Below are 144,179 nucleotides of genomic sequence, written 5' to 3'. Positions count from 1 at the left end.
ATCTTCCTCTTGGTCATACCTAAGCTTAATACATTTTATATTTAAATACTATTGGTGTTTTATTTTATTAATTTAATTCAGTTTATTTATATAGCGCCAATTCACAACATATTTCATTTTAAAGCACTTTACAATTCAACCAGATCATACAGTAAAATTTATTCAAAGTTTTCTATCTAAAGAAAACCAGTTAATTGCATCGACTCATTGACTTCAAGGCAATCTCTCACACTAAGCATGGTTGTAGCAACAGTGTAGAGGAAAAACTCCCTTTTAAAAATAAATGGCGCTGGGCATGACTGGAAGAGAAAGGGCGAGATGGCAAGCCATTTAGCAGCTGGTGCAGGGAGTTAGGTGAACCAGGCACTTGCTTCTGCACACTGTGCTCCAGGAAGCTTATTTACGCATCCAGCAGGCAAAAAGGTGCTAGCTATGCAAACATGAGCTAGACCCTAGTCATGAAGCTAAAGTCAAAAGAAATGTGGTACATGCAAGTGGTAGATATAGATGCCCTTTTGCCATATTCTGGGCGATTTGGTTTTGGATTTTCAAAAGTCAAATTTAGTCTTGAATCATTCATCCAATCTCTGATCCCATTCCCCCCACACATCCCTGGCATAGCTTGAAAACACACACACACACACACACACACACACGCACACACACACACGCACCCACACACACACACACACACACACACACACACACACATTTATGGATATGGTTTTATGGATGACTAAGCTCCTCACCCTGTCTCTAAGAGAGAGCCCAGACACACTACGGAAATAATTCATTCTGGCCGCTTGTATCTCAAATGTTCCAATCTAATGTTGTCCTCTGTTTACCAAACCCTGAGCCTCATTTTACTTGGGCTAAGAGCTCAATCAGATTTCAGTGTTGCCATATCCCTCCTCTGAACAATAGACACTTAAAAATAAAACTTATATTATTATTTGTTCTGTCTTTATTTTCTATTATTGAATATTATAGTTTTATCATGTTACTGTAATAAATAAATAATATCCTAAATAATAAAATGAGTCTCTGTTATTTTTTGAAACAAGGGAAATGACTAGCCCTTATGTAGTTTTACTGTAGATTCAGAAAATTACGTTTGTTCCAGAAGATTGCTGACCAGTTGAGATGTCAGCATCATCAATCTTCTGGTTGTGCCTAAGGGACACATTTTCAAGAATATGTTCTAATCACAGTTAAAGCCCTTTCGCCTGACTTCGGTTTTGAGTAGAGGCAATGGTTTGGCCTCCGGGCAACTGAACCGGTTGGTGACTTTTTTTTTTTTTTTTTACACATAGTGTATGATCTGGAGATTATGTTCTGTTCATAGTTTTACACTCAGCATCAAGACATAAACTTTGGTCTGCCACTATTCAATTTGAAATTGATGGGGAAAAAAAATATAGGAATTTGAAAATATACAAAGGTTGCCTGAAACTGTATCCTGCTTCTTTCAAAATATTGTGCATGCTGATGTGATCCTGTCACGTGAGCTTGATTGAAAGTGCTAGTGTAAATGCCTTTCCTTTCCTTCATGACATGGATACTAAGGTGATCACACTGAGAGTCTATAACTATTTGAAATTTGAGTGCATATGATCCTGATTTAAAATTAAAATAGGGGTAAAAAGTAAAAATGTAGACATTAAATGGCATAAAGAAGGTTCCTTTTTTTTAACTGCATTTTTAGTGAATTTTAGGTCCTTTTTTCCCCCTTTGCTTGGCATAAAAAGCAGCCAAATGTACTGTAGTGGTACGTAGTTTAAGAGACAAAGAAGTTATATACAATACTCAGGACTCCTATGACTCCTATGAGTGAAATAGTATACTCAATTTTTCTTTAGCACTTTCCTGTTACTGGTGAATAACAAAATGAATAGTAGAATGGGAGACTAATAACATTTAAAACGCTGGCACATTATAAATTATGAATATTATTGTATGTGTTCAACATGGGTTTTTTGTGCTTTTTTTCTTTTCTCTGTGTTTTTGATTTTGCCCTTTTAATTATTTCTTCTCAGAGGAAAAATTATTCAATTTAGGAGGAATTAAAACAAATTCTTTACAAAAATAAATTTTGAGAAAATGGAGCCAAGGCGGAGGTTCAACTGAATAAACTGATTACTCGCCTTCATCCGCCTACGACACAGCCAGTCAGCTTTGAACCACGCTTCCACAAAAAACAATCCGCGACTCGTTTGCTACCTAGTGTGCAGGCGGTGGTTGCGCTGTGTCTGACTTCATTCAGATGACCCTGTGTCACCCACTTCATGCCGCTCCTCCACCATTGTAGCTAAAACTTCATCAACGTTTGATTCCTCATGGACTCTTACTGCAATCTGCATCTCATTTTAACCGCTCCGGCTGAAGACTGCCATGTTGACCCTGGTTCTGCCAGAAGTTTCTTCCCAATGGGGAGTTTTTCCTCTCCACTGTCACTTTATGCTTGCTCATCATGGACAGGTTCTCTCAACCTGTGTTACCCAAGCTGGACTTCCAGCTCCCTAATGAAGCTTTGGCAACCGCTCATGCAGTCCACTGCATCTCTCCATAAAGCTCAGTATACTGTCTCCCAATCAGCAGTCTATGGACTGACTGACTTCAGGCCTGGGTTGAAACAGCCCTGTTCTTTACTGCTGTCCATGCATATCAATCAAAATCCAGTGCTAGGTTTCCTACCGAGGTTTGAGCACCAAAGATTAAACTAATTGTATCAGTAAATTTCCTCTAAATGTCTTTTCTCTCCATGTGAATTTTTCATATTGAAATACTAATAAGTTGGATTTCAAAGGATGATAACATGGCAAGCAAAGAAAGGAGAAGTTCACCTCTTTTTTCAGATTAATAAAAAAAAGGAGAAAATGAAAAAGTTTTTTGTCTGTCTGTGACACAGCTATCCTGTTTTTTATTACTATTATGTTATTTATTAATTTACAAAAAGGCTATAGTTTTTTTTTTGTTTCTGTCTGCTTTCTTTAAATGGACTCATTGCTTCGTTTTGAGTCTCCACATTCTCAGGGTCCCACCAGAATTTATATTTAAATTAATAGACCTATTTTCAGTTGGTAATCTTTGTGACGTATTTCTGCGGGCAAAGCTTACCTGGAGGCAAAAAGATTCCCCTCGAACAAAGTTTTTTTTTTGTTTTTGTTTTTTACACTTGTACACACCAACTGAGTAGATGAATGATATGACAGGATTACCCCTGGCTGACTGGCACCTACCTGTCTACCTATTAAGAATTTTGCGTTTAATACAAGAGCATGTTTAGTGATTATTTCTGTCCACTCCCCTCATTTTATTGCTTTAACCAGAGCCATCTAGGGCTTTGCTTTTAACCATAGCTACCATTTTTTTGTTTGTCTTTCTGTGGCAACAGAGGTCATAATAAACATCTAATTGTCTGTACTCTGTCTATTCTGGCAACAAAAAACAAAAAAATATGAAAATTTAAACTCTTTGTATAGCTGACACTCTGCTGGTTTGTACTGGCTTTTTATAGTGGTCAGGTTGTTTTGCCTAAACATCTGATGTAACTGGTCGGTTGAAAATGTCTGGACCTAAAACGTTTTAAGTATTTAACATTTTATCAAGGCTTCTCTTAGAAATCTTATCTAAAAATGGCATGCAGTATTAATCCATCATATAAAAAAATGTTTTGGAAGGTATGAATTTACAGCCTACTCTAATTTACTTACTTTTGAACTTGTTATAAATTCTGAATGTTTTGTAAACTGGTTAGTCAATGGTTGACCTAATGTAAATGCAAACAGTGACAACATGTCTTATATTGTAGGAAGAAAATTAATTTCAGGGGAAACCTGCTGATAAAATGTTATCAGTTTAAATCTTTTTGTTTTAATCAAACTGCATTATAAACTATACAACTCTTCTTTAACCTTTTATAGAGATTATATACATTTTACATAGTTTCATATGTCTTTTTAAATAATAGAATCTCTACAGAAATTACATAGTAATAGTCCTTATGAATATGGTAATGAACACTATAAAGTTCTAAACTGGAGTGTGATGCCTCCCATGATTCGTATCTGCATATTATTCCCTACACTGTGTTCCGTTTCATGCGGACTTTGTTTCTCTTCCCCTCTGGTGGACCATTCCTGGGACAGCTGAGGAGAGTGGCCATGATAACCACTATTAACATGCCACTAGCCGAGCTTTAATATGCAGCTTCTGCAGCATCCCATCCTGCACCATGTTATTACTTCTTTCCAGATGTCACTGGAAGGGATTGTCGGGTTATGTACATTTGTGTATTAGGTTTTAGTGCCTCATTGTCTCTTTTAGACACTAATTTTTTACCACCTCTTCCATTTCACCCAGGCATTTACACTCTTGGTAAATTAAAAAGTATATCATTATAATCCTTTCAGAATTTTCAGGTATTTCACACATTTTTACCGCAAATACTATAATGAACATTTTGCAAGATGTATAAATTGTCATGTCCTTGAGACATCTAAATAGTCTCTCAATACCTCCATGATCATATAATTAAATAGTAAATATTCCTTGTGAACATATGGTGCTTATCTGTGTGGCCTGTCTGCCTGTGTCTGCCTGCTTATGTGTCTTTTTCTACATCATCAGGCGCTGCTAAGATACAGCACTGTATCATCCTCTTTGCATGGGCTAATGTGTTCTCTAATTGCAGAGATATACGGGGAGAGGTCCAAGCTCCATTTGGCCAGTCATTTTCAGGCTGCCTTGTTTCCCCATCATTTAGCAGATGAAGCACATAACATCTACAAAAATAGGACATGTATTTTGGATTAAATAAGAATAATAACAGCATGTGAAAGCAGACTTTGTGCTGGTGTGCAAAAATGAGCCCTCATAAAATTTAAATGTTGGATAGAGACAAAAACTTATACTTATCGGTCATTAAATAAAACATAATCTAACAGGAAGCTATAACCTTTACTGTAGCTTGTCTCTAAATATAATGTTATTGTTGTTTATTTGTTTGTTTGTTTTGGCGGAATTTATCAGGGGAAGTATAGTGACAAGCCAGCTTTGAACAGTTAAGTTCTGCCATCAGTGTCTTATTGTTGCTCTGGGTCTGTGGTACTAATGCTTATTGAATTTTCAGTCTCAGGTCTGTAAATTGTGTTGCCTCCAGGTGGAGGCAAGGGAGATTCCAATCGCAGAATTTTCACTTACTAATATTATGTGCTTAGTAAGTTGCTCTCCCATGAAAATGTGTTTGCTACCTGATCAAGTAATCCAGTTTTTGTTTGTTTTTCACACTTAAATGTTTTAGATTATCAGTTAAACTTTGATATATGACAACAATAAAGTAAACACGGTATTAAAATTCTGTCATTATTTTAGAGGGAAGAAAAATGTATTACTGTAAGTGTTGTGTAAGTGTTGTATAGATAATTGATGGTTGTTAACAGAAAATATCTGGTATGGTTTGGGGACGACATTAGCTGGAGACATTCTCTTGTACAGCAGTCAGATGAAGGGGGTTCTCAGGGTTGTTCATAGTTTTCTTCATTTCGTAAAGTATCCCTCCTATGCGAATTAGTCCAAGTCCTGATGCAGTAAACTAGCCCTAAGCTATTTATTCATTACCGTGAACAGCCCAATCTGACGGGGGAGAATTCCGTCGGAACATATATTTCTCATTGGCTCTACCTTTCTCATACCTCATCCAAAATAGTGATCCTGAGCTATGAGTAAATAGGGACAACTTTTCCTCACTCTGCTTCATTCTATCTCTATTCTCTCATTCTGTAGTATTTGCTAAGTTCCCCCCATAACTTTATGTTTTCTGTGCCTTTTCTTCTCACAGTATCACATTGTCAGGATTCCTGGCCCTAATGCTGGTTTGATTCAGGATTCAAGACACCTGTGAGCTCCACCCTGTTTCCAATCAGCCTCCATCTAATTCCCCTGCTCACTTGACTATATAACCAGTTATTAGCCCAGTCACTAGGGTCAGATTATTAAGAGCCATCCGTGAGTTTTATTCAGCATTCCTGTAAAATTGGCCTGGCTAGCATAGTTAGCTCCAAGAAACATTGTTGCTGGAGCTAACTTCTGGGCCATGAGAGAGTTTAATGGTTGCTGTTTTGGAGGATTCCTGTACGCGTTGAAGCATGAGCTCCACATGGCCAGCCTGCACGGCGGTTGTGCCGAGAGGCCTCGCTTCTCCCTCTTTGCAAGGAGTGGAGTATGGCAAGGAGACGGGCATCACGGATGGGAAAGCAGCGGACCTAAGCCAAGGGTTACCGAGAGGAGATGGGGTGCAAATGAAAGGAACTCCCACACTGCGGGTTGCCGTCGCCTACACGCTTCGCTCCTCTCCCTGCACAAGCCCTGGTCTCGTGCAGGGAGACCAGTGTTATATTAAACAATCTTGTTACATTGTTTAATATAACCAAAAAAGTTTTAACCAACTAGATTGGTTGTTTTTCCAACCAATCTATTCTTACAACATATCTAAACTCTATCCAACTAACAGCAACTCTCCTACAAACTCCCACATCTTGACTGAGTAGTGAGGCTGTTTAAATGCCTGTAGAAATTCTTCCACTTTCTGAATCACTTCCCGAAGCGGTCACGTGGTATCACGGTAGTGAGGCTTCAGACATCATACATTTTGGCCCCTCCCCAAAATGAATCACGCCTCGACATGCACTTCGGGGAAACGCCTCTTCCTTTACTCGACAATTTAGAGAAGGCTTAGTGTTTCCAGTCAAACTCTATGCCTCACTGAATCCTAAAACAACTAAGCTATTGTCCAAGGCCTTGTTTGGAGAATTAAATCAACTATAACTTAGTGGATGATTAGGTATGGGTTTGACTCTTTTCTATTCCAGCACTGATGCAATGATACAAAATGATATAAAGGAATGCTAACTAATCACCTTATTGCTGGAGACACTAGGCAGCAAAGCATATATCCAGTTTGGACATCATCCAGGTCATCTCTCTGTCTCCCCAAACCCCCCCCCCCCCCCCCATTTTTTATTCTGTCAGAATGTCAGGCCTGTTGAAAGGAAATATTGTTGAGGGCAAAAGTTTCTCAAACAGCGAGATTCACATCCATTACTAATTTATTCCTGCAACAGATGGCAAATTTTAACCTATTGCCCTGACAGATTGCTGTTTTGGCTTCGCCGTCCAGCAGTACCATAAAAAAGAGAAAACTAAGGAAAACAAAGTAACAACATAGAGAGGAATTAAAAAAACAAAAAAACAAAGCTGAGTTAAAAAAAGAGTTCAGTTGGTTCTCAAAAAAGGCATATAATAAGACACCTTTAAAAAAAAAAACTGTTGAAAATTAAATTAAAAACTAAATAGATTTGTTCAAATTTGGCAAAAAAAGAAAAAAAAAATACATCAACTTCAAAATATACAAGAGGTGAAAAAGGAGCAAACTCTTCCCGATGATTTGTCACAGGGTAAGTTTTGACATTTCAAGAAAATTTAGATATTTATTAACTGTTTTGCCACATTTCAGAAACAAAATGTTTTATTGGAGTTATAATAATACAGCACTCCCCTTTTTTTGTACATAAAAAATACGTTCTCACATTTCATGTGTACCCAGTGGAGTATTGATTTTGGCTAGGTTTATGTCGGAAAGATCATAACTTAGATAAAGTGACTGTCTCCTTGCCAGCTCACATACCAGCTTCTCTGGGCGATGAACTTCCAGCTCCAGCACCCGGCACCTTTGTACTTGTCAATGCCTGAAAGCTCACAAGCTTACAACTCATGCCCAACACTCAAATCAAGTCACACTACATGGTGAAAACTCATCACAGAACCTCTCGATGCCCCTTGACGCGCATCGACCACAGGAAATTTCTATGCAGTGCCATATTTGGATGAAAATGTTCAACATGACTTTGGCCTAGTCGTCTTTGCAAAAGCAAATGCAGCCACACTAAAAAGTTATAAACATGAATGGCCCATTTAAGTTCATGCCACACCATGTCAGTTGAATTTGAGTCTGGGCTCAGAGTATGTGGCTACAAACCCATCATATTCTTGCTATTTCTTGCAAACCTGATTTTTTTTTTTTCAATTATTCTTCTGATTTATCCAAGAAGCATGGCCATAAATACCATTGCGTGTCAGCTTAGGATGTGGTTTGAGGACCCAAATGCAGAGGCAGAGGTGAGTTCTAGCAGTTTTTAATGAATCAACACAGGTAACTGAAGCAGGAATCTAAAATGCATCTAAAAATGATACACAAACCAGAACCATGGAGACATCAGGGGAAAACAAGCACGAGGAGCCAGGGAAAGACTAGGAAAGACGAGGTAAGACAAGGAACCAACTCTAGGGAACTGCACATGGAGAGTATTTAAGGTTGACTGAACAAAGCAAGGACTAACAACCTGATTGGGAGCAGGTGTGAATTGAGGCTTCTAGGGAAAGAGCTAAGGAAAAGGAAACCAACACAAGAGGGCAACAACGAAAAGCCTAAGAACTCAAATACATCCAAAAACAAGACAAAATTGGAAATACACCAATAAAACTAGAAAACAAAGAAAAACACGAATCAACATGAAACTGAAAACACAAAGAAAACTTAACAGAGCCATGATCATAACGTTGAGGTCCTGTCCTCTGTATTTGTTTAACTTATATTTTACCTAATGTGTGATTATATAAACTGAAAATAAATTACACGGAAACTGACTGTAGGAAGAAGTGCTAAGTCTCCCAAAATACTGCGAGGTGTTTTATATTTTTATTTATTTATTTATTTCGAACAGACAGTAAAAACAATCAAGAAAGAAAAAAAATTTGAATGAAACAAACTTAAGAATGAAAATATAAAACTATTTTGTCCATGTGACATGCAAATTTTATATTTTCTGTTCGAAAAGGAGCAGGTAGAAGATGCATCTTATAATGTCCTGCCCCTTTCCTACTTGTCAATTTATCATCAATTAACTGTAAAAACATCAAAAAACCAAAAAAACACTTGTTTCCATTCCACATGATGTTTAGCCATGTACAATTATTTTAAGTACTATTTATGTCATCAATTACATTATAGACTATTAAACAGTCATCTTATATAGCGTATTTTGAAATGAGCTCGGTTTTAATCAGTTTTTTAAATTGGTTTGCATTTATAATTTTTTTTAACTCGTCATTCAATCCATTCCAGACATTTACTCCACACACGGATAAACAAAAACTCTTCCTTGTTGTTCTAAAGTGTTGTTTTTTAAAGTATCCTTCACCTCTTAGATCATAACCCCCCTCTCTGTCACCAAACATTTCCTGTATATTGTGTGGAAGTTTTTGATTTTGGACATTGAACATGAATTGTGAAGTTCTAAATATTACCACGTCCCAGAATTTCAGTATATTTGATTTGATAAATAACTGGTTTGTGTGTTCCCAGTATCCCACTTTATGTAGTATTCGGATTGATTTCTTTTGTGGATCGGTTTTCTCTGAAACCATATTTGCAATCTGTCAAAATGTTTTGTTTTTCAATGAAATTATCTAACCTTTTACTAAACACTTTTTCTAGTATTTTTGAAAATTGACACAGAAGGGACACAGGTCTATAATTACTAATAGTATGCTTATCTCTGTCATGATGGGTTTAGGATTCTAGCCCATATGCAGAACACACTCAGAGACTGGGAAAAGTTCAAAGGTTTATTAAAGAGAGTACAAAAACAGGTCAGGGGGTTATCAGATCCAGGACTGGTCACGACTGGGTTCACTGCAGAGGGGGACAGAGGAGTTAGCTGATGTCCAGGTAATTTGCAGGATGTGAAGGTGCAGGTCTGTACCTGTTCAGGAGTTTGAGCAGAGCGGCAGAGGGGGGAAAACCAGGAGGGTCCAGAGGCTGGCGGCAGGCTAAGGGCTTGGTGGAGGCAGAGCTTGGTTTGCAGATCACAGGTTTGAGTTTCCCTTCCAGATTCTTCAGAGAGCAGGCTGGCAGGTCTTTGACTGGTTTGATTCTCCAGAGTTCTTCAGAGATCAGACAGACAGATTTCCAACAGAGGAACTCTTCAGGGTTTCTGGTTTCAGACAGATTCAACCTGGGAAGCAGAGAAGACAAAACAGATCAGGTTCTGGTTCAGGTTTTTCAGGGAGTCAAAGATTCAGACAGGCAGGTTGGCTCAGGCTTGCTAACCATAACTGGCAAACACTCTGGCGCCGGGGTGATGTCCTCTGCCTCCTTATATACAGGTCTCCTGATGAGCAAATGAACAACAGCTGGTGGCAGGACAGCACAAGCCCTCAGGAAGGGATCCTTGACGCCCTCTGGTGGGCAAACCTCCGGATCCCAACAATCTCCAGATTTAAATAGAGTAATAACCTTCGCTATTTTCATTGCATTTGGAAATGTTCCAGTTATGAATGACAAGTTGCAGATGTAAGTTTGAGGATCTGCAATATCATCAATTATCTTTTTTATAAGTGACATGCTAATTTCATTCCAGTCCATTGATTTTTTTATTGTTGCATTGATTAACTATGTCCTTAATTTCTATTTTATGTACTGGTTTCAGGTACATAGATGATGCATTTTGTTTAGTACAAATTTCAGTGTGTCCACATCCAGTGGATTTGATTTATTTATTTGTTCTGCTAACTTAGGCCCTACATTTACAAAATATTCATTAAAACCATTTACTATCTCAACTATTTCATTCAGGTTTTTGTCATTATAAGTAATATAGTTGGGGTGAGTAGTGTTAGAAGAATTCTTTCTTATCAAGCTGTGTAAAGTTTTCCAAATCCCTTTAATGTTTTGTTTATTATTTTCTAATATTTTAGAATAAAAATCTTTTTTACATTTTCTCATAATAATAGTTAATTTATTTTTAGAAGTTTTATATTTTTGCTCTGCTTCAATAGTTTTATATTTTATAAATTGTTTGTATAGATTATTCTTTTTCTTACATGCATTTTGTAATCCTTTAGTAATCCATGGCTTATATTTGTTTTTTTGCCTGTAATTACAAGGTACAGTTGGACAATTTTTATTATAAAATGCTTTAAATATTTTGATAAATATCTCAAAAGCCTTATCAATATTTTTACAGACGCCATTAGGGAGTATGTCAGTCACGGCAATCAAAGGAAGAGGAGCACATTGAGCTAGTAATGCAGGCAGAGAGTAGTTTAAGTTGTAGATGACGATGAGAAAAACATTCACTTTCTTTAGGAAATATTTCACCCCAATGAGATACTCAGATGGCGAGGGAACATTGAACCAAAGTTTTTTTGACTCTGCCTGTACTGGTTGTCAGTCAATTTCCAGCCGTTGAATCAACATTCATTATGCAACTGATATGTTAGCAACATCTTAAACTGAAAATGAAACATTTTAATCAGCGCTGATCCCTCAGTGTTGGATACTGAACTGTGTTATATTTTTGCCGGATGTTGAAGTTCAACTCAACAACCTGGTACAGAGCAGATTGTGTGCAGAAACAAAATAAAATAAAAACAATTTTCAAAAAATAAAAACAAATTTCTTTTGTAACATGTCAAGAGTCAGCATGATCCTTTTTTAAAAACTTAGTATTTTATATTTTTTGGGCCCTGCGTACATCCCTGATCCCAGGTTTGCATTATTTTATTGTAGAAATCAAAAATAATGTCTGAGATGAAATGGTATATTACTAGAGCTACAAACTTGATAAGACGTGTACTAAAAAAAAAAGATTGGTCTTGTCAGTTCGCAGAATATTGTTTTGAAAAAATCATGATTGTTTTTTTTTTTCTAACTAATATCAGAAGTCTTTACACTCTTTGTTAAATTATTTTGGATTAAGAACTCTCTCTAATATGCTTTTTTATGTCCTTAATCTCTGTGCAAGAGGTCCTTTTAAAACTTTGTGAATGATTTGCATATTGTGCTTATCACATAGTTTTTGAAATTTTGGTTGGAGTCCCAAAACCTTTAAAAAGATGTTTTTTTTGTAAGCTTAAAGGTTGTTTATTATGTTTTTTTTTTTTTTATGGTTGCAGTTACAGCTATTTTAGCCTATGTCATGCTTTCTATCTTCATCATTGATTCTGCAGGCAAGGAAAAGCTTACCTTGCAGGCAAGAGGAGTTGTTGCAAGATTTTTGAATTAAAAAACTCCCAAAATATATATTGCCATAAGCCAACAGTGCCTTAGCTTGGATACAAAAATGTTTTGGACCAATGGAATGCAGAGACATATATGAAGTTAGCGCGTCAACCAGAAGCACAATGCTGAAGCCAAACTGCACCAGTTTTAGCTGGAAGACCCTCTACTTCTTTTTAAAATATGAATAAAAGAATTTGTGCAGGATTTGTGCCTTTTTGGATGGGAAAGATGCCTGCAAGTTCCTCTGGACCAGTTCTGGTAAGAGCTTGATTTCTCTCCTCTAGTTCTCAAACAAATCACAAATGTGATACGTCTCTGCGGCTACTGCAACTGGCTAAAAGCTCGACATGGCAGCCATGTGCCCCTTGATTTCAAGTCAAAAATTGTAAGTTTCTACGGGAGTCTTGGTTGTGTCTACCCCAGGTGCTTAGCGCCTTGCTCCCCTGGTGGAAAGCAGACAAAAGGGTGCCTATTGGAGTAAGTAGGAGAGTTGGCTCTGTGGGAAAACTCCTTTTCCCAGTTCTTTACTCTCCATCTCTGATGCTTCCCCTCATTTGCTCTATCACCTTACCACACACATAGGATCTTGGGGAGGAGATCATCACCAGGGAGGGTCCTCCCATAAAAGTTATGGCCCATGCCGCCCATTGGCGGGGGGTAGGCTGGCTGGCTGTACGGCAGTTAGGATAAGGTCACCATCCCCCAGATGCATCTCACTGTGGTGTGGGTCTACCTGGCCTGGCCCTGGGCACGTCCTATGCCAGCAGTCAGCTTGGGGAGCACTTGGGGGTGCCTAGCACCTTTGCTTCGGTGGCTGGCATGCCATGCTCAGCCTAGTGACTGCCTGGCAGCCATGGCTATAAGTGGAGCATTTGGATGTGGGTGCGGCTATGACTGGCTGAGGGTGGTGTGGACTTTTTGGTTGGCTACGTGCTATAGCGTCTGTGTGTTTGCAACTGGTGGGGGGATGCCGTGGAGGAGCTGTGGCCGGCAATGTTTAGGGGGGTTGTCCTTCCTGGAGGTGGGCCTGGGGTGGTGCTTGGGGCTTGTCATGGGCTGCACTGCTGCTCAGGTAGTGCCCGTTTCCATCCCTATTTTTTGGATTATTACATATATATATAAACTCTTCCTCATCCACAGCGGGCGGACTCCCCCATTTTTTTTGCCTCTGTTGCACTTAAACATTGTAGTTTGACGAACACAACTCTTTCTCTGCACTGCTACATCAGTGCTTAGCCCGTCTAATCTACCACATTGGCTAAAGGATGCTTTGTGTTTAGGTGGTACTTGAGACTGGAAGAACTGCTGCAGTAAACTATTTCCACATTCCACAAAGGTGCAAACAGCTTTATTCTTGTCCAGTTTTCCATTTAGAAGCTTCTTAAAATTACATTTTCCCTGAAGTAAACTTGGCGGCTTTATACTGGCCTCCATGTTAACACGCCTGCCTCCTCCCCCTTTTTTATGTTTTCTGCCAGCGTCAGGTTCCTGTCTCTCCTGGTGCAATGACTGTTCTCTAAGTGCAGGTTTGGTTACTTAAGTGGGCGCTGTCTCAATTTCACCAGTAGGCTAAGAAGTTCAAGTTTTATTTTATGCTGCAGCTCTTATTTGTTATCATTTATAGTGCATTTCATCATATCAATCGTTTAGAACATTTAAGCATTTATAGGGATTTATGAATGGCAATATCTAAAAGAAAATTATACATAAAAAGAAACAAAAGAAAAATGTTTATTATCTATGAAGTTTAGGTGAATGAAGTGCATCCTGTGAATTCAGTGAACCCACCATAGCTAATGCACAATCGGATGATTTACTTTAAATAAATGCTTGTTTTGAAATCTTGTTGATCTGTCTGCTTAAATTCTGCATCCTACTTCATGGAACTTTTCTCGTCTCCCTACTTCATCTCTGGCGCTTAGTCACAGGGGTCTTTGGGTTCTTCTTTACCCAAGATTTCTCAGTTTGGCTGGACGGCCAGGTCTAGAAAGAGTTCTGGTCGTCCCACACTTTTTCCATTTAAGAATTATGGAGGACACTTTGCTCTTAGTAACCTTGTGTGCTGCAGAAGTTCTTTTGTAGCCTTGGCCAGATCTGTGCCCTGCCAAAACTTTGTCTCAGAGCTCCGTTCCTTCAACCTCATGATTATTGTGTGCTGCGACATGCACTGTGACCCGTAAGGTCTTATATAGACAGGTGTAAGCCTTTCTTAATCAAGTCCGATCAGTTTTGTTAAACACACTTGGACTCCAATGAGGTAGCAAAACCATCTCAAGGAGGATCAGAAGAAATAGACAGCATGTGAGGTGAATATGAGTGTAGCAGCAAAAGGGTCTGAATACTTATGACCATGTGATATTTCAGTTTTTCTTTTTTAAGAACTTAGAAAAAACAATCTACTTTTCTGTTTATTTATGTCAAGATGGGGTGCTGAGTATACATTAATGAGAAACAAAATAAACTTTTTCGATTTTAGCAAATGGCTGCAATTAAACAAACAGTGAAAATTTTATTTTTTTCTAATTTTAAATTTAAATGGGGTCTGAATACTTTCTGTATACACTGTACAGTAGCAGTAGAAACGAGCACACAATTTTTTCAGGTGATATTAAGAAAAAAGTTAATAGCAGTATCTCTTTAATGGGTTGGAAAAAAAAATAAAAACATTTGCAAAAGGGGAAGTTGTACTAGTTCATGTTTATGTGGAATTTGATGTTAGTACTGCAGGAGAGCTTTCTACTGCCATCACTTACAAAAGTAGCATCTTCAGACATCTGAGACAAAATTTCAAAAATAAATGAACCATTTATGTGCAAGTATTGCTTATATAAGTACAACTGTTTTATTTTATTCAGAAAATTATGCAAATTGGTATTTTTTTTCTGTTTTAACTGTATGTTTGCAAGGGGATGTTTTCTAGAAAAGATGTTTAAAAGATACAATCAATAAATAAATTCTAGATTATTAAAAAGGATAAAAAGCCTTTGCTAAAAAAACTGCTGTGTATGGGGAGATTTACACATTTTGAGCTGCTCTGTGCAAAGATGTAGGGCTTCAATCTGCTTCTTTAGGGTACACAAGACTCACCAGAGTGTATTCAGGAGGTTTACCCTCAACAACTGCTTCTTTAAGCTGTGGTTGTTGATACATGTTATCTTAACATTCTAGTTGCAAACAGTTCTCAGGGGGGGTTCTAATAGTCTGAGAAAACAGTGACAGAGAAGTAATTCTGAATGATAATGACCAAGTACATTATGTGATAAAATAAAGCATGAGTTAATTATGTAAATTAAGTTCCAAATTGCTGTAAGTGACTTTCAAAAGGTTAAATGAGCTTGGCTAAACTGCAGTCAGAAAACCATCCATTGTGTGTCAGTCAGTATATGTGCCTTTTTAATATTCAGTGATTCTGACACTTTTGCATTTTGTCTACAGACTGTTTTTTTTTATTCTTTTCATTTGTCTTTGATAACCTTAATGGTAAGGTTTTAAAAAGAAATATAAAATCTAATGAAAAGTTATTAATATTCACAAATGTATAGTATCCTTCTGTCCTAATTCACAATTAGGATATCTGAAACAATTTCCATATTAATAAGAGGGCAATGAACGTTGATGCTGTTAGAAATGGTGTATTTTTCTGGTTCCTTTAATTTCCTTTTAAACCAGATTAAATGGATTTCTAAAAGGACCAAAAAGGAGGTTAATGGTATCTGTATAACTACATTTCATATCATTTACAAAATCATTGATACCAATGAAGATATCTGTAGTGGCTCATAATGAACCAGAGCAGAGAGGACATCCTTGCCTTCCTAACCACAGTTTTCCTCTTAATTGGTACTGATTGAAGTAAAAGCACACAACAGAAAAAAAAACGATGATTTAATGCCATTGCTTAGTTTGTTGAAAGATAGCTAATTAAATTGACATTATTTTCTGATTAGGATTTTGTATTAGATTTAGATGTATGTTCCGACTAGACTGTCTCATTTGATCCAATCTGTCCTTATGATTGTATTAGTTTAAAATCATTTTCATATTCTGTTCATGCTGAAAGAAGTCTCACAGCAGTAGATTCCCACAATAGACAAAGAATACTGAAGAGATATTAAAGGTCACAGTGTAACTAACTCAGATGAAAAAGACAAAAAATAACTAAATGTGCATTTATTAAAAAATATATTATAAAAGGTTTACCAACATTGCCATTGTATTATTTTCTAACTCTGTGCAAATGTTTTTGATATGACTTTGTTCAGAATTATTGCATAAATAAAATCAATTCAACTGGACTGATACACCCCCCGCCCCCAGTAACCAATATCAAAGTTATTTTTAGATAAATATGGACTAATATCAGTTTATTTACCTAAAAAAAGGATGTAGGTTGCAACACAATTTCAACCAAACAAAATTTGTTTAGTGGACATTTTTGAATGTTGCGTTAAAGAGTGTTAATATTTTTTATATAAAGCCTGTCTTACTCACTGAGTTATGGGCTATTTGGTTGTATTGTTTGAGCCCTTCTTTTCTGGGTGCGACTGCCATGTGCCACACAACCGGTATTCTCCACCTACTTTTTATTAGCAGTGCTTTATAAGGAGCTGTAACCAGGAGGCAGACGTCAGAGTGTAGGACCAGAATTACATGAATACTGTACCATGCAGCTTTGGTATAGGTATGCTGGAAAAAGTCTCTCACACTGAATGCTGTCACCAAGTTGGCTCAGCCGTGGCTCCAGCTGCAGAATCCTTTTGTTAAGCCACATGGCCTCAGAATTTGCAACTTCAGTTCACATTGATATTAATAATTTGAATTCTTTGTAGCATGCGCACTGCATTAAGCGTGAACCTGCCATTAGATTCCAGTGTGGTAACCTGTTAACTTTGTAGTTTTTCCTATTAAAGAAAACTCTCTAGAATAACTTTCATTCTTGTCTGGATCTTTCTAAGTTATTGACGTCAAGAAGAAGTTCTCGTTGCCTCCAAACCTTGGATCTAGTTTTGTTACCCATCAAGAATCCTCTACATGGGTTCTCCACTGAAGCCTTTCTTCAATCTGAGCTCTCATCAAGAGAAGCATGGTTCTTCTCTGCTCTTCTAATCCACTAGCACCTGCCTGTTCACTATCCTTCACTCTTTCGATTCTTCTTACAACCATACTACATCTGATCTTTCTTCCTCCTGCTAGCCTCTGCTCAGTGGGTTGCTCACCTTCCCCAGGACTCATCTTTCCTTCCCACAGCAAAAGCTTTGAAATCCAAAAACTATGTTCAGTGAGGAAACTATCTGCTATTTCTCCAGGTCACCTCTGTTTCCAAGAGCCTACTAAACTGATCCATCTCCTGGTCCTTGGTCTGAGTTTCTAAAGGAAGATTGTGCTTTTTTATTTTTCAGTGGTTTATGGTTTAATTTAATTCAGAAATGCTAGCCTAGAACCATGTCAGCACTGTTTTAATGTTGACATTGTCAGGAAGTCTTAATTAATTTGATACTTGGCAAAATGACTTAAACAGCTTTTGATTCTAATGAAACTGACTTTGTGACAGATTATTTTTTTTAAATTATTTTGACAAGATTTAACTTTTTTTATTTTATTGATGCTAATTGATGTTCTCACTGTTGTAAATAAAACTATAAAAGCACTCGGCGAGTTCATACCTCCTCCGCCAAGCAACACATTTTGCCCCTTAATGTGACTTAAACCTATAGCTAAAACTTGCATGTGATCTGGATCATTACCAAATTGTAATCAATTGTTCCTTGGCATGAGTCACAGCTTAGGTAACAATTTACATTTATAAGTTTATAAATAAGGCATAGTGGTGTTTATTTGTTTATTTATTTGGATCCCCATTAGCTGTCAGTAATTTGACAGCTACTCTTCCTGGGGTCCCTTTAAAATTATACAGATACACAAAACATATTAAATGATCACATCATAAGAACCACGATACATTTCAAATTATATCACAATACAGTACAATATGTTACACAAATATTCATATATTAAGGCTATCAACAAAGTGTTTTAAATGCACCTTTCATAGTAGCAGTCAAGATGTTATGAGGCAGTTTGTTCCACAGAGTCACAGCTCTGAACAACACAGACCTGCACACTGCTTCTGTTCTCGGTCTGCAGCCTCTGGTGTTTCTTCCGTTCTCTCCTTTCTCATTCACTCTTCACTTTGCTGTATTATTTGAATAGCAGATCAAGACTTAAAGCAAGGTATGGCTCACCTTTCTTGTGTTTTCGTCTTGAGTATAACACTTCTGCACTTTTTTGAGTCTGATGCTGAAGATGTCAATAGTCACTCCTGCCACTGTCTGTTTTAGGGGCAAACTGCCATTTGTCTCAGTTTATACATTTATTTTCTTGTTTGCTTGGTTTAACCATCTCTTTCTGTTTGCATTTTTACAGATCATTTAGTATAAAATCTTGGTTTCAATCATGTTATGACTCTTCTAGGTTTTGTTTGATTATTTAAGTTTTGTGTTTTATTTTGGTGAACTTACCTTACCTGTCTTTCAGGAGGAAGTGTGACCTTACTTCCAGCAATTAGAACCTCCTGTGTAGAGCTGAGGTCACAGGAAGTTACCAGAGGAAGAGGAGGGGCATGGAAAACCCTTTATATTTTGATGTTATCAATTTCAGACCTTGCCAATGTTTTATGTAGATTTAATTGTATTGTGTTTATTTTCAAAAGGGTGCTCAAAGTTATTGTATGTAATATAAGCGAGTTAAAGGCTAAATGTATTAGCCATATCTGTTAAGAGAAGAGTCCATTGGAGACCATTTTGTAATTCAGGCCAGAAAGGTATTAGAGAATTGTGAGGTTCAAAAGAGAGAAGAAGCAGGTCAGTGTAGCTGGTTGCACTTGATGTTAATCATGGTTGATTTAAGTTCAGTTAATGTTTTGTTGAGCCATGTTAAACCTCTAAGTTATTTCTTTTGGAAATTTATTTTGTATATATATATATATATATATATATATATATATATATATATATATATATATATATATATATATATATATATATATATATATATATATATATATATATATATATATATGTGTGTGTGTATATATATATTTTTTTTTGTGCACTTTTTTTGCAATGTAAATAAACCTCCTGCTAAAATGGACATCTGCCTACTGCCTTCTTCAGCCACTTGGCCAGGCTATTTCACACTGCTTGTTCTGCCAAATAATATTAAAAATCTTTAAACAAAATTCCTGCATCTGGATTATGATGTGGATCATTACCAACATTTAATAGATTGTTCCTCTGACTGCGGTGCACCTTTGGTTAAAATTGTATTAAAATTCTTGCACAACCTTTCAAGTGAACAAACGAACAGACAGACCAACAAATAAACACTCATACAAACTCAGCTAAAACATAACCTCCTGAGAAGAGGTAATAAGAAGAATACAATTAGTTATTTCACCCTATGTGGAAGAGATTTAATGAAGTATCATCAGCTTAATAGGTTTCGTTTTTGGTCCTCTCTAACCCAGTGAGCTGGTTAACGACTTTTGTAAAACCTTGGCTAATACTAGCCATACTCTATACCAGCATCATTAAACCCAACATTTGAGATAAAGAAATAAACACAACTTTGTGTGTCCATTTAGTTATTTTATATACTGTAGCATCTATTTTTGCTGCTCACAATCATATTGTTTTATCTTGAGATCATTTCCAGTTTGGGTTTGATTAGCGTGTTTTTTTTAAAAGTTTGGATAGAAAATCTATTGCTCACCAAATATTTGCATAACTTTATTCACAAAAACATCTGATTGGTCCTTGACAAAGACCAAAAAGTCCTTCATGGCCTGAACACACTAATTTGGCTGATGACTTAATTTCCATACAATTTGTTTTGTTGTTGTCACACTGACTGCATGTAGAGAGGCTCCGACTGGGGTGGGCAGATCTGCACAGATTTTTTCCACCTTTGTCTCTGTGTAATAAACAAACTAAAGCAATTTTCATGAGAAGGTAGTACTATGTGAAGGCTGAGGACAGCTTAATGAATGCTCTTTCCTTTGATGAATAAATGTTATTTCTACAATACCACTTAATAGCACACACATGAATCAGGCATAACATTTTGATCAATAATTTGACAGAAACCATTTGTTTCTTAGGTTGTTGTGATATTGTGCAATCATGAAAATTTTTAATTGAATATAGAGTTCTTCAAACGCAGACTTGATCTTACTGATCATGTATACATGATCTATCACAAACTTGTGTCACTGTCTTTGCAGTGCATTTCCATTGATTTCTATTATTTTTTTACGGCCTAAACGTGATCCTTACCCTAACCGTTATGGTTTCATAGCTAACCCTAACCCCTACCTAAACTCAATTCACACCTTAGTCGTAAACAGGAACCCTGACCCAGAAACAGCAATTCCACATGTGAGGTCCAGGCATTTTCCCTGAAATTGGGCCCCATAATATATTTAAAAACATGACCATCCAAAACTTTACCATATGGGGACTAGGTTTTTGGTATCCATAAGGACATAGGTCGCCATGACGTGACTGGGTAAACAGATTGAAGACCCACCACCCCAAATACATGCACTCTTTCCGCCTCTGTTTATAAAAAAGCACTCTGTGTTATCTGTAAATATTGAAAACAAGTCAAGAGCACCCTCCCGGCTCATCATGTTTGTCCTATGTTCATGAATGATTGCTGCAGTCCTGATCAATATGGCTGTCAAATATTTTATCAAAACTTACCTGTTCCAATTCAAGAATGGAGAGTTATTTTTTTCATGTGTAGCATCATAAATCATTTTGGAGGTTTCAATTTTCAACATTATAGACTGCAGATGTTATCGTTTACACAATATCTCTCACCAGGCAATTTCATTTTTCAAAGAATTATATACCATAACATCAGCTCAAGGAGGATGGCCTTAAAAGTAGTCTTCACTAGCAGAGAGGTGCCACAGGGGTAAGAGTGAGATGACCAAAGAGAAATGGCAAAGGAAATGTGAAGCGTCCTTCATGTTTCATGAGGCCCACAGCTGTTTGAAATTCACCCTCTGAGTTTGACCTCCAAACACTGACAGCACACACCAAAGATCTGCATCAAAACTTTCTTCAGTAGTTGAAAAATTTCACACAACCTTGGCTTTTGTAGACTTCAACGCAGAATATCTTCCAGAGCAGTTCAAAATTTACAAGCCTACAGGAATTATAGCTCCATCTTTATATTTTTTGGGAAGGAAAAATGTGTCTGTATTTTGAAGAAATGTATTTGCAAAAGAGGATCAATCCTGGAAGCATTAATTTCACCACTAAAGTAAATGAAGTATAGAGGCTAGTGATGAAAAAAGTGTGTAACAAAAATATAATTCATCAGTGTTTTCTGTCATTATAGCAGAGGGAGTTAACATAGAGGAAGATTGCTGCTCAAATTAATGTTTAAGTTTATATGGAGTCTGTTATGGCAGGCTATTTTCACATGTTTTAAAAGTACTTTTCTCTTTGTTGTTATATTTGTGGATCACTAAAATAGGATTCTTGCCGGTAAAAATAACATTCCCAGTCAGGACTTTAATAATATATCCCTTCATTATGTTTTGCCAACAGAAACAGAGTTTCACAATAAAACTGTAAGAGCAAGAATTGAATTTCAGATACCTAGAAATATTTACACACTTTAAGCAACTGTTTTGACATTTATTGACTGAATGGGTTTTTCTGATATCTAAAATACATATATTAAGTTACCATATTCAGTTATAACAAGGATAAGAGCGAAAACTGGGTCATTATGTGAATGGTAGTGTATCATTTTAATCTATAGTTGCAATCCCATGGGAAAGAACAACATCTGGCAGCAGCTTAAGATTAAGTATAACAACATTGTTTTAACAGGTAGGACCTGTGCATCATCTCACGGGGTACCTCCTCATTTTTGATTTGTCTTACATTATACAGTAAATAAAGATTGGCTGTTTGACTCTGCAGCTGCTTTTTTTTAAATGTTATTACACATCAATGTGCTCACACCAATTCTGAGGCATATCTTTCTTCTTGTCTTCCTTCAAGTTGCTTTTACAGTATATTTTCTACTTTTATGTTTAAGACATTTTATAAAATAAACAAACCAGCCTGGAATGAGAATAGTTAAAGTATTTCCATTTTTTATTTACAGACAAAATAAAAAATAACAGGAAAAAAGTATAAAATCTAGAAAATATTGAGAATCATTTTAGAACAAAGTGAGATCGTTAAATCTTCATGGGTGTATGTAAGATTTTGTTTGTCACTGCTCTGAAAAAACAGATGAGAGAAAAAAGAGAAATCAGGTCAAGACATATTTGTTTTCCACAAATCTTGAAATTATCTAGATAAAGAAATGAGACTTCTTTTGTTTTGTTTGAAACCCATATTTCAAACAATATGAGGCAGAGATTAAATTCATTTGCACCCATAAAAGAACTGAACGTTTGCAGACCTATTATATAGCAAAAATACACTTTTGTAAAGGAACAATTCTGCTTTTTTTTAACAGCAGTTAAAAAAAGGATTTTATTTCATTCTAACTGGTACATTTATTACTTTGACGGTATTATCCTGAAAATTTTCTGAAGCGGATTTCTTTGTTTTTAATTAATGAACGGTATTTTTACATTCTGAGTTTATTTTCAGGTTCTAGTGAGCATGACATTAGGTCACCTAACATGACTGCAGTAACATGGCAGCCATCCTGATGCCCTCTTTTTTCTTCATGCTGTTAATATCCTGTGAAATCCAGCAAACTTAATTTGAGGGAAAGGAGCTGAACCTGAACTAAGCGGATTGCATTAATAAATGTATTTTCCATTTAACGGTTTGATTTCTCTAAAGCCTGTTTACAGCTACTGAATGATCTGCCTCTAAGTGAGGTGCACGCTTAAATCTGCTTACAGTTGCCTAAATCTATTATCTGTGCTTCACCTAATGGTGAGTCACTAACTCTGGGTCTATTAGAAGTGTGTGTGTGTGTGTGTGTGTGTGTGTGTGTGTGTGTGTGTGTGTGTGTGTGTGTGCGTGTGTGTGTGTGTGTGTGTGTGTGTGTGTGTGTGTGTGTGTGTGTGTGCGTGTAACCAGTCTGGGTGTGTTGGTGTGTGTCTGTGTGGCTGTGGTGGGGTGTGGTGGAGGGGTGTATTTGATACATTGTGGGACCCATTTTGTGGAAAAATTGGCCCCCAAGGTCTGGGTTAGGTATGAACGCATAATAATTGGCTTTATGATAAGGGTCACTATTAAGGTGTAGAAATGGGTTAGATATTGAAGGAAGTCACTGGAAAGGCAGCATCTATGTGTGTGTGTGTGTGGGTGTGTGTGGCCATGCTTTGGTATTTTGTATCTTGTGGAGACTAGTTCCCAAGAATATGAAACATTTTGGGGACTTGCAGAAACCTCTGGTGACCAAGGACTGGTCTCCATGAGGAAATGTTCCCTTTTTGGGATGGGGGTTGGGTTAAGGACTATTGAGTGAATTGAGTTTAGGTGAGGCTTAGGGTTAGGTATGTGTTGGTAATGGCACTGGTTAGGGATAGGGTTGGGTTAGGGTTACTCAATGATCATCCCCTGATGCCCAATGGCTTCCACAGAGTTGGATAAAGATCAGAGGAATAACAATTAACTTGATATCAACACTAGTAATGGGCAACTGGAATCCATCTTGTAATGTATGTGGTGCTTACAAATGTTTCAAGAGTCTTCTTGGTAACATTCTGAATGTGCTGAGTAAATGTAAGTTTCAGATTAAGCCTGAGTTTGTTATGTGCTGTGCTTAGTAGGGGGTGGGTGGGGTGTTCCAGGGCCTTAAGTTAAGTGTCTAGGGGTCTGGCTGTTGGTTGAATCTAGAAATGTGCAAGTGTTTATTGGAGGCAAGGGTTAGGTTTTTTTTAAACAGTGTGGGAATATAGGTTCAGGTTAGAGCTCTATAACTGAATACGTCTGGTATTCTGTGGCCTTAGGTTTATTAGGGTATGGGTTGGTGCTAAATAATGGGAGATCGTTTAGTTTTAGTACCTTGTCTAGGGTGAAAGTAAGGTGTCCTGTAACCTTGGGGTAATTTAAAAGGGCAAAGGTAAGATATATATATAATGGGAGTTGGTACAAAGGATGATTTAGAGGTTTAGGGCTTAGGTTAAGTGTTAGGTTAGGGTGGAAGTAAGATGTTCTGTCACCTTAGGGTAAATTATAATAGATCAGGGCTGGGTTGAACTAGTATGTTTATTGGGTATTGTATGGAAGGCTTAGGGTTGGTTTTAGAGTCAGCAAATTAAAGGGCACAGTAAGATAATCTCTGTTCGCGCTAGAGCAGGCATACACAAAGTTGGTCCTAAAGGCTGCTGTCCTGCTGGTTTAAGAGATTTCCCTGAGTTTGGCTATCCTTGTCTAGATTTCCCTTTTCCTTATTTGAGATTTGATTCTGGGCTGTTTGTAGTGTATGTACTGTATACAGTATACAATGAGTGCAGTTGGATCCCTCAGGATCTTTGTTTGGGTTTATCTGTCCCTATTTTGTTCTGAGTGTGGTGGCTTTCTGGTTGTAGGTGTCTGCTTACAGTTCATCCCACAATAAGACTTGCATGTCTTGATTTGAGTGGTACGGAAGGAGAAAGGACTTGGTCTGATGTGATAGATTTGTCATGGGCTGGCCTGATTCCTCCATCTTAACCCCTTAACATACACCTCATTTTGGGTAATCCTCACCTATTTTGCATACCCAAAGGGAAAAGCAAATAACATAGGAACTGTAATCCCAAATTACATGTGCAATACATTATTTGAAGGCTAACACCGTCTAGTTTCCTAATATATAAATAAAAATTGGGTGACTAGAACACAGACCAACCTACATCAGTTCAGACATGACTCAAAGTTATTATTTTTTTTATTTTCGGAAATGATAGGTCTTTTTTCAACAGCAGTAATAAAGACATTCTTGAGAAAGAGCAGGTTTTATTGTATTATATTTGTTCTACATCATGTCAACCACAAATGCAGAAAATGTCAGACCTCTAGCTATAACAGTTCCAAAGCTGTGGGGTCTTGATCTTTTTGTGTCAGTGTGCAATGGTCCCACCTGCTGGTAAAAATGTTACCGGTGGAATTTTATGCATTCTGAATTATTACCCCCACTTAAGGTCCACCGGGTCACCGGCGACCCGGTGGGTTTTATGAGGTTAATTGTTTTTTTTTCTTTCACCTGCTGTTTTCCCTCCCTGCCATAAATATAATTTATTCCTCTCATCTGTTTTCTTTGCTTTACTTTCAGCTCAGCCTGGGCATTCATGGCCAGTCCATTGTTTGATATTTGTTTTCTGTTAGTCTGTCTGTAAGGTTTTGTCCAGTTTTGTCTTGTGTCCTCGTGTGAAGGATCAGTTTTTATCCCCATAAACCTGGCTCCAAGGAGGAGACCAGTTTAAAGGTCCTGCTAAAGTTCTGGTTCCATGTCCTGTCTCTGCTACCCTCTATCACTGAGCATGCCCGTCTGCTCCTGATCCTGTTTGCTCCTGTGCGTGTCCGCCTGGTCACGCTCCCGGACTCAGGCGGACTCTGAACCTGCCTGGGAGCCCTAGGAAGCCTGTATCCTGTTTCCTCTGTCTGTTCCTGCCTGTTCTGTATCCCTGACCTGGGTCGGCTTCCTGCACATCTTTCGGAGCTGCAGCACCGGGGAGACTCTGGATGGCGCGCGCCGTGTCAGTTTTCAGCGCATCGGCTGGATTGCACTCCTTCCTAAGGAGATGGACTGAACTTTTAAACCAGAGTGTCTATGATTGGGTGGTGCCCCGCCCCCCTCCTGCAGTCGCCGTGAGCCACAGATCCTCAGTAGCTCCACTTTTGTTCAGTTTGTTTGTTTTTGTTTTGTTGGTTGTCTCTGGTGTAGAATAAGCCTTAATTTCGGTCCTTTATTGTACCTGCTCCAGAGCGTGGAACTGCTTCAAGTGATTAAAAAGGTTGGTGGTATTTCCAGACTTTGTCGGAATATGCCTTCTACACAATTTACAGTGCACACTCATCTGTTTTATGTCTGATTTTAAATAACCGAAATACCTCAACACTGCCAAAATTTTAGGGGTCTTTCCTTTTTATCAATCTCCTCCTGCTACCCAAGTTAAATGTTGGATTCTCTCCAGAAGAAATGCTCTTTTTTTGTTGTTGTTGAGTTGCCTGCTGCAGCCCAAACATACATGTGTATGCTGCTTTGCTACTGTTGTGCTGTAGGTACACAAGTCAATCAGCATTAACTGAGACACACACGCAGACCAGCCTTCAACCTAACCTGGCCTGGCCCTGTTCCTAAATTTTCTATCACAGTAGTCTCATACTTGAATCAAGAAAAAATTATTTCACAATACATATTGTTATCGAACGATAGTGTGGTGTAAGCACCACACTATCGTTCAGACCCAGTAAGACCACTGCCCTAGCATTAGTGGGTCTTCTAGGAAATATTTCAAGTTAAACAGCAGGTTAAAAAATATGCTCTTGGGTTATTTTTGGAAAACCTAAAGCTCATGATACTGTTAATTATGAACTGTAAGGAAAAAACAAAGATATGGAATTTTCTTGGATCTGGAGCAGATTACGGTATGTTCCCATTAATGTTTTTAAATTCCTAGTTGCAGCCAGTAACCTTTGCGGTCCTTCAGGGATCTGTTTTGAGTCTTTGTTGTTTATCTTCCATGTTAATGACATCTCCTTAGTCTACAAAAAGTAACATTTAATCTTATTTGCTGATGATACTAGTATGTTATGCTGGGGTCAGTACTCTGTCTTTAAGGCTACATAAAACCAAATTTTACATTTTGGGAAATCTTGCCATTAAGGTGGAGTGAAACCTGATAATAAACAGAACTGTTGAATGAAGTAAAATTTATTCAAATGATTATGCAAAACAAACTTATTTGGATGCCATACATAAGCAAATATAAGTAATGCTCTAGCAATAAAGTATAAAATTGTATTGCTGTATTGCTGTAATGTATATGAAAGTGCCCTAGTTTACCCTCACATGCTCTGGAGGTGTGGGAAAACATATTTAATTCATCTGGATGCAATTTGTCTAATTAAAAAAAAGAGCAATTAGACTTGTTAAAGTAGACCTGTCCGAAGTTTTAGAGCTTTCCCAGCTTTAGCAGAGTTGGTTTCCACTGATATAGTTGAATAACAGGATTTGCTAAACAGCCATCATCAGAATCAATTCCCATGTTCTGTTTTCCCTCTATATGCACTTTACAGAGTAGCAGTTTTAGTTAAATTTCACTAGTTGAGCTAAGGGATTTTGGGTGAAATACGTTTATCCTTGAGTTCTTAATCAAGATATTATTAATGAATATCTTCATTAATAGACTTTATGATTTGTTATGTAGTTTTGTCAACAAGTGGCCATTCACGCTTTGCGTGCCAGCATTAGCCAATTCTCCTCCTTTGTTAAAGTCCTGAAAAGGGTTTGTAATCTAAAGTCGGAAAACAGTGCTTAGCAGTCTTGTTTTATGTGTCATCAATTTTTTATATTCCATCCCATTTTCATATTTATCTTGTGGCTGTGAGGCTCATCAAAATCCTTGGAAAACCAGCAAAAACCTAATCAGGTTACCTTATATACATTAGATACCCTATTTTGTAACTCCTACTTACTTTGCTTTTTTCTTTGGGTTTTTTTGTAAGCAGAGTAGGCATCAGATCACAAAATGCAGACATTTAGACTCAAACATAAAACAGGAATTACAATGCTGTAAACAAATGTATTAGTTCTCACTGTGAAAATGTAATGCCTGCAATAATTTGGTTTATATCTTTCAGCTGTATGTCAGCCTGATAACCTGCTGAAAGTTTATTCATATCCTTCCAAACAAAACAACTACAAATTGAAGTCATGTGGTGAGAATCAAGATACAGTAGCGATAAAAGGGTATATTCAGGATTGACAGAAACATAAAAAAGTCAGCCAGGGAAAATTGCCATCACAGTGAGTGCTTAGTAAGGGACAGTGGAAAGAAGAAAATGGGTAGAAAACGTACTTTTCTCAAAGCAGTGCAGCATCAGGCTAAAATGTAACCCTTTGGTCAATGTAAAGATGTAAATCTAGTTTTCTGCATTGGATTTAAAAGAGGTTTTTTTTCAAATAATTAGATGAAAAAGAGAGAAAAAATTAAAACCACAGCCAAATAAATAAATCTGTTACCAGACCATCAAGACTTTAAAATGAGAATTTTGATTTACCAAGAAAACGTCTGCATCTCCATTACTTTAAATTACTTTACAGTAATATTGCTCAAAAAAGTGTGTGCTTGTGTAATCTAAATCTGTGATTGTAAAAATTTTTATAATATTTGGAAGCTTTTAAATGAAACTGTTGGGAACCTAAACTCAAATTATAATTCAACCAAAACTTATTAAAGCCATTTTTTCATTATTCAGAACACTAACAACTGTGTGTTTTCTTCTCTGCTCCAAAAATGTTTTTGAGTTTGACCATTTTTTTCAGGATGTATATAGAGCTTAATGGATGTATACAATGGCCCAATCCCAAACCGTCCCCGGCTTAAGCACTAACCCATCGTTTGCACGTTCCCGCAGAGCGTCTCCCACATTAAGGGCCAATAGACAACATAATGGGTAGGGCAATTGGACCGTTCAGGTCTCAAATAACATCAGTGCAGGCTTGCTGAAACTTGGCAGTGGGTGTGTCGGCAAGCTAAAGGAAACGGAAAAATGGAAGTTCTGTGCTGGTGAAGACAGGCTTTGTCTCCAAGGAAGTCCAGGGGCTGAGAGAGATGATGGATGTTTTCTTCATTTGAACATCACACTGCAGAATGGGCAGGTGGGTGAAGGGGCTGAGAATGCCACAAATCTGTTAACATTACATAGGGCTGGGCGATAATTCAATAACGATTTATATCGATCGATAGACGTGTGGCACAATAGAAAAAAAGAGAGTCGATAAAAGTTCGATAAAAAAGAAACGCTGTTTTCCTTCCTTCTCATTGTAGCCTAGCATGTAGGTTTATGCTAGTCGCTACTTCCTCCCAACCAATCACAATCGCGGACCCAGGCATACCGTCACAAAGTGCCGCCCTCTCAAACCACAACACAGAGCACATGAAGATGCTGCAGCAAGGAGAGGCGGAGGAAATTACTCCAAAGAAGGGTTTTTGTAGTTCGCCAGTTTGGAAGTTTTTCGGTTATGGCAGGTAGGACAAAAAACAAACCACAGTCATCTGTAAAATTTGTAGGGAACCAGTGAAAACGAAGTCTGATAACACAACCAACTTTTTTTCTTTTTTTATCATCTCAGCCGCTCACACCCGCAGGAGTACGAGCTGTGTAGGCCCCGGCGCGGCTCTCCTCCGAGGAATCTTCAGGAATTTCGGGAAAATATATATATATTTTCAGTTCGTGGCAGTTTCCCACGTAGTTCTAACAATTGAGATAAAATGCTGAGTGGCCAGAAACTTCAAAGTAATAGCTCAGGTTAAAGCAGGAAACTAAGCTGAACCAGGTTCAGCTTAGAAGAATGGGGCGGCGGGGGGATTTATTTATTTGTTATACTCATTTTGGTCACTTTTCTGGTCACTTTAGATTATTCTTTGTCAGTATTTAATAACATAATCCAGGTCTCTTAAGTTATTTTTCTTCAAAACAATTCTGTTATGGTTAAAAAAGTTGGTTAAATAAAGATTTAATTCAAGGTCTGTGTTTGTGTTCTTTATTAACATTAAATCATTTCACAATATTTTAAAAAGTCCAGGCAGACCTGCACATAAAATATGGTTTCATATCTTTTCAATAATTATCGATATCGATCAATATGCATTTTTTTATCAATAAGCTTTTTTTCTATATCGCCCAGCCCTAACATTACAGGTAAATTTCCTCTCAGATAGGTCAAAGAAAAAACTAGAAGCTTCAGGTAGTCTGAAATACAGAACAATGCAACTTGGGAAGAAATTTGCAATCATCATAAAAAAACACATGAGGAACACTTGCACTCAAGAGCAGACTGGGGTACCCTAATTAGTAATGATTCAGCAAGAAATGTTCTTCTTGTATTGCAGGAGAAACTTAATTTTATGGACTGCTGCTAAAATATTCTCTTTCCACAACTTTTAAATCGGCTTGGAAACTTTTTAGGAAAAGACTCAGAAACACTGAAAAAGTATTCCACTTTGGTTCATCCAGAGCTGCGTCTGTAGGACGGTCGGATTTGTCGTTTCCTTCTTGTAGATGTACACATGCAGAGAACACTGGTGCTGGGGAGTAGGCAGCGATAGAGAGGTGAGTAGTTTGAACAGTCTGTTTAGGGCTTAATTTAATGGCTTTTTAAAAAGCCACTTAAAAACCTCTTCAGAACATTCCTTTTTCATTGTTTGTCAACGTAATTTCCTCTGTATTCCATTTAAACTGAAAACTCTTTATCTCTGCTGCACTTGATTAACCTACCTCACAACCACAACCAGTCGGTGATTTGTTAATATGCGATTTCATAGAAAAGTTTAGATTTTTCAATGTCAGCAGTCACAACTTCACCTCTCCATGCAGTTCTGCTATTTGACGACACCTTAATTTTAGCACAGTCTTCACCATTAGCACTGCGCTCATTATTAATGCACCTTAACAGCAAATGCTACGACAATTTAGAAGGTAACAAAAACATTCTTGATTCCATTAATTTCATATAAGTCTTTAATTATTAAACATACAGTACGTTGTATTTCAGTCTAAAACGGGAAATTCTGTTGGGCACCGGAAATAGGCAGTAGGTATGGCATGGACATATTTTTTTTTTTGGGGGGGGGCATTTTTTAAAATGTCCTTTTCCCTGCACATTTTACTGTCCAAGAACAATGATACGCTACAATACACAGACATTCATCGAACACTAGGACCAAGAAAACCGCAGCTGAAGCTGAAACCCACTTCCCTGAGTTTAGACTGCCCATAAGCTCCTGATTGGCCCACCTTCTTTTCTTCTGTGATTGGCTGTCACTGCTGTCACTCCTGAGAAGCTCACTTTACAAACAAACTGATGCCCTACTGAATCGGGTATGTGATTGGATGGTCAAACCTGATGACGTTAGTTATATATTGAAAAAAAAACTTGTGTTGTCAATGTCACTTCTGAAATTTAAACTTAATCCAAGAGCTAAGCAGTCTGTAAGCCCGACATGAAAATTCAAAGACAGGATATACTACTACTATTACCATTGCTTATGCATAAGGATAATAAAGGAAACCTTGATGAAATTTCTTTATTTAAAAAGGTTGATTGCTTTCATTCAAACCCTCTTTGAAATCTGCGATTTGAAACATATTTGGGTCAATATTTCCCTTTAGGTGATGCATATTTTAAGCTTTTATCTTTCATTATTAAAACAAAAGCTTTTGCTCGATCTTCAAACATGTCCTTGCCTTACATTTAATCAATGTCAAAGTGCATTTTTTTCTCCCAAAGTACTCACTTTTTTTCTTGTTAATTTATATTCACTTGTCTACAGCAACTTCAGGCAGAAAATACGGCTAATTACAATTTTAGCCTGGCCTCGATACAAGATCATCTTTTCAGAAGCATTTGAGAGCTGTAGAAACTGTTTAAATGTAGGAGAAACAGGAGAAAGCCCAAGTTGGTTTATAAACAACACAGGGAATTAATGAATATATTATTGTTAAAGCTCCTTTTGTTTTATGGTCACTTGGTTTACATGCAGAAGTTAAAAACATGATCAAACCCTTCATAAAAGGATGTTCCTACAACATAATAAATCCATCAGCAACATGGCCTCTGCTTTTTTATTTCATGCATTTAACTTCAGGCTATTTGTTAATTTTGAGCACAAGATTAATTAATGAGATATCACACCCTTGCCATTTAAGACAATCTACAGCAATATGTGACTTTGATCTGACTGTTATATCCCAACATCAATTGCTTCAGATTCAATGAGCCTACTAATTAACCAAGGTTATAGTGTACACTGCATTGTATTTAGAGTATGTTTTGCCCAGCAGTGAAGACTTATTTGTTATCCATCTTTTGTATTATTAACTGTGCCACATATTTTAACCCAGAAGAAAGATGTAAAAACCTTTAACAGATCTCAATCTCTGACTCTCCCAGAGGGTGCAGCAGGAATCTTGATCTGATGTTTTATCTGATAATGAAAAAATAATTTTGGGCTGATGTCTCTCTGCAACAGACTGCAACAGTTTATCCCTAATTGCACTTATTCTGTGCTAAAATTCATTGGTAGAGTAGATGATAAAATCCCCTGATATTTAGGAATAGCAAAAAGTTTATCCACTGGCTTGTTTTTTGATGGCATACCCTCATGTCACATGTTCCAGTTCCGCAGGATATGGTCTCATTGTGTGTTTTGAATAACATTGTAACACAAACAGTTTGTTTTGTGTAAGAATCTGTTTTATAGCTTTTTTGCCTTGGTGAACACATAATCAGAATACAGTCAGTGTTAGCTAACCTGTGTTGTGGTCTTGTAGAGGGTGATGAGATGTCCCAGTCTGAGAAAAGTCTCAGTTTCGGACAACCCATCCCCTGGAACAGCTGTCCGTGGAAATTTTATTGATTTCAGGTAATGATTAATGAAGAAAAAAACAGGTTCCACAGAAACTGTTGTTACGGTATCCATATGAGTGCAAAATGAAGACTTTTCGAAAAGATGCAAGCAAATATAATCTCTTCAAACTCATCGAGGAGTAGTGTGTCCTGCAAGTTGGTGTTTCAATGCAATCAGCTGGTTTTCCTTGGTAGAAACTTAAACCAATCTGACTTTACTGTCACAGTCATTTAAAGTGCCTTGATTGGCATGTGATGTGAATTGCCAAAATACAAACTGAACTGAATTGAAGTTGCTCATAAAAAAAAGCTATTACAACAGCTGAAAGTGCTGCCTCTAAATCAGCAAATTAAGATATCAGCTTATCCAGCTTAGCTAGAATTCCCTTGCAACACCAAAATCTGTGACCCTGAGACTTGATAAATGCTGTTCTGTGATCCATTGGTTTCTTTCTTCCCTCTAATTAAAGACAAATGATTATTTATTATTATTAATGCTTAATATTAATAAATAATAATTTATTATTATTCATTATTATTAATAATATAATGAACAACCTGTTAAGTAAAATACGATAGCTATCTGCTGGATATCTTCCTCCATGTCATAGGAGAATCACATCATTAAAGATCCCACCCAGCTGAGTGCTGTCTGAAATGGGGCATGATTGCAAGTTTTGTTCATTATTATTTTGTTGTGTTTCGTTTTTAGTTTTCAAGAAAAGATAAACCAGGATTCATTCAGCATTTTGAGTCTGTTGTGTGTCTTTAAATAACACAGAGGACCGCATTGCTAACAGTTTGCATTTACCAACCAGACAAGGCAACAGTAAAAAGGTGTAGTTATCAGAGGCTGAACATCAGCTCAATGGCAGTAGATATTTAGCGAATATTTACAATAAATAACTTAAATTACTAAATAACTGTCTTTTCCCCTCTGTCATCATGTAAACAGATGATCCAGGAGGAGCCCCATTTCTTCAACCCCCCATCTCCTTCCCTCTCCCAGTTACAGGTGAGCATCATAAAAAAAACAGGGGACTTGGCTGGGCTTGTTCATCAACACCAATAGGATATAGATTGGTCACTAGGCACTATTGTAAAATTTTGACCATAACATTATCTGTATAAATAAACTTTGTTTGGCATTGTTTTCAGTTAAGCTAAATACACATGGTGTATTTAGCTTAACTAAATGTTGACTGTAGCAGGCTTTTGAAGATGAACAGAAGATTTTACAGTGATAATGGGGTTATGTGCGAGGATGACCACAAGGGGTGGTTAAGATTTGGAGGGGAAGAGAAAAGCCGAGGGCAAAAGTGTGGAGGGGATGAGGGGCTTGTGTTTACAAAGTGTTTAAGATTTAGTTAATTGGCCTGAAGGGCATATTTTTTCTCTGGTGTGATGTACACTTAATTTCAACACTGCCTTTTTTTTACGTTTTAAGGTAGTTTTACAAAAAATGTCTTCCTCTTCAGATGCCAAATAAGCTGCAGTTCCCTCCCAATTATTTTTCTTTTGTAAAATGACCTGTTATGTGTGCGCCTTTTGTTTGTGAAGTACAGTACCGGTAATTTACAGCTTTTTTTTTTTCTCTTCATGTTGGCCGCGTTTACAAAAGGGGCTTCAAACTGGACTCCCTCTTCAGATGCCAGATAAGCTTCCGTTTTTCTTTTTCTTGTAATTATGTCAATAACAGTAGCAGTAATAAAGTTTGGTCAAAATTTATCCTACACTTGGTTGTGTATATTAATTTATGTGAATTTAACCTTCAAAGTTTACCAAAATGTAAAAAAATGTCATTCAAATTGCACTTACTTTTTACCTATACTTTTCCCTACATTACTTGAGTACATCTATTTTTACAGTAATTCTTATACTTAAGTACAAGCCATTTCAGATAATTTAAGACTTTTGCTTAAGTAAGATTTCAGTCAGTGACTTGGGCTTTTACCAAAGTCATATTTTGGAGAGGTTCTTATAATTTTACTTGACTCCGAGATTTCAGTACTTTATACAACACTGCTTGTAAAGAGTTAAAGTTAACTTACAGACTTTTAATTGGAACATATGTAAAATATGTCTTTGCTTTATAAAAATACAGATTATTAGATTAAAGATAACTTTTGAACAGTTCATCCTTCTGTTCAATAGGGTTTACTATAGCAAGGCTAACACTTATATTTAATCAAGGTCATAACAATTGAATCTTTAAAATAGTATTTTTTCTGATGATGTGTGAGTCTTTTAAACTCTAAAAATACCTGCCTGTTATTGTCAAAATTAACGTTTTTCCATGTAGTTTATCTAATTAGGACAGTTCTTCTATCAGCATATACAGTTATGTTGCTCATTATGTACATAAGAGACATTTGGGATTGAACTGGGGGCACAGACATACAGTAGTGGATATTTCTTAACAGCGACTTCTCTGTGCTATCTGGGACACTATGTAATACTTAGAAATAGCAGGAGCCATGGATGTCTTCTTATTACAAATGTGTATGATTTAATGATGTAATTATGTGGCATACTGGTGTTGTATAAAATGCTTCAACTGTGATTTGGGGCCGTCTTCAACAAAAAGCGAGCCCCGTTGGTAAGTGCTGCCGCCTGTAATCCTTAGCAGGGATGTAACTGCCGTTGAGGACACCGAGGTTATGTCCTCTTTATTTATCTATTTTTTGTTTATATTTTGCAATATTTAAGCTCTAAAATTAAATAAATGGAAACCAAATGCAGGACGATGATCTTGGGCTCCCAGAAAACTGTGAGGTGTTTTATACATGAAGAGCCAAGAGTAGTGCGACTGTTTAGCAAAAGAAAGGAGCTTGAGGGTATTGGCATGCTTGCTGCGCACCATCAACACGCACTGTCGCTGTAGTAACTGCCACACACGCTACAGACGACGTTAGCGAGTCTGTTTGTCATGGCAGTCACTGGAAAAAGAGCACATTAACCTACAAATGTAGGTGTATAGCAGTTCAAGCTGTAGATGACTGTGAGAAAAAACATGCATTTTCATGTGGAAATATTTCTGCCCAGCGAGCCACTCAGATGGCAAGGGAACATTGAACCAAAGTTCTTTTAACTCCGTCGGCACCGGCTGTCAGTTAATTTCTAGCAGTTGAATCAACACTCATTATGCAACTGAGATTTTGGTGATGCCTTTGGCTAAAAATTGAACGTTTATTCAGCATTGATTTCTCAGTGTTGGATGTTCAACCTGTTCTGCCATGTGTTGGAGCTCAATGCAGCAAGTTGGTACAGAGCAGGGGATAGGAAGTTGTGTGCAGAAACAAAATAAAACATCTGGTTAATTTTCAAAATAAAAGCCTACAATTTTTGTGGTAACTTGCCCTTCCTTCAAAAGTCACCACAATGGTCCATCAAAAAGCCCCAGAATGCCCAATTCTTATTTACAACTGTTGTAATTTTGTAGACTTCTATAAATATTTGTTTCATATAATTACTTAAATATGCATATTTTATCTTGTTTATTTAAAGGAATAGTACACCCAAAACATGATTAGCCTTCATTTTCTACTCACCCCCATGCTGAACAAAACTCTGGAGTACTTTTTTGATATCTCAAATGCATCTGGAGATCTGGGAGGCTTCTTGCTGTCTGCTGACATTCAAATAATGGAGGTCTATGGCGCCCGAGACAGAAAGGTCCACAAAAGTCCACAAAAACGTGTCAATATTCCTCCATACTGCTCGTCCAATGTAATCCAAGTGTCCTGAGTGGGTAGCATCCAGAATTTACTCGAAACGAAGTCATTTAGAACGTTTTTAGAGCCTAAACAGTAGTGTATAGGATTTCCTAATAGCGCCCCCATGCGCGCTCACGATTCTACGGAAGCCGGCAGACCAAACCGGAAGTCAGCGTCTGCTCTGCCAGTAATGCAAGCATAGAAGAAGAAATGTGCTGTTTACCTGTGCAAAGAAAGAAACAACGAAAGAAAAATGTCTGAGGACTTCAGTGTTGAGGAAGAGCATGAGTTCTTTGCCGAGCTGAATGCGCTGACGCTGACTTCCGGTTTCGTCTGCCGGCTTCCGTAGAATCGTGAGCGCGCATGGGGGCGCTATTAGGAAATCCTATACACTACTGTTTAGGCTCTAAAAACATTCTAAATGACTTCGTTTCGAGTAAATTCTGGATGCTACCCACTCAGGACACTTGGATTACATTGGACGAGCAGTATGGAGGAATATTGACACGTTTTTGTGGACTTTTATGGACCTTTCTGTCTCGGGCGCCATAGACCTCCATTATTTGAATGTCAGCAGACAGCAAGAAGCCTCCCAGATCTCCAGATTCATTTGAGATATCAAAAAAGTACTCCAGAGTTTTGTTCAGCATGGGGGTGAGTAGAAAATGAAGGCTAATCATGTTTTGGGTGTACTATTCCTTTAATATTTATGCTATAACTTATTTATAGCTATTTTAACAATTTCATACTTTGACCTTGGGCTGCTATGGTACCTGCAAAACTAATTTCTGTTCATTTCATGTTAATGTGTTGAAATGACAAATAAAACTCCTTGAAACATGATATTGAAATGGCATCTTTTTTCACTTCTATCATTTTAGTGTTGATTGTTTTTCTAGTGGCTCAATTGATGACATAAATATATATATATATATATATATATATATATATATATATATATATATATATATATATATATATATATATATATATATATATATATATATATATATATATATATATATATTTACATACTGGGGAATGCTTCATTGAGTATAAAGTAGTGTCAGTGGTATACCGTAAATATATCAGGCAAGTTTTTTATATGTTATATGTTAATTTACATGGCCCTAAACCTATTTTTTCTCTGCATTTTAAAGGTGATGGCATAGTAAAAGATATCCACTCTAGCAGAGGTTAAGCTTTGTAAATTAAGCAATTTGACTGAGAAAATTTAAGCATTATGAAAAGGTAATAAGTTCACAAAACTGGAAAGATAGTTTTACCTCAAAGAAACATGGGTAGTGCCAATTCAAGATAAAGGTTAAAGGTCTGTAAGTGGGCAAAAGGTGATCAACAGGAGGTGTAAAGGCTCCCTCTCTTCCTGAAAGGGTGAATTGCCTTCTGATTCAGAGGTCTATAAAATCTTGCTATCATCTCAAACCAGTAATCCTGCCAAGTGACAAGAACCCCACAATCACAGTGCTTGATCTCTCTCTGCCACAGCCTGATGATAAGGGCTAGCTCAGAGGGATTTGTGGAAGGAAGCCTTTTTATATTTGTTGAGCCTCTGAGATTTTCATTGCAAGTCACATTAAAAAAAACAAATTGAACTGCTAAATTTTATTTAAAAAGTGAAACATGCATGGGTTTTGTTCAATAACATCTATTAATTTCATAACCATCTCACAATAAATGTTAAGAGGTCATTGCTGTAGGGAGAAAAAGCTGTTAGATCTTAAAATCTAGTTCCTACGATCAGTGTAATATTTGATCCGACTCTTGATCATGTTCTTGCGTAAATTACCATACATATGTGATCTGTCTAAATTCAATTACATTTTCAGATTTGTTTATACAGGACCAGTTCACAACATATCATGTTTTACAGTCAATTCAGTCAGATCATATAGTCAGATTAGTCAAAAATGTTCTATCTACACTATAAGGAAAACCATCTGATTGCAGTGAGTCATTGACTCTACAGGAATTAGACTTGCACTGATCAATCACTAGTAAATGGAAGTCGGACAATTTTCAAATGATTGCCTACAACGGGCTGGTCATTATGAAGACCACTGATTTTAAGTGTCGATCATTGTGTTGTTGAAGATTGCATTGTTCTCCTATACTTTGTCAATGTTTGTTTTGGTCAGAGTTCCCAAAACAGGGAAATGAATCATTTGACAACAAAGTTAACTCCCAAGCTATTGAGGCAACTCCCTCTAGTCATATGAATTTTTTTCATACCCAGAAATTCTGGTTAAGGAGGCAGAGTAGTAACAATCATCCAGTCTGACTTGCTGATTACTTCAAAGCCAGTAACTAATTACAACTCTTCTGAGAATTAAACCTCTAGTTTCCCTCATCCAATTTTAGCATCCATGTTGACATTGAAGGTGATAGCTTAAATGCAACTTTTAATGCTATCTCAATTAGCTTTGTTCAAAATAAGAATGGTCCCAAACATTCTCATCTTCATACTTTGGACCCTGTGCTGACATATGATTGAATGAATGCAGCGGAATAACAGCATTTCTGCACAACCCTGTCCTCTCTGACCACTTTTTAATAATCTTCAAATTACTTTAACAGAGTTCTTCTCCCCCAAATGAATAATTCACTTTAGCAGATCATTATCAGATAATGCAGTTATAACATTTAAAGAATCTATCCCACTTTTAATTTCTTCTGTATCACCGAACAATACTGCAAAGGGCAACCATTTAATTTATTCCCATTTCCAAATTGTTTATTTTTTTGATGGGGTTACTATCACCCTGTGTCTGCCTTGCACAATGTGGTCCCCTTGAAAAATAACATCTCTAAGAATAGAAAGATGGCTCATCCACACTTTGAAACAAAATGCTAGGAAACTGCAGAGAAAGTGATGCTCTACATGCATACATAGTCTGGCAAAACATTTTACTGCAGTCTAAAATGACTCTTCGTATAGCAGGAGCAGTAGATTTCTCCTCATGAATAGAGGAGAACAAGAATAATTCTAGATTTGTTTTTGATACATTTGCCAAACTCCCCCAGAGCCATAGTTCTGATTAACAGTCCATTCCTCCTCCTCTTAGTAGTAATAATTTTATGGAACTCTTTATAAATAGGATTGATTCTATTAAAAATATGATTGGTAGTCCTAAAAATGATTGTTTAGGTGAGGCAGCATTTGAGGTAGCTATAGAATCTGAACTGGGTTTAGACTGTTTTGATCCAGTTGATCTTTCAGAATTAGCAAAAGTATTATCTTGATATAAGCCTCAAACAACCAAGTAATTTAAGAAGGAATTCCCTCTGATTTCAACCTACCAACTGTGTGATTCACCTAACCCAGTTACAGGGATATGTACCTCAGGCTTTTAAGTTAACTGTAATTAAACCTTTACTTAAGAAACGGTCGCTACAGATGACTCAGATGACTTGGTCAATTATAGACCTATATCCAATCTTCCTTTCACTATCTAAAATTCTTGACAAAGTAGTTGCCAAACAAGTGTGCACCCGCTTGCACAATAATGACAATTTTGAAGAGTTTTAGTGTGGCTTTGGAGCTCATAATAGCACTGGAACAGCTCTGGTGAAAGTTGCTAATGATATTCTCATGGGCTCAGATAGTGGACTTCTATCTGTGCTCGTCCTGTTAAATCTCAGTGCTACATTTTATACAGTTGATCATAATATTCTTTCAGCAAGACTTAAATATTTTGTAGAAATTAAAGGAACAGCACTAGACTGGTTTAAATGTTATCTATCTGATCGATTTCAGTTTGTACACGTTAAAGCTGAGCTCTCAAAAGCCGAACAAGCCCTCCGAACAAATGAGTGCTGAGCGAACACCGTAAATGGTATGTGAAAAATTCTTGTAGTCTAGGTGACATCGCTATGTTGTCTTCGATTGGGGTAACTTTCATGGCTGTAGCTCTTTCACATCCCTAATGGGATGAGAAACAAAAAGGTTTGTCACACCTGCTTGTCTCATTAGACTACATGCAGATCTTTAGTTTCACTGAGCTTTCAGGTGCCACAAAACCCCTCCGAAACGAGTGGTGAGCCAAAACTGTATAAGCTATTCAAAAAATTGTTTCATCGTGACTGTCAGCAATCCCTCAACTTCAATTTTGCCAACTTTCATAGTTCTAATAAAAACTAGTATGACACGATGACAATGTAAAAATGTGGCTTGTCTTGAAAGATTTCAGACTGAGATTTTTTCCCAAAATCAACGTTTTCTTATGCACAAACAGCTCTGCTAAAAAGCTAAACCATAAATGATATGAAAAAAAAAAAAAACTTCATGAGAGCGGCAGAAGGGTCTGGAGATGTTTTATACCAAGTTTCATGTTTGTACATGAAATGGTGAACAAGTCGCAGCCATACAAAAACATTTGTTGTTCTGGATTTTCTTCTGTGATTTTTGGAAAGTCTCTCATTGGATTTCTATTGGGGGGGGGGGGGGGGGGGGGGTGGACTTCTTCGTGGTCTTGGCCAAACTGCAGGAAAACAGTAAATCCCACACAAATGAGGGTAACATTTTCTGAATTCGATGAGGAATATGTACCCAAGCCAGGTGAATCAAAATTTAAAATTAACACAAGCACCAGCCAAATGCTGGTAAATTTTGATGTTGACTGGCAAATTTTAGACTGATTTTAGACTAAATGGTGATCTCCTATTGAATGGCTTAGATTAGATTTTCTAAGTTTCTAAAAGTAAATTTTGCAGATGATGATGATGAGAGCAGTAGCAAGAACAACGGGAGCAGCAGTGAGGGGGAGGTTCAAGACCAAGATGTGTGCGATGCAGGCAGTGATGCCAAATTTGTTCCCAATCCAGAAGATGAAGAGAGCAACAGGAGCAGCAGTGATGAGGAGGTTGGTACCACCAGTGGCCTAGCTACATGAATGAAACAAAAGACGAAACAAAGAAAAAGTGGCGTGGAAGATGTAAAACAGACTCGAAGTGCTGCAAAACATGTGCCAGTGTGGCAACAAGCTTTCCCAGACAATGACTTAATAAGACTCCCTATCGATTATTCCAGAAAGTTTTTAGACACTTAAATTTTGGCTCTTAACCTTTGGCTACATTTTTACATTGTTGTATTACAAATAACTGTTTTAAATTACTCAAATTAATATTATGTTTCCTGTAGCTTATCAATAACATTTGTGTATATTGTGTTGGTGACAATGAAAGTGGACATAATTCCTTTTATTGAATACTGGCTGCTGCAGATTCATATAATTAAACAAGTAAAAAAAGGGTGAATAAAAGTTTTTTTTACTGTCATATTACTGTTTTCTTGTTATTTTATTATTGACCATTATGCCTGTTGTCGCAAATTTGCAACATACCAAAATTTCTATTTATTTTTTCTGCAAAAGTAAAATTAATAATCTCCACATTATTTGCCATCTACTTAAAGGCAAAACACACATAAAACAAGTTTTTGTATACAACTATATAAACTCAGGCTTTAAGGGGCTAATATAAATACACATCTCTCGCTCTCTCTTGTGCATGTGTGAGCATCTACTGCATGTGTGGAGTGGAAGGAGAAGCGAGTGTGAGGTTTTCTAAAGGTTTGACCTTCACTTTTTACAGTAGTGTTTCATTTGTTTCATTGTTTTTTCTGGTGCTTTAGTAGTGTATTTTCTGGCAGCACCAAGCATATAGCTCAGTGTGATGCTGGAAAAAGTTGCGGTGCTTTAGGCTTTAGGAGCCTTTCATGTAGACACAGTATTAATAAAAACATCAATGTATATTAAAAAACAAATAGTATCCATCCATTGCTGTATTAAGAAAAATATTTTTAAAAATTGAACGGTACTAAAACTGAGAGACTGCACATGAGGATTCCCAGATAGATGGACAGCTTCCATTTCATCTGTATCATTAATAATTATCCTCCTTCACAAGAAGCAAAATCTAATTAAGAGTTTTTTTTTGTTTTGTTTTTCCACACATATCACCTGAATATTGAAGGTTTTATTTCAAGTTATTCATTCACTGATTTTTATAGTGCTGGCTGTGCTTTGTGTCATGTAGGTTTCTTATATTTCAGTTTTAGGTCTAGCTACTGTGACTCTGTCTCTGCAGCTATTTCTGAGTCTTGCTAAATCTCAAAAGACAAAAGTGCATTTTAAATATAAAACAACATGCTTTTTCATGTAAATTTTTTCTAAGATTATATTGCATGTTTCATATTCCAGTAAATCTGTTTTATCTTCAGCTGCTTCTGTCTCTGTGCTCTGCTAAAACACATGACATTAAGATGTTTAATTAGGGCTGGGCGATATAGAAAAAAAGCTTATTGATAAAAAAAAATGCATATTGATCAATATCGATAATTATTGAAAAAATTAGAAACCATATTTTATGTGCAGCTCTGCCTGGACATTTTATGATATTGCTAAATTATTTAATTATCATAAAGAACACAAAAACAGACATCTAATTAAATCTTTATTTAACCAACTTTTTTAACCATAACAGAATTGTTTTAAAGAAAAAAAACTTAAGAGACCTGAGTTATGTTATTAAATACTGACAAAGAATAAACTAAAGTGACCAGAAAAGTGACCAAAATAAATATAACAAATAAATAAATGGACCCATCCACCCCCCCGGCCGCCACCCGCATTCCTGCTTTAACCTGAGTTATTAATTTGAAGTTGCTGGCCCCTCAGCATTTTCTCTCAATTGTTAGAACTACGTGGGAAACTGCCCAGAACTGAAAATATATATATATTTTCCCGAAATTCCCGAAGATTCCTCGGAGGAGAGCTTCGCCGGGGCCTACACAGCTCGTACTCCTGCGGGTGTGAGCGGCTAAGATGATAAAAAAAAGTTGGTTGCGTTATCAGACTTAGTTTTCACTGGTTCCCTACACATTTTACAGATGACTGTGGTTTGTTTTTTGTCCGACTTGCCATGACCGAAATATTGCCAAACTGGCGAACTACAAAAACCCTTCTTTGGAACAATTTCCTCCGCCTCTCCTTGCTGCCACATCTTCATGTGGTCTGTGTTGTGGTTTGAGAGGGCGGCGCTTTGTGACGGCGTGCCTGGGTCCGCGATTGTGATTGGTTGGGAGGAAGTAGTGACTAGCATAAACCTACATGCTAGGCTACAATGAGAAGGAAGGAAAACTGCGTTTTTTTTATCGAACTTTTATCGACTCTTTTTTTCTATTGCGCCACACGTCTATCGATCGATATATATCGTTATTGAATTATCGCCCAGCCCTAATAGAAAGTCAGACAACTGATATAACTATTGAGAGTAAAGATCTGGAGCATGATAGAAAACCAAAAACAGAAGCGGTTTTATGTATTACTATTTAGAATGGCAAAACTAAGGGGTAGACGGTTAATAGAATTGTTACTAGAAAAAGATGTTTTGAAGAAACAGCAAAATGGGATTGGTGTTTTCTGCTGAATGTAAAAAGATAAATTAGCTAAAGAAACTGAATAAGGAAAAGAAAAACTGAAATTAGCTGAAGAACATATATGTGATAGGAAGTAATCAGAAACTTCAAACTGCAGAAAACAATTGAATCATCTGAAGATTTTGTAAGATAGAATCATTTGGCAGAACATCTTGAAAGCTGCAGAGCCAAACCATACATGATATCAAAATAATTCCTTCAATGTGAGCACTAGAAGGGTCTGCCAAGTTTCTAGAAAATTTCTAAAGAAATTGGGAAGGGGGGCTGCCTACTGCCCGCTTGGGAAACCCGGCCAATAGCAACAGCAATGGTTGCTTATATTGCCATTACTTGTATCACCATACAAGTGATATTGGGGCTCCACAGCTGAGCACTTACACCTTTGAGGGCTACTGAAGGACAGAACAAGGGCAAGCCCATTGGCACAGAGAGCTGTTTGCCACTTTGGCTGAAAGCTGCGAAATAGATGTACGCAATGTCTCACCACAAAGGCCAAATGGGTTGTCCATAGAGCATTGTAGTGATGAAAGCACTGTTGGCGGGCTCAGCCCGCATGCTACGAGCCGTTGTAGTGATGAAAGCACTGTTGGCAGGCTTAGGTTGCATGTTACAAGGTTAGCAAATCATTTATTACAGTAGAAATGTTAGAGGTTTATTAAGAAATGTGTACTGAGGTCTGTTGTCAACAGGCCTTGGTAGTGTAATTTGAAAAAAAATGGTTGAGTTCAGGTCATAGCTACGAGTCATACGGCACAATAAATGAGTGTGCATAAGGAGGAGGTTTTTATTTTGTAGAGTCCCTGTAGTTTTATTTTGAAAGTCTACTATGGATGTGTGTCAAGGGAAGGGTCATGCCCAGCAGTGATATAGAATCCATTTCTTAATGCGAAATCACTGCTTTTCTATGTTACTGGGTGAATAGATGCTGTATTAGAGCATAAATGGTGTGCTTTAAAAAGGTCCCTAGAGTCTAATAGAAACAAGCTGGTGGAGTTTGGGTCATAATGCTGAGCGATTTGCATCAATTAATACACAAGTATAATCTAGAGGCTTTTATTTTGTAGAGTCCCTGGAGTCTAATTTTGAAAGTCTAGCAGGGTTGTGTGTTGAGGAAAGGATCAGACCAAGGAGTGACACTTAATGAATTTTAAATCACTACATCAGCCTTTTCCCCTGTTATTAGGTCAATAGATGAAGTGGCAATGGGAGGCTTTTATTTTAAAAATTGCCATTGGGTGTGTTTTGAAAAGCCCCCTAGAGCAGGCATCCCCAAAGTCAGTCCTCAAGGGCCGCTGTCCTGCAGGTTTTAGAGGTTTCCCTGCTTTAGCACAGCTGATTACAATGATTGCAGTAGAGCAAAAGCCTGTTAATCAGCTTTTAATTAAAATCTGCTGTGCTGGAGCAAGGAAACCTCTAAAACCTGCAGGACAGCGGCCCTAGAGGACCGAGTTTGGGGATGCCTGCCCTAGAGCCTATTTTTTTTTTAAAGTGGTTCAGTTTGGGTGATAATGTTGAGCCATATGCTGCAAAAAATATATGAGTATAATGTAGAGGCTTTTATTTTGTAGAGTCCCTGGAGTCTTATTTTGAAAGTCTATCAGGGTTGCGTGTCAAAGGAAGGGTCATGGCCAGCAGTCATATGGTATCCATTTCCAAATGTTAAAAATCAGTGTTTTCTCCCTCTATTAGATTAATAAGTGCTATATAAAGTGGCAGAGGTAAAATTCCTTTGAAGCTCCGATACCTTGACAATGCTTAATGAGTGTCAGTGACATAGAGAGAAGCGCAGCACTTTCATTCCTTAGCTTTCAGGTTTTTTGAATGGGAAAAACGGCTCCGAACAAATTAGTGCTGAAGGCAAACCGTAAATGGTATCTAAAAAATTCTTTTAGTCCAAGCGACAGATATCTTTTGTTTTCGATTGGGGTAACTTTGGCTCTAGCTGATTCACAACCTTAATGGGAAGGAGAAATAAAAAGGTTTGTCACACCTGCTCGTCTCATTATTTAACATGCAGCTCCATGTTAATGACAAATCTTCCTCATGCTCAAGGGTTACTTGCGGAGTACCACAGGGATCAGTGCTAGGAACAAATCGCTTTGCTATAAATATGCTCCCAATCTGTAGAAGTATTTGAGTCTGGGATTAATTTCCACTGTTATGCTGATGATACTCAGCTATATCTGTCTATAAATCCACATTAGATTAGATTAGACGAAATTGTCACTTGTCACATACTGGCATAGTAATTAAAGAAGAAGGTGCAAACAAGGAGGAAAAAGGTGCATTAAGAAGAGTAAACAATATATATATATATATATATATATATATATATATATATATATATATACAGTATATTAATATAAATAAGGATTAAGGTGCAAGTGTACATGTATTGCACACAATAAAAAACAAAATAAAAATAAATAATACAAATAAATAAATAAAATACAAGGTAGTAGCACAGAGGTTTGAGGTGACATATGTACAATCTGGGAGGCTTATATACAGGTGAATTTACTTTAACATTAAAGTGTAGTAGATAAGGAACAACGGTGAGGTAGTGGTATGAATATTCTATTCACATTAAGCTAACCCATTGCACAAATTACAAATGTTCTGTCCAGGGGGATGCTGATAAACGATGCCGAAAATATTTCATTAATGCCCCTTTTTCTCTTGACGATGAAGAGACAATGACACAAAAAAATTGTTCAGAAAAAATAAAAATATGACCAAAAAAAATTATTCTTTTCATCAACGAGACTAAGAAGAGATTAAATATACAAGCCATGGACAAATGGAAATATAGAAATGTATTTCATAATTTATTTGTAATTGTTATTATAAGTGTTTCTTGAACTTCATAGGTTATGCATTGTTGCCCCGTTTGTCCCTACGTGGCGCCTGTCCCATAGTGCCTCGCACTGCTCAGTCAGTAGTAGCAGAGGGATTATACTGGTCACTGGTCATAGTCAACCGTGGCTAGCTCAACTTCACAGTCCTTGCGTCAGGCTCGGTGACCGCTGTACAGTTTGTTGGAGGAACTGGGCGAAAACAACACCTGGATGTATGGAGATAAGGGCTGGGCGATACGGCTTAAAAAGAAATTCTCAGATTTTATCAGAAAATCGAATAATCAATTTTCTGTCTTCTTTCCATTGCATTAAAGTAGATTGAAGACATTTTTACTGTTATAAATTGCATTTACTGGAAGCATTTCATCAGGGAGTTGAATCTCAAGTCAAAGTGCAACATAATACAACCTGAAATGTCCTTGTAACACAAGATGGCAGGCACAGGCATTGTAGACCATGAACATACCAGAAAATATGTGCTGGTGGTGATACTATTCCAAGTACCCTGTTGGATCCCCACAGCCTCCCATCTGGTTTTCTGAGCAAGACCCTTAACCCTGATGCCTGTCCAGTCTTTTATTTACTTTCCCTCAAGTTAGTCTTTTTTTTGTTCACAATCATCTGGAGTTTTGGGAATGGCCAAATTACAAAAATGTAATTCAACTGATAATTATTTTTTGTTATATTAACAAAGGACAAGTAGTGTAATAATATTGTGCAAACCTTAGAAATGCAAACTGGCATACAGAACTCCAACCAACAAATATTTAACTCCAGAGAACACAGACTGTGAACCAATCATGCAGATAACAGTAAAATTAATATAAAATAGATGGGATACTTAATTTTGGAACACTGTATGCTTTATCTTTCATTCTTACCCTTGTTGAGCATCAAATGTCCTGGGATGAGCTGCTTCTGATGAAAAAAAAGCAAATATTTAGAGCAACTTTAGTAACTACTGAGCACCATGTGATTGTTTTTTGTCATTATAGTAAAGAAAATATAAAGCCTCACCACAGTTATATAGTCCTGCAGGTGGATTTCACTTTCACTTGTTCTTCTCCACACAATGTGAAATAAAATACATAAATAAAAATTAGTTTTAATAAGAGCAATGTTGTACTAATGCATTAGTCCTGCAAAAAAATTTTCAAACCTTGCCAATAGTAGACCCTTTAAAATTTACTATTAAAGGGACAACATAAAATCCACACAGATAAGGAGTAACATTACGAAGATTAGCAAAGTTTTTTGTCTGCAAAGCTTTGCTGTAAAATATAACAAAACCTAAATGAAAACTATACAATGATTGCCAGTGTCTCACATGGCAGGTGAGGACAATTTACGCCGGAGGCAGTTGACATCAAAAATAACTTTTGAGCAATGTATATCTGAGATAAATTATTGAATTTCGCAATAACTGTGATAAATGAAATATGGGTTATATGGTTATAAAAACACATCTAACTGTGTGGAGCTGGCTCCTCAAGAAATGCTCACGTGATTTTTTGGTTGTTGGGTCCATCAGAAACAAGAAGCTGAGTATAGGGTGCTGGTAAGCCTCTTTGTGGCATGGTGTGGAAAGACAACAAAATGGATTGGATTTGCTACTAGCCACCTACTAGAAAGGACAGAGCAGGCTGTACTTCTAGAGGAAGCTTAGCTCCTTCAGATTTTGCAGCAAGATGCAGCAGATCTTCTATCAGTCTTATGTAGAGAGTACTCTCTTCTGCCATCATCTGTGGGGAACTGCAACAGCATCAGAGTGAATGAGCGAAAGAAGCACAACAAGCTAATAAAAAAAAATACCAGCTGCATTATATATGTTAGAACAGTCTTAAAAAGGTGGCAATGACTATAAAAATACTTACTTGCAGTGTCAGTCAGAGATTAACACCAATTACTTACAAAAGACACAAACATTCCTTACAGTAAGTTATGACATCTGAATAAACTTTAGGTCTGTAGGGATTACCAACTGTATTATTTAATGCCAGAATAATTGCAGTACATTTTGTTTTACAATGAAAAAATACCTTCCTAAATAGTAAGATGTTTATCACTGAAGTCCTTCAGTAGGTATTTTTATTTTTCAATGAAAAGTGGGGAATTGTAAATAGCAACTGCATTCTGGATTTTGAAGAGATGTTTACCTGATGATAGAATAAATTCAAATCATCCACGAAAGGAAATTCGTACATATTATAACAAAATACTGATCCGACTTTGGTCGTTAGTGCATACCTTTGCATTGAGGTGATAGTATTAGGCAGAGGAGTATTTTTAAATTTAGTGCAAATTTAAATTTTACTTTCCTGCTGCTGTGGAAACTTTCTTTATACATTTCATACTTTTTTGTTTCATTTGAGGTTTGTATCCAAGATATGACAAATAAACCGAGAAAAGTTTTCCTTTTAACTATCAGTATCTCCTACATCACATTGAGAGCACAATATTCAGTAGCTATATTCATCACTCTTAAGCGTTCCGTTCTTATTTTGCTGTGTGCTTCAGCATATTAAAGGAATAGTACACCCAAAACATGATTAGCCTTCATTTTCTACTCACCTCCATGCTGAACAACACTCTGGAGTACTTTTTTGATATCTCAAATGCATCTGGAGATCTGGGAGGCTTCTTGCTGTCTGCTGACATTCAAATAATGGAGGTCCATGGCGCCCGAGACAGAAAGGTCCATAAAAGTCCACAAAAACGTGTCAATATTCCTCCATACTGCTCGTCCAATGTAATCCAAGTGTCCTGAGTGGGTAGCATCCAGAATTTACTCGAAACGAAGTCATTTAGAATGTTTTTAGAGCATAAACAGTAGTGTATAGGATTTCCTAATAGCGCCCCCATGCGCGCTCGCGATTCTACGGAAGCCGGCAGACCAAACCAGCGCATTCAGCTCGGCAAAGAACTCATGCTCTTCCTCAACACTGAAGTCCTCAGACATTTTTCTTTCGTTGTTTCTTTCTTTGCACAGGTAAACAACACATTTCTTCTTCTACGCTTGCATTATCGGCAGACCAGACGCTGAATGCGCACCTTCTTCCGGTTTGGTCTGCCGGCTTCCGTAGAATCGTGAGCGCGCATGGGGGCGCTATTAGGAAATCCTATACACTACTGTTTATGCTCTAAAAACATTCTAAATGACTTCGTTTCGAGTAAATTCTGGATGCTACCCACTCAGGACACTTGGATTACATTGGACGAGCAGTATGGAGGAATATTGACACGTTTTTGTGGACTTTTATGGACCTTTCTGTCTCGGGCGCCATGGACCTCCATTATTTGAATGTCAGCAGACAGCAAGAAGCCTCCCAGATCTCCAGATGCATTTGAGATATCAAAAAAGTACTCCAGAGTGTTGTTCAGCATGGAGGTGAGTAGAAAATGAAGGCTAATCATGTTTTGGGTGTACTATTCCTTTAAAGATACCTATGCATATTTTTTTGCATAGTAATCTTACCCCATAAAAGGCAGCATTCAATGCAGGGAAGTATTTCTTTATTACCTGTGCATCTATAATCAACATACGCAGACTGACCAAATCTAAGACTATATAAATATAATTACGGGCCATTTCATTAGCTTTAGAGAACAATGAGAAATTCATTGAATGCTTGACATCTACAAGGTATTAGGTAAAATGCACCGTTTAAATGGAGAATGTTTGAAGGAGAGAAGAAAACTGCAGATGATATAGTAAATTAGCCCCACCCGCCAGCGGCCAAAATAATTTTTGCCGGAAAGTGATCTAGCCTCAATCAATGCTGCAGGCCCTGGAAATGGCAGGCCAATCACAACGCAGAGATGCGTTTTGAATTTCTGGATGCAAACCGGGCGAGGTTTTGAGGGCCTGACGACAAAGCTGGGCGATGTTGGAGAAAGCACAACAAGGAAGATGGCAAACACTATTGAACAGTTCTCATTTGACTCAGCTTTGGAAACAGTTTTGGAAGGATTAGTTTTGGGGTTTTCGTTGAAACATGAGCAGAAAGAGGCTCTACAATAATTTGTTTTTAAGAAGGACGTATTTGCCGTTTTACCGACAGGCTGTTTGTTTACACTCCCCCACCAGCTTTCTGTCGTGCTTTCTACGTCACACTCAGTTGCGCTCATTGGTCATAGTGTTGGCCAATAGGCAAAGACATGTTTTGAAAAACAATGGGTTGTTCTCGTCGACAGTCTTCGATGCCTCATTCATCAGGGCCAGACTAAATTACACATTTAATCTCACATTTATTCTGCTTTATCAGGCTACAGATGATATGGAAATAAATATTAACTATGCATTTGGAAAATGTTAACATAGGTAGCCCAGGCAACAAAAGTGGAATGTTTTCATGCACTGTCTTTAGGAAAACAGAAAATTGGTCTTCAAAGTAGTAATATTCTTATATAAATTATGTGATTTTTTTCACAGCAACACTCAAAATGATGATTTACCACACCAAAAGCATATTGGCTGAAGTTAATGCATCCATTTAGAAATTCAAAATATTATTTCTAGACCTGATTAGGTGCTTGGCAGACTGGCGATGATTAAATGTCTGTCATCAAAGACTTTTTTTTTTTTTTGCTCATATACTTTAGAAATGTTATTTATCATCCAGGTGCAGAGCTAAACAAGAACGATAAAGGCATTAAAGAAGAATTCATTGAGGCATGCCTTTATGGAAGCTTTATTCTCTTAGCAAATAGATCAGTTAGAGATCTGGTATGATAAATGGTAAGTCAGCTGTACTTATATGGCATCTTTTAAAGTCAGGGGTATTCAAAGCACTGAATGGTTATATACAGTGTTGGGAAATTTACTTCCAAAATACAAAATGTTTCGTATTTGAAGTTACCTTTGTTAGAAAGTAATGTTTCTTTACAATATTACCATTTTTGTAAAGCAATTAGTTACCTATATCTTTTTAGTTATCTTCGCTAAAACAAACATTTAGGACAAGGTGTTACAAAATAATTTTGTCATGAATAGCTCAATCACAAAAATATAACAAGTAAAACCTTAAAACGACATGGCACTTTTGTTTGGCCACCACTTATAGGTAAAAATGTGTTTTTATTATACATAAATGTATATATGTAAATGTGGGTGTCAAATGTTTAAATTAACATTCTGTTGAAAAGTTTTTATATATTTCACAGAACTACATCATTAGAGATTGTAAATTTTACCTGCTCACTTAGTTGGGCAAGGATTTTTTTGGATCACTTTTTGAAACACTGGAAACAGCTGTACAATGAGGAATTGCTTCCTTCACCACGTAATCAGCCACCAGCCTTCTCTTTTCTGCTGGTTTAAATATCTTCAGCTCTGGTGTGGGAAAAAAACTAATGTATTTTTTAGATCAGCTCACACCATCGTCTTTCGACTTCTTGGTAAGAGTTCATTAGCCTCTTCTTTGCGGTTACCTGTGCTATTTTCAGCTATAGACAGTTATTCCGCCTGCCCGCCACTCCACAAAGCCCAGCTTGTTCCAATGTTCTTATCCATTTTGGTTGCATAACCAAAATAGTGGGAGTATAGCCGCCTGGAAAACGTTGAATTGATTGTAGCTACGCATATTGCTCTACTTTTCACCAGTCATTTCAAAGTGATCCCTCCCCTCAGTACTGTAACTGAGTTGCACACTAGAATGCTGTGCTAGGATCAATTCTCTTTACTATATATATGTTCCCAATCGGTAGAATTATTAGACAGCATGGGATTAATTTCCACTGTTATGCTGATGATACTCAGCTATATCTGTCTATAAATCTAGATGAAGCTAACCCAGTACATAGATTACGGGCATGTCTTGAAGGCACAAAAACCTGGATGACTCTGAACTTTCTGCTCTTTCAAAAAGAAGCTGATTAGTCAGTCACCTCATTTGTATGGCATTAAACTGATTGCATATAATAAAGTGAAAAATATTGGTGTTATTTTTTTATCAGGACCTGTCATTTAAATCCCATATCAAAGAGGTTTCTAGAATTTCCTTCTTTCATCTGCGGACTATTGCGAAAATTCAGAGATGTCAAGTATCAAAGTACAAATACTTCGTTACTGTACTTAAGTACAATTTTTAGGTATCTATACTTTACTCCATGACTTATTTTTCTTCCAACTTCTGATTTCTACTAGTTACATTTTCACACAAGTATCTTTACTTTCTATTCCTTTGTTTTTAAAACAAATGTTATTTGTTACTCTTGGCTCCAGGTTAATGTTTATAAATATTTATTTCACCTCATGTGCGCCATCCAATGCAGATCATTGGCTCCATCCACATCTAGTTAAAACTAGTGTGATTGGATGAGTCATATAACGCAAATAGTCATTGGTTAGCTAAAGGAAATCATCAGAAGCAAGCAGGTGTTCTTCAAAGTGCAAACATGAATTGTCTATGCCATGCTACAATGTCGTATTCAGAAAAAGATGTTGAAAAGTCTGAAAGGTCGGACACAGGCTAGAGTGTATCAGGGGATGGAGACAGAGACCAACAAGACCTCCCTCATCCTAGGCCCTATCTCATAGAATTTTTTTTCGAAATAGTTGAAAAATTGTTTTTTAATCCATATAGTGGCATCTGGCTGTTTTTAATTAAAAAAAATACTTTATACTTTTATACTTTAAGTCGTTTTTGGAGCACATACTTTTACCAGAGTGTTTTAAAGCTGCAGTAGCTATACTTCTACTTAAGTAACAAATGTGTGTACTTTTGACACCACTGTGAAAATTAGACATATCCTGTCCAGGGGTGATGCTGAGAAACGAGTCCATGCATTTGTTATTTCAAGGCTGGACTATTGTAATTCTTTACTATCAGGAATTCCACAAACTGTAGTTAAAAGCCTTCAGCTGATCAAAATGCAGCAGCCAGAGTTCTGATGAAAATTAAAACTAGAAATCATATCTCTTCTATCCTAACTTCTCTTCATTGGCTTCCTGGTAAATTGGCACCACTGCTGGGTGCTCGGTCTTGGGATTATTGAATGTGAGTGTTATGTATGAATGTGCATACTGTGTTTTATTATTTTTTTGTTTTTTTTTTTGTTTTTTAAGAGTCTGTGTGTTGGGTAGGTGTAATCAAGACTCTGTATATTTTTATTTTTTTTTTTACTTGTCAGGTTTGCGTCTGAACTGCTCCCTCTCCCAAGAACATCTCAAGTCTCTGCCATGTGTATAGCCTATTTACCCAATCCTGCCCTGCTCCGCTGGCTGGCGCTTTGGCCCGCCGGTGCATTGGTGGTGCTCCGTGTTTGGAGGTGGATGCCCAGACAGGTGCTGTATCATTCCTGGCTGCTGCTTCGCGGGGTTCCCGCTCGGGAGCAGGGCGCCCTTGGGTCCTCTGGTCCCCGGGCCCCATGGCAGGTACCACTTCGGGATGGCTGGCTGATGGCGGAGGCCCCCTCGGGGCTTCAACATTGCGGCTTGGGGATTTCCTCTGGGCTGTCTCTCCTCTTCCTTTGGTGTGAGGGCGGATTTCCTGGGCACCTTTATTCTGGGGATCCCTGTGGGCATCTGGGGTTTTGGGTCCCCAAAACCCCAGCATTTTTCCTGTGGATAAACTTTACATGCAGATGTGCACTCTCACAAACAACTACAGGTTTTTGGTTCCAGGTACTTAGAGATCCACTTCCACACAGAAAGCCCATATTCTTATCTTCAGCTACCACAGTATACATGTCAGGTTAAGTATTACTACTTAAACCTCAGCAATAGTATCGAGGTGCTACTTTATTGTTTTAAATTACTATATCCATTAATTGTGCTGTTCTGTTTACATCTCTTTGCAGGTCATGAAGCAGACAGAAGATGTTTTATCATTGTCTCCCTTTTATCTCCTCTTTCTCTCAAATTTTCTCCTTTTTCCTGTTTTTCCTTTCCTGTTCTACTTAAATTGCAGTGTCCATATAAATACTCCCTGCATGAATTATAATAAAACTATTTATGTGCATAAATCAAGCGGAACACTATGGCGATAGCCGTACTGCTCCACTTTTGAAAGCAAAATCTGTTGAGCTCTTTTTTGGCATCAAGACAGTTATTCTTTTTGCCACATTGCCAGACAGGACAGATGGGATAACCACCACTGCTCTGCATTACAATCTTAATAGGTTTTTGCATCCCTTTTGGTTTTTTTTAGCAGTGTTCCTGTAAATATTTTTTTATTTATGGAAAAATAATCATCCATATTTTGTAAACTTTCTTTTTTATTTTCAAATAAAGAGACACATTTTTGTAATCTGAGTACTCAATTTGATCAAGTGTACAATGACAATAATTTTGAACAAGTGTATTTTTGGTCATTTCCTAATGTCTTTTATTTTGATATTAAGTTATTTGTGGTTACATTTTTCATTCACTGGCTGCTGGTACAGCTGGATTATTTCACAGTAGGATATAGGATAATAAAAGGTCTTCCTCTACCCTACCCTAAAAACTGGTTAAGCATTGCATTTGGGCTGCAACATTATGTTATAGAGTACATAAAAAAAAAAAAAAAACATTCAAATCCAGCCAAGACACACAGTGGAGTTTTGTAAATGCCATACAGTTATGATATTACAATGTTTAACCAAGGATTCAAAAAATTGTTTGACATCGCAGAAAGCAGACCTTACTCTCCTCTATCTGTGCAGAGTTATCAGAACACAAAGTGAAGTTTCTCTGGAACTATTTTGCCTGGAGTGCAAAGCAATGCTGAGTGAGATTAGCCTTAATTGTAATTCTTGTCTCATAGCCTCCTAGTTTCCATTTTCCAGTCTTTAGTTTTGATGTTTTATGCTTTACTTGTCATCACAACACCAAACACAAATGTCATAGGAATAAACAGCCTAACAAGCACAACATCTGCACGGAACAATAACTTTGCTCTGATAGTAAGACAAAAACGTACACGCCTTTGTGCACACACCTGAGCTCCTGGTAATATATGAGCATCTGAGCAGCCGTGCTCAAATGATGGATTTGGGGAACCTTTGTGAATTAAGTCCCCTTTAGTTTGCCAGTGCACATCCACCTAATTCACATTTGGAGCACGGTCAGCTCATTTAAAATGCACAGCCGTTGAGCAACCTAATTAGTTTGCTAAGTCCTTTCATAAAGAGGTATCGATCCTAATTTCTACTGGGGTTGAATCAACAGATTTAAAAAAAAAAAAATCTTATTATTAGCCCTCTTCCTGTTTCAAAGACACACAAACACAAAGCTAACTTCAAATCAAGTGTGCTTTACTTCCACTGTAGCATGAAAACCTGGATATGAATATTGTGTCTTCACACTCCACGCATACGGTCCTACTTCCCAGCTCGGTTACAATGCTGTGTGTAGGGGTGTGCGCTGGAGAGTTCCTCATTATTTTCTCTGGCAGCGGGATATTATTGGTTAAGAGTGGGATCAAAGGCAGACAGCTCCATCTTTGTGCGGAGGAAAGAAAATGGTAGAGAGCTTCAGCAGCCAACACTTCACTGTAATCTCTCCCATGAATGCAGCTTCAGCACTATCCCACTCTACAATTCTCCCTCCTTCTCCTTACTGAGGGCAGCTCTCAAACCCATATGGAGCTCAGATTGAAGGATAAGTACAGGAATGAACTGAGGCTGCGAGACAGGAAGACAGTAAGGGTAGCGAGGCATCTTGTGCCATCAGTCCTTCCAGAAACTATCACATCATATTTTCCAACTGACTTATTAGTGTTCTTAGTTACTGCTGTCTCATGGTCTTTCTTACCCTCTTATTATCATATATTGATTGATATATTTAAATATCTTTTTTCTCTTGATTCTGAATTTCTTTAGTCTGTTCTTTTGTCAGACCATTGATCATTGTTTATTGGCATTGATCTGTTAAAGTGTTCAAAGCCCTGCATATTCTTTACATTATTGTGACATTACAATAATGACGTATTATATATTTTATGTGACATAATATTTCATTATTGTTAGTTACTCAGTCCATTGTGGTATGCAATTCAGTTTCCTTGCTTTTCTTGTAAATGGCGTCTTTCTATTGGCCGGGCCAATCAGTATAGGTAGAATGGCTGTATTCTGGTAAGTTTGCATTTTTTCCCTTCCAGTTTACATTTTAGGTGTAATGATTTTCACTACCTTGTCTCTGCCCTTTCCTCTTTATAATTTTGTTTATTGAATATTATTTTAACCTAGCCTCGGATTACTTCTTAGAAAAGCAGCATTTTTTCTAAGATTACACATAGGTAGACTCTACTGGCAAGTTATATAAATTCTGAGGTAGATTATTGTGGAGGATATCATATATCCGATATCCATTCTTATATGTGAGTTTAAGAAAATTAGCAACTAAATATAGGTGCTGCATGTACAAAGAAAAAAATTACTTCTCCATTACTGCACACAATATATGTATCCTATGGTTTCCTTTGTAAACAGTAAAAGCAATTTTTTAGTATATTGCGTCTGACCAATTACAACAATCTGCTCAAAGAAGTTCAGTGATTTACGATATCTCTGCACTTCTTATCCTCGCCCTTCCAGTGCGATTCAGAATTCATACTCTTTTGGTCCTGGTTTATTTTGACCTTAAATGCCATGGTATGTTGGCCTCAATGTAGTGTTAACACCACATTATGTGCTTCCCCTTTCAAAGCTTTCTTGCTATTGTATAAATTAATGTAGCCTATACTACTTTCACTGAACTGAACTGAACTGAACTGTGTGGTGACAAAGCATAATTATTTAATGCAAGTCGTACATTAGCTGTGGCACAGTTAGTCTCGCTCCTAATACAAATGGTTCACATTTGCAACCCCCTGTAAATCATTGTGTCAACACTGAAATGGTGTATGCCTATTGTCTCATTTTTGAAAATTGACATATTGGTTATTTGTAAACATGGACTATTAATGAAGATGATCTCACTATTTTAATTTTCAGGGAACATGTCCAATTTGTTTCTTAGGAATTGTATCTTTTTTTTTTTTCAGAGATAACTACATTTTCTTACTATCAAGTCACAACCCAAAAACATGGGAAAGAACATGTTCCTTTTTGGCATCAGAATCCCTTGCTGGACAGTAAACCAAATTGTTCAGCCAGGCAGACTAGATGCCCTGTAGCTGTGTAATTTGTGTAATTATGACCACATTTCTTTTTTGAGTATTATCTGCAATACTCCAAACTCTCTTATTGAGGCAGAGACTGAAACCATTTGCCCTATAGCAACTTGTCCAACTATCACAAAAGTTATGTATGCAGCTATATGGTTCTGCGATGGACTGGCGACCTGTCCAGGGTGTACCCCGCCTCTCGTCCGTAGACAGCTGGAGATGGGTACCAGCACCCCTCACGACCCCACTTGGGATTAAGCGTGTCTGAAAATGGCTGGATGGATGGATGGATGGATGGTATATGGTTTTGACCTCTACAGAGGTAAAAAAAAAAATAAAATCCACTGGGGATCAACATAAGCAAACAGAAGTCGAAAGCAGAGACACTGAAAATGTTAGCTGCAGAGTCAGCCTTGTTTAATTACTGTTCACCCCGGCCAAAGGCCTAATGGAGGTATTGGCTACAGGCCCAGACAAACAATGTTCCACTTGGCTCCCTAAACTATCAAATCTGGGGACTGACTCATACAAGCTTGTTGATGTGGTTGATCCAAAAATGCCAAAAAGAGACTGCAAATGTAGTCAAAGACGAATAACAAACTAGGAATGGTCTAGGGTGTCCTAAAACAAAGTCTGTATAGAAGGATTTGTTCTAATAAAATAAAGACAAATTAATGAAGTTTTACTTACTGATCAATAACTTGTGCACTGCATTAAATTTTTCATTAATTGAACCAATCTATTCTAACAAATGTATTAAGTTAGTGAAACTGTCTGTGGCTACATTGAGGAATGCTACTTTTAAGAGCTATCAATATTAGCAAACAATGTATACTATTAATGTAGTATCAAATTTATAATTTTTTAATCACCTTAATGCCTAACTTTGACTTTATTATTGCCTGATGTGCAGTGCAAAGAAATCTTTTAAACGAATCATAATTCCCAAATTGGACTTTTTAAACCGTCTGCTTCAGTTAGATGTTTTTGGAAACACAGACTATCATACTTGTTTTTTTCCTTCATACTTGCTTGTTTCCTTCATACTTGCTGGTTGTTCAAGCCAGCAAAGCTACAAAACAAGAATGTGCTCTCCACAAAGCAGGATTTAGTTCTTTCTTATGTATTCTGCCGATGTTGGGTTTGGTTTTGATTGGTTCTGCCTCGTGGCATGTATTTTATCTGACACACAGCAATCTGTGGAGATCAACAGCTAAAGGGCAACTTTTTTATGTATAAAAAAATTAAAATGCTCACGCAATTTATGTCCATGGGCACTTCCTTATAAAAAACTACTTTTAAGGTATATTTTAGTATATAAATTTGTAATTCGATTTTTGTCAGCAAAGTCTACTCAGTTTCATATGCACCAATGGCTGATGGTCTGGTCAGCACAGAAAATTGCTGAGTACTTGATCAATTAGTGTGGAGACAACACACCATGCAACTCTGGTAACCTTACACCATACCATACCAACTTTATTTATGAAGTACTGTATACACCTACAGAACCAAAGTGCTGCACACAATAATAAAATACAATGCAATTATAAAATAGAAAAATTTTACCGTATTTTCACGACTATAAGGCGCACTTAAACGTCTTTTTTTTTCCTCAAAATGTGCGGTGCGCCCTTTGGTGCGGTGCGCCCTATGTGTGTTGTAACTGCGACTTTTGAGACCACCTCATTGAGGAGATGATGAAAGAGTGGCTGAATGTAAGGAGACCAGGTGTTTTTTTTCCCACTCATCACCATCGCTGTTAATATGTAACTCCATGCGTGCCCATTTCACAGCTGATGTGAAAAACATGGGGAAACAAATTAACGCTGTGCTCGCTGTTCAACCGCTCGACATCGGTGTGAACCGGACCCAGCAGGTGCAGCAGAAGCAATGAGTTTACATGCAAAGTCAATGGTTGACGCGTGTATAGGTGCAGCAAAAGGTCCCGCAGCGCATTTTGAGCAGCAGGCGCAGCGCGTCGGGAGCGTTTAAGCATCTGACGCACCGCCAACGCGCTGCTGCTGCTCAGATGGAAAAATTGAAGTTTTGCTGCTGGACGCCCCACATCAACCAATCAGAGAAGCTGATCTGGGAGCTGACAGCGAGACAGACACATCGCTCTGATGACATATGATATTAACACAAATGAAAAAGGCTGGATGGATGAGGAGATGATGAAAGCGTGGCTGAGGCAGGTGTATGTGAGGAGACCAGGTGGTTTTTTCCACGCATCACCATCGCAGTTAATCTGTGACTGTGTGCCCATCTCACAGCCGATGTGAAAAAAAAGGTGAATCAAATGAACGCTGTGCTCGCCGTTATCCCGGGGGGTCTGACAAAGGAACTTCAACCGCTCGACATCGGTGTGAAGCGGCCGTTCAATGTAAGGCTGCGAGCGGCGTGGGAGCGATGGATGACAGACGGAGACCACAGTTTCAGGATAAGTGGAAGGCAGATGGATTGTTGATGCTTGGACTAACGTGTCTGCTGGCACTGTTGTTCAAGCTTTCGCAAAAGCCGGCATTATTTCTGAGGAGCCGCGATGCACGGAAAGTGACTCTGACAGCGAAGAAGGGGAAATTGGCATTTCTGATTTAGCGCAGCTGTTTAATTCAGAAACAGAGATTGATGACTTTGATGGGTTTGATTAATACGTTGTAATAAATACATTAATAAAGCACAATCATACTCAGTTTTGCTCCCGCTCTATTTTTCTACCTGAAAACTTAATTCAACAGCAGCCTCTGGGCCGGGTCTCCTCCTCTTCACCGCGGCGGCTGGCAGGTGTTTTTTCATCTAAATAATCTAAATCTTGCAGCTATATTTGCTGTGATCAATGGGAATAAAGTAGTTTTAATATGTTTTTAAGTGAGAAAGTCCACCTGAAAACTTAATAATTGCAGTCAGTTCATCCAGATTATCTATTTCTGTCGGAGCCGCTCAGACCCCCACATACCAGCGGTGCACCGACAGTAGAAATCCCTTCATCAGCAGCCTCTAGGCTGGGCAGCCTCCGGGTTCACGCGGTGGCTGGCAGGTGTTTTTCATCTAAATAATTTAAACTGCAGGCACCAGGATACCGGTAATAAAAGCGAACATATTCCGTCGGCAGGTTTCAGGATTTTAAGTTAATTTAGGAGTGATCACAGCGCTGTGTCATCTGCGATGTGTCTGTCTCACGGCCAGCTCCCAGGTTTGATTAATACTTTGTAATAAATACATGAATAAAGCACAGTCATACTCAGTTTTGGGCCCGCTGTATTTTTAAATACACAGGAGAGGTATTTAAAGGTAGTAGAGGACATGTACCTGTATATAAAAAACGCGCCCTATAGTCCGGTGCGCCTTATGTGTGTGTTAAATACAGAAATGGCACACATAACTAAGACTGCGCCTTTTAGTACGGTGCGCCTTATGGTCGTGAAAATACGTTATATAGAAAGATATTAATATACAGCACAGTAAAACAAAGTGAAACCACTCAGACTGTGTCGAAAAAGCCAAAGAAGAAGATAGGTCTTAAGAAGAGGCTTAAAAACAGTGAGTGAAGAGATCTTTCTTATGCCCAAAAGAAGATCCTCCCATAGCTTGGGAGCTGCCACAGAAAAAGCATGGTCCCCTCTGAATTTACACTTTGTCATTGGCACCTTTTGCAGGTAAGCTGGGTAGTAAACAAAATATTTATGATAAATAACAGTAATCGTTTATTACAAACCTTGGGGGTTGAAACAGAATTTGACCTTAAATTTGACACTTAAATGTGGGCAGTTATGAAGTCTAGTTTCTATCAGTTAAGGCGGTATAGGCTAAACTAAAGCTAATTCTCTCCAAGAAGGTCTTTGAGACAGTAATCCATGCCTTTATCACTACTTGGCTGGATTACTGTAATGCGCTTTATGTGGGGGTTAGTGGGTCCTATATTGCCCAGCTACAGAAAGTGCAAAATGCTGTGGCATGTCTTTTATCTGACACACGCAGATTTCAGCACATTTCCCCCATTTTAGCTTGCCTTCACTTGCTTCTCGTACATTTTAGGGTCAATTTTAGAAGTTGAAAGTTCTATTTTTAAAGTTCTCCATAGCCTTTCTCTTTGCTACCTTTCCGAGCTGCTGCACAATTATACACATCTCACTCCCTTAAGTCAGCCAATCTGCTGCTTCTTAGGGTGCCTAACACAAAACAGAAGCTCGGTGGGACAGTGCATTTGCTGTAACAGGCATTAAAATGTTGTATGAGCTACCCCTAAACATTAGATAGGCTATATCACTGTCGTACTTCTAATCTCTACATAAGAACATTTCCTTCCATGGCCTTGACACCAAGCCAAATGTTGATGTCAGTGTCAACCAATTTAAAAGTTTTTCATTGCATGGCTAGTATAGAGTCAGAAAGGGGTCAAATTTTTTTAAAACTTCAAAATCTTAGTTGAAACTGAAAAAAATAAAAGTTGAAACTTAAAAATTATATTTATTATTTAATATCAAATTTTAACCTTATATTGTGAGAAACAAAAAAACAAGACATAAAATGATAAGAATTTAATCTAAATTCAGTTTAGTATTTTAATTACACTTTTTCTTGTTTATTTCTTTAGAATTCATATTTTCAGATTCAAATCCATTTCTTTCAGGTTTTATTTATTTATTTATTATTTTGTTTCAAATTCCTTTTTCAGTTTCAGGATTTTTTATTTTTTTTTTTTTTACACTTTCATATCAGTTTTTTATTCACATTCAGATTTTGACAAGAATCTGACCTGAGGGGGCGGCGACACATGATTGACAGCTTTGCAGCAGCATGTTGCATTCATGTACTGTGGGAACTCCAGCTACTTGGTGAACACATTCTCCGTGGCATTTATTTGCCTTTTTAGCAAATCCTGTGAAATGTTTTACTTTTAAGACCGGAACTGTCACAAATCAACATTCCAAAATGTGTTAATATATATAAAAATAGACAGCCATTGTATAAAGTAAGTTTTTTTTTTTTTTTTTTTAAACTACATTGTCATAATAATAAATAATGAAGTGAAGATCAAAAACTTTTAAAAGATATTAACAACGGAAATATGCTCCAGGTGATATATATATGTGAAAAAAAAAATCTATTTCTGCATTTTACGTTTTGCCTCATTACAATTCCACTTTTAGTATTTAAAGTGTTTTTTTTTTTTGTTTGTTTTTTTATGTATTTTGTCCAACACTGTGGTCACTTTGGCAATCTAACATGCTTTTTAAATTTTATTTGGACTGGATTTTTGAAAGGGATAAATTCTTTGTATGGAGATTGGTAAAGACTGATCTAGAAATGTATATACAATATATTAATCTTAATATTGTTACTATCTAAATTTTCTCTGTAACATAAAGCATATATAACTATCAAATAACTAAAGGCTGAAGATTCAGCTTGGGCTCACGTCTCCCCTTTTACTTGCATTGCTCTGAAGACCTTTACACCACCAGGATATTATTTTAAGAGGTTTTAAATTTCTTTCCTTTATAAGTATGATAAGATGCTCTTTAAAGGTGACTGTAATATAAATGTTAAAAATCACTTAGCTTCTCTGTCTTTTTAAAGACTTCTTAAATACTCTTAACTATATTGATTTTACTTAGCATGTCATGCTGTTTACTCCAGACAGGGAACATACCCTTGAACTTGTCATTACCTCTGGCTTGGCCTCTGGTTTGACCGCTGTTGTTTATTTGGCTTTTTCAAGCCAGTATTGTGTTTTTTATTTATTTTTTCTTGTCATTGATTAACTTTAGTGGGAAGCCACCATGTGAAATGTCAGGAGGTTCCTTCCCTGCCTGATCATTTTGTTAAAGGGGTCATAGAATGCAAAACCGAGTGTACATTGCCTGATTTCTGCTCTCCTTAAGAAAAATATATCCAACGTTCAGCTGCTGCAAAACTCGGCTTCCTTGTGTGCTAAAAGATATCAAGAAGCAGGCTTTATTACAGTTATCACTGTGTGGCTCTCCAGATATTTCAGGATCAATTTAAAAATTTGTTTTATGAGTTTTAAAAATGTATTCTTCATCTTGGGTCTGCCAGTCATACAGTGCTCCTTTTGACCTATGAACCTCCACTGCAAGTGGCTGATCCTGGGAATTTTGTTATTGATCTAATACAGAGTAATACAGGGTAATTTTCACTGATATCAATACTGATACTTTTTTAACTTTAAGCTTGATATATTAAAGAAAAACAATATAACATTAACAAAACTACATTTCAAAGCAATGAAAACAAAATCTTAGGACAATAAAACAAACAACATATATATCACAACAAACATTGCTCGTTTGGCACAGCTGAGCTGACTGCGTGCAAGACAGTGACAATAGAGGAAGGGAAGCAGGACTTGCTTTGACACAGACAGGGAGACACTGGTAAATCTGCTGTAGTAGGTGTGTATGAGAGAAAAATTAGTGTTTTTAAACAGGTATTGTTGCATGTCAATACCAGAGATGTTACTGATGTTATCGATATTGATCTGACCACCTCTAACCTCCATGGAGGTCCTCCAGCACTATTCTACCAAAGCCGGGCATATGCTATCTAATTTTTTTGCCCTTTTCTGGTCAATTCTCAAGTCGTGCAGGAATTATTCGATCGGGCCGACTTTCATCCTGATCGTGCATCGCGTAGTGTACAGGGGGTAACGAGTGGCGATCAGCTTCTCATGACCACCTCCCGATAGACCGACAGACCATAGTAGCCAAGTTTGTTCAGCCATGTCTTTGTTTAAATATGTCGTCGCCTTTTGTTTTTAGGGCTTTCAACAAACAAAGTTGCACAAATTGCCAGGACAGCGCGTTTCTACTGAACTTCATATTCCTCTTCTTCTCGTTTGGCTTCCGGATAGACGAGTTGCATTTCCTGAACTGGTTGTTCTGCTCCTAATTAAAACATTTCAGATGTACAATTGTTTATTTTGTTTGTTTTTTGTTATTTTTTTCAGCTGCGGATTGTGGATTAATTGTTTTAAATTCCTGTAAAGCCCTTTGAGTGTTTTTTTTTTTTATTTTATTTTTTTTTATAAAGGGTGCTTCATAAAGATATTTCTATAGATATGAAAAAAAATGTCCAATGGTGAAAAAAATGTTTCTTTTCATGTCCATATGGTTTCACTTCTATCCAAATATCTATTTTGCTATGCAGAGGTTTTAGGCCTGAAGTCCTGCACATAGATAATGAAACAGATGAGCTGACTAAACAGAAGGTAAGGTAACAGACTGGATCCCATTGGTTTTTGATTTGAGTTTTGATGCATATCAAATTGTAAGTGCTTACTTTTTCTTCCAGAGGAATTATAAAGTCAATTTGAAACTGAATAAAAATGTCAGCCCTTTGTAGTCTCCAAATCCACTCAAACCCACAAGTAGACATTTCTCTGCAGGAGTTAAATGTATTTGATTACACCAAAATGATCAAAAGAAAAAATTATTTAGGTACATGTGGTACCTTTAATGTGCCTTTGCACTAAATCTAATGTGCCTCTTTCAGTTCAGAGGCTAAATCTATATTTTATAACACCGTAGAATAAATCATGGAAATATGAACCTTTACTAATGGCGATAAAAGAGTATAAATTATCTGTGATGGCTAAGCCTTTAATTTTTATTATTATTATTTTTTTGTACAGTGGGAAGATAAACTAAAGTCTGTAAATGACATCTGTTCCACTTAGGCAGATGGAAAGTTTATTTTTTTCTTCTACTTCTTTTTGCATTTATATGCATCCCCTTTATTTGTCTCACTTACTCATCCATCACTATGTTTCTGTCTCTCACTCACTCCCCCACTGCCTTGCATCCCTCCACTTCAAACCCTTTAACCACTATTTCAGTCTCACATTTTTCTCCTTACTCAGCCTTCCACTTGTCAGTCCAGCAAATATATCAAAATTGGTCCAGAAAGCTCTTAATTAACTTGATATTTACCCTTTTACTTTGCTGCTAAATAGCATTTGTACAATTCAGGAAGAATCAGCTCAATTTTCATTTCAGCTTAATTTTTTTTTTATCACTGTAAACTAAAAAAGAGTTCTTGCAAGGCAACTCAACAGACAAACTTTCCTCAATACTGATCTTTAAACAGATACAACGAACATTCATACAACCCATTTCAGTCAGAATAATGATGTGATCCAATACATTTAAACGTTTTCTAAATATATGCAGCTGACTTCATTCTGGACCTGAGTAGTTTTTCATAAAATAGGCTTAATTTGGAAGTCAGACTTATTTGGTCAAGTCTTGTTTATTATGCTGGGAACTGGCTTTTATAGAGCTGGGTGACTTTGACTCTGACTTTGATACTATGGTGACTGACCCAGTGAACTTAGCCTGGTTTGGAGCAAGAAGTAAAGCTAACTAAGTTCAAACTTAATGTTTGTTGTTAAATCCAGGGCACTGTAAGTGACATATAGGGGTATCAGTACAATCATTTGGCTCAAATGTACGGTGCAATGTATAGCACCCATCTTTTTAATGGGTGCGAATTACGGCGGGGTGGCACGGTCCGGGAGGGGGGTGGGCTTGACCCCCCCAATTAACTCATGAGACCCCCTGAAAGCCTCAAAAGCAAAATTTAAAGGGGGTCTTGAATTGCATCAAAAAAATTAAAAATAAAATATTTTTTGTCAATAATGGTCACTAATATGTTTTTAAGCTCAACATGTCCAGTTCAATCTGAAAAACTCACACAGAGAGAAAAGATAATTAGAAGAATTTATTGATAGAAAGTATAGTCTTTGGCGCTCAGACCTCGGCAGGAACATTCATGCTGAATTATGCTTTAACATGCATGAGTAGATAAATGAGAATAGGGATGTTCCCCCGGCCTGAAACTGGTGGTGGTTTAATCGGAGCTGGTTGACAAGGTGATCTGCTGAGCAGAATGTGGGACTAGAAGACTGAGGGAGCTGACGCCAGGCTTCACTCGGAGACTCGGGAACTGTCCATGATGAGCAAGCATGAAGCGACAGTGGAGAGGAAAAACTCCCCCTTGGGAAGAAACCTCTGGCAGAACCGGGCTCAACATGGTGGTCTTCTGCCGGACCAATGCGGTGAGACAGGGGATGGTGACAACTGGGATTAATACTCTCTGATGAGGTTGAGGCGAAGTCGAGTCATGGATGACGATTCAGCTGCGATGGCGGGGAAGGGGATGGAGGTGGGTGAATTGTTGTCTGAATCGAAGTCCGACATTGCGATTGCAGGATAACGGCTGGGATGAAGATTTGGAGCGTTTATAAAGTGAGAGCAGGACGCTGATTGGGCTTGTGGTGGAGTAGTTCGAAGCTGAATGGCTCGCTTCGGAGACGGATTAGCTTCTGATTGGATGGAGGTAAGTCAGAGTTTCTTCAATTGAACTTCCGCTAGAGCTTCATTTCAATCTGAAAAACTCACACAGAGAGAAAAGATAATTAGAAGAATTTATTGATAGAAAGTATAGTCTTTGGCGCTCAGACCTCGGCAGGAACATTCATGCTGAATTATGCTTTAACATGCATGAGTAGATAAATGAGAATAGGGATGTTCCCCCAAAAAAAAGCCGAGGTAGAGGCCGGAAAGTCCGTATGCTCGTGAGGCATACGCTAAGGACAGAATAAAAGTGTGCGTAGTGAAATGCTGAGAAGATTTGAGAACAACTTACCGAGCCAGGTTGTTGAAGAGAATGGTGACCAAGGTTGACGCTGAAAACTTACTACTGAAGATGACGATGATGATGATGGTGATGACGAAGAATACATACCCACGATGACGATGATGAAACCGTGGTGATGACGATGAATACTTACCCACGATGACGATGATGAAACCATGATGATGACGATGACGAACCTCCATGATGCTGATGCTGATGATGATGCTGATTCCCCCATGATGATGATGCTGATACCCCCATGATGATGATGCTGATGATGATGCTGATTCCCCCGTGATGATGATGCTGATGATGATGATGCTGATTCCCCCGTGATGATGATGCTGATGATGATGATGCTGATTCCCCCATGATGATGATGCTGATGATGATGCTGATTCCCCCATGATGATGATGCTGATGATGATGCTGATTCCCCCATGATGATGCTGATGATGATGCCGATTCCCCCATGATGATGATGCTGATGATGATGCCGATTCCCCCATGATGATGATGCTGATGATGATGACGATGCTGATTCCCCCATGATGATGATGCTGATGATGATGCTGATTCCCCCATGATGATGATGCTGATGATGATGCCGATTCCCCCATGATGATGATGCTGATGATGATGACGATGCTGATTCCCCCATGATGATGATGCTGATGATGACCCCCGATGATAATGATGATGATGATGGTCCCATGGTGATGATACTGGTGATCCCATGATGATGATGGTGATGAACCCATGATGATGATGATCCCGTGATGATGATGTTGATGATGATCCCGTGATGATAATGTTGATGATGATCCCGTGATGATAATGATGATGATGATCCCGTGATGATGATGATGTTGATGATGATCCCGTGATGATGACGATGATGGTCCCGTGATGATGATGATCCCGTGATGGTGATGATGATCCCGTGATGGTGATGATGATCCCGTGATGACGATGATGATCCCGTGATGACGATGATGATCCCGTGATGACGATGATCCCGTGATGACGATGATCCCGTGATGACGATGATCCCGTGATGACGATGATCCCGTGATGACGATGATCCCGTGATGACGATGATCCCGTGATGATGAAGATAATGATGATGATTCCCCCATGATGATGATGCTGATGCTGCTGCTGATGATGACGATCCCCCGATGATGATGACGATGAACCCATGATGATGATGATGGTGCTGAATGTCCCATGGTGATGATGCTGGTGATCCCATGATGATGGTGATGATGATGACGATGATGATCCCATGATGATGATGAACCCCATGACGATGGTGACGATGGTGATGATGACGGCGACGATGATGATGACGACGGCGACGAATCTTGCGGATGAGTCTGATAATGGATCTTGCGGATGAGTCTGATAATGGATCTTGCGGATGAGTCTGATAATGGATCTTGCGGATGAGTCTGATAATGGATCTTGCGGATGAGTCTGATAATGGATCTTGCGGATGAGTCTGATAATGGATCTTGCGGATGAGTCTGATAATGGATCTTGCGGATGAGTCTGATAATGAATCTTGTGGATGAGTCTGATAATGGATCTTGCGGATGAGTCTGATAATGAATCTGGCAGATGAGCTGAATGATCTTGCGGATGACATAAAACATATATCTTGCGGATGATGACATATATGAACAAAAGACATGACGAAATACAGACGCATGACGAGACGCAGACATGGTGCATATTGGTGCATTAGGAAATGCATCAAAATGGCGTAAAGAGCATGACGAGACGTAGACCAGACACGACGAGACACACAAGGGAAGGCATGTGCTGCCTGGCATAAGGTGAGATGATGATGAATCTTGCGGATGAGTTTGATAATGATCTTGCGGATGATTCTTGCGGATGACATAGAACATATATCTTGCGGATGATTCTTGCGGATGACATAGAACATATATCTTGCGGATGATTCTTGCGGATGACATAGAACATATATCTTGCGGATGATTCTTGCAGATGACATAAAACATATATCTTGCGGATGATGACATATATGAACAAAAGACATGACGAAATACAGACGCATGACGAGACGCAGACATGGTGCATATTGGTGCATTAGGAAATGCATCAAAATGGCGTAAAGAGCATGACGAGACGTAGACCAGACACGACGAGACACACAAGGGAAGGCATGTGCTGCCTGGCATAAGGTGAGATGATGATGAATCTTGCGGATGAGTTTGATAATGATCTTGCGGATGATTCTTGCGGATGACATAGAACATATATCTTGCGGATGATTCTTGCGGATGACATAGAACATATATCTTGCGGATGATTCTTGCGGATGACATAGAACATATATCTTGCGGATGATTCTTGCGGATGACATAAAACATATATCTTGCGGATGATGACATATATGAACAAAAGACATGACGAAATACAGACGCATGACGAGACGCAGACATGGTGCATATTGGTGCATTAGGAAATGCATCAAAATGGCGTAAAGAGCATGACGAGACGTAGACCAGACACGACGAGACACACAAGGGAAGGCATGATGCTGCCTGACATAAAGGTGAGATGCACGTATAAGCCAGAATTAAGACAGCATAAGTATAGCAGGGAGACAGCATGAAGCTGCACAAAGCAAGAATGTTGATAACTGATGAGTAGGAGGAGGAGAAGACGAGCTAGGATGGGCATGGTTAGGTCAGGTAATGATGAGAAAGAGTTCGAACCACCACCAGTATTTGTGTTAGAGTTACCTAGAGGCAGAGTGCCGCGCTGCGAGAATTGATGAGATCTGGGCGGAAGATGAGGTATAGCTAAGACCATCGGCCCAGTACTGAGGGAAGCCTCAGAAACCCCGTGAGTAGCTGACTACGTAGCTGCTCCAATCGGAACGGATGCCCAGATACACCCTGAGGGAAGCCGCGTGAATCTGAAGTATCCTGAGGTGATGAAGAACCATCGAGTGACGTGGGGTAACCCTCGGGTGTAATGAAGAGCTAGAATGCCTGAACATGATGCGCTAGATGATGAAATGTTAGAACTGCTGCCGGATGATGCTCTGGTGAGGGCATAAGAAACGGGAGCGACCTAATAAAGTTTTACTACTGCAAATATCGTGGTGGGCGGATATGCGATCTTCCCAACGGCCCCTTGACGGCAGGCTATGGAACGGGGTAGCCTCCAGGGCAGATGATGGGTGAAGAATAAAGGCCGTGGACCACGAACACCTAACCTGAAGACCCCCCAAAACCTAAGGATGAACCAGCACCCGTGAATGGAGCATGCAGAAGATTGATAATATCGTCTTATATTTGTTATTATTTATTATTTTTAAATATTTTTAATTATCTAATTATTTATTTATTATTTATTATTTTTATTATTTTTATATTATTATGATTATTATTGATTATTATTATTATTATTATTATTATTATTATAATTATTATATATTATTAGACGACAGATGATGAGGAGACAAGACGATAATCAGAAAATAATAAGGGGTAGTAAGATGACGGGCTGATCAATGATTAAAGCTGAGACGTCACCTGCTGATGCGACTTCAGGGGAGGGAGGAAAAGAGAGACTAAATTAACAAGTTTCCCTAGAATAATTAGCTAGGCTAGTGAAATATAGCACGCATGGAAATAAAGTGTATGCCTAAATAAGGGGCAGACAAGCATGAAGCGAATCTAATGATAGAAGATATGGAAGAAAACATGGTTGGATACATCTTACCTAGGGCTGGCCCGCGGGCGTTCCTTAATGTGAATGGGAGGGGGAGGGGGGAGGGGGGAGGTCCGTCTCAGCAGGCAGCGGCAGGGATGACGTGGCAGTGCGGGGATTTTCCAGGTTCGGAGCGTGCGGACAGCGTCGAAACGGATTGAGTTAGAGAGTCCAGAGGAGTGGAGGGAGGCCGGGAGCTGCCAAACAGCTGAAGGACCGGACGTGGGTGCCGCCACAAATCGGGAAGCTGAAGAAAGTCCAAAGCCCGCATCGATACGATGAGAGGAGCGGGCGCATCTGGAGCCCTCTGTGCTGGCGGGGGGAGCGGAGGACTTGCATGTCTTTGCGGCCAGGTATCGGAGCAGATTGAAGAGCGGAGGGCGAGGGAGATGAACCACGAGGAGGCAGGAGGGAGGCCAGCCGAGACAGACGAGCAGAGTCCATGCCGGAGCCCGGCAACACGCCCTCGGAGCGCAATGCGGAAGAAGGAGATGCGAGAGCAGCCAAACGGGAGCCTCTGTGAGCAGGGAGAATTGAATTGTCGTCTGAATCGAAGTCCGACATTGCGATTGCAGGATAACGGCTGGGATGAAGATTTGGAGCGTTTATAAAGTGAGAGCAGGACGCTGATTGGGCTTGTGGTGGAGTAGTTCGAAGCTGAATGGCTCGCTTCGGAGACGGATTAGCTTCTGATTGAATGGAGGTAAGTCAGAGTTTCTTCAATTGAACTTCCGCTAGAGCTTCATTACTTGAAATTCAAAACCTTTATTCAAAAATATGTTCTGTTTTTTGCCAAGTGGAGCCAGCCAATCCTGTTCGCGTATGCAAATTAGCCATGTGCTTTACCGCAGTTAATAAAACGGGCAACCAGACGCGAACAGATTGCAGGAAGACAGCATGTCTTCGCTCCTGTTTGTGAACCTCAATGGACCTCCTCTGGACAAATTCGACCCAATTCCATTTGTCAGAAACTGGATTAAAGCAGGACATACTGTATGCATGTGTGTGTGAAAGAGAGAGGCAGACAGACAGTCTTTGTGCGTGTGTGTGTTTTCATAGTCTGACTGTCTGTTCAGGCTCTTGCCCGCTCCACCAGATTCACAGAAAACTTCATCCACCAAACTGTCAGGAAGCCAAACTCTCTCCCCACAGCCACATCCTCCAGGCTGTCAGGAAGCTGACCCCCCCTCAAAAAAAAATCACCTCCTATCGTCTCCTGCACTACTTTTATTACTATATTTATTTACTGTTCTTTTGCACTGTTATTGTTACAAATATATTTTACATAATTGGTAATAATAATATTTTTTTCTGCTGCCATCACCATCTGCCTTTTTGCACTAGCAGAAGTATTGTATATTTTATATTATTATACATTTTATATTTTATTGTGAAATTGAATGTTTGAATTTTAGTATTAGGAACTGATCTTATCTGTTGTGCCTGTGCACTTTATCGGTTTCACTGTTGGTGAATGAGAAACGTGCTCTTGAGTCCTTGTATGTCTGGTGAATGTAAAGAATTGACATTAAAGCTGACTTTGACTTTGACATTGCAATGTTATAGGCCTACTGCATATTAAGAAAATTTAGATCGGTATTGCGCAACAATTGGGAGACGGAGACCCCCCCAAATATTGACAGGTATTTCACACAGTAGTGCACAGTACCTTGTTTCTTTAGGGATAGAAAATATCCTTTTATCTTTCCTGACAAATATCTGCCTGAACATTACAGATTTTATTAGGTTCTGATTAAGTTTTTGATTTCAGTTACACTTTGATTCATGTCATTTAATGTCATTCCACAGTGTTTTGTTTTTTGGAGAATTCCCGCCGGACATATTTTTAAGTATGAAAAGTAAGACATGTTCAGGAAAAAGGGGACGTCTGGTGACCCTACCACATCAACGATTTCGATGTTGCAGTGAGTGAGTACTTTTTGCTATGATGCGCCTTTGCTCAGCAGATTTGCTGGTTGTAAACCAACTAATCAGCAAACAGCACATCTAAATATACATTAGCATACCACAAAAGGAAGAAAACATGTCGTTTCATTCTGGGGCTCTTAACACAACTTGCGTTAGGGCTCATAGAACCCTTTAATCAGTTATTATTATGCTTATTCATGCTTCTGTTGCCACTACTCCTTATTTAATCTACTAGAAACCAACCCAGGTCCCGTTTTTGCATTCATTTTTTGCATCCCGTTTTGTTCTATAAGAACCTCCACACGACGTGACAGAAGAATCCAGAAGAAAATGGATGCAGCAGAGCCCATCCGGGAGGAAGCAAAAACTAGCTTTTTCAAGGACCTAAGGCTCACTTTGGACAATATTTACAACTTCTATCCACCTTGGAAGAGGATAAGTGCAGCTTGTGAGCTAAAGAAAATTTGTGAGAGATAGTCTGAACACCTTGCTGCTCTTGGCCTATGTGAGGAGATTGAATAGAACCTACAAGCCACTGCTGCTCAGTTTCAACCTGCTCCATCCAAACCACTATTAACATCCTTACCTGCTTCTTTTTCTGTTGAATCTCCAATGGCACTTGCCTCCTGCAAACATAGACGGCGCCACCACCAGGAGAGGGCCACATCCTCTCCGACTGGTCAGCCTGCTCCAAAAGGAAAATTAGAATTAGAGAGGAAAACTTTAAGTTCAGCTCCTTTTAACAGAAACAAACCTCCAGCAGAACCAGGCTCAGTGTGAGGAGCCATCTGCCAAGGCTGACTGGGGTTCAAAGAAACAGAAGCAGACATACAGAAAGAAGCAAAGACACAAAAGGTCAAACAGCTCCACAGGTGGCCTCATCCCAGAGGATGAAAGCGCGTATACAGTTAGTCACAGTCAGAGAAACAGGACTACACTGAAAAACAGGCCAAGTTCCAACATCTGTACACAATTTTATTATGCATTTTTGAGGAAAAGTTGATGTTTGGCTAATGGTTTAGAACTGAAAGCTTTATCAACTAACAATCCTAAGACAACTAATCAACCTCAGAACACATTACTAGCACCACCAAGTTTGACTGTAACCATATTTTTCTTTATCTGAAATGCAATTTCAGTTTTAAACCAGATTTTACACACCACACAGCTTCTACAAGGTTCCACATTTCATTCCAAAGAAATGTTCTTTTCTCAAATTGGAGCATCAAGAAATTTGTGGTCAAACATAAGATGAGTATACGTGTCCTTTTGGTCAGTAGTGGTTTGAGCCCCTTTTGATGATAAGGTTACATTTTGTTAATCACAATTAATTAAAGATAAATAAAAAGTGCTTGGGGGAGCGATTGATTTCTTTAGTGCCAGACTGGTTTGATTTGCCTTATTCCCTTAAATCAAACAAAATGATTCATAAAAAAGGATTCCGATTTCTTATTATCTTTGACTGATACTGTGTTTAATTAATCGCAATACTAATTTGTGGTATAAAGCAAACAAACTGACCTCAGAGGTCATCTGTACAGAAGTAAATATGTTAAAACTGCATTATTTACTCTTTTTATATTTTTCAATAGGAACAATAAAAACATCAATTATGAACCGAGAAAAGGCATTAGTATTTAATGTTGTATTTTCTATAGGAATAAAGATAAAAAAAATATTACTTATTAGTTTTAATGTTCTCACTTTCAGCAAAAGGGTTGAGAGTAACACTGAAGTGTAGTAGGTTGGCAAAAAAGTGACAGCTGTGACAGGTGCTGTAGAGTACAAGCTGCCAGATGGTGATCACAGAAGCATGGTCATTCGGCATTTCTTCACCAAAGGGCTCCAAGGGGAGAGAGGGAAAGATGAAAAACTGTACAATGAAGAAATGGGTTAAAGGCTCTCCTACAAAATCTCTTTTAAACCTGGCATGTATTCTTTTTTCAGTTTAATCTCTAAGTCAGATTGTTACTTTTGGTATAATTTGAAGCTCTAGAGACATCTCTCTTGCATGTAGCCTTCAGTGTCACTTCTGTATAAAAGCTAATGGGCTTGGCTGACATGACTTGCATGTTCTTAAGCTGCTCTCGCATAATCACCGCACACTTCAAAGTTACATTTTACAATTGAAAATTCAGAATGCCTTTGTATGTATGTCTGCATCTGCACTTTCACCCTCCACACATTATGATGTTAGTAAGCACTTGAAAGTGATACGATTGCATTCCTCATTACTGAGCTCAAATCAGCTTTGGGATTAGGGACTTAGACATCTGTTAATATCAGCAAAGTGCCAATCTGCCATGCTATGATCTTGCAAAAAAATATATATATATATATGTGTAATGGTTAAATAACCTATCAGCAGATATGTGTTGTAGTTTAAACTCGGTAATCCAGCAAATGCTTTGTACTTCTGATCGATTTCTTACATTTATTGAGCAAAGCATTTAAATTAACAAGACTGCTTGTAAAAACACCTGCATTTAAATGGTGGGGTTCCAGTTCTGTAAGTTCTGAGTTTTCTCATGGTAAAATAGATAGCATAAGGAACTCCAAATACTTGTCATGTGTACTATATTCTTATTTTTATTTTGGGCGTATGCATAGGGTATTCATAGCGAGTCCAAAACTTATGTCCAATGACAGTCTAACTTATGCATAACGCATGGCAGCATAATGCCCATGAAATGATGCTTGTACATCATTTCATGCGCATTACGAAACATCAGTTAAAGCTACATTACGAAGCATCAGATAAACCTGATGCGTCCGGAGGTGCCCAGTCTGCAAAAAAAGATGTATTTGATCGCGGTTTTAACCTAGCTGCTGTTTACTGCCCACCTCAAAATAAATAAATGAATACAAAGAAAAATAAAGAAAGGTTTGCTGTCACAGCAGATTCAGCTTCATATCTGCAAGGGAGTTTGTTGGTTGTGGCCGTGGGTGTGAACACAGGGAGGATCCATCACACTCACCTTCCCGCTCACCCTCTGATTGGGATGAGCAAAACCTGAGTCTGAAGTTACGAGTAGCTTTCGGATAAGCTAGACATCATGGCTTACACTCAACGTTTGTCAACGATCAGATAACTTACCTGTAATTTATGCCCCTCGTATGGCGTATGCTGGCATACGTCGAAATTCCCCAACATACTCAACATACTTAAATAAACCACCTGTTCAATTCATATATATATATATATATATATATATATATATATATATATATATATATATATATATATATATATATATATATATATATATATATATATATATATATATATATATATATATAATTATAACAACACATTTATCGTTTTTAATCCAAATATTTAGCTATGGGGGGTATTCTGCCAAAATTAATTGTGTAATTGATTACTTAATTTTAAGCATGTTGAAACATTGATTTCACAATTTTGAAGGCGAGTTTCGGCAGAATTTTTACCAAACCATTTCTTATAGATAAATATTTTTGTGAATGACGATTTCTACATTTACTTGGTGACTACACCTCTGCTCATAATTGTATTTGACAACAAAGACAAATAAAGGCATCCCCCACCCTGTAACCATCCACCCTTCCTACATAAAAAATATCTTTGTTATATTATGTTAGATTTTATTATGTCAGAACTTAATCCCTTCTTCATGCTAATGCATGCTTATGGTTAAAATACTCCTTCCACATTAAAAAAAAAATCTTAATTCTGCTCATTCTAAAATCCTCAGCTAGTTCTTACCAGTATGTTAAGATATATGCAGACATCCTTCTCTATCTGCCCTGCTGCTGTTTATCACCTAACTGCCTGCTCTGCCTCTAAACATTTTTCAGATTTTGATGCTAACGGTTCTGCCGCACTTCTTGCCCTGAATATATCCACATTTTCTTTGGAATTTTGCTAGATCTGCTTAGAGACGCTTAGCCTCTCTTCCTCCACAATGATTTTTTTAGTGAACATGATGTGACAGAGAATCTGGTTGGCAAGACAATTTGCTAACTAACTTTGCAAAATAGTTTTAACTTTATAATTTGATATTTCCTTTACCGAAATGCTGGTTCAAATAAAAAAAAATAAAAATTGTGTTTAAGAAACTTTACCAGTTCAGACTGACACAAATATTTAACTTTCTCTATAACTTTTTATGTTTGGGTTAGACTAATTAACAATCAGATAATTTAACAAACTGCCAGCACTATTGGGATACTATTTATTATGGTGATCGTGGAGGCACTTGCACCATAGTTTATATCCATACTGATTTGAGGTAGTCAGGTCGAGCCACAGTTTCTAAGCTTGAATACCCCTAGTGTAACAACTCCTGTAATCCCACTTGTGCGTGAGTTTTACGGGTGTAGAAGAAACAGCAAACAGAGAGGTTACCACTTATGATTTCAGAAGGTAACTATGAAACTTAAATTAAGTAAAGTCATTTTTTTAAGGCCCTAATATTATTAATTTGAGTGTGCAGCATTTTTATTTTCTTTTATGGAGGCTCAAACATATTTCCTCAAAGTGTACTATGTAAAGAATAGAGAAACATATTTCAAAATACTGACTGTAAACATGGACAGATAGTTGATTTGAAACATACACACATTAGGAAGTATCGTCTAACATCTGCAAAGACTAAGAAGAAATCATTGGTACTTGGAAATGTACAAAGGATGATATCCCCCTGTAAGCGGTGAAATGTCCATTAATCAATAAAATCTTTTTGTTTGCAAGTAATGTATGATTCATTTTCTTTTATATACAAGGTAGTAACTATAGGTAGACTGGTTATAAGCACTCCTCATTTAAAAATCTAAGTCACAGAAGCTCAAAGTTATTTTTTTGTTTGTTTGTTAAATTTACCTAGATGCAGTAATGTAATGCATAAGAAACACATCATTTTAAGTCTAATTTCAAATGCTCATGAGTCGACCTACACACTCTTGTAAGAAATGTGCAGTGTAATTACAGATCTAGGACAGCAGTACACACCGAGATACAATGCAGTCTTTTCAGTGTTGCCCCCTCAAGGTAGTCACTTCTTCCACTTAGACATGATGGCACTCTTTGTTGGCTCACTTGCATTCTTCAGAAGAAGACTGGAAGAAAAAAAGAGCCATGATGAACAGAATCCTGAGTATACCACAGATGAAAGGAAGGAAAGAAGTGCATTTCTTGCTCACGGCTCCACTCACATCCTCTCATCCAATTATCATTCATGTATGCCTTATGGTTAATCAGCTACAAAGCTTCTCGTACCCTTCTTTAGTTCTTACATTCGTTTCTCAGCCCCCTTTTTATCCTTCACATGGCCTCAAGAAGAAAGAATAGGTCAGGGTCCAAAAAAGCAATTCTCTTCAGGCTGTAATTAGTCCCATGTAAAAGGCACCAACAAAGGCCAGAGGAAAAGAAAAATGACAACAACCATGGGAGAGATGGGAATGATGGTCAAGCACAAATGATTAGTTATTAAAAACAACATACAATAATGCTATCATTACTATAAAAACACTCCCTGTATGACCCTCTACTGCGAAAAGAAAATGGAAATAAACAATGGGGGAATATAGCCTTTGAAAAGTGATTATAAATTGACTAGAGAGAGAGCTGCAAAAACGGGATGCAAGGACGGTGTAGCACACCCTTGTGTTCTATAATTCTTTTCAGAGGAGATTGCAGACACTCGCAAGTAATTCCACTTGACGAAACAAGGGGCCCTTTTTGGAGGCAATTGGGAAGAGAAGCAAAGTCTCATTCAGGGAAGTTAATCCCCGTTAATGGGTTTGTTTAAATTCAATAAAAAATGGAATATGCACAGAATGAATTATGAAAAAACCATTAATGAATGCTCCAGCAAGTATTCACTTTCCGGATAAATATGCACATGCATATTCATTTTCTGCCAAGCCTTGACGCCCCTCTCCCCACCACCCATTCCTCTTTACTATAAAATATTCCACATTTCTAGTACACGTTGTGCAAAAACACACATCAAAGTTATTGAAGTGAAAAATAAAATAAAATATTTGATAAGGTTGGAAAACATATTTGATCACAGTGTTGTTTAAAAGAGAAGTGGTGTTAATGGACAGTTATTGAATAACAGCAGAAGTATCAGTTTGATAAGTGAGATAAATTCCAATGTCTTATAGGCTTTAAAAAAAATGGCATTGCTGTGTCATCAATGTTACAGAGCAAGTATGCTTATTGGATTGATCATATAAGTTGTTTAATACTAATTTTAGTCAAATATTACATTTAAAATTCACATTCTAACACTTTACAGTACTCCTAATCTTAATCAACAACATAGTGGACACATAGAAAAACATCTTTGACTGCTCTTTACATTTATAAAATCAATGGCCAGAAGCCTTGGAGAACCCAATATTCAACCAGAGATTAGGTGTACCAAAAAGGTTTGTTGAATACTCGTGGCAAGCTGAACAGGTTGAGGGAAGGAGGAAGATTGCTAAACAGGCTAAAGACTGGCTGAACAGACAGGTAGCATGATTGCAATGCCAGATTATGGCTGAACAAGCTGGTGACAGGCTGATGTTGAAGTCAGAAGATAATTTTTCTGCTTGTAGCAGGAAACTGCCACTCTTCTATTCTTTCCCTGATCTGATGAGCACCATCTTCATAAGGTGCATTTTTCAAATATATGTGTGTTGAAGTAGGGTTCCAGTATAAGAGACTGTTTGCTAATGCCATAATATTTTTGGTCACCAAATTTTAGTGTATTTTATTTCTAAGACAGAATAACCTTATAAAGTTAAAGAATGATGATGCTTTATAGGATTGTCTTCATTTGTTAGTTCATGACATGACATGCAAATGCTTCCCTGGTACTTGAAGAATGCTAAGACCTTTTTCATTGAAGATCATGGTAGGAGATGAGGGGATAGTCATCACGACCTTTGCTCGCATAGACAAACATAAGAGGTATAAAGCAATAGATGCCTAAATAATGCACAAACTTATGAGGGTACCCATTTTTTAAGCAAAAAAGGCAGCAGCAACCAGGAGATAATAAAAAATTGGCTTCTTGTCTTCAACATTTCTTCCACTCATAATTATTTCTCCTTGTCATTGGGGCCTCTGCATACTGCCGATCCCCTGCTAATGCTGTAAGCATGCCAAGTGACTCCAGAGTTGTCTCCATGTACAGACAGCCAAGAAAATCTCCCTGTGCGCCTAAAAGCCAATTATCTTCCTTGTAGATCGGCTAAACTATTTGCCCAAATAATTATTCCTGTATAACCTCCTTTCAGAGAGAATTTGAAACAACATAGATCCATAAAATGAAGGGGACTAATTTCCCAAGAGTGCACAAGGTGGTTGGCTGAGCCACAGAAACACAAGAAGGGGGAAATTAAGAAGTTGAACTTTTGGAGCATAGATTATCCTGCAGGAGCTGAGAAAGCGTTAAATTGTCTCCCTTGTTCATGCTGAAATGACACAAGTTAAACAAAGCAGTTTGTGGTATGCCTGGCATTTTTGGATGATCTATGTTTCACGAGGAACAAAGATTCATCACAACTTCGTACTCTTGCCAGTTGTACAAGTTGGGAACAGTTAAATCTGATACGGTCTTGGACAAAGATTATTAGACCCCCCTTTTTTACTTGTTTTATTTATTGATATGGTTATTTTAATGTTTATCTTCCATTCAAGTTAAAGTACCTGGCTCATGAGCAGTGCACTACTCATCTGTCAACATGTACAGAAGTCTTACTGAACATTTCTGGAACATTACAGAGAGCACCTTATATTAGTGATTGCCTCAAAGTGTTAATCACTTTGTACTTCTGGGGCTCCATCAGGCTTTTTTAGTCGTTTTATTTATTACCACACATATACATTTCATTTTCTCTCATCATTGTATGAGCTAAGCATTAGTCTGAAGGGTCTTGCCTACGCATAGCAGCCCCACCAAGGCTGGAAACTGAGCAGTACTGGAAAGGCATACTCTATGGGAGAAGGAGGCAGCACACAATAGTTTATTAAGCCAACTGGCTTAAAAAACTCACGACACTCCATGAACGCTTGGCAGCCCAAAGGAACCACATGCTGAAAGATCGGATCCACTCTGAATGGCTAACCGAAGGATCCTGAAGGATGGCTCAAAGGGTACAGTCCAATCCAACTATCAACCAATAACCTGCCTCTCCACAATGTGGAAGCTCATATCCGGGATCATAGTGACTAAGATAAGTAGGCACATGGATCATTACATGAGCACAGCTCAGAAGGGAATTGGTAAAAATACCAGAGGTGCCAAACATCAGCTCCTGGTAGACAGAAAAGTCGCTCGAGCCTGCAGAACCCAAAACACTAACCTGAGCACTGCATGGATTGATTACAAGAAAGCCTACGACTAAATGCCACACACTTGGGTCATTGAATGCTTGAAGCTATACAACATCAACAGGACTCTAAGAGCCTTCATTGCAAACTCAATGAGGTTGTGGAAACCACCCTTGAAGCCAATGGCAAGACACTTGCAGTACACAAGTCTCCATCAAATGTGCCATATACCAAGGAGATGCGCTGTCCCCTCTGCTGTACTGCATAGGTCCAAACCCCCTCAGCCAAATAACCAGCAAAGTAATAGAGGCCCAGATCTAGCACACCAGACAAGACCCCAGGTGCAGACTGTGCAAAGAGACGCCTGAGACAATCCAGCACATGACTGCAGAGTGTAAGATGTTGGCAGGGAAAGATTACATGGAGTGCCATAACCAAGTGGCTGGAATAGTGTACAGGAACATCTGTGCTGATTATGGGCTGGAAGCCTCAAGGTCAAAGTGGGAAACACCTCCAAAGATGGAATGACCGAACCAAGATCCTGTGGGACCTCTAGATACAGAAGGACCGAATGGTAATGGCAAACCAACCGGACATTGTGGTGGTGGACAAAAAGCAGAGGAAAGCTGTTGTGGTTGACATAGCAATACCAAGTGACTGCAACATAAGAACAAAATAACATGAGAAACTATAGAAATACCAGGGGCTCAGAGAAGAGCTGGAGAAAAAACTGGAAGGTCAAGGCATAAGTGGTGCCCATGGTCATTGGGGCACTCGAGGCACTGACCCCCAAACTTGAGGAGTGGTTACAGCAGATCCCTGGAAATACATCAGACATCTCAGTCCATAAAAGTGCAGTTCCAGGAACAGTAAAGATACTGTGCAGAACCCTAAATCTCCCAGGCATCTGGTAGAGGACCCCAGTTTTTATATATATATACAAAATGTACCAATAACAATATATATACTTTTATTGGTACATAATTGGTATATAATGTTCCCATTTAGTTGTTAGTACAAGTACATCTCCCCCACTCACATATTTATATATATAAAGATGTTAAAAAATAACCAAGCCAAGATCCTGTGTGACTTCCAGATATCAGACGGACCAAATTGTAATGGCAAACCAACCGGACATTGTGGTGGTGGACAAAAAGCAGAGGAAAGCCATTGTGGTTGACATAGCAATACCAAGTGACTGCAACATGAGGAAAAAGGAACATAAGTAACTAGAGGAAAAACTAGGGGCTCAGAGGAGGGCTGGAGAAAACCTGGAAGGTCAAGGCATCAGTGGTTCCTGTTGTTATTGGGGCACTCGAGGCAGTAACCGCCAAACTTGAGGAGTGGTTACAGCAGATCGCTAGAAATAAATCAGACATTTTGGTCCAGAAAAGTGCAGTTCTAGGAACAGAAAAGATACTGCACTGGTAGACCTGAGCTTGGAGGAAAAAAGGGAAACCACCCATGGTCGCTGAGTAAGAGTTCTTTTTGTGAGGAAAAGAAGTATTTGAACATCCTGCTGTTTTGCAGGTTCTCTTACTTAGAAATCATGGAGTGGTCTGAAATTGTCATCATAGGTGCATGTCCTCTGTGAGAGTCATAATCAAAACAATAAAAAACTCCACGAACAATTTCTTTGTATGATACAGCTGCAAATAAGTATTTGAACATTGGAGAAAGTCAATTTTGATAGTTGCTACAGTAGCCTTTCTTTGCCATTAGGGACAAAGATTTTGTTTGCAGAGGTCAAACATTTCCTGTAGTTTGCAGGAAATTTGTGCACACACTGCAGGAGGGATTTTGGATTAGAGTATTAAAATATGCATACCCAGGAGAAGGCCAGTGGGTGGAAGTTGGGGGGGATTTTGCTGGGAGCCACAGGGAAGTGGGCTGCCATTCGGATGGCGTATGACTGGAAAGGGCCATTTTGAAAGGCTGCTACTGTATGGAGATTTCTGGATTTTTGTTTTCAGATTGTGTCTCTCACCGTGGGCATGCACCTACGATGACAATTTCAGACACCTCCATGATTTCTAAGTTGGAGAACTTGCGAAATAGCTTGTTATCCACAGTGCCAAATTCCAGACCAAATCCCATTTTACTGTAAGAAACAATATGAGAGTTGAAAAAGATAGCTTGACCTTAACTCTAAAGTAACAGCTTTGACGACCAGCCTTGCCCCTGTCCTTAAGCCAACCACATTCTGTTCTTTCTTTGTTAGCCACAGAGGTCACGACACTTGTCTGTGACACTTTTAACTTTTATTCTGCAAGAAACAACAATAAAACAACTTAATAAAACAAAACCACACAGCTTGTATTACTAGACAAGGAGATCCACAAAAACTATTTTCCCAGGTTATCATCCCTACTGTGAGCATGCACGAAGGTATTAATATATTATCATGTTGGCAAAAATAGATGAATAGATGCATATGAATAATAAACATGGGCCAGGGAGTATGGAGGACCAATCCTGCTATAATAAAAAAAAAATACAGAAATAAATAAATTTTCCAAAAATAAATAAGCATACAATTAATTGCACCCCCCAAAAATACAATAAACAAATCAATGTAGGTAGAAATTAAAGTGACATAAATACATATATCTCTTTTAATCAGCTTCTTTGTTTATTTGCCTTTGTAATAATTACCTAATTTATTTCCGCTGACTGGACCGGACTGGGCATCAGCTCTGGGGCTGGTCCAGGTCCGGAGCCAGCTGGGGACCGAGTGACTGAAACCGACCTTTGACGTTATGCTTCCAACCGCCTGAGGGCCCGGTCACCGTCACCGGGTCAGGTTTGGTTGTTCTGTCCCTAGCTGGATCCCTCCCCATGTCCACTGGAGTTCCCCAAAAAGCCCCGGAGCTCACGGCTTGGTTCTGCTGCACTGGACGATTTTGAAATTCCACACGGTCTGTCAGAGCATCCAAACTAGGGTGACCAGATGTCCTGTTTTTCTCAGACATGTCCTGCATGTCCAGGGGGAATTTCAAAATATTCCGGGATTTTGGTGTAGCAGAACCGAGCCGGGAGCTCCGGGGGCTGGTCCGGGAACTCCGGTGGATGGGGGGAGTGAGCCAGCGGAGGATGGCATGACCAAACCTGACCCGGTGATGGTAACCGTGGCCCCGCCTGCCTTACCGGGCAGACGGGGGGAAGAACTGTAAGGCAGGCAGGTAATTGTATTCTTATTTATTTTTGGAGCATTTATTTATATCTGTATTTATTTTTAATTATGGCAGGATTGGTCCTCTATAAGGGAGAAAAATCTACTTTAGCAGTGATAAATTGCAACTATATTCATTTTGACCATATGGATGTGCAGATGAATTAATTTGACCCTCAAAACAATAATCCATAAATTTTAGCAATGAAGATAAATTATGATTCTTAACCCTATCTGTACATTTCTGAACTAGTTTAGTAATTACTCTAACAGCAAGATTGTACCAGTGCGGGCACATTAAGCCTAGGATTTCAATTAAGTGTTGGCAAAGACTAATTTGTCATTTACCAATTAGGAGAAAAGGAAGATTTGGCTCACTATTTCACAGCTAAATGGAAACATAGTTAAGATGCAAATCCCCTGTTTTATTTTCCTTGTTTTCTTTTCATTTCATTTCATGCTTTTCAGACAAACAAAAGGGATACAAAAAATAGTGGTTCTCTTTGCTGGTATTGCATAGATATAATTTTTTTTTGGGGGGGAGGCTTGTAGAGAGACTGCTGCTCTGCTAACTTCACTCTAAAATACATCACTGGATATGTGCATGAAGTGGCAGCTGTCTCAAATAAACAGTACATATCAGTAATCTTTGCTTCTGGCCGGCATCTGTTTCGAGGGCTTATCAAGAGCTTGGGGGTATGAAGAGAGCTTTCCCATTGGTCAGTCAGGGAGAGACCCTGTAGCAAAGAAATTGAAAGAGTATAATTGACCTGAGTACAGTGTGAAATAACATCTATCCATCCATTTCTATCACGCTTAACCTAAACCTGGTCACGAGGGGTGCTGGCGCCTATCTCCAGCTCTCTACGGGTGAGAGGCGGGGTACACCCTGGACAGGTCGCCAGTCTATTACTGGGCTGTTAAATAACAATAATGTATAAAATTCTGTAAATAATTTTATACATTATAATAACAATATAATTATTGTTATTATAATAACAGTTATGCAATCATAATGCAAGTCTGCAATAACAATATAATTATATTACGCACACACCTGTTTGTGTATGTACATACATACATATATGTATATATATATATATATATATATATATATATATATATATATATTGTTGTAGACTATGAAGTCTCCATTTCTCCTACATCCTTTGCATATAGCCACTCTGGTTACGGTTACTTAGGTAGTAACATTGTAACAGACCCCTGCTCTCACATCTCGTCCATTTCCTTCGCATTGTACCAGTAGCCCATTTGACATCAAGGTGCTCTGGTTCCCCAACACCTGACGCATACCTTGTTTGGCCAGGCGACATCTGAGCTGGCATGTCATTCATTATATAAGGTCTTGACTAAGGACCCACATGGACATCTCTTCTCGAACCTGAGCCTTCCACATTCGAAAAGAGTGATACTGATGTAGTATATATATATATATATATATATATATATATATATATATATATATATATATATATATATATATATATATATATATATATATACTACATGTAGATATACACATACATGTATGTGTGTGTGTGTTTTAGGGACAGAACATTAATGCATTCAATTCGATTGATTAACTGTAAACATTTGATCGGGTTCAAAAAATTAGCTGGAGCAATTAATTGCTTATTTTTTATATACATACTGAAATCACAAGCAGAATCAAAGATGTTTGTCCACAGGGGATATTCGCTCTTAAAATCAGAGTAGGATGCAGGGAGCTGTACTTCTTGGTCATCTAAGCTAAAGCAAAAATGTGTCCGAGGTTGCATAATAAGCTGATAAAGCAACATGAGTTCCACTGAGATGGTCTATAAGCTTGAATATCCCAGTGGACCAGTGCATTTCTACTAACTTGGTTGGGATGTGACCTCAAAAAGGGGAGATCTTAAGTCAGCAGCTCTACCCTGGGAAGCTGTTCTCAGCTGACTAGGTCCTGCCGGGTGGTACATGCAGGGACTGGTAATAAATAAGATTAGCTTTTAGAATGAAAAATCTAATTAAATGATAACTTTCCTCATCACAAAAGTAGTGAATGCATTAAAATTGGACATAAACAAGTCTGTATCATTTGTCCAATCTAGTATAATAATTTGACATTAGTTTTGTGTCGGTCAGTAACATAACCTAAAAGCTATTAGATATAAAACACTGTAGTTTCTAAGAAAAGTAATTAGGAAATGCATTAAAATTGCACAAAAATGAGTGTAACTCATGTTTTTGTCTAAAATAGTGATTTAGGTGGGATTTTCATTGACGGTCCCCACAAAAAAATGTTGGAGGAAGAAACATGTTCAGAGAATCTCTGAGCCTTCCGCTCAAACTGGTATGTCTCAGGGCTGTTGGCCTCCACCAAAGAACCTTCCTTTCTTGTTCACAATTTCCTCTGTATTTTGAGAAGTCAATGGAGGGAGCCTCAACTTTTACAAAGCTGCTCTGATCATTTTTTTTTTTATATAAGCTTAATTTAAGCAGAAATGTAAACTCATCTTTTAGCCACTCCTTGCTAACAAATCATGTTTAGTAATCTGGGATTTGATTGATAATATATGTAGCTATTAGAGAATTACTAAAAGAGACCAGCCCTTGGGTTAATTGATGAACATATCTTTGGTTGCAGTTAGCTTACAGATCATATGCAATAATCATGAGCTTGTACAGTGATCTGGTGTGTGATTAGTTTTCACCATAAGTCACTGAAAACTGATCGAATGTGCTATTCAGTGTTTCCCTGGAGGAAAATTTAAATTGTACATCAATATAGAGCACAGCAATGATTTATCTCTGCCTGTGATAGGCAGCTCAGTGGGCCTCATGCAAGAACATACAAACAAATTTGTTCTTAAATTGTTAATACGAGTGATTTAAGAGAGAATGTGGCATTCACCTACATTTGACTATATTTGTTGTTACTTAGAAGCAATTTTCGATTTTATTAAGCTATATTATTGCATATCCTGCAACTCTCCAAAAAAATACATTACATTTTGATTTGCTGAAGACAGATTAATTGGTCACCACACTTGAAGCTGGTATGTCGTTATCCAGGGGAAAATTCTTAATTTGTTGTAATTTTGTCATTAGAAAGAACAGTCAATCTAATATTGAAATAACATCTCAAACAGAAAATGAGTATGAGTAAAATGAATATCAGCAATGTTGCTGCTTGAAACTCCTCGGTAAGGCCTTCCATTCAAATCACTCAATGGCAGCTCCTTGACTTTGTTATAACACAAGACATTGAATGTTTTGGGTCTGGGTATTTCTTAATTCATTGAATTAGAGTTTCACACTTAACGAGTAATGAGGGACAATCAGCCCCTCACAACCACCTCCGGATCAGGAATTATAAGGTCAGGAGAAAATCAAACATGTTTGAAATTCAGTCGGCCCTCGTAAGGTGTTCGTGAGCAAATCCTGCTGTTGAAGCAGAGTGTATATGGGCCAATTTACAAGAACCTCATGCACTTTGCATGTAAAAACAAGGGAGTTCTTTCTCCTTCCACATTGACAAGTCCGACCAAATCCATTTCTAGGTTCTGAGTATGTCGTGTGGTTTTTGGACATGCAGTGCGAGCAAGTAAATTGCATCAGAACATTAATTGTGAGCTGTGAATTAAAAAAAATAGGATTTCATTGTACAGTTTGAGCTGTAGATAAGTACGATTGCAAATATTGTACAGGGTATGCCCCACCTTAGAGAAGGGGTTCATCACAAAAAGACTGCACAGACGTTTGCAGGACAAGTAGAGCCCTCTAAAACATCAGCCCAGAACAGCCCACCTATTTCCTTCAATTCAGTTTATTTATATAGCAGCAACTCACAACATGTCATCTCAAGGCAATTTTAAGAGAAAATTCTATCAGCTCGTACAGTCAGATATGGTTAAATCATTCTATCTGAGGAAAATCTTCTGATAGCATTGAGTCATCTACTTGCAGGGCACGCTCCTTTGTGGATATGCTTGTGGTATGGTGACCACACTAGATTTGGGTTTCTTAAAAGGAGGACACTTTTTTTTTTATTGGGGGGGGGTTGAACCGAGCCATCAGCTCCGGGGCTGGTCCGCACCACACCCGGTGAAGGTATGCTTCCCCCTGCCTGCCTTACTGTGTCTTACGAAACATAGGGCCGCCGTTGTCCAGGCTAAGTTTTTTTTTTACTTTTTTATTTTATCATCAATTTAATACCATGCAGATGAAGTAACTGACCAATCTGCTTCTTTTTTGAAGGCTGTGGTCAAAAGACAATTACTTTTTGATCTGTCTGCACTTAAAAGCACAACATTTAGAGTGAAACAGGTTTTTTGTGTCTTCAAGACCTTTAGTGTAACTAATGGGTTAGATTCATCAGTATTTATGGATTGATATACTGCAGCTGAATACCATTAGCATAACAGTGAAAGTTAATCCCCTGCTGTATAATGACTCTAGCATTTGGGAACAAATATATAGTAAAGACATCTGGCTCTAGTACTGATTAAGGATTCACCAATTGATCACCCACTGATCTCAATTGGCTTATAGGAGGCTGATCAGATTATGCTTATTACAACAATCCGCTAGGGCATACGTGTGTGTGTGTCTGTGTGGGCATGTATTTCTTACATCATTGGAACCATTTACCATAAATCATAGCGCATTGTGGGGGTCCAGTGCTCTAGTGGGGATCAATTTCTGGTCCCCATGGGTATATATGGTGTTTTAGGGTATGTGTTAGGTTTCGGACTAAGGTGTGAATTGAGTTTAGGTTAGGATTTGGTTTATGAACCCGTAATGGTTAGGTTTAGGGTAAGGGTCAATTGGTCAGAAATGAATAGAAGTGAATTGAAAATCCCCTAGAGGATTAGAAAAACATACTTGTGTGGGGATGGATATGTGTGTGTATTTATTTATATTTTTTTTACATAACCAGGGGGTTGATCTTGAGAAGGTGAAATCATTAGTGTACACATAGAGCAGATGTTCAAAGAAGGTGCAAAGTGATTTGTGTTTGAAATTCAGCAAGTAGTGTCTGCAGACCATTTTTTGCATCTGTGTTTTCATCAATATGCAGATACTTTTAATTTTTTATGACCAAATCAAGCAAATTCATGGATGGAGGATATGCAAATATCAACATAAACTAATTGGAAATTCAACTGGGGGAGCAGTTCTGTTCTTTTTTAGTACTTCTAAAACCACGAAGAACAGTTATGAAGTAGCTCTGTACATAGCACTTTCAGATAGGCTGCATGGTGCAATATTTATATTATTAAGTTTTATCATCATTATTATCTTTACCTCTATCTCCATTGCTTTGATCCCTTGTTTTTATTTTTACGGCCACTCTCTCAACCTGCCTGTAGATACATATTCTACTCATTTTAATGGGCAGAATCAAATCAGTTTGCATTTCTTAAATTTTCAGGAGCAGTCATTACAAAAATAAAATAAAATAAAATAATTGTATAACTTACCTAGAACCTTGAAGATCAGACCCCAATTGTAGACAAATCACAGGGCTGTTAATACTTTTATAATGGACTATGCATTTAATTTTTTTTTTCTGGTTTCAATTACCCCAATACATTACATTCTGTGTTGTCTTAAATGAAAATCACAATGTTTTCTAAACACCCTAATAGTACCGTCTCACACTGGCATCATGGGTGAAAATTATCAGATTTTCGTAAAATTATTATTTTATCTCTCAACTACTGGATGATATCGACTGCAACTTGATTAATGCCATAATAACATTGCTGAATTCAATTTTTTTTTCATCCAGAGACATGCCACCAGTCAACAGCTTAAAAACAAATCAATCCTCCCTGTGTAAAATATTCCAACATAAAGTCCCCAATTCCAGTCCATTGGATGGATGAAGGATTTAAATTAATGTGGATGGTGGTCATGGAGAGATTGTAAAATCAGGACAAATAATGGATTTAGATTAAGACCACCCTGCACTTGACCAGCTTCAGTTAGTGTTTGAAGCCAGTCCTGTGATAACATCCTTGTTTTTCATAATTAGTATTAGTTTATAGCACCAGATATGTCTATGATTGTTTGCACATCAGTCATTTCAGCAGTTAATGACACAGAAGGTTTTTTTGTGAGTGAATATTGTGGCCAAGTTGGTGGAGTGGGCAGCTGCTGCAATACTCATGTTGGCACAGATTTTTCTCTCTATCTCCTATTATGATACTGTGGACAGCAATCAGAGTGAGGATGCCCATAGGGAGATGGGCAGGTTAGTAATCGGGGTTGGAGGAATGGGCACTGCAGCAGATGTTTCCTGTCCAACTGATTGGGGGTAGGGTGTGGCAGCAGGGAATTGGAAGTGGTCTGTGAAAAGCATTAAATGACACAGAGGAGAGGATCGGTGACCTCTTCTTCTATCTTCCTCACACCTCCCTCTACTGACATGTGTCAGTCAGTGCCAGGTCAATATGGTGGCCCAGCCCGTCTGCCGATTTGCCATGTGCTGTCAAGCCAGAGAGTGCCAGTGCTGGCTCACCAGCATAGGTTACACCCCTTCCACCTGCCAAGTGTATTGGGACAATGAGAATGAATGAAACCTTGCGAAAAAAAAAAAAAAAAAAAAAAAAAAACACAGCTGATGAGCACATGTAATCTGATGAGCACATCAGACCAAAAAGCTGTCCTTATTGCTCCCATACATTTTGGCAAATATTCAGTACAAAATTGCAATAGCCATTGTATCGCTTAAACTTTTCCATGTGGTGTCATGCAAGAATGACAATGTTGTTTATTGGGATTTCAGGTAGACAAACAAAAGGTATTCTCATGAGTAGGATCGAAATGTAAACCTTAGTTGCTTTTCAAAAATATTAAAAAATTCGAAAATCTGAAAAAGTATGCTATGTATGTCTATCCCGGCCTTCTCCTCTGGGCTCAGTGTGCAGCTTGTTTTAGATTTTATCCTACCTCCACACACCTGACTTAAATGACTGGCTGATTAATAAACATCTCCAGCTCTTGGAGGTTGCTGAGGAGGATATGCAGTCATTTGTTTCAAATGTGCTGAGCCAGATACATGTCTAAAACATGCAGATCAGTGGGCTCTGAGGACCAGGGTTGAAGACCCCTAAAATATCATATATTCTGAATCCTTAACCACCAAAGGTACAGTGCAAAGTGTTAACCTTTCAAGTTCACCTATTATGAAAACCATGTAGTAGATCCACAGCTCAAATGAGAAAATTTTTCAACAGGGCAGCAGTTTGACACAAGCCATGCAAGGTACAGAGGAATCCTATGAAAGGACACTGTCTATGCAGCTGAGATCCAATTTTTTCTTTTTTTTTTTTACACGCAGGCAAAGTGAACTTTAACCATTTAACGGCATATATTTATATTACCATAAGACATGGTGGTAGCACCCTTATCCTTTGGGGGTGCCTTGTTAACAGAAAAAAAAATAACTATGTAACATTGATTTTTGTGGATATAATGATAATAATAACAATATTTGCATACATACACAATTTTTATCAGTCCCCCGCCACTTGGCTGCTGATGCTACTAGGCTCACACACAAGCTTACCTACACATTCACATTAGCCAAACGCTGTAGTTTATCATATTTGTAACACATGGATTGTCTCCATGCACTGATGACCAAAGGGGGGAGGGACACTGCCAAGCAAGAGAAGAAATGGTCTCGGCAGTGGCCGGATGGAAAGGCAGGGCAGTGGACTGAAGCAGTGTTTGGCTTGGTCTGGTTGGCTGTAAATTGCTATCAGCTCTTCCAGAAGCCCTGTAGCGATGGAGGGAGAATGACTATGTCCACATTTTCCCTGCCATCCGTCCTGAGTGTGTTTGTGTGAAATCAGACATACATTTGTGGGAGGCATACAACTGGTGACATAGACGCTGACAATGTCCGTTGGGGCTACATGAGTGGCCAGCCTGTGGGTAATTGTTACAAAAACTGAATTTACTATCTGATTTTATTCTATTATAGCATTTATCTTCTGACACTATTATAAGTACACTTTACAATATATCTAGCCTTTGGAACTTACTAAAACAATTTATTTTATATTGCATTAAATTCACGTAGTCATTTAGAAGGCACTCCAGGCTTTCCACCAGCCTTCTAACATTGCTGCCCAATACTACAAGACATGAATTTCCATTATTTCTTGTTGGCATCTGGGTTATGAACACAATTTGATTGTATGACCACTGCATCGCAGAGACAGTTTTTTACAGAGCAGGGGGACATTTATATGAAAAAAATTTTTTTGAATGTAGCATTCATTTTTTTTAAGAGAAACAATGTCAAATACATCAGCTGGAAATAACTGGGGAGAGTGGTATGTCATGTAATTAGGGTCTGCAACCAAAATCCAGCTGGGACATTGCAGATATACTGTATGCCATGCATCTTAAGCACTGGGCCACCAGATGGCCCAGGCTTTCTTATCTTAATGATGTGAAGGAGGTCCCTCGCTTTGCACAAATCTCAGTAAAGCCTAAGTTATACCAGGGGTTTAACTGTGATTTTCACATCTGTGAGGGAGCAGATTTCCACAGGAGGGAAACTCTGTTATCTATATGTCCATGCAGAGGCTAAAATTCATTATAGAGTGGCCACACCTGTAATCATGGCTGTTTGTATGTTGGATAAACAGAGCTGGGTGCTCTTACGAAGCCTGCATCCATATCTGAAATAGTTTTCACCCTCAATACCCCTTAGCTCTGAGGAAATTGGGTATTGGTTGTTTACATGCAGTGGCTGTTTACCTTCTAGCTATGGCAGTTCAGCAGACTATCTTCAAAATACTTTGGAAAATAAAAACTGAATAATGGTAAAGACTCAAAACCTTAATCAAATCTTCTTACAAAGCTACAAAGATAGTCTAAAACGAATATGAGTCGGTAAAGCACTGTAACACCTAACCAAAAAAATAAATCCTCTGGAATTTGTTAAGTAATTACACCACAAGACTACATGCACAAAACAGAAGTTTACAGATGAGGTTTTAAGCAAAAGGCATAGTAGAGGCATAAGTACAAGAATAGAGTAGAGATCATTTTAATAGTAAATACTGAAATTATTTTTGAACATTCATTAGCAAGATAGAGAATTTATTTCAACTGGCTAAAAGGCAATGCACACTGAGAGATGTAGATATTCTGTTATTGACATAAATCACAGTATCAAAAACCAATAATAGTTATCATTTCTGCTATGATCTTCAGTTAAATGTGTTAAAGCAAGTGTTGCATCGAAAAAAAGAAATGCATTTTTGTGTAGTTGTAATAATATTTATTTGAATATAAAATATACATCTATGTTATATTTATATATATTTAAAATATTTTAACAAATCCCCTCCTTGAAACACCACCAAACATGGTGGATGGCCTTCCAGTGCCTGGATGATCAAAGAGGCTATGTTGTCAGGGGATCAAATGCCCCTGGTAAGGTCTCCCAAGGCAAACTGGCTCTGGATGAAAGGTCAGACCAAGAGCGGTTTACAAAGCTCCAATGAAGACGCAAAAAATGTAGTTATGGATGTCACTCTGTATGGGAGAGCCAAGACTGCACCTTGGTTCTTCCTTGTGGGGCCCGGGCCCAGCCCAAAGGAGTGACCCGAAGCCATCCCTCAGCGGGCACACTACCTGCAGTGGGAACCATGAGGGACCTGTGCGAGGACGATTGGGTGACAGTCAGAGGATGAGGCCTCAGTAACCCAATCCTCGGTCACAAAAATGTTTTTAAAATCAGATCAATAAGTTAGGTGCCCAATGTGAATTCAAAGAGCTAGACAGCACTTTGAGAGTTGTGTGTCTAACCAGGTAGTCAACAGCACAGGAGCACCATAGAGGACTTTGCTTTCACCATTTGTTTTTACTCTGTATACCTCAGACTTCTGATGCAAGACGGATTCTTTTCATCCACTGAAATACCCAGGAGATTCTGTTGTGTTTGGGTGTATCCAAAATGGACACAAAAAAAAGCTGAATACATGGAGCGGGGGACCACTTTGTGTCATGGCATGGAAATAGTTATATCATACCTAATTTAAGTAAGAAAGAGGAGATAATTGTACATTTGTAGGTTTCATAGGACAGAGGCACAAGGCAAACACTATTATCATAATCAGAGAAGAAGTGGAGGTTTTAAGCTTTCTACAAGAATAACCAAAGCAGACCGTCCTAATTCAGGAAGTTAAGATGTTTCGGGGCCAGTGGTGTCAAAAGTACACACATTTGTTACTTAAGTAGAAGTATAGATACTGCACTTTAAAGACACTCTGGTAAAAGTTGAAGTATCAACTTGACCCCTTTACTCAGGTAAAAGTGAAAAAGCATGTGCTCCAAAAACTGCTTAAAGTATAAAAGTATTAAGTAACCTTTAAAAAAAAACAGCCAGATACTACTATATGAACTGAAAGCTAAATTTTTCGACAATTTCGAAAACTTCTTTGAGATAGATCCAAGGATGAGGAAGGTATTGTTGTTCTCCGTCTCCATCTCCCGATACGCTCTCGCCTGTGTACAACCTTTCATACATTTCAACATCTTTTTCAAAATCCGACACTGTAGCATGTCATAGGCAATTCACATTTGCAGTTTGAAGAACACCTGCTTGCTTCTGATGATTTCCTTTAACTAACCAATGAGTGTTTGTGTTATATGACTCATCCCTTTACACTACTTTTCAATAGATGTGGATGGCGCCAATGAACTCTATTGGATGGCGCACATGAAGTGAAATAAATATTTATAAACATTAAACTGAAGCCAAGAGTAACGAGTAAAGTTTGTTTTAAAATGTAATGAATAGCAAGTACAGATAGTTGTGTGAAAATGTAAATGGGTACAAGTCAGAATTAGGAAGAAAAACAAGTAATGGAGTAAAGTATAGATACCTAAAAAGTGTACTTAAGTACAGTATCAAAGTATTTGCACTACTTGACACTTGTGTTCAGGGCTTGCTGCAGGATGCTGCATATCGTCTTTAAGTTTGCTGTGGAGAGCGTGATTCCTCTGCCATTATTTGTTGTGGTATCAGAGAAAATTAATTAAACAAACATTAAAAAAAAAAACATTCTTTGGGGTCATTCCAGTCTGCTGAACAGACTGGAATGACTCAAATGCTGGTAGGGTTATAAGAGGATAGGCCGTCAGGTGCAAAACAAAAAAAGAAAGAAAAACCTATGTGGTTCTCTAATGTTCTCATTACTAAGTTCATGAGTGAACTTAGTAATCCTTGTTTTATGTGTTTCTCAGGTTTCCTCATGCATTGGATCCCTCTACAAGTGTTGCTTCATGCTCTGTCGCCCCTAGACAAGTTTATCTCTGCTTCCTACCGTGGTTCCACCCAGCCGTTCAGTGACCGCTGCCGTCACTGGAAGTCTCCAACTGGGTCCGTCTCTCCGCTTCACTCCCCCCGACTAGGATCCCGTTCTCTTTGGTAAGCGCCTCTCTCTCTCGCTCTACTGTTACCCTGTGCTCTGTCTAACTTCTTACCTCTCATCTGTAGATCGATAAATTTTTTGGGGACAATGGGGAGTTGCCAAAAAGACCGATTAACCTTTTGTCGTAGTTGTCCATTGTAGTTGTTCCTCGGATTTTTAAAAATGGCGATCCCTGGAACTGAATCGAGGAAGACGACCATACAGACAGCCGGAAAGGCATACCAAGGACCAATCACAGCTGCTTTTTCTCTGCACACTTCCGCTTGAGATCTGTTTGGGTTTGCAACCACCCAACGCGTAGTAAGGATTTTTATGTTTTATGCGCACAGAGACAGATTTGACGGTTGCAGAGGCTATGCATGAGAAGCATAAATTGGCCTTTAGACTTAGGGATTTGGAATGACTTAGACAGCATTTGGGAGAGAAGCGCCATCTCCTGGTCACACCCTGTAATTCAGTGAAAGAGTGGAGTCAGTAAAAAATATGCACGCTCAGGAGAAGGAGGGGGTAACTCCAATGGCTGGAACTTTGATGGGATTCTGCTGGGATTTGACATGGAAGGGCCATTTTGAATGGCTGCTACTGTATGAAATATTGTATATATGCAAGAAGACTTAAAAATTCACTGTACATTTCAGTTAGTTATTTGTCTCCCTTTTAATTGTTTTCTTCATTTCAGATTTATCTTTTCTCTTATTTAACTGTCATTACTCTGGTAATAACAATCCTATGTTACTAACAAGCTAATTTGAAAAAGGTGACCAACTTAAACTTACATTTTTGTTTTTTTCACACTAAAAAGTATTTTCTGTATTTCTAAGCCTACTTTTTGAAGTTGCTTTTTTCTTCTCTGTCACACAATGTATTTCCTCAATATGTGACAAGAAACGCCTTTCTATTCCATGATGACAAAGCATTTATCACTGCCATCTTCCATCTGTAGCCCTGTCTCTGTGGTTGTAAACAATGAACTGAGTATTTTCTTAAATAAAACAAGTTATTTTACTTGGGAATAAGTAAAAAAAATAGCTGCATGGAGGCATAGTTGTTGGCGCCGTTGCCATGCAGCAAATTTCAGCCTGGAGCATTTTTCACTTGGAGTTCAGATGGGCACAAGCAATTAAAAAACATGAGTGTTAACTTCATTGACTAGGCAAGGCAAGGCAAATTTATTTGTATAGCACAATTCAGTACAAATTCAATTCAAAGTGCTTTACATGATTAAAATACAGGAAGATAAAACAGAATTAAAGCAAGTAGGAAAAAATAAAAAAATTAAAAAAATTAAAAATGCAGAAACAAAAAAGAATATTAAAAACAGTTGGACTAAAGAAAATATGTTTTAGTTGAACTGTTTAACTAGAACAGTCGCAGGCAATCCTAAACAAATGTGTTTTTAGTCTTGATTTAAAGGAACTTTTACAGTTTTCTGGAAGTTTGTTCCAGATAAGTGGAGCATAGGAACTAAATGCTGCTTCTCCATGTTTAGTTCTGGTTCTAGGTATGCAGAGCAGGCTGGAGCCAGAAGACCTGAGTGGTCTGGAGGGTTGATACACTGTTAGCAAGTCTGTGATGTATTTAGGTGCTAAGCCATTCAGCGATTTATAGACTAACAGAAGTATTTTAAAGTCTATTCTCTGAGATACAGGGTGCCAGTGTAAGGACTTTAGAACTGGGGTAATGTGCTCTACTTTCTTAGTCTTAGTGAGGACACGGACAGCAGCGTTCTGGATCTGCTGCAGCTGTCTGATCCACTTTTTAGGCAGACCTGTGAAAACACCGTTGCAGTAATCAATTCGACTAAAAATAAACGCATGGATTCGTTTTTCCAGATCGTGCTGAGACATTAGTCCTTTAATCCTGGAAATGTTCTTGAGGTGATAGAAAGCCGACCTTGTAATTGTCTTTAAATGCTTTTGGAGGTTCAAGTCTGAATCCAGTACTACACCTAGATTTCGGGCCTGATCAGTGGTTACTAGCTGAAGCGACTGAAGCTGTGTGCTAACTTTAGATCTCTCCTCTACTGGTCCAAAGATTATTACTCTAGTTTTGTTTTTATTCAGTTGAAGAAAATTATGGCACATCCAGGCATTGATTTCTTCTAAGCATTTCCTCAGTGCTTGAATTGGTTAATAGTCACCTGGTGACATGGTGATGTAAAGCTGTGTGTCGTCAGCATAGTTATGGTAGCCGATGTTGTTTTTTATTAACTGAGCGAGAGGGAGCATGTAGATATTGAATAAGAGGGAACCCAGGATGGACCCTTGGGGAACCCCACATGTGATTGTTTTCAACTCTGATGTAAAGTTGCCTACTGACACAAAAAAGTCCCTGTCCTTTAAGTAGGATTTAAACCGTTTGAGAGCTGTACCAGAGAGGCCGAAACAGTTTTCCAGGCGTTCTAACAGGATGGAGTGATCAACAGTATCGAATGCTGCACTGAGGTCCAATAGTACCAGACTGAAATAATCTAACCTTTGACATAGATGGGTGTAAGCATTGTTGTTTTCTTGTGTGTCTCTCGGTTACCCTGTGATAAAGCAGCAGGCTGTCCGGGTTGTGTCTCTTGCACAATGACCACTGGAGATGGGTACCAGACCCTTGCAGCCCTGCAAGGAAAAGCAAGATATAGACAACACATTTTTCCTAATTAATTTGCATCAGCACTTATTCACCTTTTGCTTTTTTATAAGCCAGTTGATCAGAATCAGAATCAGAATCAGAATCAAGTTTATTGCCAAGTAGGTTTGCACTTACAAGGAATTTGACTTGGTGTTGTTGGTGCAGACAAAAAAACAAAACAAAATAGCAAAATAAGATAGAATATATATAAAATATATATATATATATATATATATATATATATATATATATATATATATATATATACACAGAAGCTATATACAAACAGTAGACTGTGCGTTAATGTAACGCAGAAATCCTGAATGGGGGAGAGAAACATTGTCCAGTGTCACGGGCGGGTCTTGGCCTTGTTGATAAGGCCGATAGCAGATGGGAAAAAACTGTTTTTGTGACGGGAGGTTCTGGTCCTGATGGACCGCAGCCTCCTGCCAGAGGGAAGTGACTGAAATAGTCTGTGACTGGGGTGCGAGGGATCAGCCACAATCTTCCCTGCACGCCTCAGAGTCCTGGAGGCGTGCAGCTCCTGGAGAGATGGGAGGTTGCAGCCAATCACCTTCTCTGCAGACCGGATGACACGCTGCAGTCTGCTCTTGTCCTTGGCGGTGGCACCAGCGTACCAGATGGTGATGGAGGAAGTGAGGATGGACTCAATGATGGAGGAGTAGAACTGCACCATCATTGTCCTGGGCAGATTGAATTTCTTCAGCTGCCGCAGGAAGTACATCCTCTGCTGGGCTTTCTTGGTGAGGGAGTCGATGTTCAGCTCCCACTTTAGGTCCTGAGAGATGATAGATCCCAGGAAGCGGAAAGACTCCACAGTGTCAATAGTGGAGTCACAGAGGGTGATGGGGGTAGCTGGGGCTGCGCTCTTTCTAAAGTCTACAACCAACTCCACTGTTTTTAGAGCGTTGAGCTCCAGGTTGTTCTCCCTGCACCAGGTCACCAGATGGTCAGCCTCCCACCTGTAGGCGGACTCGTCACCATCGGAGATCAGTCCGATGAGAGTGGTGTCGTCTGCGAACTTCAGGAGCTTGACAGACTGATGACTGGAGGTGCAGATGGAGAAAAATGTTGGATTGCACCATCATCTGAGTATTCTATTTTCTTTTTATCACCTCATGTGATACATTACCATAAGTGATTTTTAAGAGCCAGACAAAATGTTGGTGTAGGCAAAATAAAAACAGACATACATTACTAGAATGCAGGTTTACCCTCAAAATGCCAAGTGCCAAGACACCTTTACTTCAGATTAATCATGCTTTTTTTTTGCAAATATAGATAACAAATTCTAAACCTCAAATCTACTCATATTTTATGTCCTAACAAAATGCCCCCTGCTATTGTGTTGCAGTCTGAATCAATCTTTAATTTATACACTTAAATTGGAGCTCCCTACCTCAGCACTATTAGTCTTGTCCTGGGTGATTGTTGGGGTATACATTACTGCCCAATCTATCATTGTTATTACTCAGGATCATTATTACTTAACTTTTCGTATTTCTTGGCATATTTCTTGATTCCTGTCAATAAAATTAATATGAAAATGAGTCACCAGCCTAAACACAAAAATTATGAAAAAAAATGCACTCTAAATCTTTTGAAAATGAAATGTAGACCAACTCTTAGACTCCTAGTTATGTTAGCAAAAAAGAATGCAATACATTTATATAAATGAAAATTCAATCTAATATAGTGTACTTGGTGCAAGTAACCAACAACATGCTTTTTTATTCTTTTTAAAAAATGCCAAAGACATTTCAGGTACAAAACTCTTTCTTAGGTAAGCAGTCTCTCTCTAACTCTGGCTCTCTTTCTCCCTTTCTTCGGAGGGAGGTTATATCCTTGTTTGACAACTCCCTTATGAGTGAAGAAAAAAGATAGAATACAGAAAGCTGAGAGTGAAGGCTAGGCTGAATGAATGCCAAAAAACATTAGGTAAACCCTTTGGGCCTGACAAACCTGCGGAGACCAGGGGATCTAATCATTAGCCATTATGAGCTAGTGGTGACTTGAATAGTAAAATTCTAAAGTTGGAAGAGAAACTATATGATGAGACTACTAATTCAGCTTGGCATGGATTAGATCCTGGAATCTAATATATAAAGATTGGCAGACGTACACTCACCAGCCACTTTATTAGGTACCCCATTCTAGTAACGGGTTGGACCCCCTTTTGCCTTCAGAACTGCCTCAATTCTTCGTGGCATAGATTCAACAAGGTGCTGGAAGCATTCCTCAGGGAGTTTGGTCCATATTGACATGATGGCATCACACAGTTGCCGCAGATTTGTCGGTTGCACATCCATGATGCGAATCTCCCGTTCCACCACATCCCAAAGATGCTCTATTGGATTGAGATCTGGTGACCGTGGAGGCCATTTGAGTACAGTGAACTCATTGTCATGTTCAAGAAACCAGTCTGAGATGATTCCAGCTTTATGACATGGCGCATTATCCTGCTGAAAGTAGCCATCAGTAGTTGGGTACATTGTGGTCATAAAGGGATGGACATGGTCAGCAACAATACTCAGGTAGGCTGTGGCGTTGTAACGATGCTCAATTGGTACCAAGGGGCCCAAAGAGTGCCAAGAAAATATTCCCCACACCATGACACCACCACCACCAGCCTGAACCGTTTATACAAGGCAGGATGGATCCATGCTTTCATGTTGTAGACGCCAAATTCTGACCCTACCATCCACATGTCGCAGCAGAAATCGAGACTCATCAGACCAGGCAACGTTTTTCCAATCTTCTATTGTCCAATTTCGATGAGCTTGTGCCAATTGTAGCCTCAGTTTCCTGTTTTTAGCTGAAAGGAGTGGCATCCGGTGTGGTCTTCTGCTGCTGTAGCCCATCTGCCTCAAAGTTCGACATACTGTGCGTTCAGAGATGCTCTTCTGCCCACCTTGGTTGTAACGGGTGGTTATTTGAGTCACTGTTGCCCTTCTATCAGTTTGAACCAGTCTGGCCATTCTCCTCTGACCTCTGGCATCAACAAGGCATTTCCACCCACAGAACTGCCGCTCACTGGATATTTTTTCTTTTTCAGACCATTCTCTGTAAACCCTAGAGATGGTTGTGCGTGAAAATCCCAGTAGATCAGCAGTTTCTGAAATACTCAGACCAGCCCTTCTGGCATCAACAATCATGCCACGTTCAAAGTCACTCAAATCACCTTTCGTCCCCATACTGATGCTCGGTTTGAACTGCAGGAGATTGTCTTGACCATGTCTACATGCCTAAATGCACTGAGTTGCCGCCATGTGATTGGCTGCTTAGAAATTAAGTGTTAACGAGCAGTTGGACAGGTGTACCTAATAAAGTCGCCGGTGAGTGTACAGTAACTGTGCAACGGAAATAATAAGATTTTGCCCACACACTTACAGACCTACAGTACTGCGAGGGTCGTGGGATTTGATCAGCATATTCACCTGTATTTGGTCGATTTGGTGAAGGTATATGATTGTGTTGCCTGAGGAATGTTTTGGTAGAGGTTTATGATCATGTTGTGGTGAGTGAATGATTAGCCATGGGTTGGGGCTGTATGACTACAGTTTATTTGGAGTTGCCTTTAAGAGTCTGTGGGCACTCAGTAAGATCTGTGCTCACATCCTCAGAACTGACTCAAGTTTATTCTCAGTGAGAATTGTACTCTCAGTGCTGCACCTTGTCTCTGTTCGTGTTTCTGTTTTGGTGTCTGTTGACAAGTTTTCAGGATTGTGGAGATAAAGGTGACAGATTTAGAAACATATCATTCTCTTATTGCAAACTTCTCATCTTTATCCTGGTGGCTTATCCTGGTATGTTAGTGTTAAATCTCTATCTCTCTGACCACAATTTAATTAACAAATGAAGCATGTAACAGAATAAAATAAAAAAGGCAGCAGAAGTAAGAAGTCTAAGAACTCTTTAGTCAGTCAGTAAACCCATCTTTATCAATGAATCAAAATATAAATAAACATTGTTTGATTGATAAATGGAACGGACAAGGTAATGATGATTTCAACAAACATGTACTTCAGATCCCTAAATAAAGACAAGACTCAGTAAATGACAGAAGTTGCTGGTAATGCACAATGTGAACCAGGATAGAACCAATTTTTGTACTTTCACACGACATTTAGCCGAGACAACAGAATGCAGAAATATGCTTTATGCTACTCAAAAAGACACTAAGAAAAAATTTAAAATAGTTTTTTCAGAAATTTTAGAGGAAGGTTCACTCTGAAGTTGAGTTGAGGTTTATCTTCTTTTGTAGCCTCTTCAAACGAGGTTGCATTGCCTAATGTTTATCATTAACTTTTGCAGAAACAATAAAATGTGTTAAAGATAATGATAAATATTATTGGTCTAAAAAGAAAGTGTGGTTTCTTGTAAACATGCCAAAATAATTACTTCCTACATTTTTTAAATCAAAGATAGGCCGCATTTGTTAACCTGGCAGTGGCAACATTGATGTATGTAGAACTGAGTTTAGTTCTACGTTATCTATCTGGGATGGTTGCCTTTTAGTCTTTCCTTAGAAAGGAGATACATTTAGTACAATATTTCGAGCTGATGGGTGACATGCCAGCTAGTACCCCCCTTCAATAATACGCTTTCAGCCAATCGTAGCAGTGAACTGTGACAGTTCATAAGCTGATAAATTGAATTTTTTACTAATCCTGTTAGAAGGAAAGCACAGACATCTTTCCCGTCTAAAAATGCACAAAGTGCTTTTCTTTTCCCCTTTTAAAAAAAGAAATGTTTTGCTATTTTAGCTAAAACCAAGTCAATTACAGTATTGATAGGTGAGTATCACCTTCCAGCATAGCCATGTTTGTAATGTCCCAGCAAGGCCCTTCTGACAGTCGTCGTTCATTCCTACAAGTCCCACCCCAAAAATCACTGCTGGCATGTCATTGGTCCAACCGGCTGGTTGCTCGTAGACCGACGTATTATCCGGAGTCTTTCAAGATGGATTAATTGTGAGACCAAAAGCTCAGATCTCATGACAATCCAGCTTGCAGTGCAAGGTTACATTATTTAAACCTGTAAACATAGAATTTAACTTCAGTGTTTATCGCCTACATCATATGAACATTATCTGAATATGTTGTGATGTTGTATTATGTCAATTTTGTTTCACAGCACAGTAGATCACTGCTATGGTTGTGAGGTGTTCAATGTGCTAAGATTTTTTCCTTGGTGAAAGGAATGAATATTGTGGTGGTTCTTTTTGCAAATAACTCTGTTTACCTGGCCTCAGTATATACAGCTTTTGTCCAAGATGAGAGTGGTCAGAGAGATGTTCGTTGCTACTTTCCTGATACTAGACCTGTAGAAGTCATACACTGAGCAAAAATCAGCACTGATGATCTTTTTCTGTTTTGTGGATAAACTAAAATAAGAAGAGACGGGTGTGCACAAAATTGACTGAATTATAGCAGTGCAGTAGAAATAGACAAGCAGATCCTGTGCAGACCCGGCTGCAGAAAGAAATTAAAGGGGGGGCATTCCATTTTTTTGAGGGGGCACACTTTTTCAGCAAAAATTTGATTTACTTCAAGCTTAACACTAGCTTTGTGACCATTCATTCAGTAAAAGAAATCTCAAATCTTTATAAAAACATTTATTAAAATTATTTTAAAATCTTTTAAGAATAATTTGCTGAATTAGAAATCAGCATTTGTTTGATTCTTAGTGTTAGAAAAAAATGTGTCCTGACAGGTTTTCTGAACCCTGTTCCTCTGTTGTTTGATTGGATGTTGTCTTTAGTCGTCTGTTTGATTGGTTAAATTGTATGATTGACAGAATGAGAGAGGAATAATAGAAAGCTGGCTACGCTGAGTTAAAGGATAAAAAATTAAAAAAAAGACGGCTGTCAGTCCAGGGCGGGCACAGGCGCCTTCGTGGGCGGACACGGCCCCACAATGCCCGCCCATTCCGCCGGGTCTGATCCTGTGACATGTTGTGCTTCCTTAGTTGCTGCTGAGGATGGTGAAAGGAAGTAGTTTGGGTGAGAGAAAAAGAGAGAAAACTATTAATTACAGGATTAATTGGGCTTTAGGCTTTGTTTGTTTAACATTGCTTCAACCTATTATCCATGTAACTGAAAAGAAATTATAATTAGTTTTTGCATTTGAAATGATGAAAATGGCACATTAAAGATAGCAAAGCATGGGATTAGAGATGCAGATATCTATCTGAAGAAGGATCATACAATCAAAAAAGTTGCGATGGAAGAAGTCTGCAGCCCAGACTTAACGTCTTTTAAAAACGTCCTTGCACTTAAACAACATTATACTTCAGGTGAGTGTTTAACTGAAAGCAATGCCAAAAATGCTTTAAATGTTTTATTCAGTCAATAAATATATGGGTTGATAGTAGTAGATTATTTAGAGCATGTTCTAATATTATCAACTTAGTTTTTCTTCAAGTGTGAACCATCAGTGGACATAATTAATACATCTACAGTAGTAGACATAGAAAATGTACCAAACCAGGGTTTGCCAACCATGCATCTCTAAGATCCTCTATAGGGGATCTTAGAAGGCAACTTATGCCACAATGTTAACAACAAAAAAATGCTATAAACATATAAATCATGTTTTTGCATTTTTTTATGTTTTGTGAGAAATTGGTATGGTATTTCTGAAACAGAGCCAAACTAGTTATTTAATTAGTCGCCATGTCTTACACAATTTTGAATACAATCATCATTTTTGGTTTTGGGGTTGCAGTGGGAGAGACTCTTATCAACAAGCCAATACATACAGCCCAGCAATTACCCTAACACTTATTCCACTTTAGTCTTAAGCCTCTGCACATATCATAACTCTTCATATTACCAAAAATGCACACACACAAAAAAAAACAGAGATGGTCTTGGGATGTGGAATGCCCAATCCAGTGGACAAGGGGGGTTGTAACAATTACAGTGCTCCCTTATGTCGGAAACTGCCCCATATCGATAATTTAGAATTTTTTCAAAGACTTTTAGGATTTATCTTGTCTTAATTTAAATTATCCTTTGTTTATTTGATTTGTGTCTTTATTATACCAAGAGCCTGACTGATATGGGATTTTGAAGACCGATACCGATATAAGACGATATCCGATATATATCAGACAGAATATACACTCACCGGCCACTTTATTAGGTACACCTGTCCAACTGCTCTTTAACACTTAATTTCTACGCAGCCAATCACATGGTGGCAACTCAGTGCATTTAGGCATGTAGACATGGTCAAGACAATCTCCTGCAGTTCAAACCGAGCATCAGTATGGGGAAGAAAGGTGATTTGAGTGACTTTGAACATGGCATGATTGTTGGTGCCAGAAGGGCTGGTCTGAGTATTTCGGAAACTGCTGATCTACTGGGATTTTCACGCACAACCATCTCTAGGGTTTACAGAGAATGGTCCGAAAAAGAAAAAACATCCAGTGAGCGGCAGTTCTGTGGGCGGAAATCCCTTGTTGATGCCAGAGGTCAGAGGAGAATGGCCAGACTGGTTCGAGCTGATAGAAGGGCAACAGTGACTCAAATAACCACCCGTTACAACCAAGGTGGGCAGAAGAGCATCTCTGAATGCACAGTACGTCACACTTTGAGGCAGATGGGCTACAGCAGCAGAAGACCACACCGGGTGCCACTCCTTTCAGCTAAGAACAGGAAACTGAGGCTAGAATTTGCACAAGCTCATCGAAATTGGACAATAGAAGATTGGAAAAACGTTGCCTGGTCTGATGAGTCTCGATTTCTGCTGCAACATTCGGATGGTAGGGTCAGAATTTGGCGTCTACAACATGAAAGCATGGATCCATCCTGCCTTGTATAAACAGTTCAGGCTGGTGGTGGTGGTGTCATGGTGTGGGGAATATTTTCTTGCCACTCTTTGTGCCCCTTGGTGCCAATGGAGCATTGTTGCAACCACTGCATGAAAAGTGAGATTTTCGTCCCCGTAAACCCCCGTAAACTCCCGCAGATCTGCCTGATTTTCGTCAGTTTCCGACAATTTGCAACCCGTGCTTGTCCGCGTTTGTCGTGCCACAAATTGTCGGAAACGTACCGTGACGTATGTGGAGAGCGATCAGCTGTACTAATGGCCCTAATTAGCATATGAATGCAGCAAACCCGCGCGGCTGGCCAGGTCTGGCTTGAATAACCTTCTCAGTATTGGCTGAAACCACTATTCTCAAACAAGTGAAATCGCTCGTGATTGGCAGCAAAACCACACGTGGCCACGCCAGGCTTTAATTTTCTTACCGAGTATTGGACGGAACCACTTCTTTTTAAACAAGTAAAGTCGCTCGTGATTGGTTGGCATATATATATATTTGCATATATATATTTATTCATATATATATATATATATATTTATTCATTCATATATATATATATATATATATATTCATATATTTATTCATTCATATGGTGTGTATTTATGTTATCCTACACTACTACACAATTATTAGGCTACCATCAAGGACATGGATGAATTTATACAGGAAATGAACATTTGCCAGGAAGCTGTTTATGCAAAGAAAGAGCTTTATTAAAACACACACAACTATATACAACGCGTATCCAAACACATGCGTATCTAAAAATTACAACTCCGTGAACGGTCCGTTTGCTTCCTCGGGGTTGGAGGTAACAGGCAGTATTCCCTCCGAGGCAGGTCCGATGTGCAGACGCATACTGTGCGTGGCCTTGTACTAAGGCATCGCTTCTAACCGGGACTGCAGCTTAACACAGAGTTCAGTGAGATCCGGCCTACGAAATGGCGGCGACCGTACAATCCATCCAGAGACACCGCCGACGACGCCATCTTCTTCGTCGGACATGAGGTCGACGGTGGCGGACTTACAGAGTTCCACTTCCTCATCTGCCAGCACACTCTGCCTCGCCTTCAGCAGCTGAAAAAAAAAAACAATGAATCAGCGCACTGCATATGGACACAACACATCTATCAATGCACCTGAAAAATAGTCACCAAATAAAGTCTTACCCTCTTTCTTCTGGCCCGACTCCGAGCAGATAGCCTGGCAGCCTCCGCAGGCAGCGTGCTGGCTAGCAGCGTGTATCTGAAGCTCCTGCATACCGTCTCATAATACGTCTTACAGGCAGCTGGAAAACAATTAAATGAGAGTGGTATGAATAAAAAAAAATCAAACGCAAGTCACAGTAACAAGGAAGGAGAAAACATTAAAACAAGTCACTTACACACAATGTCGTCTTTATCAACATCGTGCAAATCCGAGCAAATAGGAGGTCACCGCCTCATTGTGAGGCGACTGTAGTCTGTGAAAAAAAAAAAAAAGTACAGCTATGGTCGGTATCCATCTGTATCCATGTCCTTTTACCGCAGAATGAAAGCATATTCTTTAAACCTTACCCCTGCTCCGGTTCATAGCGCCTGCAATTAGTCTCCGAGTTGTTAAGACGGCATACTGGTTCCTGTGAATCACAAAAAATACACTTTAATAAAGCTTTAGGCTAGGCTGCTTTTAGCTTACCTAGCTAGGCTAAGTTGTCTTTAGCTTGCCTAGCTAAGCTAGGCTGCTTTTAGCATAGCTACCAGTAATCGAACATATATTTACCGCTAGCGTGGCGTTGTGCACCCGTCTTCTCTTCCTCGAGTTCGTATATCCCGCAAAGTTGCTCGACTGCAGAGCCTGGAGTGCATCGAATTCTCCAGCTGAGTGAGCCGCTCATTCATGTCGGCAGTATGTTGGGCAAGCTGACGAGACAGTCCGCTGATAGCAATCAGCAGTTTCTTCTCGTCCGTCTGCGGGCTGGCCGAAAGTTGTGGACTAAGAGCAGTTGGAGGCGAGTTGAACGCGAGACGTCGTGCAGCCATTGTTCACGTAACAACAAAATACAAACACGGTAACTGGAGATGAAGCTCTTCTGAGTATAGTAACACAAACATGTCTGCTAATATGCTGGTCTCGCGAGAAGTCGTAGTGCACAAAAGCTCACACGTGATTGGACGACGGGGCCGAAGGCTCATCAGGCTCCTCCAATCACATACGACGTCATTGTTATACGGAAGGACTCGCGAGAAGAGCTCGCGTCGCTCCATTCTGGAAGGTGGCGGTATTGCACCTATAAATTGTTTGCAATTGCAATTGTTTGTCTCCATAAGATTGAATTTGAGCAGGTGGACATTAGAGATAATAAATGCAACAACAAGTTTTTGAATCAATATTCTATAAATAATATGTACCCAGGAAGAACAAAAAGCACAGCTCTCTTACAAAATTTTAAGAAATCTATGATAGTCAAAATTAGGACAAATTATTTGAAATTCCCAATTTCTCCTAAATATAAAGAATTACAATTTAAAATAATAAATAACATATATCCTTCAAATGAGTTTTTAAGAGAGAGATTTAAGTTTAATGTTGAGAATTGTGGCTTTTGTACAACTAAATTGGAAACAACTAAACATCTTTTTTATGAATGTAAAGAAGTATTAAACTTATGGGATCAACTTCGAACCTTTCTGTCTTCTAAAACAATAAATTTAGATTTTATTTCCTGGCAAAACATTCAATTCGGTTTATCCATTAAAGAAAAAAATTTTGGAATTTTTAATCAATATTCTAATAATTGTAACAAAGTATTATATCCATAAATGTCGCTATGCAAAATGCTCCCTCTCAATCTCTGCTCTCAAAAATGAACTTTCCCTTTTCAAAAGATGTCTGAGAAAGATGCAGAATTTAAATGCAATTAAATTGTTTGAGTTAATTGAAGAATTTCAGTTGGTAGTCCCCACTGATTAATTTACTTTAACTACTATTATTATTTTATTTATTTTTATTTATTTTATTTTATTTTATACTTTGTTCCAGCCTGTGCATTTAATTTTATTTTTCAAAAGCAGGAGTTGTGATATTTCTTCTTGTATTGAAATATTTGTTATTGACTTGTTATTTGAGATTGTTATTGTTTTCTTATATATTCAATAACAAAAAAAAAAAAAAAAAAAAAAAGTGGAAATCTAAAAAAAAAATTAACCATTACAGCCAACTGATTCTGATTAAAACTAATTTTTGAAATAAATTATTTTGTGTATTTTTTTTACATAACATTTGCATACACAGTAATCTAGCGTACTTTAACTAAATAAATCAATTCAAGCTAAAATGTAAGAGTCTATAATTAGGCTATACTGAGCCTGATCTATTTCTACCATCTATTTGGGGGATATTTATTGCCACACTTTGGGCCACTTAAAACCAATTTAGCATGCTGACCTATGTCCTTATGACCACAGTGTACCAATCTTCTGATGGCTACTTCCAACAGGATAATGCGCCATGTTATAAAGTGAATCATCTCAGAATCATTTCTTGAAACTTTTCCACTTAAGTAATTGTGAATTGAGCATATTGACAGACAACATTTTATTTTTTATCTTAAATGCAAATTTAAAAAAAAATAATTACTGCTCTAAATGTATTGCTCTGTCAGCTAAAGATCTGTTTTGGTCTCTATACTTTAATTAAATAAATCAATTCAAGCTAAAATGTAAGAGGCTATACCTGATCTCTTTGTATCAGAGATTTTCTTACCCAGGGTTGCAGGGGGGGGGGGGTAAACCCCCCCCCTGCAACCCTGGTTTGCATTTGTATAGCTCACAGCATGTTCATTTACATGTTAAAGCCTCCCCTAGAATTCCATGGGGGGGAGGCATGGGGGGAACACTGCCTAAGAAATTCCACGTCAATTTCTGACAATTTACGGGAGTTTTCGTCGAAGCCTGCAAATTGCTGTAAACTGCCGCTAACCTGAAGTTCCACGACAATCTACAGTGCCGTATATTAACGAAAATCCCACTTTTCATGCAGTGAACGCCACAGCCTACCTGAGTATTGTTGCTGACCATGTCCATCCCTTTATGACCACAATGTACCCAACTTCTGATGGCTACTTTCAGCAGAATAACGCGCCATGTCATAAAGCTAGAATCATCTCAGACTGGTTTCTTGAACATGACAATGAGTTCATTGTACTCAAACGGCCTCCACAGTCACCAGATCTCAATCCAATAGAGCATATTTGGGATGTGGTGGAACGGGAGATTCGCATCGTGGATGTGCAGCCGACAAATCTGCGGCAACTGTGTGATGCCATCATGTCAATATGGACCACACTCCCTGAGGAATGCTTCCAGCACATTGTTGAATCTATGCCACGAAGAATTGAGGCAGTTCTGAAGGCAAAAGGGGGTCCAACCCGTTACTAGCATGGGGTACCTAATAAAGTGGCCGGTGAGTGTATATCTATATATTTTTTTTTTAAACTAAACATGGACATACAACGGATATGCAATGTTCTACTGTAGTCCATGTCAAATTTTTATTATAATCAAAAATATGATGAGACAAAGAATCAAAATATAGAATTAAAATTGTCAAGTTTAATTTGAGCACTGTCAACATAACACTATAAACACAATAAATCTTTCTTGTGTTAATTTAGATAGGGCCTAAAATTTGTGATTTTTTTTGGCCTTACTGCTGCTGGAGACCTTACTAACTTTAACGCCGCAGATGCTGCATCCAACAGCTGTTACATCCTTCATGAAGTGGCACACCACCCTGGAGAGAAATATCTGCTGTGCTGCTGCCATCAACACCTTTGTTTATAGATGTTCGAGATCGGCCTGTATTTCAGAGTAGTCCTGTTTCTCTGACTGTGACTGGCTGGAAGTTCTCTCTTCATCCTCTGACATAGGAGCTGGCTCAGGGCTTGTCTTCCTGGCTGTGTTTTTCCTGGACGGGGCTACCTTTGGAGCTGGTTTACAGTTGCCTTTTGTATCTCTGCTTCTTTTTTTATGTCTGCTTCTGTCTCCTTGAACCCCAGTTGGCTTTGGCAGATGGCCATTCACACTGAGCCTGGTTCTGCTGGAGGTTTCGTCCTGTTAAAAGGGAGTTTTTCCTCTACACTGTCACTACAAGCATGCATAGTGTGAGGGATTGCCTTTGAGTCAATGAGTCGATGCAATCAACTGCTTTTCCATAGACAGACTTTGACTGTATGATCTGGTTGAATTTTAACCCATTTAGACCGGGAAAGCATTACTGCATTTCTACCATTCAAGCCGGGGGCGCTGTTGCGTAATTCTACCATTGACGCCGGGAGAGCATATAAGTCAGTTTCCGTGTATACAGGTTTTTGCACCTCCTGTCGGCCTCTAGGCCAATGAAATGCATCAGAATAGAGGCAAAGGAGTGACGTAATTACCCTCTGGTCATTGTTTGGGCAGTTTTTTTCAAGCAAACATGGAGGAGTTTGACAGAGAAGAGTTGTCGGAAGGCAGTGACTTTGAGGAGTGTGTCGGCTTTGATGACGGTATAGATGAAAATGATGACTTTGAACGCGCTGAACCAATCGACCGGGATTTGTGGTTAAGACATATGTTCGAAGACGACGAGCCGGACGCTAGCGACGATGAGTTTAAAGGTTTTGACAGTGACTGGAAGACGGAGAACTACCACCGCAATGCACGGAGTGTTTTCAACCGCACACCGGGGGTGAAAGTTGATTTGCCTGCAGACGCCACACTGCTGCAGGCATTTGAGCATATTTTTAATGAAGAGCTTTGGATGCATCTCGTTACCGAGACGAATAGGTACAGTGACCAAACAAACCAAACTCCAACAAGAGCAAATATGGCAAAGTGGTCACCCATGACTGTGATGAAGATGAAGACATTTATTGGGCTGTGTATGGGCATGGGACTTCTTGTGTTGCCAGTACGAAGAGATTATTGGCGACAGAGTAAACCTCTCTTCAGGACGCAGTTCCCCCAAAATATGTCCCAGGACAGATTTGTGGCCATCTGGAGGTAAGTTGTATTGCAATTTATAACACAGACATATGCATTATTATGCATAATAATACTGTTAATAAGTAATCATCAGATAGTTATTTATGTAATGTTTATTCTTTATTTTAAAAACGTTTTATATTGCACATTCTCAATGAAGAATTTTTTTTGGAAGAATTTCAAAGATAAAATATATTTTGAGTTACCTTACACTTTTTGTTCATCACATAATTACATGTGTCTTCAGTCATAATCTACAATGTGAATAGTGTTGAAAATAAAAAAAATAAACAACTGTATGCCAAATGTGTTACAAAAGCTTGACAATATTTTATGTGATGCTTTCATCCAAAGTAACTTATGTGTGCATTTTTAGGTATTTACACCTTCAGAATAACCAGGCAGCAGATGTCAACAAGGATGACAAGCTATGGAAAATGCGCTGGTTTCTGAATTACCTCCTTGACCGATTCCAGGCACTGTATGAGGTAGATGGCAACGTGTCTGTAGATGAGAGCATGATCAAATTGAAAGGACCCCTCTCCTTCAGGCAGTACCTCCCCATGAAGCCGACAAAGTGGGGTGTCAAGGTATGGGTAATGGCAGAGAGCTCCACAGGATATGTGACCAACTTCCAGGTGTATGCTGGTCGTGAAGGCTCTATAGAGAAGGGTCTCGCACACCGTGTGGTGATGGAATTAGCCAGACCATATTATGGGTCTTACCTGTCCATCTATATGGACAATTTTTACACGGGGGTAACTCTGTTAGAGGAGATGAAGACCCATGGGTTGAACGCTTGCGGCACTGTTCGTGCCAACCGGACTGGACTCCCAAAGAATGAGAGGCTTAGAAAAAACACCTCAATGGAAAAGCACGAGTTCAGGGTAGCTCAGAAGGACGACCTCACGTTCTGTATTTGGCAAGACACAAAAACCGTCATGGTGCTCTCCAACAATCACGATCCAACTCAGACAGGGACAGTGAATCGAAAAAAAGACGGAGCCAACCACGTCCCGGTGGAAGTGCCAGCTTCCCTCGCAGACTACCAGAAGCACATGAAAGGTTTGTTTTGTTGGTCTTTGTAGTGCAAATGTCTGAGTTTCATGTGTGTCAACTGAGTGTTCTGTGTGTTCCAGGCGTCGATCTGCTTGATCAAATGATTGGCTATTATGGATTCCAGCATCGATCAAAGAAGTGGTGGAGGAGGGTGTTTTTCTTTTTCTTTGCTATGTCCTGCCACAATGCCTACATTGCTGCAAGGTCTGTTGGAGGAACAGCCTTCAGACACAAGTACAGAGGCTACAAACCCTGGCTGGAGGACCTGGCTGAGCAGCTCATCACACCGCACAGGACCAGGGCTGTTAATGTGACTCCTCCATCTTCTCTTCCTGCCTCACCATCTCCTACTCTTCCTCCCTCTCCAGCTCCATCTGCAGGTAGCAGAGTAGACACACCTCCTCCACAACATGACTGTGGAAAAGTCTATGACAAGCGCAAACAGTGTAGGGAGTGTTTGCTTGTCTCGGACACTGAAAAAGTAGGTGGGCCAACTGTGTATGGTTGTAAACAATGCAGCCTGCCACTGCACATTGAGTGCTTCGGCAAGCACTATCGTCGTTACATGTAAATCAGACTGTTTAAGTCATCAGTATGTTCTGTTCTTGTTCTTAACAGTTGATCAAGTCACTGACACAAGTTGATATTATTTATTATTTTCTTACTATTTTTGATTGAAAATATTAATGTTCACTTTACTTTTACATTGTTTATTTTTGTGAAGGAGTATCTAAATAAACTCAATTTCCCAGGAAAGCCACAGGTGTAAGCTTTCAAATACTTTTTGAATTTTGTTTCTATCTGCTACAGAAGCTGAGATATCAATAATTTACTAGGCATTGACACAGTTGCTGAATTTACAGAAAAACTTCAGGTTTTAGGGGTATTTTTTAAAATCGGCCATAGGTTTTTAAGGTGTTTTTTCCAGGCGTTTTAGGCCTAAATGGGTTAAAATGCCTTGAGATGACGTGTTGTTAATTGGCACTATACATATAAACTGACTGAATTGAATTGAATTGAACTTTTGGTATAATGTTGGCTGACATGTAAATAAAAAATGGCATCTCATTACAGGGAAATACCAACAGTGAAACATGGTGGTGGCAGCATCAGGAAATGGGGATTTGAATGATGAATGCAACAATATACAGACATCATGGATAAAAAATGACCTCAGAGATATTTTGACCTCAGACTGGAATTAAGTTTCCTTTTCAGCAAGACAAGAACCCAAAGCACACAGCCAGGATCTTAAAGAACTGGCTTCAGAACTACTTTGTGCTGAAGTGACCAGAATGCAATCCTGATTCTGATTGAACATCTGGACAGATCTGTAAATAGCTATGCACAGATGTCTCTAATAAAAACTGACAGGGTTTTTAGAAGTACTGTAAAGATGAATGTGTGTGAGAACTGCCTAAACATAGATGTGCTAAGCCTGTGAAATTATATTAAAATAGAATTGAGGCTGCAATTGCTGCCAGAGGTCGATCATCAAACAATGAAAATACTTTGAATACATGTGGAAATGTAATTTCTCAGTTTTCTATTGTTAATCATTTTTGAACAACCTTAAAACAGTGTTATCACAATGCCATTTTGTATTTTGTGTAGATTTTGATGAAAAAATATCAAATTTAATATAATTTACAATAAAACCTTAGCATCCTTATATACAGCAACAGCAACATAATAATTTACTGGATCCACTGTACATGTTTCCAGCTGGTAAGTTTAATTTGTTCTTGGGAAGAAAAGCATATTTTGTTAGCTAGCTTTGCACATTTTTTTTAGCAGTCATCCCTGGGTAAATGTCCACTAAATATACACAAGCAGCTAATTAGATGTTTTCCCCATGAGTCCTGTAAAAGACAGAAGACATTTGGTATTTGAAGGACTCTGCAGTTAATCTGTTTGGGGCACCAATGTCGTTTTTAGACACATTTCCCCACTGGTTAGGGGATCTCTAAAGCTTTGGCTTTTTAAAGAAGGGATTTAATATGATCGGAGTTTTGGAGCTGGTGTGGGGGCTGCTCAATGGCTACAAAGCCTCACCCCAGATGGCCTTGCACTGGCGTTCTCTGGAGATTACTGAGCCATGGAATTTTCCTAAAGGAGCCTTAGAAGGGTTTTTGTGAGGCCAAATGACACAGAAGGAGAGGTAAGTTGGCTGGTATAAATTTGAAAGACTTTATATTTGACAGCTCAGTCTACTGTTTTGGAGTATGAAGTCACATGCCCAAGTGTGTCTGCTTGCCTGCCTTTAACTTCACATTTCTCATCTGTCTGAGTGACAGGAGCGTGAGCAAGAGACTGCAGTCTTGCCTGAAAAATAAAACAATCTAATTTTATAGTATTTCTATCATCCCTTTGCAACAGTGGGCCATAAAGCTGGCCTATGAGATTCTGGTCAGGTCAGATATATTGTCCCCACACTCTCAGTCAGAGTAAGCCTTTGGGCTAGTATGATAGATGACATGGCATGTGTAGAAAGCAATTTTGAGACAATTCTTTGCCATCTGGCAACCCTGTTAACAAAATGTATATCTTGAAGATTTAAATTTTAAATAAATATATTTCCCCTTTCCATAGCTTTGCCATTTGAGTTCAAAAAGTAGAATTTGGGTAAGAGATAGTTTATAAGTCTTTCATAAGGTTTGCACAAAGCAACAGTTACCCAAGTTTATCTGTTGCTTTGTGTACCCATGGGTATTGCTACTGGCACACCAACATATCTGTTAAGAAATTTGAATACACTCTTTACTTTGGGCACTTAAGTACAGCAATGAAGCCTATGAAGCTGGTTGACAGTTACCTTTTGTATCTTTGCTTCTTTCTGTATGTCTGCTTCTGTCTCCTTGAACCCCAGTCTGCCTCGGCAGTTGGCTAGTCACGCTAAACCTGGTTCAGCTTGTTGTGATATATTGCCCAAAATGGAGCTTTAATCACCTTAATCACAGACCAATCAGCCGATACTCCGACAGGAAGTGCCCCCACGTCACTCATGGCACAGACCAATCAGCCGATACTCCAACAGGAAGTGCCCCCGCGTCACTCATGGCTTAAAACGCAGCGCGCACACATTTTTTTTCTCTTTTTACATGGGTGTAAAAGCCCGTCAGGAGAGGCTCGTTTCACATGTAATAACAGAAGAAAGCTGACTGGAAGTAGCTTTCGTTTTCCTGCATCAAAAGTCACGGATCGCAGTGTTCCATCGTGCATAGCAGCTGCGCCAATTGGGGAGACGGAAGCCTTTGAGGCTGACCACGAAGTGAGTATCGTTTTCCCCCTTCTTTTTGGACGGATCGGCCGGGAGGACGCTCCTCACCGATTACTTTCGCAAAATCCATCCTCTTCGACTTGTGAGCATATCAAGCCCTCTGCTGTAGCACCGAACTAACTGAACTTTCCCGAGGGCGAGACCGGTGCCGAGAAACCCTCTGCGCGGCCGAAACCAAGCCACGGTTCCCTTCGAAACACCAATCCTTCACGGAGGGAAGGCAGCTCACAGTAAATCAATTTCCTTTCCTTTTGATGCATTAATGAGGTGCTTCGCTCGGCGAGAGAGACAGGTAGATTCAGGGATTTGAATTAATGGTGATTTTTAATCTGTGCTGATTAAGAGTTTGTTCATTTGGTTGGAGTATGTGTGTGTGTGTGAGGCTGCAAGAGAAATTTCTTTCCTCTTTTTATTCCCTTTTCTATCTTCTTGTGCTTCTACCTTAAGACCATTACCAAATTACCACATTCTACCGCGTGGGGCCACGTGGTGGGAGCCATCTGGATTATAGACTGTCCCTCCCCGATTTTTCTTTGTTCCTATCACCACGTGGAGAAAAGGGGGGGGGGGATCCCTTATTCAGTTACACCCCTTCACACACACAGCTACATTGTTTGTTAATGTGTTTTGCTAAACGACTTCTTCTGCTATTGGATAATATGTTTTTGATCATTTACTGATTTTTATGCTGGATGTGTTGATTTTACATGATCAATTGCACTGTTATCATCATACCTGCTGCTATTTGTTAATGCATTTTAATCATTTACCAATTATAAGCTGGATGTATTAGTTTCACGTGATTACTTGCACTGTTATTATCATACCTGCTGCTAACAGACATTAGTGAATGTATTTAATCTGGCATATTTTGGACAATCTCAGAAGCCAGTAAACGGAATTTTATGGTTTTATTCCTTTGTTTTCTATTTCATTTTATTCCTTATTTTCGATTTCGTTAAACTAGTCATTTAATCTACCTCGTGTTTATTTTTCTAGCAGCGTATAGTGTTTGCATTGATGTTAGATTTTCTGTAATCCTGAATCATTAGAATAAAGACATCATTGGTTAATTTGTAGTGGTTTTGGTCGTTCATATAACGGAGGGTTTATCACTCAGGTTGGATCCACTCCTTTTGGTAATAGTGCGAATAAACAGAGATAAGAGGTTCTTTATTGATAATTAATAGCTCTGCTAGCCACTTAACCTGGGTCACTAGATTGGTGGAGACCCAGATTTTAACAGCCGGTCCAGGAACCCTCCAGAGGTGAATCCGCAACCCGGTAAGTAAATAATTAAAGCTACTATTGTCTAACTAAGAACGCTAAATTGATTTTACCTTCGATTTTGAATAGGTAAAATAATTAACTATAACTCCAGTTCTAGTTAACCATCTATTCATTATCTGCAGGACATTATTTTGCACAACAAGCTGGAGGTTTCCTCCTAATAAAAGGAAGTTTTTCCTCTCCACAGTCGCTACAAGCATGCTTGGTATGAGGAATTGCCTTCCAGTCAATGAGTAAATGCAATCAACTTGTTGTCCTTAGATTGAAAACTTTGAATTAATTTGACTATATAATCTGGCTGAATCATCTCTGTAAAATGCCTTGAGTGGAAATCACAGTGGACACAGTGCTAGCTCTGAATGTACATTTAGAACATATCAGTGCACACAAAAGCCTCATTAGAATCAAGAAAGATGCATGAGTAGAGAGGGATAAAGTTAAGGAGAATTCGAAGAAACAATATTCAAGCTTTGAACACGTGACTAATGACAGCTCAATCCATCGTCCAAAAAAGTAGTAGCCATTCAAAATTTTCCTACTTTCCATGACGGGTCCGTGGCTGGTCCCCTACAATTCCTTTTTACACATTAATCTTTGTACGAGCGTTAATTTCATTAACGAAAACTAAACGAAAATATTTTCGTCAACGCACATTTTTCACCGAACGAAAACTAGACGAGACGAGACGAAAATCCCCACTAATGAACAATAACTTGGAGAAAATCAGAAATAAATTTTGTGGATAAATAAAGACGAGACGAAAATGCAGTTCGGTAAATAAAGGCTGGACTAAAATCTATGGACATTTTAGTTCACGAACAAAGACGAGACGAAAATTGCATATTATTATTTTATAGTTTTTTTCAAATCCTGTCTCCTCTTCCGCCACACACCCACTTTTAAACCTGGAGCGGGTGGCACAGAGTAGCCTACAGAACACATACACAGCGAGGCGGCGACAGGTTAAAAGTAAAACATGCTTTGCCCGGGGCTCGGGAGAAAGAGGAGACGTGATATATGGACACATTTTTGCTTCATTGAAGTGGAGAACAAAACCAAATGCTTGATTTTAGTCGAAGGGAATGAATGTGGCCACATGGTAGCTGGAAAAAACACAACAAACCTGAAGAGACACGTCGCAGTTCTACACAAAGACATTACGGTAAGTTAACAGTTAACTACTGTAACTGATGTTGGTTAACTTTCATAGCATTTAGTATCCAGGCTGGCTACGTTACGTTAGCTTCTTAGCACGTCGCGGCCGTAGCCACTTGTTGATAGCATTGTATGTGAAGTTCAATTTATGCTAACTTAGATATGTTATACTGGCCGGGTAACTATAGTTTCAGTTAAATTGCAAGTTTGATTAAAGCAGACAGACACTTTATGTAATCTAGGAGCTGCAAGTGAACTATAGTTAACACAAAACACCTTGGCAGCTACAGATGTATGCTAAATTCTAAAACGAACTGAAACTATTTATCAGGATAAGACAAAATAAAAAAAATATGCCACACATAATTCAGAACAACTTTAACCTAGATTTTCATACACAAAATAGCCATTGCTAGGGGAACCACTGCAGGGATGCAAACTCCCAATGTCTTTATTTGGTGACATAAAATGCTGCTCTGTTTATCTGCACATTACTATTACAATGACATTTTATTTGAATTTGCATCAATATTAATACAACCAAAATGCATGCACACATAAAAATGTCTGCAATTTATTCCTGCATAAAATGATAGTTAGGTTGTTTGTATGAGTTTGAAATGGATTGTCAAATATCGTTTTTACAGAGACTTAGTTCCTGTTAAGGAAAAAAACAGACCTATCTGCTACTTATACACTTGGAATTCCTGTTATGCTGACATTGTATTAATTTCTGTTCCAGATTGAAGATACACCACCACCAACAACCTACCAGCCACCCAGAAACAATGACAGGCCAGCTATACAAGCTTCCTTAATTGGCCACACCTAATACAAAGCTGACTCTCAGGACCAGCAAGCTATGCCTTGTTTCACCTTAAATACTGTACCTTTATATACCATGTGAACTAGCTGGCAGGAAAGCACTTTTGTTGTATCAGTTTTCACAACATTGATCTCAAATCTATGTATTTTATTATTCTATGTGAACTAGCTTTAAACAGCCAGCACTTGTGTTAAGTTCATAAGACGCTTTATTTTATTTATTTGTTTCCTTTGTCAGGTGTATTTTATTTGTTTTAATGCAAGCATTTGTGTTTGTGTCTTTGAACCTTAACAATGTTCAAAATAAATATGCAAATATTGTAAGAATATCTTCCATGTCTGCATGTGTTCCTTAAAATAGTTTTTTTTTTTTTTATCAAAAAGATGAGAAAATGTTGAAATGTGATATAATTTTAGGAAATGTTAAATATTATGACTGACTAAAACTAGACTAAAATGTTGACGGATTTTGTTGACTAAAACTAAACGAATAAAATTATGTTTTCTTGGACTAAAATAAAGACTAAAATGCTCTGACTTTTAGTCGACTAAAACTAACTAACTAAAACTTTGTACTAACATATTCTTTCTGTAATGATTTGTCGACATTAAGATCTAAAGAGAATTGCAATCTCCCTGTAATACAGTAAAAGGCTGGAGTCAGAGTAAAAAAAATATCCAGGATAAGGAGGGGGTTACTCCAGTGGCCGGAAGTTGATGGCGATTCTGTTGGGAGTCGCAGGGAATAGGGCTGCCATTCGCCTGGCGTTTGACTGGGAAGGGCCATTTTGAAGGGCTGCTACTGTAGGATAGAACACCTGTAACGTGTTCATGTTATGGACATCCGTTTAATCTGACAAGAAAGGTAAGGAGAGCATCAGATAAAAAGGCAATGAGAACTCTGGAGGAGCTGCAGATATCTGCATGACAAGTAGTAACACACTCTACTAATCTGTCTTTCACATACAGTAGTAGCTGTTAAAAATGTCCCCACTTTCCTTGATGGGCCCTTGACTGGTCCCCTACAATTACTTTTTAAACATTATATTTTTCTTTTAATATTCTTTCGGTCATGATTTGTTAACATTAAGATATATAGAGGAGCGTTATCTCCTGGTCAGACCCTTTAATTCAGCGAAAGGCTGGAGTCAGAATAAAAAAAATATGCACATCCAGGAGAAGGTCAATGGCTGGAAGTTGGAGGGGATTTTGCTGGGAGCTGCAAGGAATTGGGCTGCTATTAGGTTGGCGTTTGACTGGGAAGTGTAATTTTGAATGGCTGCTACTGTATATTCTGCCCTCTATACAAACCCCTCTCTTATCCCAAGACTCAATTTCTAAAACATGGCAGTGCAAGCACCAGGAAAGATCTGATCTGATGGTTAAAACCAAAAATAGAGCACCACAGTACAGTTAGACAATATTGAAAGAGTGTGCAATTTTCCTTTTTGTTCATAATAATTCACTTTAATTAAATTTGTAACAGTTCAACAGCTAAGAATGATTAGCAAGACACTGCACAAGCTTAAATATTAAATTTCTGTGTGCATAACCTTGACTATAACCTTTTAATGGTTCTAGATTAATGCATATTGCTGGTGGACTGTAGCAAGATGGAATAACTGATCAAATAAAAAATTATGTGTGTGTGGTCAAGAATTTGTTTGTCAGTGTAAGGCCAATTAAGCAATATGTTTGTTTGCAGACTGCATTGCAACTGATTGCCATGAGGAATGGTGTTCTTCTTAGGTTGTTGGTTAGGTTTAGGTGAATTAATCTAAGTTTAGGGTTAGGTATGCATTGAGTTAAGTTAAGGTTCTGGTTAAGGCCAAAGGAATGAAAAGGAAATGAATTAAGTCAAAACATAAGGATAATCAAACACAATATGTGTCTGCACATGTGTGGACTTGTTTTTATTATGTTATGTATGTATATGTAATCCCTATTTCCAAGGAATATGCTACATTGCGGGGACCTCAATGTACTTGTGGGGACCACTCAACTGACACCACAAAATAGAGAGTCGAAAGCAATCATTACAACGGGACCCCTTTGTTGGTGTCTCTCCTCACCATAGCCAAACCAGGTAATTAAAAGAAAACAATAATAATAAGGAATTAAAATGTACAGAAATAGAATGAAGAGGTAACATGATAGAGTAAAAGGGAAATCATGTTTAGGAATAGAATAGAATATGGTAAAGCAATAGAATTAAAGTCTAGATTAAGTTTAGGTATTGAAATTGCTGAAGTTAGGTCTAGGAATGGACTGACATAGTACGGCAATACTAGTTAAAGTAGAAATTAGGTTTAGGTATTCAAATTACTGAAGTTAGGTTAAGGAATAGACTGACCTGGTAAGGAAATTGAAATTAAAGTCTAAATTAGGGTTAGGTATTAAAATAACTGAAATATCCCCATAAAACAGTGAAACACAATATGTGTCTATGTGCATTGGGTGTGTTTGTACAGTATGTGTGTTGTGAGTTGATATATGGCTTTAAATACCTTTTGGAGTTAACTTTAACTATTTCAGACCGAAGTCACAAGGGTCCTCTCGCCTTGGCCAATCTTCCAGGAATATGTGCAGCATTTGTTTGCCTGGCAGTAATGAGGAAAGGGAGGCCAAGAGTGTTATCAGCCGTGCCGTGATTCATTTTCTTCTAGGAGACACATAAATAGACACAAACAGCTTTGTTGCACTTCAACAGGAGATGCTCTTCATTACAACAAGAGTATGCCTCAGTAAAACTTCAATGAGCTTTGACTCTGCAGAAAAAGTGCAACCACATTTGGTAGGTATTTGGAAAAATACAGCAGCAGGCATGTTAGAACATTGTTGCTCTACAAGACATGTTTATAGAACATTCAAGGTTTCAGTATAATTAGCTTTTTACCTTTTCTCTCACAAAGATCCTTTCAAATCTTATTGTTGTAAATGCTTACCAGAGAAAGATAGTGCTGTGTATGAGAATCCTGAATGAGGTGAGCGTTTGTGTGCCTTGTGGGTCTTTCCACTGTTAATACGGTTATATGGCTGCTATGCAAAAGCAATGGGACTTAATTAAATGTCTCACCTAGAGCAGCGGAGGATCATGTTGCCACTAAATCCGGTTTGAAGTAATGCCGCACTTTATTGTGACGATCAGTGCTTCCCTAGGGGTTCAATTACAGCTAAATCTAATTGAAGGGGAACAGTGCAACAATACCACCACTCTACCCCCCACCCCAAGCCCCATACTTGTCCCTTTCCTTTTTTGTACCTCATAATCAAAGTATTCTGCATTTTAACTAAGTCGGATTACCTTGGGAAGTCTTATAAAAGTCTTTTGTAGACAAGAGACCAACAGCTGGTGGCAAGAGGTCCACAAACTCATTACCTGAGCCAAAGGTAGAATTGCCTCTACAAAAGAGTTTAATATCCTTCATTAATTGTCCTTATATAAAGTTAATTAATTAATTACAGCTGTAATGGAGTGGAATCTTCTCTGGCTTATCAGCTAAACAGGTCTTACTCATGTTAATAATGAGTTATTAAGTTGCTCAGAATTAATAGGAATATTTTCAAGTGCTGAGGGTTTTTGTGAATATTGACCAGATTTGAAACTAACTTAGCCAAAAAGCAAACTGAAAAAACATTATAAAAAGCAATATATAAATTGTATGAGGATATGATAAACCTATCACAGAATAACAATTAAAAAAAAAACAACACCAAAAAAACAAAGACACTGATGGAGTCCAATTTGAGGGAAAACACTTTGAATTCTGTGCAAAGTATATCAGTATTCTAAGAATCCATAGTCTTTCAAATTAAGCTACTAGTATCACATTAGAAAATATATTTTATTTTAGAATAAAACATACAATTCTACTAAAGCTGATATAGCTTTAGTAGTAGAAGTATTCATTCATGTACGTGTCTGAAAGAGAACAATTACGTAGAATACTATCAGCTCTGGTTAGTTGCTATTGATATTTCAAATATGCGACAAATTGTAAAAAGATCTTCTAAAATGTTATTACCTCATCTAAAAATAGCAGAAATTCTCACAGAAAATAACAGATCTTTTTCAATGCACCTCTAATCCTACCATTAATAAACTTTTAAATCCTTATGCACTTTAGTTGTGGATTAAATGTGATGTTTTAAAGGTCTATGGCACATGCAGACATCAGGGCACTTGAACCACAGCATCAACCCTTCCTGTCCTCTTTATGCTCAGGACACAGTCCGAAAGGTGATAGACAATCTAATCATCTTGAATAATTTCACATGAACCCTGTCTCAAGAGTGTCTGTGTTCGCTAGCAAAAACAGACTGCCCTCTGCCTACCATTCAGAGCAAGCTGAATGTAGAGTCTTTTACGGTGATCTCGCCTGCCTGATGCACATCGCCAACTGCTTGTTTTGCTTAGGTGCTGCTGCAAATCCAGCAAACAGGAACCACTGGTTTGGGCGCTACCTTGAAGTTGTCAGCTGCTGCTCCGAGGAGTCATTCTCTTTCCAAGAGACTGTCTCTCTTTTAAGTGAGCAAATAAATTGAAGCCCAACAAAGTTAACTCTGTTACTGTGTCGCACAAATTCACGTCTCTTCAAGTTGGACTGAATGAGCTGGGTTTTCCGAACTAGATGTTAATGTTAATGCATTGTGATTATTTGTTTATTGTTCACTGTAAAACCAAAATGAAGTTTTATTGTTTTGAATGCATTTAAGATCTCTGTCAGTTGGTGTTTATTTATCTGTGGCTACTTTGTGGGACATCCCTAAATGCATTAATCTATCAAGGCTTATATGGGAGAATTATCCTGCCATAATGCAAGAGCACATAATTTCAATTTGAGAAAAGAATTTCATCTTCTTGCACTCAAAACTTATAATGCTCACACTCAAAACATGCACTCTCTCTCAAATATTTTTCTTCTCTCTCAAATCTTTGTTTCTTCTCTCAGATTTAATGCTTCTAGCAAGAGGCTGATGATGGCGGCTGCTGGCAGATGCTGCCATCGGAGTGGCCGTGTCATGATGGGTTCACTAGTGAGACCCAGTTATGCAGAACACCACGGAGACGGAAACAGAAGTAAAAGGTTTAACAATGTTTATTGTCACAAGCACAGAGTTAACAACTGGTTCTGGTTCAGGCCTGGGGAACTGGTTCACTGGAGTCTGCGTGGGAGACAGTTCAGTTAGCGTTTGCTCAGAGGAGTTTGATTCAGACAGTTTCAGATTTGTACCTTGAGGGTTCTTGGTTAAAGCCTTGAGAGGGAAACTGTTGGGTCCGGAGATAGTTTGTTCGGCAGAGTCCGTTAGCTGCTTCAGCGTCTTACTTCTTGAGAGTGAGCTGACCTTGGCTTTGAGTTTCCAGCTCTTGGTCCAGAGCTGCATGGGAATCCAGAGAGAGACTTCAGGTTTGGCTCAGAGGGCAGGCTCGGCAGGTTAAGCTCTTCCTGAGCTTCACAGGAGAAAAACAGGTTTCCTGGAAAACAGAGACAAGGTTAGAATCCAGTCTGGATTCAAAAGTCACAAAGGTTCTCAGAGATACTAGGCTTAGGTGCTAACCAACTGGATCAACACTGCGGCGTTGAGGCAAGGTCTGAAGACAGCTTAAATACTGTGGATCCTCTGATGATGGAATGAGCCTCAGCTGTGCAGGAGGCTCAGCTGAGGAGGATCCACGGCGGACTCTGCTGGAGGAAGGTGGTACTTCTCCAGCTCCCAACAGGCTGTTGGTGCCCGCTGTCGGCCGAGGCCACTTATTGGCAGATAAACTTCTCCGTTCCATCAAGTGAATGTGACATTATAAAAGTTTTAATGCAGTTTATTAAGCAATAACATCACAATCCAAAAAAACATAAAGAATACATTTTAATACATGTTATTAAACAATGACATCACAATATAAAAACAAAAAAAGCCATTTTATTGTCGGTAAGGTTTACCACAGGCACACTCAGTAGAGTTAGACAAGCGCACCCTTTCTGAGGCTGTCGTTCTATTGGCTGGAAAGGTTGCTAGGCGATGATCCAACTCCAATCTGAGAGAGAGCAAAAACAAATCCGCAAGCAGAGCCTACAGGTTTGCGAGCGTATCTGAGACTCGAGTAGAGCGCGATTTGTGCGCGAAGAGAACGAGGCAAGCGAGAGGAGAAAATATCTGTAAAATTTAATGCTGCAATATCAAGTAACACTCACTTGCCAGTATCAAGTGAATTTTACTTTCCATTAAACATAACAGTTGTGAAGATATTAAGTAACATTTAGTTAATTACATCCAAGTTGTAAGTTAGATTTATTAAAAAAATTAAGTAAAGTGAACCTGCATTTTACTCAAAATTTTAAAGGAGAATTCCGGTTTTTAACACTTTTAGCCCATTTTCTGTAGTGTCCAGGATGAAATCGAATGATCGACACCAAAATTTTGACAATTGGTCCTGTCTCTGCTTTTTGGCTCATTTAGAATCCACCCCTGGCTGCTTCAGAATGGCTTCCATTGTGCATGTCCGATAATGTCCTTAAAACAACCTTAAACGTTCTTTTTTTTAAATATGCTACTCACCGGGTCGTCAGCGCTGTTCAATGACGTTCCAAAAAAAGTTTCGTAAAGAAAAAACGTTCCTGTAGTGTTTTTTCTCTGATTGACATTTACTTTTCTTCATTATGTTACATTACTCACTAATATTAGGTAATCATTGCCATTTTTCTTTTGATAAATGTTACCAAATAAATTGAAATAAAAGTCTATATATACATTTTATATACTTTTATATACCGTCCATCCATTTTCTTACACGCTTGTCCTGAGTGCAAGGCAGCAGTGCTACCCACTGCTCCACTGAGCAGCCCACATTTTCTATACATTAAACTATTTTTGATTTTAAACAGTTTAACAAAGTCAGTACACTATTGTTTTAAATTTTCCAATCTTTCATGGGCCAGCCAGAAATTTGACAGTCTAACTGAAATTGTACTATTCAAATAGGCAATAAAAAAAGTAAAACCCTCTAAAACTCAGTTTCAAGATTCATTACAGAAATTTACTCATGTAAGATCAAGAATATTTAACCTACACAAACATGCTCAAAATAACCTCTGGGTAAGGATCAGAACTGAACTTTTAGCAGTAGAATAGATTTTGTATGCCTCTATTTAAATGAAAAAAACATGTACAAATATTGCATTATTATTAAGTGCATTTTGTTGTACTGCATTAGAATTTGTACAGAAAAAAGTTTTATATTACTTGTAAACAACAAATACACAGTATTAAATATACACCAACACAGGTCTGGTAATTAAAACATTTTTATTAATAAAAGAACACCTTGTTTTCCCTTCACTTTTTTTTGGCTTATCGCATAAAATCCCAGTGAAACACACTGAGGTTTGTCGTTCTATTGTGACAAAATGTGTTCTAATCTGACTCTTCATCTTGCAATAAACATGCCATCATAAACCTTGGGCAAAGTTCTCCACAGACTGGGATGCATTTTAATTTAACTGCAAATCTGCTCACTGTTATGCATTTGGAGATGTGGGCAGTTTACATAACTTGCTCTACATTTAGGAAAAATCAGTTAGTACGACATCCCTCAGGATGCTGTTCTGAGGTTCAGGGTTTCTCTTATCACATTTTGATTCGTTACACAGTTAAGACAAATACTTTGAGATTATATATATATATATATATATATATATATATATATATATATATATATATATATATATATATATATATATATATATATATATATATATAAAATCTCATATATATATATATATATATATATATATATATATATATATATATATATACATATATGAGATTTTATATATATATATATATATATATATATATATATATATGTCTTTAGTCCCCCCCCCCCCCCCTCACCGTTTATATTTCAGCTATTTCTCATCTGAACTCAATAACTTTTTATCGTTACTGGAAACTGTTGTGAAAGCAATACTGTGGCATGGTGGTAAAATCTCCTGGCCTTCAACAAGGATGAAGACAATAACGGGATCCTCATCAGCACCACGGAGAACAACAATCTTGAGGATATTTTTGTTGAAGTCACACTGGTTGTCCTCCTGCATGTAATGCACAACAGAAAATAATGTTTATTATTTTATTTGAAAAACAAATAAAAGAGCTGCATGAATCAAAATGACTTATTTATCATGGAAGAATGAACACAAGAATACCTCTGTTTGTCTGACTACTTTCTTCTTAACTTGAACATTTAAAGGGACATTGTGTAACATCTACTGTTAAAACTGTTTGAAAAATTAGCGTTTGTGCTGTTTTGGTTTCTGAGATATTATCAATTTAAATTTCGGCTGGTGACGTCATCACAGCCCGCCGCTTCAAAATAAAGTGCTATCCGGAGTTCAACACCAACCATAAGTGTCCATAAGTGATGAAAAATCAGTTTCTGTAACTTGTGAAATCGGTAAAGTGAGTTGTGCGTGATATCACCTGTGCTCCAAATGTTCAGTCATATTAATCCAGCTAGCTCTGTGATGTCCGGAAGACCAAAACTTTCACCTCCTCTAATGTTCCTTTCTGTTTGATCTTACAGTTTGTGGTCCATCTGGATTGGATCTTATTCTGCTTCCTCAGGGATCGGGTCTTCCTCGCGAAGTCTGTGTTTTTCTTGGTCAGATGTTCGTTAATGAACATGTCTGACCCTTTTATCAACATTCCCTGTTTCAGCAGAGCAATTTTTTTGTTTCTGGTTACTGAACAGCAAGATAATCACTGGTCATTGTTCCCTCGTCTCTGGAGCTGGTGACACGCTATGAACAGTCCAGCTTTATCCCCTTCTTCAAGAGAAAAGAGACCATCTTTTCCTCCGTGGACTTCGTCTCATTGGGGGACAGCTTACCAGCCAGACAGGGGCCTGCCACCGTGCTAGTGTAAGATAGGGGCTTGACATGCAGTCCGGTGAAGATCACATCATTTGTTCCGGTCTACTGTTTCAAGTCAGCCTCTCGGTTTTCCAAAGCTGCAATCCATTTGTCCTTTTCATCATTGAGCAGTCGCAAACTTTCACCTCCTAAACCAGGTTCAGAATAGACTTTAATAATAACTGAGCTTTTGCTCGAGTTGAGTCCTTTCTCCAGAAAGAAAATCCAACACTTTCCTTATCCCCTCAAAATCCTCCAAGGCTGAATTCTTGTTAGGGCCCACACTGGAAACAGGAATGTAAACAGCGTCACACAACAGCCAAGACGCCGCCAACCCCAAAATGCCACTTAAGTGCATTTGGCACAACTTCAAGTGTAACAGGCTGATCCGTTCGACTGGTAACAGTGAATCCGTCAAAAATAATTTGATATCACTCATGTCTTTTTGCGCTATCTAAATAATGATAGACTTTTTCAGGGAATGATTTGTAAGCTTTTGCTTAAACCTTAATGTAATTAGACACATACTTCCGTTTATTTTTTGAATAAAATAGTGTCTTTTTTCAAGGGATGGCTGGTATACTCACAATACAATGACTTTCTTTTTTTTTAAAGAAATCATAAATAATTTCTGGAATAAATTATTAGGAATAAAACAATCCAAGTTGTATGGGAAATTTATGGGAATAGAGATCAATCCGACAAACTATTTGCAAAGGAAGGGCAGCATAGCATATATAAATAATAAACAGTGCGAATAGTATGAAATTGATCAAATGATATGCATGTACATATATGAACATATCATTATACACATACATATCCATATCAGCCTTTGGCATTCCAGGCAGAAGAGACTGACTAATACTTTAAATGAAAGTATACCACAAAGAAAAACAGTTTGAGAATTACTGATTTAATTACTTGGAGGGCATTTTGCCTCCACCCCAATTCAGATAAATAGACACCATATTTCCTTTCCAAGTACTTCCTGCCTTGCTTCCTGAATTGGTGCATTATGCATGCATGCTAGCATTATGGTAAATACACTCACCTTAGCTTAAAAAACATTTAAACACAATTTTAAAGACAAACTTCGATTAAGATGTCTAATCAGAATTTATCATTTTAACTGGATACAGTATTAGATTAGATTAAATATTAAGTATTAGATAGATTTCTGAAAATAAAAAACTGCAGTTCTCATAAAAAAACAAATTTTCACATCAAAGATGTGACCTTGATGGATAATTATATGAGGATTAAATGAGCCATGGTGGTGCATTATAAGAGTCAGATATGTAAAAACACTGAAATAATTTGTTCTAAAACATCTAGTTTATTCATAGCTATGTTGTATGCTTCTAATTAGAGTTAATATAATTCTTAAAAGGTATTGCAGCCTTAAGTTTAATGATAAGGTCGAATGATTGAGATCCCTTAGGATGTAATCTTTAGTTTTGCTTGCTGGCCTCTCAATTTTTGAAAACGAAATAGAAAATCAGCTGTCTTGCAAATGGCAGCCCTCATCATATTTGATAGACAACTGCTTAAAAAAAATAATACTGTTTGATTTTCTGTCAAGAGAGAAACTAGAATAATGTATTTTTTGTGCTTATTAAAGAACCATTGCTTTTCAAGGTACATAGATGAAGGATAATTTCGAACCACAGTAGAGAGTTTGAGCTGAAAAATTATCACAAACTTTCAACCTAATTTAAAAACAGAATGCACATTGTTAAGTATGTGCATTCTGTTTTTAAATTAGGTTGAAATTTCTAGAAATAGGAATAGGTTAGAATAGAATAGGAATGTCTAGAAAAAGCTGCTGTTTCTAAAAGCAAACTAAAGTATGACATTGACCTATGACTGTATACAGTACATATGTAAAGGGGTTATATTAGTGGTTTTTAAGGGTCTATGAGGCAACAGGTGTAAAAAAAAAAAAAAAAGCTAAGATTAGGTTAAAGTCAGCTTCTCCCTTTGTCCCATGATTAGGCTTGCAAGAGCGAACAAAGAAGGTGAGTTAGAGACCGAATCTGTGGCAAGACTTGAAAATGATTGTTCACAGATGCTGTCCATTCGATCAGACTGAGCTTAAGCTACTTTATGATGAAAAAAGGCAATGCATTTTATCATTACCTATGCAAAGCTGGTAGAGGCATACCAAAACAGACTTAGAAATGTAGATAAACCTGAAATCGTGTTTTGCTTTATCTTGGTGTTAAACATAAAATTACTTTGAAAATAGATCTGAAAAATGTAAAGCCATATGAATTTATTTGCAAGGTATTACCTATGTAAGGCACAGCCAGCTACAAGGTGGAAACAATTATTACTAGGAACACTGTAGAAGGAGAGTTTTGTTCCCACAACCTACAGGGGTTATTGTACACAGTTGATATTTGCTGGTTCTTTCAAATGGAACACTCCAGCCCAAAATAATGGCATCTTGGCAATCTACATCACAAATACAAAACCTTTGAGTAACAGTTTTGCTATGAAAAGATTTTTGTCAGACGACAAAAGGAAAATGCACTAATTTTATTTTCCAGAAAGCTAAAATTTTGTGACTTCCAATTCTATGAAACAAACAAAGGTGTGTACACACCTTTGTTTATTTTAGGTATTATAATGGAAATCTTTAGCTGTTCACACTTAGCAACATTAGTTTTTTGTAGCTCTTTTTCTGAAGCTGTATTCCTCAGCTCATCGTGACTCTCACATTGTGTCGTCAGCTCATCGCTGCACGTGCAGAGCACCCTCAGTTCACCATGTCAGTGCATTATAATAGGTCTATGCCGTAGCTTATCGCTGCAGTTTTTACCACAGCTATCACCGCATCAGTTATTTCCAAGTGTCAGTTGCTCTCCTTGCTTGGTCACCTCAGTTTTTCCGTGCGCATCATCCCCAGGGTCACTCTTTCATTTCCAGGCTGCTTGATTTGGCTAATTCCTCTACCTCCCTTCTTGGCCAGGTTACTCTGGATGAGGGCTGCCTTTCTGACCTTTCCTTTTGACCTAGACCACTTCTCTACTGGAACAGTTAATATTTTTCTATGAAGATATAATTTTGTCTGCAGTTATGCTTAAATCTTTATGGATAGTGCCCCATCCTTAGGTTTTTGGGTGTTCTTTTAAAATAGTTTGTTCGCAGATTCATGGCCTACTTCAATTCACATTTCTCTGCTCTGTGAGGTTTACCCAATAGCCGTAGCTTGCCATCTGTCGTGCCATTCATTCAGAATAGGAGCTGCCACAATAGCTGTTTGTGGAATCTCCATGGCCTCTCTCAGCAACTGGGTCGATAGTCATCATCAGACAACGACTCATATATCCACCCTTAGCATTCTTCCATTCTAGCTGTTAAATGCTCTCTCAGCTTTTGAGGTAAGCTAACTACAGATACTGGTGGTTGTTTTGAATATCATTCACATCTTTCGCCAGAGCCATGTATGCTTGATATTTTATAACCAATCCTCACATCACACAGCCTGTAACTCGTCATCCTAGATGGTTGAAATAGCAGGCTCTTTTCCTGTCATCATCTCATCCTTACTCCAAACCTTTATTCCATGATTTATTACGTGGAAATGGCCCCTTTTGGTAAGCCTTCACAGCAATGGCCCCCTTTTGGTGAGCCTTCATGGCAATGGCCCCCTTTTGGTATGCCTTCATGGCAATGGCCCCCTTTTGGTATGCCTTCATGGCAATGGCCCCCTTTTGGTAGACCTATGCGGCACTGGGCAGCTTTTGGTAAGCCGATACGGCACTGGGACCCTTTTGGTAAGCCTTCATGGTACTGTCCCTCTTTTTGTAAGCCTTCACGGCACATCCCCTATATTACTCATCCTGCTGTTCTAGGTTTCTTAGCTTTCTACTCAAGTCTCCCTTCCTTCTGAGCATACCGACACACTGGCCTCAACGTTTGCAATTTTTTGGAGGGGTAAACATCCCTGTTCCCATACACCTGCTTATGCATATTAAAGTCAAATTCAGTGCTAATATTTCCTGCTGACATAAAATAATTTCATCAATAAAATTATTCTAATTATCACTTTCTGTGTTAGTTTTTCAGATTGAAATAAATAGTTATTGCTATTGATACATTGTCAATAAATATTTGATGAAATAAATACCCCCATGAAATAAAACACAATAAATATATTAATTTTTTTTTATTTTATTTGATTATATTTCAAGATTTGTAGTAATTCAAAGATTTATTACTTATGTACTTTATCTATTTATTTATTTCATAATGTAGTTTGATTTTGTGAAGCTACTTTACCTACCTTGTGACCAAAGAAGACCTACCTTTCATTTTAAGCTCCTTTTATTTCATGTTCTCATATTCAAATAAGCCGGCAAAGTTTTATCTGCCTGGTGGTGCTGTTAGAAGTGAACAATATCGCTCGTTTGTCCCCAATATGTCCCGCAAATGGAATCCTACACAACATCTGGGAGCCAACTTTTTCAGCTTATGATTTATACATAAATGTAGTCCTTTTGAGTTTTTTTTCCTTTTGTTTTAAACTTATGGTATTTAATGCATAATCTAAAGAAAGAAATAATAAAAAGGCAGATACACACAATGTAATATATTTCGTCAGACATCTCTAAGGATGCCTGATGATGACATCACAAAAGCAGTTTAATAGAGAGGAAATGGAATATTTAATGACAATTAATCAATAGCAGTATTTATCTTTTTATTCATTTTTTAATGAAACAGCTCTGCATACAAAACATGCTTTGGTATATTCAATTATGCACTTTTGAACATTGAAAATGTATTAATGGTTTAAGGTCTTCTGCTTTTAATATTTTTTTTCCACTTGTATATTCTTAAATGCAATAATCCTGGACTTAACCATTGTGTTTAAATGGTAGTTGTAAAATCTACAAAGATTAGCTGCAATCTTCAAGTGGCACTGCACTACATTTTTCAGATGCTTCTCCGTTTAACACACCTAATTCAGATGATTTGAGATTATCAAAGTTTGTTAATCTGCTATCAATTGGTATCAGGTGTGAGAAGGCTTGGAAATATCCAAGACATGCAGGTTTGTGTACTTTGGGGAGCAGGATCTAAAAACACTGGTTTAACACAAGGTCTATGGTATTTTCTGCTAATTAAGGAGCTTACAGCTTTAAACCATTCTGGTCTTTATGCCTTTAAAAACATTTGAAATCCTTTGTCTTTTTAAAAGGGGGGCTAAATATTGGGCCTCCTTGTTTTATTTATTTATTTATTTTTTATTTTTTTGTTAAATAAACCCACAACACAACAAATGCAACAATAACAATATTACTAACTTTGCGGTCTTTTAGGGGGTAATTTCTCCTTGCAATTTAATGCAGCAAAAGGAAATGCTTGGGGGTCAGAGAGTAAAGTTATAAAATAACATCAATTCACAGTGGCAAACAAATAATAAAATGATGCATTGGCATAAAGACTCAAACTAAAAAACAAAAGATCACAAAAACATTACTTGATATGGTATACATAAGAGCAAATGTCTTAAAGGATGGGGAGAATGTTCTTAACATAAGTAATATTAGACATGAATGGCAGTCACAGTAAAACAATCAGTACTTCCGAATAAACTCAATTCATGTTCAACAGCAAAAAAAAGTTTCATCACTCCTTGATTCATTCTTCTTTCAGAGACCCTTTTGAAATTTTTAAACCTAATTCATTATATTGCACACAATATTTTCACCATCAAATTTTACCTGTATTTGTAATGAACTACTATACAAACTGGTTTCCTATACACCACAGGGACAAAAAAAGCCTCCCCCTATAGCAGACCAGACATTTGCAGCATGTTAACACATGAGGACTTAATGCTGTTTAGGTGTGGTTTCCTCTTTACTATCTTTCTGTCTGCTCTTGACTAACACTCATATACATCAAATTCAGAGTCGATATTGTCCCAGTTCTTGTATTTGGAGTATGACACTTTCAATAGTTATATTCTATCTCCTGTGTGCAGCAAAGGGGAACTGATGTCTTTTAGTTCATGCATCAGTTGCTATTGTTCTATAGTACATCTTTAGTAACAGATTCTAGAAAAGACATACCCCCCACCACTCCAAAGGAGGAGGGAGGAGACAACACATTCATTATCAGCCTCTCTGCACTCACATTACCCAGTGGCAGGACTAAAACTAAACCCTTTTTTCCCCTTTTTTTTTTAAACCAAGATTGTCCTTCTGTCCAATACAAGATGGGTTGCATTTGGTTTGCACTCTAGATGAACTTTTGCCATAGAGCGAGGTCCTTCTGTTGGGAAGACAGACACTCAACAGATGGCCCCACTTCAGAGAAGCAATGGGGGGACTGCTGTGGGGAAAAGCAGGAGGTCTAGCAAGCTTGAAGACCCCACAACTCTTTGGCATTGCTTGCCTCTGCAAGTACATCATTGATGCACTGTTAGTATGCCTTGTCTTTCTGACAAAGTTCAGAAACTACACAATGGTTATCTGTGAATGTGAGACAGTGGCAAGGAAGAGAGAGACAGACAGTAGAAAGGTAGAACGGAAGATAGAAGAGTGGTATCTCAGGGGAAGTTGATGTTTGCATATAAAAATGTCTTGGCAGTGATTTAAAGTTGGCAGAGCGGAACAGTTTTGTTGTCTAATGACAGTTTGGCTGATCGACACTTCAGCTCGCTCCCAAAAGGTGACAGCAGGTGCACAGGCCAGGTGGAGCAGTGACATTGGTGTCAGACGTCCTGCTTTTAATACAAGTCTAAAGAGGTATATTTGTCATTCTTTCTATAAATACATTTTAAATATTACATACGTGCCGAAGATAGACATTGGCCCTGTTGCGGTAACATTGGATGAATGGAATGATGGACATTACATTCGTCAACTCTTGGTTGAAAAAATAATCTGACCTAATGGTCTGACCTAATCTATTTAATTTTTAGTATAAAGCACAGATGAACATGTGTTTGTGTAAATTTCACAAACACGGTTTCTTCTTTTTTTATGAAATTAATTTTAATGTATGTGTGGCTTTTGTACAATACGTCAACCACCAAACGTTGTATGTATGTAAACATGACAGATTGTAAAAAAGACAAACTAAATCTTAGTTGTTGTGCTGGGCACGGATTTCACATTTAATAATGTCATCATTCTTTGTCTACTTTTGGCTAAGTCATTGACTGGTCTATGTTTTCTTTTTATTGATTTATCTTGGTTGTACCCATTATGCATTTTAGTTATGTCAATTATGTATTTCAGTTGCCAAGAAAAGTTTTAATTAATGATGATACATGCCAGTCTTTGCTGTATGAAGGAGAAGCTTTCGTATGGGTCTTTTCTTAGCTTTCTCATCAGAAAGTCTGTAGATATTGATGATGCACTAATTTTGAACCGTGGTTCATATCACAAATCTTTTAAATTCCTTTAGCAGAGGTATTCTCACATTCAGAACATCAGTTTGATTGGACAAGTGTTTATAATAACAACGCTTTTTAAGGTCCTGAATTTGACAAAATGGAAAATTAGTCAAATTTAAATTATGATTTAGACCAGCAGTAAATTTCCTTAAGGGTATGTTAGCTACAAGGGCTTTTTGTAAATGAGAGTTTGATCTTGATCAAATGTATCTTTCATTATCAAAGGTATTCACTGAGTATTTTAAGTAATGTAGGAGATAAATATTTCATGCGGCCTCAAGGCATTAACCTATTTCAGCAATAAAACTCTAATCTTTGCTGGTGATTTGCTTTACTTTCCCCATGTCACAGTGCTTGTATTTCACACTTACTATCTCTTCTGAGAGATGACACAATTGGGTAATTCTCCTTACCTCAGGCCAGGTTTTCTCAAAATCCAATAAACACATTTCCCCATTGGCTTTTGAAGGTGCAAGTCCCTGTTAAACCCAGCCAGCAATTGGCTTTGTGAGGCATGGAAAGGGCCTAACAATTGTTCAACAAAGAGGAGGTTGAAGCCATTCACATCAAAGACCAAGTGTTTCCTGATCACACCCCTTACAAACAGCCTCCAACTATCTCTTGCCTGTTAATAGTGCATTTATCTGTTTGCCGAGTCACCCTTTGTTGTTGAGACTGTTTGACACCTCAGAAATAAAGATCGAGTAGAAAGAGAGAACAAACACATTCCCAAGACAACAATAAAAAAAAAGATTTCGCTTCAGTAACAGGTGCTCTTGTCTTCACAGTCCTTTCCCTCCCCCATCCGTCCATCCACCCACCATCAGTAGCAATACCATCAGCCCTAGGTGAAACCCTGATAATTGGTCACATGGGGAAGAAGGCTGATTTTGTTCTGGCATAACTACTTGGTGTGCAACTGAACAGGGCCGTGATGAAGTCTATGCCATCTGCCCTGCTTTTCCACTTCTCAGCACATTTCTGTGGAGATTACCATCACCTTAAATCTGTTATGTACTATTTTAGTGTCTGAATATGGTGTCATTGTTATGGTGGCACTAATTGCCATAATGCAGTAATCACTACCATGATTAAAATACAGTTTGAATTGGGTGCTGATCATTCGTTCAATAGAAAACTCACATTTGTATTACTCTACTTGCTTGTTTAGTTTTTTTTCTTCCTTTCCTTCCTGTCATGCTTAGTTATGCGAGGCACCTAGTTTAACAGGTTACCATTTGGACGGTAAATCCTTTTTATTTCATTGATGTGGGCTGTTCCTTCGTTCATTTCCCTGCAAACCTTTTTTGCTATTTTCACTAGCACTTCACTTGTCTGATTGAAAAATGAAACATTCTGAATGGTGTGGTGAAAACTGCAGCTTCTGTTGTGGCTGCAAAACAAGTAGTTTTGCCCCAATGTTGCTGTGCTCATCAAACCAAACAAACTTTCAAACAAAAAATTTCAAACATTATGCATCCACAGCAAGATCTCGGTCAAATAGTGGTTTATCTAGATGATGCCTCAGAGAAAGTTTGATGCTTAGATATGCCCTAAATAAAGAACTTCACTCATTTTTCACTTGTATTCATCATTTATCATCATCATGTCTTCTTATAACAAATTCACACCTTGACTTTTGGGACCTTAATAGCTTATATGATCACCATACCTCACATGTCCTCAGCTAACCTCTCAGAGGTTTCAGTGAATGAGGTTTAGAACTCCCTCTAGTCAGCTCAAATGATAGAAGTCTCTTAATAAATCGGAATGACCTTTGGCGCATGAACATCAAACACCTTCATATCCATTCCGACTAATTTTGAGTCATTTAATAAGTAACAATTATGTGGTTGGCAGAAAAGAGATGTCTCTCTCCACTTCCTTCAACAGTGGGAAGCAAAATAAAGGGTAGCTGGGTAAAATGGTTATAAATGTTAAAAAATATAAAATGACTCACTTGTCTAGACCACTGTTTTATAATGGAAATGAATGTTTCTTGTTTTGCTTTCAGCTCAGTATGAGAATGCAAAGTTTATTGACTTTGCATTCTCATACTGAGAATGTATTATTTTTATTTGCATGTATTAGTATTTATGCAATAACACAATAATTAAAGTTTATGTGAACAACTTTAATATATATATATATATATATATATATATATATATATATATATATATATATATATATATATATATATATATATATATATATATATATATATATATATATATATAGTAAACATAGTATATATACATATAGCATTGTTGAGCTGTGCTCTCATTATTGTTTATTGTTAATTGTTTCTATGGTAAAGATGACGTCACACTTACATGTTCACGTGACAAGATAATCAATGGCCTACACCTGTGTGGAAATAAATGAGTATGCACGTGAGTGAACGGTGGTCAAACAAAAAGGAACTTCAGACTGAGTGTGTCTTTAATGGCTACGTGAAGAGCTGTGTAAGAGACTCTGCTAATAGATAGATAGATAGATAGATAGATAGATAGATAGATAGATAGATAGATAGATAGATAGATAGATAGATAGATAGATAGATAGATAGATAGATAGATAGATAGATAGATAGATAGATAGATAGATAGATAGATAGATAGATAGATAGATAGATAGATAGATAGATAGATAGATAGATAGATACTTACAGTCATATGCATTATGTTACTATCTGTTTGCTTCCCATCAATAGCAAAATAAAGAAGAACCCATGCAGAATGATTCAATGCAATTCTGATTTGACTATGTACCACATGATCATGAGCTATCCTGGTGAGTAGCACAGCCTTTTTTTAAACACTAACCAAAATCATTTTGGATTGAATTAATGCTGAGCTCAATTATCTTCACTCAACACATCACTATCCAATAAAACTTTTAAAATTCACAACTGTTTTATTGATTTTATGTGAGATGCTATAGCATTGTTGACCTTCACTTAAAGCTGGTTGTGCTGGATTAAGTAATTGTGATGGAAGTATGACTCATTCTGGTGGCCCCAGTGCATTTTTGATGATCAGTATCAATCCAACTACCTGTAATTATTGCTCTTATTAATTTTCTGTGTTTGTTTTTATGTTCATGTAAAATTTTCCCTCTGTGGGTCAATAATGGATTTTTTATTGTAATGAGGCACAGATAGGTCCATTTATATGGTTCAGAATTGTTTATTGTCATCTATTTTGTTTAGTTCACAAAGACCAACTAAAAACTAATTTGTTGCTTTAGATAACAGGTAAGGGCCTTAAGGCCTTTCCAGTAGTATGTTACAAACATCGGTGCAGAAGCAAAGACTTATGAACCATTTATGCATTCTCAGCTTTTTGAGAATATACCTTGGTGAAGGTAATTCATTCTTTCATGTGTAATTTAAAAGAAAGTTTAACTTAAGTTTTGCCTTCAGAAGCACAATATTGTGATACTGGTCATTCTAATAAAGATTTTGTACAATGATTCAAAACGATATGAGATGCACAACCTGTGGCATTATAAAGAATCATCCCCATTTTAACACCATATTAAATGACTGGCATGAAAGAAGGCACAGTGTGAAGACTTTTTAAATAACAGTGCATTTAAGATTCATTGACAGATAACACAAAAAAAACTGAAACAAAACGCTACTGGCTTCAATACAAAGCCCACACAATGCAAAGGCAAATGCATTAAACTAAATTTCCTAATCTTTAATATTAGTATTTTTTTCTAATTTGCTTCTGCATGCAGTAGGGCCTACATGTTGTCACTTTCTATCATCTACCATTGGAGGCTTTTTTCATTTTTGGAAATACAAGAGGATACACGAACAACCCTTGGCAGAAAACATTTGATATACCAAAAGTTACTAATGAATGGTATAAACTTTGACAGTTGCTTTCCAATAAACAAAGAAGAAAAGGAAACAAAATTCATTAGTTTAAAATTAAGGGGAAAAATATCCCACGTGAACAGATATAATATAACTCAGCCAGATTTAACAAAGAAAAATTCACAGAACAAATTTTATCAACACCTCATCTCAGGTTTCTAAATTGTAAGGGAGTGCTCTATCTGAACAAAAATATACCATTACATCTCCTCAGGCCATCAAGCCAATGTGTTTTTAACCAACTTAATACTCCAAAGAATTCTAGCTGGATTAAATGTATGACCTAACAATGTGCCATTGAATTTGTAAACAAATCACTGTATATAGGCAGGATTACCTACAGAGCATAAAAAGTATGGTTTACCTTAATTTAAAATCGGTTGTGTTAATACTTCTCACTCCTTTAGCCTACCATTGTGCTTCATTGCTTAAAGTGTCTAAAGGCCTGAACAAACCTGTTGCGTATGACGTTTTAATATCTGATTCGATTTCTTACCATAATGACTGTATATAAAGAGGCTCTGAGTAGGCAGTGTGAGCAGATCTGCACAGAATTGTGTTCTAATTCTATAAAGCAAAGCTCCACTTAAGGACTATGAGCAGCATCTCTAACCAAAACAGATAAACTTTATAAAAAAAAGGGAAACATAATCTATCCAGAGTATCCAAGGTTTTCCCCTCGACAACCATAGGAACGTAGAAACATTGGTGTGTATCCAAGCATCATCCTCAAGCCGGATTTTGTAGTTTTTACAATATTGACAGTACAAAAACTTTTGGCCGGAATCTGTAAAAGAAGAGCTGCTTTGTCAAAAGTGGGATGGATGCCCATTCTCTGGGGTTGCCGAAAAGGGGGCAGAGCTTATGCAAGCTTATTCAATGTAATGTTCAGCTGTTCCGACAGTGGCTTGGTTCTCAGTGCGTTGCAGCTGATGGAAAACAAGGCTACACTGTGACTTCTGATGGTTTTGCTTACGGTGGTAAGGGGGGCTTGTTTATGTGGACTCTCAGAGTTCGGAGGCTTGGAGTGCTTCTTGCTCCTCTTCTCAACTAACTCAGTAGCAGATGAGGCTGGTTGCTTGTGGTCCCATCAGTTCTGAAGCAGAGGGATCTGTTGTTTTCCTGGTAAATTCCGAGAAAGTGATCAAGTCAGACTTTTGTATCTTTCATTCCCCCAGGCTCCCCTGTCAATCCAATAACAGAGGTTTTCTTCTCGGGACGTTTAACCCAAGGGGCAATCAAAGGCTCTTCATAGCTCCAAGGTTAAGTTTTCAAGTAAGGGTGGGCGACAGCTTTCAACCACAGAACACAGTACCACAAGTTTAACGTGTGTCAAAGTGGTGGCTTTCATGTCCTTAAATATCTTCTGGTGTGATGTCAGACATAAAGCCTGCTTGGAGCAGTCATGTTTGTTTATTATGATCTGCCATAACAACATCAAATAAGTGGGACTGCGCCACTTTAAAGGATCTTCAGGCATGTTTTGACTGCAATGACAAGGACATCTTGAAACTTTTAAAATACATACATTATTCTGTAAGAAATTAATTTATAAGATGATTTTGACTTTGTGATTTGAATTGCTAAAATGTCAGAAAAGGGATATAAACATATTCAATCTGCTAACCTACCTTGAGCCAAAGGTCAGTTTTTGTAATCTACTTCACAACTGGAGCTTTTTTTTTTTTTGTACTCTGTCTATGTCAGTCTTTCTCAGTCCTTCTCTCCCTTATCTGTTGGTGGTTAAGATTGTAAAGGCAGTCGAACCCTCAAAGTGGCACTGTAGCCACAAGGGGTTACCCCCTACCAGCGTGCTTTGGAAGCCAGCGGCCTTGTTAATTCTGTCCCCCATTGCGAAAGGCTGGACTGTCACAGCCAGTAATCTGGGTCCATTTAAATATATCTTTATTTATCTATATAAACATGATATCCATACTTCATGTTTATACTTAAAAAGATAAAAATGTAATTTTAAATGGGATAAATAAACGTCTCCCACTGCGTTTTAGAATCTGCCAGCAAACTACCAGAAAAGAAAAGCAGATTGGGAAGTCATGAAGTTACTTGTAAAGATAAACCCACATTTGCTTGTCAAGATTAAATTCAACATCAGAGAAATGAAAATCTGTTTGATCAGGTAAGTGTTATAATCTGTTTGTTGCCTAACAACTCATTTTGGCTTAATTAGCTCTGGTGTTAAAGGGGGAGCCAAGACTACCATAATGTAGCGCTCTGGGTCACATAACTCATTCAGTAATTGATCCAACTCCCTGAAGTTACATACATATCATAGAAAGAAGGGCAGCCTTAACAGCGCATCAACACATGCCAATGCTTTACTTGGAAATGTATTTCATATATCTTAAATCAAGCCTATTCTTTGGTAAAAAGTTAATAATGTTGCGCATGTATAATTATAAAAGAACTATCACTACATCTCCCAGCATGATTTGTTGTTCTGACATCACACCAGAGGTGATAAACATCCAAGATTGAGCCCTGCTGCAGAGGAGACACCAAACTCCAGCTGATATCTGTCTATTCGGAAACACAATTAAATTTCAATTCAATTTATTTCATTCATATAGCGCCAGTTCACAGCACACAGATAACCATAGGTTAAAATATATGGACCCAAATATAAGACAGCAGTATACAAAAATAGGGTTAATAATAATTGTTTGTATCAAAGTCCTAAAACATACAAAAACTAGGCGGAAGCCTGCTGTGACCGTATGTTGGCAAACAGATTGCTCCCCAGAAGGACAATAAACAATAAAGTAAGAGGTAAATATGTAGCGGAATAAATAATAAAAAATTTAACCAAATAAAAAGCAAGTGGTTCATAGGCTGCAGCTTTGAGTGAAGTTATTGAGCTGAAGGAAATGTACTACTAAGGCAATTATTTAAAAAACAAAACACAATAGAATGCAAGAAATAACTAAAACGACCATAGCTATGAACAAAAAGTAACAAAATGAAAGGTTTTATGTGGCAAAAAGTGCTGTCAGAAAGTAAGTAGAATACACAAGGAAACACTGACTACAAAATAAGTCAGGAACTAAGATCTAAAGGAAATTATACTGCAAAAAAAGTCTTAGCAAAAGCAACCCCAAAAAGATTACATTCCATTTCCATCGCTACATTGTGCTTTTTCACTTTTTCACATGGGTAAATCCTTAGAATCCTTAGTTTATATTATTCAATCTTTAATCAAATAACTTTTGTTGGGACATATTCTGTCCTGTGACAGCTGTGTTGAAAGAGTGAATTCAAGCACAAATATAGTCAAACTCTGCACATATGTGGAATACTTTAAAGCTATGGAAAATATTATAATTTATAACACCCTTGGGATAAACATATTTCAGCTAAAAATGCTTAAATAAGCTAGTAAAACTTAACTAAACTTATTAGTGACTGTATACATAAATAAAACCTACTTGAGAAGCAATAAATAAAAGATGTTTAAAAGCAAAGGTTTATCTTTAAGATAATTGAATGAGGTTAAATTACGGTAGCTTTAAAACTAATTTTAAATGAGTTTTCAAAATTTAAAGCAAAGAGGTAGATGGTGAATATTTTGGAAAGTTATTCTTAAAGAATGATTATCCCTATCAGACATGAGTAACCATTTCAATATTTGATTTTTGATATTAATGTGATTATCCTGACGTAATGGTAAATGGTTTACTGTAATAACACTCAAAATGACAGAGAG

At 38.1% G+C, this 144,179-nt stretch overlaps 1 protein-coding gene across 1 annotated transcript; it reads left to right on the top strand.

The window, feature by feature from the left end:
* Window positions 1–112,590: 112,590 nt before the first annotated feature.
* Window positions 112,591–114,273, top strand: LOC119791845 (piggyBac transposable element-derived protein 4-like). The gene is made up of 3 exons (XM_038298183.1): window positions 112,591–112,646; window positions 113,005–113,693; window positions 113,768–114,273. Exons 1-3 carry the CDS (start codon window positions 112,615–112,617, stop codon window positions 114,256–114,258), a joined length of 1,212 nt encoding a protein of 403 aa, XP_038154111.1. The 5' UTR covers window positions 112,591–112,614; the 3' UTR covers window positions 114,259–114,273.
* The last annotated feature ends 29,906 nt before the right edge of the window (window positions 114,274–144,179 follow it).

This window comes from Cyprinodon tularosa, unplaced genomic scaffold, assembly GCF_016077235.1.
Source record: "Cyprinodon tularosa strain WSP-4 unplaced genomic scaffold, ASM1607723v1 ctg400, whole genome shotgun sequence".
In the NCBI taxonomy this organism is placed as follows: domain Eukaryota; kingdom Metazoa; phylum Chordata; class Actinopteri; order Cyprinodontiformes; family Cyprinodontidae; genus Cyprinodon; species Cyprinodon tularosa.
Note: the sequence above shows the minus strand (reverse complement) of the source record. Positions and strands in the feature narration are given on the sequence as shown.

Coding starts and splice junctions, on each gene's coding strand:
- LOC119791845 (XM_038298183.1), top strand. CDS start 112,615: ATGTCCCAGGACAGATTTGTGGCCATCTGGAG. Junction 112,647..113,004: donor AGATTTGTGGCCATCTGGAG/GTAAGTTGTATT, acceptor GTGCATTTTTAG/GTATTTACACCTTCAGAATA. Junction 113,694..113,767: donor CTACCAGAAGCACATGAAAG/GTTTGTTTTGTT, acceptor TGTGTGTTCCAG/GCGTCGATCTGCTTGATCAA.